At 36.2% G+C, this 144,179-nt stretch overlaps 4 protein-coding genes and 3 long non-coding RNA genes across 13 annotated transcripts in view; 3 read left to right on the top strand and 4 right to left on the bottom strand.

Moving 5' to 3' along the window:
- Positions 1 to 4,746: 4,746 nt before the first annotated feature.
- Positions 4,747 to 9,336, bottom strand: LOC126760169 (uncharacterized). 2 transcript variants are annotated; one of them, XM_050475629.1, is made up of 2 exons: positions 6,329 to 9,336; positions 4,747 to 6,261 (listed from the first exon to the last, which is right to left on the bottom strand). In XM_050475629.1, the coding sequence occupies exon 1, from the start codon at positions 9,334 to 9,336 to the stop codon at positions 8,104 to 8,106; it is 1,233 nt and encodes a 410-aa protein (XP_050331586.1). In that variant the 3' UTR covers positions 4,747 to 6,261; positions 6,329 to 8,103. The 2 variants fall into 2 exon arrangements, with proteins under 2 accessions (XP_050331586.1, XP_050331585.1); XM_050475628.1 differs by having other exon boundaries at positions 4,747 to 6,054; positions 6,118 to 9,336.
- Positions 9,337 to 11,102: 1,766 nt separating this feature from the next.
- On the bottom strand, positions 11,103 to 110,027 carry LOC126760172 (inhibitory POU protein). 6 transcript variants are annotated; one of them, XM_050475634.1, is made up of 9 exons: positions 109,418 to 110,027; positions 101,734 to 101,790; positions 82,671 to 82,847; positions 18,497 to 18,674; positions 18,305 to 18,442; positions 18,018 to 18,249; positions 15,322 to 15,539; positions 15,108 to 15,240; positions 11,103 to 11,569 (listed from the first exon to the last, which is right to left on the bottom strand). In XM_050475634.1, the coding sequence occupies exons 1-7, from the start codon at positions 109,535 to 109,537 to the stop codon at positions 15,350 to 15,352; spliced, it is 1,092 nt and encodes a 363-aa protein (XP_050331591.1). In that variant the 5' UTR covers positions 109,538 to 110,027; the 3' UTR covers positions 11,103 to 11,569; positions 15,108 to 15,240; positions 15,322 to 15,349. The 6 variants fall into 6 exon arrangements, with proteins under 6 accessions (XP_050331591.1, XP_050331592.1, XP_050331588.1 ...); XM_050475635.1 differs by having other exon boundaries at positions 15,108 to 15,321; positions 15,376 to 15,565; positions 109,418 to 110,026; XM_050475631.1 differs by having other exon boundaries at positions 15,108 to 15,321; positions 15,376 to 15,539; positions 109,418 to 110,024.
- LOC126760215 (uncharacterized) lies at positions 35,342 to 35,912 on the top strand. The gene is made up of 3 exons (XR_007667174.1): positions 35,342 to 35,500; positions 35,585 to 35,605; positions 35,681 to 35,912. It is a non-coding gene; the product is annotated as an uncharacterized LOC126760215 (long non-coding RNA).
- Positions 110,028 to 123,278: 13,251 nt separating the features above from the next.
- LOC126760200 (uncharacterized) lies at positions 123,279 to 124,771 on the bottom strand. The gene is made up of 3 exons (XR_007667159.1): positions 124,440 to 124,771; positions 123,656 to 124,381; positions 123,279 to 123,584 (listed from the first exon to the last, which is right to left on the bottom strand). It is a non-coding gene; the product is annotated as an uncharacterized LOC126760200 (long non-coding RNA).
- A 15,806-nt stretch (positions 124,772 to 140,577) lies between these two features.
- LOC126760185 (uncharacterized) lies at positions 140,578 to 141,552 on the top strand. Its single transcript, XM_050475649.1, has one exon. It carries the CDS (start codon positions 140,675 to 140,677, stop codon positions 141,311 to 141,313), a length of 639 nt encoding a protein of 212 aa, XP_050331606.1. The 5' UTR covers positions 140,578 to 140,674; the 3' UTR covers positions 141,314 to 141,552.
- Positions 141,553 to 141,793: 241 nt separating this feature from the next.
- On the bottom strand, positions 141,794 to 142,277 carry LOC126760214 (uncharacterized). Its single transcript, XR_007667173.1, has 3 exons — positions 142,216 to 142,277; positions 141,999 to 142,151; positions 141,794 to 141,940 (listed from the first exon to the last, which is right to left on the bottom strand). It is a non-coding gene; the product is annotated as an uncharacterized LOC126760214 (long non-coding RNA).
- Positions 142,278 to 142,964: 687 nt separating this feature from the next.
- LOC126760178 (putative nuclease HARBI1) overlaps positions 142,965 to 144,179 on the top strand; it is a 1,316-nt gene continuing 101 nt past the window's right edge. Inside the window, exons 1-4 of the mRNA XM_050475641.1 lie at positions 142,965 to 143,067; positions 143,121 to 143,562; positions 143,623 to 143,758; positions 143,812 to 144,179. The exon at positions 143,812 to 144,179 is cut by the window's right edge and continues 101 nt beyond it. Of these exons, the coding sequence (XP_050331598.1) occupies positions 143,176 to 143,562; positions 143,623 to 143,758; positions 143,812 to 144,179 (891 nt within the window). The 5' untranslated portion in view covers positions 142,965 to 143,067; positions 143,121 to 143,175. The remainder of the gene's footprint in view (positions 143,068 to 143,120; positions 143,563 to 143,622; positions 143,759 to 143,811) is intronic.

Below are 144,179 nucleotides of genomic sequence, written 5' to 3' on the forward strand. Positions count from 1 at the left end.
TTATCGAATACGATGTAAAATGTCTTCGGCAATGTCATTTTTGTTCGTATCCCATAATTGACGCGGATTTGAAGGCTGATATGTCGAAATGATCATCGCGAAAAGTATACGAACTTCAATGACATGCGAAGTGGCATCGCAATCGCAATCGTCCGTCGTTTGATCCCAGTGATTGTCATGTTCCAGCAATAGTAATTGCTGGCATGCTTCTCAAAAAGTTACCGTACCATTCATAGTAAGAAATGACTAAAAAAAATTGAACCGCGTAATTTAATGAATAGCAACCAAAGGTAGAAGCAATCGTCATTTTCGGGTGGATTGTGTCAATGCGTCCTAATACATTAGTTGAGAACACACCTGCATATCCACCTAATGCTTGGCCTTGTTTTCTGCGTAACTATTTCGTCGAAGATGCATTCCATGTAAAATATCAAGGCATTTCCAAATAAAGCAGTGTTCTCGCAAACGGATTACTGACGCAAGTTGAGAAAACAACTCGTCAATGTCAATTTTGTTGTTGAAAGTGTTTCCGTTGGATGTACTGTATTCTCTGGGTTGAAATACACTCTTTGGCCTTCTCCAAATTAACTTCGAGCTGCACAAAAGTCGGAAAACATTCATGAATTTCAAAAGTAAATATCTTACAAAAGAGTTCATTGCAATTCACGTATCGACTGATTGGAAACTTGCTGATCTCATCTCGTTCAAGGCCAATAACCACCATGTTGCTTTCTTTGTTGACGTACTTGCAAACGTATTTCATCGATTTCATCAAACTGCAATACTTAACATTGATATGAGTTTTGAATGTGAATAAGACAATAATGGCGAAAGCTAAATGTTCTGCCATTGTCGTCTGGTGAGCGAGGTCGATACAATGGATATCCATCATTTCCGAAAGAAAAGCAGATGGATAGTGTTTCGTTCATTTATTTTCAGACACACAACCAAAGTGGGACTACGGTGTTCGCGAGGTCCATGAACCATATTGGTCTTCACAACTTCATATAATTCTGGATCTATCTCTTAATATGATTATGATTATGAATTTCCGCAATGATTTCATCAATTTTATCGGGTGTAACCACCATCCAAAGAATAATGTGTGCGTACGGCAAACCTCTTTTTTGCTCCTCAACAGAGTACATCCAGCATCTAACTTCATCATGTATACATGTGATGCTTCAAGATAAAGTCCATCAAACATCGTAACTGTTGTTTGAAGATCCGTGCCGTGACATTGTGACGATCTTACTGATTGGTCGCGATCCAATAATTCCATAATCAATGGCTATTTTGCATTGCAAGTGAATGTTACAAAAAAATCCGCCTGTCCATAATTCTGCACGTACAGGTACTTACTCGCATCCTGCGAGTGCTCGTTCATGTGCTTTGAGATTTAGTCAATCTAGCATCTCAAAATTAATTTTTAATGAAGTTGTAGAGATATGAACTTGAAATTTGGCACGATCGTTAAGGAGATTATAAGCTTCAATATGGTGAAAGACAATTAGTTCCAACTAGTGTCAAAGGGGACTAGTTCCGAACTATCCTCAAAAACACTAGTTGGGGACAATTTTTTTTACACATTTATATTCAAAATTTCTTCTTTTTTTCTCTTCTAACTAAAACTTGTCAATATATTGATATAAGCACCCACATACAACCATTTCTATAAAATTCTTCAAGTTTCGAACAAAAATAAAAATTCCAGAGAGCTGCAAGCAAAGTTTTTTATGCTAAATCATTAAATTCATCATTTAGTTGGGTGTCAGACAGAAGTGCAATGACCTCAGAAGGTAAAGTAGAATGCTTGGTTTTTGGGTGCAAATGGTAACTTGCTATCAAAGGGTCTGACGTGATAAGCAACCTTTGCAATAAATCTATGTTGGTGTCAACTCGGGACGTTTTTCTTGTGAACAGTTCGCGATACTGTCTCGACTCTTTATTGCGTGCTTCTTGCGCTTCTTCAGAAAAGTTTCCTATGGGAAGAATGCATGAAGAAATGATAGCTCCTCCATGAAACAATATTTTGTGGAGAGTTACTGGCATATAGTACCAAGGATATAAACTCAAATAAAGCTCTCTTGTTTCTGACGTAAAATTTTGGAACGCATCTATATTGATAAAATAGCCGCTGTTTATGCAAATAAGTATTACTCGAAACCGCTTGATCAGATCGACATTTCTGCCTGTAATATCCGATATCTTTTCTGCTTCTTTGAAAAATCTTCTGGCCGTATTGCCATCATTTGTGTTTCCTGTTTTCTGTTTCGGCATATCCACAAGAAGACCCATTTCGTTCCTAAACCTGTCTTGTATTTTTTTCTTCCTTCTTGCAACGCTCTCCTTATTTTCATCGCCTGATACGTACCATGTTTCTATTTCCAATCGGTAAGAAATGTGCAACAAGCACTCCGTAAACCTTATGTAGGCATGTAGAGGTGAAAGACCAACAGCAAGCATATTTTCATCGATTTCGCGCTGTGATAAGACATTCATGTCGTTCATAGTTTTTGGAGTTGCACCACATAAATTGCACGCCTGCGATGACGTGTAATTTGAAAGAGCGGTGCAGACTTTGCCGTCAATCATACATATAATTAAATTGGCTTTAACCGTGAAACTATAACCGTGAAGCTCAAAGCTAGTTGGTTTCAAAACAGAGATTTGCTGCCGAATATGCTCCACTTCCGCTTTAATGACCTCACGCGTCTCTTTCGTGAAAATAAATTTGATCAGTCTACAATATCTTGTCGAAGACGCAGCTGGATTTTGCCAGAAATTATGTTTCCTTCCTTCAGCTCCAGAGTTAAGTTAAAGAGGCTCCATCGCATCCCCATTTTATTATTTTGCTTAATTCATCCTGAATGGCAGGGAACGACTTAAAAACATCATATTGTGCATCTATTAATCTTTTCACCGTGTGGTCTATTATGGACAGCAAATTGATTTCGGCATATGTTTCAGTAACAGTAACAAGGCTTGGGTATCACAATAATTTTGATTGCCTAACGAGGTCATAGCATGGATACAATTTCGGACTGTATGGTATCGTATGCAATCGTATTCCACGGTATTGCTCAGTTGATAAATTTTCGTCTACGATCATGGCCAGTGCTTGATGTGGTGTAAGACTTTTCTTTTCAGTAATGCTTACCCTTCCTCTTTTTATAGCTGTACCTCTCGAAGGGGATGAAGCCGACAACTCTTTGACAATGTTTGCTGAGTGTCTTTTTCCACAGGATCTCAGATACATTGCGGTAGCCATAGTTAATTGTTCCGAGGCTACATTTGATATTAACTCTTTGCATTTCCGTTTTTGTGTACTCGAAGCACTTTCAGCAAACTCTTTTTCTCGCCTTCCGCGTTGAGGCATTTGTTTTGAAGCTGATGGTGCGTGATCAAGAGCAAAATCAACAGCAGAAATTTTTGAACTTAGCCAAATAGCATTGTCGTGCATAAATCTTGCTTTATCACGGTGAGATTTGCTCCATCGCGATTTAAATTGAAGCAAAGCTTTTTATACGATCTTTAATTTGGTATCGTCAACATCTGGTCCAAAAATTGATATAACGTGCTTTTCGACCGCTTCTGTTTTTTCGCTTTTCACCTTGCTCAACCAAATCCAAAACAGCTCCTCTCGAGATATTTCACTCATACTAAAAAAAGGCAAAAAATGGGCAGGATTTTATTTTTTAAATTTGTTTTGGGCACATTAACAAAGATTCGGCTGGAATTCCCATCACGGAACTCCGTGGGACTTGGAAGTTCTAGTCTATCAAATATTTGAAAACTTTAAAATTTGTCTTACCTTTCAGGTGGTTATAAAACAATATGAGCGAGTTACTAAAACATTTTTTTTTTTTGAATTTCGAGATGCCAGATTGATTAAATCTCACAGTGTGCGCCGATCGGTATTAGCTCGACCTCTTCGAGGCAGCGTAACAAATTTCAATCTGGAATTGATCACTTTGTATGAAACACACATAAAGTTTCACTGCACTGAATAATTTTCAATAATTTACCTTTTGAATAGCCGATATAAAGAAACCAAGCGACCCAAAGTGAACGATTCAAATTGTTTGGAAAAAAGTCACATTTTGGAAATTTCAAATTTTTCGACTTTTCTTCATGAAAAGTATACGGTTTTTGTATTCCTAAACCTTCCCAGATCCACAGCAAACAACCTCTAAAAATTGCATCAAAATTGGTTCAGCCGTTCGCGATCCTTACCGTTACTAACAAACAAATATTTTTTACATATGTATATTAGGGTGTTTTATTTTATTTGACCTATTCATTTTTTTCAATCTCATCATGAAATTTTCTTGGAAATACTTTAAAAAATACTCCCTGAAAATTTGAGCCCTTAATATTAACATGACAAACTTCAAGGAAAATTTATTTGCTACAAAAAAGGTACGAGGTCAAAATCTCTATCATTAATACTTCTCGAGATATTCGGATTTTTAAGTAAGGCTTTATAAAATTTTCATAGATGGTATGTAGGAAAAAATGTGGAGTTATGCGTTTAGCAATACATTTTTATATTATAGATAGAAGAACACAAGTATGTTGTTAATTTACCTACAGTTGTCATTTTGCTTAAATACGTCGACAAACAGTAATAAATAAAAGAATTTTGATTATGAGGTAAGAGTTAGTTGATTTACATAAAAGTATGTAACATATACGAGTAATACATGGACCAGACAATTTTGGACGATAAATAAAAAGTTTCGCTTCAAAACTTACTTGTCAATTTTATTTGTCCGCGCTGAAAATCTAAAGTACTGAACACATTTTAATGATAGTTTCATCCAACTTAATGTATAGGATAGATTATATTTGAATTTAGAGGTGTTTTTTTTTGTTAATTATTTGTTTATTAATGACCGTTAAAACTATTTCCAAAATTCTCACAAATTATTGTGTAAGGTAATTTGTCGGCATTTCAATCGTCGGCATCTAAATCGTATAAGCAGTTGCATTGTCAAGTTTTAAGCTAATTTAGTAAGTAGTGTGCGAATGACACATTCAGCATTCTACATTGTTGTCATTAGATATTCATAAAAAACAACCGCAATTTGTGACATATATGTAAGGGGGATTCTCTTGCTCTTACAAAACCATTGCACGGTGCACGAATAACAGAATTTTCCTTTCGGTGCAACGGCACAACAACAAACACACGCAAAAAGTTATTTTCAATGGCTGTAAAATATGTTAGACCAAAACCCATGTTTATTTTCGTGCAATGACACTTAAAAAAATAATTGCAACCGTGTGCCACCTTTCGTTTTACGTAAAGACTTATTTCGCCGTTGAATTGTTGAGGAAGGTAAGTTTTAAATAGATTTTAAATTTTCTATTTAAATTATAAAGATTTGTTATAGTTTTTTGTTAAGAATGAATGCAGAAGTTGCGCTAATTCGCAATAGTCATGCACAATAGTCATTTTTAATAAATCAGCAGTTTATATATAGTATCACTAGATTCTGCAATGGGTGCTCTCTTGGCCTTGCATATTTCGATATAGGATTTTTGCATTTTGTGTCGTCGTGCAATCTTGCAAGAGCAAGAGAATCCCCCTATAGTAAGATGACGAAATAGCTGCAGTGTTGCGAAAAATTTTAATTATAATTAGATGTGAGGAGTTCGCAAAAAGTTGCAAGTATTGCACGGAACAATACAAGATTTAAGCGCAACGATAAACTCTTCGGACCACAGTCTGATGATTTCGGGGAGACCTTGTCGGTCATTTCTCGCCTTCTTATTATGGCATTCTTCGATTGGTCATAAACTTACGCATACCATTGTGTCCCGCCATTAAACACAACAAAATGTGTGTATTAACAATCAAACTCAATTTTTTTCCAACTACGTAATTCTTATAAGTGAGTAACAATAATGCATGTATATGCATCTACATATATGTATGAATATTTGACAACTGCAAAGTGATTACCAGCACAAATATTTGCCGAACAATTGCTAGATATTTGGGATGGTAGAATAGAACTGTAATCAAATATGCAAAGCATTAAACTCCTAGAATAAGTATAAAAAAATAAATTAATGGAAATTATTTTTCCAGACATAAAAAATAATTACTTGGATCATAATTGAATCACGTATTCGGCATAATGAAGATGTTGGAGAAATAAATTCTCCAATAAAGCAATCGTTTCCAGGCGATTTAAATCAATCGATGCAGTTTTTGACGAAAATAAATGTGTCAATTTTCCAATTGAATTTCTAAAAGAAATACAATATGTTTGGGACATAAGAAGATTAGTTTATACCAAATTTATAAAAGCTTGACCTCTTAGTTTATTTTTTAATTACGCCAACAAAAAGAAGTCATTTGGTGCCAAGTCAGGACTTATCAAATCAACGTTTTGATATATGATGGTTGGTTTCCTTGGTTTCTTGAAAGACAACTGGCAAAAAAAATTGTTATGTACCACTCGGAATTAAGTGTTCTGTGTTATTTTAGTGGACGGTTATTACATGTTGAGTTTTTCTGAAATAAATATAGTTTAAAAAACTAAAAATACGCTTTTAAAACATATCAAGCTGAAAAGTGAAAAATAATTTCTGCATTATTGTGAGAAAAACAACAGCGCGCCAGTCGTTTCTTCTTTTCGCTGCGTGGCGCCAATTGGATATTCCAAGCGAAGCCAGGTCCCTCTCCACTTGGTCCTTCCAACGGAGTGGAGGTCTTCCTCTTCCTCTGCTTCCCCCGGCGGGTACTGCGTCGAATACTTTCAGAGCTGGAGTGTTTTCATCCATCCGGACAACATGACCTAGCCAGCGTAGCCGCTGTCTTTTAATTCGCTGAACTATGTCAATGTCGTCATATATCTCGTACAGCTCATCGTTCCATCGGATGCGATATTCGCCGGGGCCAATGCGCAAAGGACCATAAATCTTTCCCAGAATTTTTCTCTCGAAAACTCGTAACGTCGACTCATCGGTTGCTGTCATCGCCCAAGCCTCTGCACCATATAGCAGGACGGGAATTATGAGGGACTTATAGAGTTTAGCTTTTGTTCGTCGAGAGAGGACTTTACTTTTCAATTGCCTACTCAGTCCGAAGTAGCACCTGTTGGCAAGAGCAATCCTGCGTTGGATTTCCAGGCTGACATTATTAGTGGTGTTAATGCTGGTTCCTAAATAGACGAAATTATCTACAACTTCAAAGTTATGACTGTCAACAGTGACGTGAGAGCCAAGTCGCGAGTGTGACGACTGTTTGTTTGATGACAGGAGATATTTCGTTTTGCCCTCGTTCACTACCAGACCCATTTTCTGTGCTTCCTTGTCCAGCCTAGAGAAAGCAGAACTAACGGCGCGGGTGTTGAGGCCGATGATATCAATATCGTCGGCATACGCCAACAGCTGTACACTCTTATAGAAGATGGTACCTTCTCTGTTTAGTTCTGCAGCTCGAACTATTTTCTCCAGGAGCAGGTTGAAGAAGTCGCACGATAGGGAGTCGCCTTGTCTGAAACCTCGTTTGGTGTCGAACGGCTCGGAGAGGTCCTTCCCGATCCTGACGGAGCTTTTCGTGTTGTTCAACGTCAATTTACACAGCCATATTAGTTTTGCGGGAATACCAAATTCAGACATCGCGGCATAAAGGCAGCTCCTTTTCGTGCTGTCGAAAGCAGCTTTGAAATCGACGAAGAGGTGGTGTGTGTCGATTCTCCTTTCACGGGTCTTTTCCAAGATTTGGCGCATGGTGAATATCTGGTCGGTTGTTGATTTTCCAGGTCTGAAGCCACACTGTTAAGGTCCAATCAGTTTGTTGACGGTGGGCTTTAATCTTTCACACAATACGCTCGATAGAACCTTATATGCGATGTTGAGGAGGCTTATCCCACGGTAGTTGGCGCAGATTGTGGGGTCTCCTTTTTTATGGATTGGGCATAGCACACTTAAATTCCAATCGTTGGGCATGCTTTCGTCCGACCATATTTTACAAAGAAGCTGATGCATGCTCCCTATTAGTTCTTCGCCGCCGTGTTTGAATAGCTCGGCCGGTAGTCCGTCGGCCCCTGCCGCTTCGTTGTTCTTGAGGCGGGCAATTGCTATTCAAACTTCTTCATGGTCGGGTAATGGAACGTCTGCTCCATCGTCATCGATTGGGGAATCGGGTTCTCCTTCTCCTGGTGTTGTGCGTTCACTGCCATTCAGCAGGCTGGAGAAGTGTTCCCTCCATAATTTAACTATGCTCTGGGCATCAGTGACTAGATCACCTTTGGGGGTTCTACAAGAGTATGCTCCGGTCTTGAAACCTTCTGTAAGCCGCCGCTTTTTTTCGTAGAATTTTCGAGCATTACCCCTGTCGGCCAGCTTATCAAGCTTTTCATACTCACGCATTTCGGCCTCTTTCTTCTTCTGTCTGCAAATGCGTCTCGCTTCCCTCTTCAACTCTCGGTATCTATCCCATCCCGCACGTGTAGTGGTCGATCGTAACGTTGCGAGGTAGGCAGCCTGTTTTCTCTCCGCTGCGACACGGCACTCCTCGTCGTACCAGCTGTTCTTTTGCTCTTTCCGAAAACCAATGGTTTCGGTTGCAGCTGTACGTATGGAATTTGAAATGCCGTCCCACAGTTCCCCTATACCGAGTTGTTGACTAGTGCTCTCAGAGAGCAGGAGTGCAAGCCGAGTAGAAAATCGTTCGGCAGTCTGTTGTGATTGCAGCTTTTCGACGTCGAACCTTCCTTGTGTTTGTTGGCGTGCGTTTTTTGCTGCACAGAGGCGAGTGCGAATCTTAGCTGCAACAAGATAATGGTCCGAGTCGATGTTAGGACCTCGTAGCGCACGCACATCTAAAACACTGGGGACGTGTCTTCCATCTATCACAACATGATCGATCTGGTTGGTAGTTTTTCGATCCGGAGACAGCCAGGTAGCTTGATGAATCTTCTTATGCTGGAATCTAGTACTACAGATAACCATATTTCGGGCCCCGGCGAAGTCAATCAGCCTCAACCCATTTGGGGATGTTTCGTCGTGGAGGCTGAATTTACCGACCGTAGTGCCAAAGATACCTTGTTTGCCCATGGCCATTGTATGGCCACTGTAGTAAATGTCACAAGGACCTACTCGTCTCTGTCCTTGTCCCGTCCATCGCATTTCTTGGACGGCGGTGATGTCAGCCTTTATTTTTGCGAGGACATCAACCAGCTGGGCAGCGGCACCTTCCCCATTAAGTGTCCGGACATTCCAGGTGCATGCCCTCAAATCGTAGTTCTTATTCCGTTTGCCATGGTCGTCATCAAAAGGGGGGTCTCTCATCCGAGGCTGTTTCAACGTTTTCATTGGTATTGTTTTTTTACGTGGCGGGTCCCAAGCCCAGCGCACAACCCTTGTAGGGAATGTTTCGCCTTCTCACTTTAGCTCGCCTTCGAACGGATGTTCTTAGGCTACCCAGAGGATACTTGGTCAAAGACCGGAAGTAGTGAGCTGCTTGAGCTATGTGTAAAAGAATCGTTTCTGGCCACTCCCAAGTGAATGGCGATCAGAGAACTTTCCTCACTTGCGTGAACTTCTACACATGACTCCATCCTCCAAACTCCCTCCACTTTTACCTTGCCTTAGAAAAAAAGCGCGCGTAATTTTTTTTATATTTGTTTGTTTGGCGGCAATTTTAATATGGAGCCCACAAAGAAGCATTTTCGTCATATTTACTTTATTATTTCCGTAAAGGAAACAATGCAGCTCAGGTTGCTAAAAAGTTACGTGATGTGTATGGTGACAAAGCCTTAAAAGAAACACAGTTTCAAAGTTGGTTTGTCAAATTCCGTTCAGGTCGGCCAAGTGCAGTTGATGATGACGTCATCAAGGCTTTAATCGAATCGGATCGTCATGTAACTGAGCGTGAGATTGGAGAGAAGTTAAATATACCACAATCAACCATACAAGACCATATACGACGTCTTGGGATGGTAAAAAAACTACAATTCAAAAAAATGTTTGAAAAAATCACCGGTTTCTCTTCGGTCAACCTAATACATACATACAAGTGAAGCTAATAAAAGCGTATTAAAAATCGGGCCCCCATTTGTTTTAAAGTGTTTCGTGCACGAACAACCTTTGTTGGAATCGATTCATTTGGAAACATACAGTCGACTGTTGTTTACTTAGGAGCTCATACGCGTAAATTCAAGATTCATAATCTGTCAAGATGTCATACATATAAGAGATTTGAGCGATTGACAAATTAGGAAAAAATGGGACCCAACAACACATGGTCACATAACAACCTTGTAATATCAGTTTGCGCAAAGCATCAATAGTTTCCGGAACAAGAACTGATTTTGCTTCATCGCCAAAATTGGAATTAAGTTCACCGGTGCACAGAACCCGAGATATAAAACCTTAACTTATACTTTAGCCGCGGTAACTAGAGGTTGGATGATCTAGTCTTCATACATACACCCGCGGCCAAGCGTAACTTACCACTTGATTTTTTTCACTATTTTCAATTTTTTCATTCTTTGGGTAACTTGTTTATGGATTTAATAGAATACGGGGAATATATCGATGGCTCGAATATATTTGGTTAACTCTTGACTTTAATCTGGCCCATTTGTAAAATTAAATTGAGACAACTTTTTTTATTTGCACACAAGTCTTTGATTTCATTATTACTAATTCTTGTAATAACTTAACAAAATTTTTTGTTTCAATTGAAAATGGAATTACAACATATTCAAAAAGAATAACGGGAAATCTAATATGGCGTCGGTCCACCTCTAGCGGATATTACAGCTTCGATACGAGCAGGCATTGACCTAACAAGCTTCTCCAAAACACTGCTTGAAATTTCCTCGTCCCAAACACTTTCCAACATTTTTTTAGTTCTGGTTTACTTTTACTTTTTTGATACAATTTTTTTTTTTAATATTTTATATTTGTGTAAGTCAAAGATCACTTCGTTAAAACTTAACGGAAAAATTCCATTACCGCAACAAGTACCGTTACAATGAGCGATAGAACACGTGTTCGCTAGAAATTTCTTAATGGTGAGTTACGCTTGGCCGCGGGTGTATACATATGTAAGTATAAAAAAATAACATTATGTATACAAGTACTTGTGATTTTTATTTCTTTCAAATCTTGCTATCAAATTAGAACGGTACAATTATTTGATGTTACTAATATTCGAAATTAAAAATTTCAATGTGTATTCAAAATAAATTTTCATATACATATTTATAATTAAAGTATATATGTAGAATTCTTACACCATTTCCTATTTATAGTTAATTATGGCCTTAGATGTATGTATATGCACGTGTGTATCTACATATATATATTTACAATAACGTTCGACACTTTACAATTTGTTTATTCAATTTCATGCTACGTAAATACAAAACTACTTATCTTTGTACACCTAATTGTTTGGCAACAACTAAATTCGTTGCATATTATGTATTTCTATTAATTAATTACTTTAAAGGAAGCATAAGAACCACGTCAATTATCCACAGGATCTTCGGTTTAGTAAAGTACCGTCCTTACGGGATACATCTCGAAAATACAGATTCTAAAACAAGAAAATTCAAATTTTAAAACTACTATTATTTGCTTAAATTTCTTTAATAAATATTTAATGTGCAAATACAAATGTTTGCACATTTGAAAATTCTTCGAAACAATCTGTTTTTACTTATAATTATTTACTTAAAATGCTCCCACAAATATGTTAATGTTCATATACAAATGTTTGTATATGTGAAATCCGGAATTTTGACAGTTATTACGAAACAGATAGAGAGATGACTACGAAATTATGGGGAACGTACCACCGTACTTCGATTCATGTTTAAATATGAATATCCTTCCAATAAATATGTTATGAAATTGTTGACTTATTTGTCCACTCTTTTATTAAAAATTTTGGATATGTAGATAGAAAACGTTCTATCATTAAAAAAAAAGATATATGGATTTAATTTTCAAACCATCTTCATAAAATGTGGGTTTGTGCCTTTTCTGCAATCGATATTAAATTCTTTATTTTTGATTTTAAACAGTGTAATGTGTATAAGTTAGTAAATTTACTTCATTACTATAATACTCTGCTGCAGAATTATAAAGCTGATAAAATAACTGTACAACTTTAAAAAGTAAGAAAGAACATCCATTTCACAATTATAAGATTGTACTAGTTTTTTTCTGTTCTGCGAAATTTTATGAAATCTTTTAAACTTGAGTGCCTTTAAATTAAAAGTCGTAAATAATAATTTATTTTTAATAACAATTTATTATTATTCGAAAAGTACTGCTTTAATTTATAATTAAACTAGAGGACTCGTAGACGCTTTACTGTGGGAGACCCATAGATCGTACCACTACCATTTATCAAGTTCATAATCTAACAAAAACAGTGAATTGCTGACTATGAGGAGTGTTTGAGTGCTCTTTAATCGTAATAAAACCGAATTTTTACGTCGGTGTGTGACAATGGAAATACTCCACTCCAATACTGGCTCCATAATTTCACACTAAAGTCCAATGTACAGACATTATAGTGGACTGCATATGATGAACCAGTCTTCAAGCGCGGAAAGACGAAATGTCGGTTGGAAAGGTTATGACATTAGTCCTTTGGGATGCACGTGGTATAATATTCATCGACTGACTACTGAGCCAGTTATAATCCATTGCACTGTGTATTTCTATTCTACTATACCAAATATTTAGCAATTGTATTATTTTTGAGGAAGAATCGGTTTGAAATTGTACGCATATACTTCATCGTTTCTGTTTGAATATTTCTCGCTAGAGAGTTCCGCGGCTTTCGACGCGCTATTTATAGGCCCCGGCCGGCCGGTACCGCCGCAAACGCTACGTCCCGCAATTTTTAAATATGTAATATCTTAGAAAATATTCATTTAAATCAAATGCTCTACATGGCCATATAGATCTATATTAAATCAACAATGTATTTAAGGTATTTAATTGGATAACGATTAATACTGTATTGGTTAAAATCGCTCCGAAAATTAGCCATTATTTGTCGTAAAAAGTAAATGACAAAAACATGTTATTGTGGAATATCCATATGAGATAGACATATGTGTGTATATCATCGCAGAGTTTTCTGTAGACCTTTTCAATGGGTACAATACTTAGTACATTATTTTGATAAATCTCGTAGGGTTCAGCCTGCGTTTGCAATGTTAGCGGAAAAAGATTAATTATTTACGACATCACATTAGAAAACTCAAAAATAACAGTATTTTCCATCAAAATGTGTAGCGTAGTTTTAAAGATTTAAGCATACAAAGTGACATAGGGACAGAAAAATCGACTTTCTTTTATACTACAAGTATGTATTGATTATATAAGCATTACAGTTTTGTACTAGTCGAATGAACAGCTATGATTATATATTAATTCTCCAAAGCAGTTTTGTTCCTTTCTTGACTTCCAAAAATGATTTTGATATTTGGACAGGACAATGTATATATGTACATAAGTATGCAAACTAAAGATTCGATGGCCACGAATTAAAAAAATTTTTTTGATTGGCCAGATTCAATTGAATTCTGTGGGATCTTTGCGCGCCTTATTTGTTAAAGAACGTATAGCTGTCATAGCCAAGGATGTACCCCTTCCTTTTACTTTATTAAAAAAAACAACTTAATTATTTTACTTGACGGTTTTCCCTTATGTATTTTAAAGACATTATTATTTAAGACCTTCAATCATAAGGCTCTTAAGCTACTAAAATTCATTAAATTCCGCAGAAAGAAAGCAGTAGCGGTTTTATTATTTTGCAGCACTTATTGTATGCATTATCTTTCTTAATCTATAGGTAAAGTTGTGCAGTTATGATATTAAATATATTTTCGAAGTACTAGCATATACTTCTTCTTTAATGGCGTACACACCGCTTACGCGGTTATGGCCGAGTTACCAACAACGCATTTTTTTTAGCAATTTAGTGCCAATTAGAGATACCAAGTGCAGCCAGGTCCCTCTCCAACTGATCTCTCCAACGGAGTCGAGGTCTTCTTCTTCTTCTACCGGCGGTTACTGCGTCGATTCCTTTTCGTGCTGTCAAAATCAATTTTAAAATCGACAAAGAGGTGGTGGGTCGATTCTTTTTTACGGGTCTTTTCCAAGACTTGGCGCTTGGGGAATGTCTGGTCGGTTGTCGATTTTCAACGTCTAAAGCCACATTGATAAGGTCCAAACAATTGGTTGACGGTGGGCTTTAATCTTTCACACAATACGCTCTATAGAACCTTATACGCGATGTTTAGGAGGCTTTTCCCACGGTAGTTGGCGCAGATTGTGGGGTCTACCTTTTTGTGGATTGAGTAGAGCACACTTAAATTCCAATCGTTGGGCATGCTTTCGTCCGACCATATTCATATCAGTGCTTCGCTATTGCTATTCGAACTTCTTCATGGACAGGCAATGGGACGTCTGATCCATCGTCACCGATTGGGGAATCCGCTTCGACATCTTCTGGTGTTATATTTCGATTGCCATTCAGCAGGTTGGAGAAGTGTTCTCTCCATAAATTTAGTATGCTCTGGGCATCGGTCACTAGATTACCTGTGGGTGTTGTGGGGGGAGTATGCTCCGGTCTTGAAACTTTTTGTAAGTCGCCGCATTTTTTCGAACATTACCTATCTCGGTCAGCTGTGCTCTCATTTTTTGCCTGCAAATGCGTCTCGCTTCCCTCTTTAGCTTTCATTATTTGATCAGCCTTATAATTTTGCAACAGAGGGTAATTATTCATTTTCTATATTAACAAGTTTATATTAACTATAAACGTAATATACATATTTTTCTGATTCATGTATCATGTAACTATTAAAATGTAATTATTTTATTTTTACTTTAAAAAATTTAGTATAATAAAAATTTTCATTGTACGGAGTTTTTCAATTCTGTTTGGAGCGCAAAAAGTTTTTTTACCGCGCAAACTAAATCATGTTTTATATCTGAATATTGCTCAACTAATTTTTTTTTTGTTTTGCACAACTTACTAACCGATTAATAATTGTTTTATAATTTTATTTCAAATACCTTAATTTTTTATTGAAAGTAATTTTTATTCTTACCTTCAATAAAAGAATTTTATTAACCCTGTTAAATTTTGCATTATTGGTCAAAACTGCGCTAGTTGATTGCAATGTTTCTTCTCCAGGAATATGTATCATGGCTATGTGTTGTGGCAGATCTACAGGTAAAAGTCTCCAGAAAAAAACGACTATCAGTATCCAAACCCCGCTGATCCATGCCCAGTCATTGATGGAGTAACACTACTAACTATACCTAATTGTGTGGCTGTATTATTTGTTTGTCAGTGTTGTGCTGCAAATTTCATACGTTTTTGTTTTTGCCTTTGATTGCAGAACCAGACACGCACCACGTTTTTCTTCAAGTCCAATTTCTCAGCGATAGCAGCAATTTTCTCACCAGAAGGCCTCGGTTGAACGGCAAAGTACGCTTCCAGGGAACGTTTTTCAGGCGCCGCAATGGAAGTCCTTTTTCTTGAAAAAAGACTCGATATAGATTACTGTTACAAAGTGGTTACTTTCAAGCTTTTCTTGCCAATGTAAGGATGTCATATACAGGGTGCCCACAGTGGGGTTCGTTAAAATGCCGCGTATGCCATACTGAAAAGCCCATTTCTCAAGTGAACACAATATTTTATTTTACAAATTAATTACAGCTTTAAAATAAAAAATAAAAAATTAGATGTTTCATAACAGATGGGCACCCTATATACATATGTATACTTATATATATACTTAAAAGTTTTATGTATTGGGACTAGAACATTTCTTTAATTTCCTTCTAACAGTACAAATATGTATGTATATTTACTATGGAGTAAACCAAGAGAGCTCCAAAACAATTGCATTCAAATGTTTTAATAATGAATAGGACAAGTTCTAAGAAGATAAGATAAGAGATTATGTGATACTAAATTATTGTTTTTTAAACAAAATGGGGATAAAATTTTTTTGCTTACACAAAAAAATATGTTATTATTACTGCCAATGGTGAAAGCCGCTTATAAAAATTGTTAGAAACGTCAGAGAGGGAAAAACTTCCAAAGCTTATATATTAAATTTATTTGAAACATCTATTTTAATTTCACTGACCTTCTGGAGTGGAATAATTGGTTTCATATTGAAAGTCTCTGTTAATACAAAAGCTATGCCTTGAATTTGGGACACAGTTATTATGTTTGATATCAACCGAACACAGGTCTTACTTTTTTGTTGTTTTAGCTAATTTAATTTTCTAGCCTGTGATAGAAAATACAACCTAACATATAATAATATACATATATACGTATAACTACTTATGCACTTAATTAAGCAGTTTATAGCATTGAAATTTGAAGTAATTTCAAGCAGCTCATTTTCATCGTGGAGTTTGTTTTTAAAAAAATAATTGTTAGTGTTGGTTATGTTTCATTCACAATAGAATTCAGCTGTCAGTTTTTAACAATGTTGCGAACGAAAATACCACTAACTCCTTAAATATTTGAGAGTTATGTTTGAATTTAGGAACAGAGATAGTTGTAGTAACTTCCGAATTAATCATGTAGTTAATAGGGTTAAATGCTTCCGTTTGTCAAGGCTATTAGATGTCGATATTTAACGAACTCTTCCTTTTATATCCTTTTAGCACAGAAACTAATTGATCATTTAATCGGTCTTTGCTGAATTAAAGCTTTAGTGTAAATCAATTCACTTAGGAAATAAAAATCTTATTTTACTACATTATTTCTCAATCGAATACACCATGCTGTAATTTGGGCTATGTTTACTAATAATATAGCTGATTAATTTTGAGTAGCTTTTCACTGCAATAATCCAATAAGCTGCTGTCTTCGTAAATGTTTTCTTTCCCTTTTTAAATAAAGCCAGTGCATAATCGTAACTAGATTGCACGGCATGCAGTTGAATATTATTAGTTGTTTATGCAAGCAAAATCGCATTCAAATGCAATTTGTTTTCCTTTTTGCCAAGTTCTTATGAGAGGAAAAATAATATACTATATAACAGTTGATCGCTAATCGAGCCTATCGTTAATCGAGTAGCCGGCTGTGTGAAAGGCAAAAATTGGGTTCTTTTATAATCTTAATTTACTAAATTAATTTGGCTGTGCGAATAGGCTGTTAATGACTTTAAAAATTACTTCAGTAGGGATGTGACGACTGTCAAAAAATCTCTTTTTATGTTCTACAAAGCAGGCTAAGAAGTTCGTATCGCAAAAGTTAGCTATCGTATTATTAGACCACACTCTCAAAAGATTTGTTCTAAATATCATAGTTATCGTATCGCATTTGAGTAACGTAAGTGTTGATATATTGAAGAAACTACATAAAAAGTGAATCTCGAATATTAATATTAATACACTCTTATGCGGCTTTGCTTCCTAATTTCATCCAAGCAATGTAAGCGTCGCTGTAGTGGATAAATAATGTTATGTGATCAGTGAATATCAAAATGAATGTGTGAGATATTATGTTAATGAAACGAAAATGTGCAAAGTGGAATGCGCGAGAGCGTGCAACCAAATCTAAGAAGTGTTCGAAACCGTTAAATCGTAATAAAGTTGTATACTTGTACAAATATTCAACAATAGATAAAACTTGGATCCGCTGCCTATTAAGAGTATTTTTAATTTAATCTCAGACCTCAAATAAAAATGGTATCGGAAATCTTTTTTAAAAAAGGATTATTTTAGATACAAACTTTTTAGCTTTAGTACTGAAACCGTGCGCCAAAATAAAAAAATATATTTGCAAGTAGATTTTTGTACTGCTATGCTATTCACTAATTCAAAATACCCACATACATACATATGTACATTTATGAAAATAACGTACAAGAAACTTAGTGTACACGAGACTTTTTGGCGTTAAGGCACTAACCTAATGTACAGAGTTGTTGATTTATATTTCATGTAAGTTATAATGTAATGTTTCCATTAACCAAAACGTTGTCTACCTTTTCTTTTCACCAGCTGGAAGTACACTGGGGGCGTCTGGATCTCTTCGTTTGTTTTTTGCTTGCGCCTCCGCTTCTTCCAGCCATGCCTGTAGGATTGGTTTCAATGCAATCATATTGTTGTGTGACAATGTAAGACTTTCAAATCGGCAAATTGTACTTTGAGAAAGCGCCCCAACTCCTGGTAATTTTAGATTTGCTAAAGCTTTACCTACATCAGCCTGCGTAACGCCTACAGCAAAATAGGGTTGAGTTGATGTTAGCAGCAGAATTTAAGCAGCCATTACCTAACTTTATTCGTCGTTGTTTAAATCTTTCTGCGAATGCTTCCAATTCTCTAGGATCCGTGTCAGTGTCGGGATGAAGTCCAGCCGCAGCCACCGCTGCAGATATAACAGGATGATGTACTGCAGAATGCCCATGATCTGAAAATATAAAACTTAAAGCTGACACGTTGTGGTTATATATTTACGAATTACTTGTAGAGTGGCCACTTAAACTGCCAGGGTGGTGATGACTCATCATATGGTTCATACTATGATACGACCCATGTAAATGCTGATGAGTCGGCGTTAATGATGTGTCTGACATGGGCGCTAACGTTGTCATTGGCCCCGTAGGGTCCAACATATCCAATTGATCCATCGTATGATGCATCTGAAAAAGTAAAAGTAAAACCATTTATTCACATAAATACCAACATTAATAGTTTACTTTAACAATGAACGTTAAATTCGTTTATAATTTTCAAACGGTTAAGAAAGAATATTTTAGAAGTAAGGAAGGGCTAAGTTCGGGTGTAATCAAACATTTTATACTCTTTCAACTTGCAGGAATCAAAGCCAGGGAAATACCTTAACGTATAAAATCCCAAACAGAGAATCGGAAACCAAGCAATTTTTTATACACATATACTATATATAACTCATACACTGATCAACATATTCGGCATAAGGTTTGTTAGAAAAACGAAAATCATTATATGTAGTATATGGGAGTTGGTAGTATCGACGATTTTATCTATTAACTATTATCATGCCAGGTACTAAAAATGTTTCCAGGGTTTGATTAAGGTACCCAATTTTATATATTTTAGGCACAAAGATGCAATGTTATTAGTAAAATACGCTTTGTAATTTTCACTGAGATAAATTAAATATTGAGCATAAAGTCACCCGGAAGTTCGAAAATCTTTATATTAGGTATGTATATGGGAGTTCAGGTAAGTATTGACGCGATTGAACCCATTTTTGATACACACAGTTACAATGTTATGAGTAAAATACGCTTTGTAATTTTCACTGAGATAAATTAAATATTGTGCAAAAAGTCAACCGGAAGTTCGGTAAGTATTTACCCGATTCAACCCATTTTTAATACACAGTGATACTATTGCCAGGAAAGGATTCTCTCTGAATTGTGTATCCTATGCATTGACCGATATTTTCGGTCAAATGTCAACTATAGGTACTGGAGTCAATATTTCCGGTATTTGGGGCTTGAGCAGTTTTGTTGAATTTTGGGACATTTTTGGTCATCAGGTGACATACTTTAAAGGAATTAATAGCACAAAATTTTATGCCGTTATTTTAATTATTTCTTGATTTGTATACTGGAAAGTGAAAGAATCAAATGGAATCGCAGTTTAATTTCACCAAAAATTACCGAATACAATGAAAAAAATTAAAAATGAGCGAAACGACACTTAGAAATCGGTGATAATTAACTTATTCTTACTATTTACTTACTCTATCTTGCTATGTTTTTCACGAAACCCGAATTTTATTAGTATTATATTATATTCGTGGAAGAAATGAGATATCTTTGAGAGTAAAACTTTTTCAATTATTTTAGAAAGAAGACTGAAGTCTTTCCCAGGCTTATCTATCAAGATAATCTGCGACTTTTTCCATGAAATTGGATATTGTCCGAAACTCAGAATTGCATAGAAGAGCAAAGGCGTCGTACACAGCATTCTTTGGTAACTCAATTAGGTAATATTATCATGTCCTGGCGACTATTTAGGTTAAGTTCATGTAGGATCGTAATAATTTCAGAAGTTGAAGTCTTAAAAGACTCGAGCGGCTCGTTTTCTGTGTTGGGTAAGATTGACAGCTTAAAGTTGTTCTTTGGAAAATTAGGTTGATATACCTTTTCTAGGCATTCTCATTGCGAAACAATAAGCCTATTCCTCGTCACTTTTTGCTCGTCAATGTCCACTCAAGTCTGGTATACAACATACATTCTACAACATTACTACGAGTTAAGTATTTCTTCTTCTCACGCAAAATTTCCTCGTAGCCTCCTCCACTGATTCTGCTTGGGTTTCAGTGGTGAAATCAATGGACACAGTTTCTTTTAGACATTCAAAGTTTTTTGTAAAACCACAAACCTGAAAGATTGTCAAATAACTCTCCCTGCATCTAAAAGATTGAATTGCTTATATTCAGTTTGCATTCCAAAGACAGTGTTTTTCTTTTCTTGTTAGGCTCAAATGACTAATTTTTCGTTCTTTAATAGCCCTGACAGACGACAGCGCTAATATGCATTAGCGAGCTTAATTAACATTTACTTGCACATTTGGCCCATGTTAATGCAAGTATGTAATGCACAAGAATTCCGTGCATTTAGCTGAATTTACTAAATTTGAGTAGGCAACATTGCTCAAAAATTGGTAGTTTCCGCTATTGTTTGACAGATGTCGCTTGAAATCTGCTGCCTTGTTTGCGTTTACAGCTTCAGAGGTAAACAGTTTTTATGTTGCTAATTAAATTATGTGCAATTATATTAACAAAAACAAATTTTAATGTTTTTAGATGGCAGAAAATAAACATCGCACAGTTTGCTATCCATTTTTCCAACATTCTTAACTTTTTCGCTCACTTTTATTTCACTTTTTTTTAATAAATAAACAAATTTCACTATCAGCTGTCTAAATGCACAAGTCTGTCATCTGTCACCATAAAATTGCAATGCGCATTAGCGTTGCTTAAGGCACATTCATTTTTCTCGTCTGTCAGGGCTATTAGATAACATAATAGGACACGTGTTCCACGTTCAAACCTGTCGCAAAGTAAACACTGAGAGGGCGCAGAGAGATAGAGCCGATGTGGACGGCAATCAAAATGAAAAACCCCCTATTTCCGAGTTCACGTAAAACGGAGTTTCGTAAATCGGATATTTCCTCACACAATTAGTTATTAAAAAATGTTTTTCGTATAACTAGGCAAACTTATAGACTTATAATGATATACTGAGAATAAAAAATAACTATAACTCCTATATTTAGCAATTTGTAGTAATTGGAGAAGTACAATATGCATTTGTACGACCATTACTATATGAGTATTGAACTACCGTGCACTCGCTAAACTCGAACACGATAATTCGATCGTTCGGAAACTTGAGCATTTTTTCGTCTCCATTGGCTATTTTAAAACTCGAACAAAATATGATGACTCTAAAACACTAACAAAAATGGTGAAAGTGTTAAAGATCTATCCCAAAAAGTAAATATTGCTATGTTCACAATTTGTGGAATCGTAAAAAAGAAAAACGAATGTGTTATCTGGCCCTAGAAAACGTAAAACGCTCCGTGTTTCAGATCTTCCGAAAATGGAAAAGGCGCTTTACAAATTGTTTTTATTACAACGCAGCAAGCATTAGCCGATCAACAGATTTATTAAAACAAAGCTAAGGAGTTTTATGCTGAGTTAAGCAAGGACAGCGATGGAAGGCTTCAAAATTTAAAAAACGCCATGGAAACGCCTCATTTTAATTCCAGTGGAAAAATTACCTTCGCGACCGGAACTTGTCGAGTAGTTCGAAACTAAGCTACAAGCAAAAATTCAGGAAATAAAAACAGAATACGCCAAATAAATCTGAGAAACAGCGTACTACATTTTTGGCGTTTGCCAATGCTACTGGAAAACACAAGATTAAATTACTTATAATTGGAAAAGCAAAAAATCTTAGAGTATTTAGACATTTTAACTGCCCAGTGGAGTAAAAAAAGTACAAAGCCAGCCTTAATGACATCAACTCTGTTCAAAAATCGGTTTCACTTTTCCTTTGTACCACAGGCAACTACACTACACTACAAACTGAATACCCTCTGACAATTATATTCTTTAACTAGGTGAAATCATATTTGAAAGAGATCGGATTGTATCAAAAGACTTTACCACTTCTTTTTTCTTATAGAAAAAAGAATAAACAAAGCATACATGGCCTACTATACTTGTACGAAAATCGTCAACAAGAATTTGGGCCTTAAACCAAGTATAATGATGTGGATGTATACGGCTGTCATAAGACCTATACTTACATATGGAGCTCTGGTATGGTGGCCAGCGCTAAACAAACAATACAATATTAGAAAATTAAATGGAATACAAAGAGCAGCATGTGCGGGTGTTACGGGTGCAATCAGGTCATGTCCGACTGATGCGCTCAATGTGATCCTGCATCAACTACCAATGGACATTTTTATTCACAAAACAGCAGCTATTGCGGCGATAAGAATAAAAGAATTGGGAGGTTGGAATCAGCAGAACTACGGACATAGTGTAATTCTAAAGAAGTTCACTATTAATAAATCAGACTACATTCTCCCAAAGCTGGATTTCAATAGACACTTCCAGGTGAGGATACCATCTAGACGAGAATGGAGAAGAGGTTCAATGGTAGAGGAAGATACCACCTCAATCTATACCGACGGGTCCAAAATGGACTGTGGAGTAGGCACGGAGGCATTCTCCGCTGATCTAGGCATATCTCTCTCTAAACGTCTACCGAACTCGGCTAGCATCTTCCAAGCAGAAGTACTAGGCATAGAAAAAGCCTGCGAAGTTCTATTAGAAAACCACGGGAATATACATAAAGCAACTATATTTACGGACAGCCAGGCGGCCCTCCTGGCATTGTCTTCACCCATGACAAATTCCAGTACAGTTCACAACTGCAAGAGAGCACTAAGCTCAATAAAAGACAAGCTCCAGCTAAACTTGATCTGGGTTCCCGGCCACAGGAACATTTTCGGTAACGAAAAAGCAGACGAGTTGGCAAAGGCAGGAGCTTTCCTCAATGAATCCAAGGCGGAGCTAATACCAAGCCCGCTAGGATCGATAAAAGGAGAGATCAATAGACAATTTCAGCAAATTGCAAACAACAGGTGGAAAAACATTACAAAATGCGTCATAACTAAACAATTATGGCCGACATATGACAGGAAAAGAACCAATGACTTATTAAATAGGTCAATAAAAGGTAAACAGAATAACAGCTACCACAACAGGGCACTGGCCATTTGGGGAACATGCGTCCAAAATGGGATTGCCCTACAACGACATCTGCCGTGGCTGCGGAGTAGCAGGGAACAAGGAAACAATCTTCCACTTTCTCTGCGAATGCCCAGCTCTAGCACAGATCCGACACAAAACACTCGGAATCCACCAAGCACCAAACCTTGAATGGATTTCCACCAAAAGCATATCGGACATACATAAGTAGTTTCATCGAAACCTCAAAATGGTTTGAGAGAGAAGGTGAAACGTAATAGCAGATACAGGAGGTTCTACGAAAAGTGTATCAAAATGGCACATCAAGTGCTAATTGAGCCCGATAGGGCTGCACTCATACCTACCTACCTTACCACTTCTTGACAACGCATCTTCGCATCCAAATGAAGATGAATTAAAGTCTGAAGATCGTTCAATTGCAAGAAAAATAGAACTGTTGTAAGTATAAAAACTGTTAAACGAATAAATAAATCAAAATGCATAACATTCGAAGACTCGAACAAGTCTTTAACTCGAACACGCATGGTTTTCATCAGTTCGAGTTTTCGCGAGTGCACTATATACTAATTGGGTATTATTTACAGGAAATGTAGAAATTAATTTTGATTAATTAAGATTAGTACACTAAAGAAAAATTAACAATACAACAATAAAATATATCTTCACCTGAAATGCAAAATAACGTAACATCACTTTTCGTAGGTTTACAGGAGAAGCAAAAAACCGTATAAAAAGAAAACCACTTGAGATATTGAAACACAATTTTCAAATCTGAATAAACATGAACCTATAAGCAAAGTGTATTTAACAAAGTGAACTAAGTATTTGACTTACCCTTATTTGACAATAAAATAGTAAACAATTCATGTATTTGTTTATATTAACCCGTGTGTTTTTTTTTTGATCTTGATCAATATGAAGCCACTTGCTTTACATACATATATATGATAAATATAAACGTAATAGAAATAGATACAACCAATTTATTTGTTCTCAACGTTATAATGAATTCATATTTATTTTACAAACAATTACATACGTGTATAAATGCAACATTATTCACAAATTTTATTGTAACTATATATATACGTCGTAACCAGTACCCCGCCAAACTATTAGAAACTGTATACAGATGTTTATGCGACTCTTTAAATTATAATAGTTATTATAATTCTTTCATATAGTTCATTCCAAAGCATATATCAAAAATTAAATGAGTAGTTTTGTTTCTAATATTGTATTTTCAAGTAAGTGTATAAAACATTTTTTTGTCGTTGTGATATTTTTGATGCAACTGTTTATTTTTCAAATTTTTGTTCAAATGCTTGATTCGAAAATGTATCCTGCACCTAAAAAACAATTTCTTGACATTATCCTCAAGAGCAATATCTTTGCATTTACAAAAAGTATGTCTACCAAATTTCTGTCACTGCAAATGTGTCGTTATTCACATTTATAAACACGTCTTCTAAAAGTTTTAACTGGTCTAAATATTTTGGTTTTTTAAGTCCTGTCCCCCCTCGCTGGTCTACCCATGTCCATGTACTATCAGTTGAAATTCTGTCACCTAAATTTAATTTGTGTATTAAAAAACCACCCAAATATTCCAGTCCATCTTCATAAAATGAACCCAAACTTGTACTACTTAAATTTTGATTATTAATTTTGTCAAGCTCTTTACTTAAAAAGTGTTCTTCATGTATATATATCTCATCTTCTAAAAAATATTCCGTCTCCGGATATAGTGTCAGCCACTTTGCATCGTCCTCTTGTACGTTCAATGTTGAGCTTAAACTTTCGGTGTTCCGTGCTACAAAAAAAAAAAACACAAATTAAATAAAAACACTTTAAAGGATCATTTAAATATATCTACCAAACATATATTTTCGAAGTCGATATTTAAAATGTAGCGGTGTCGGATGGTCATATTGCCCCCAACCCTTCTCATAGCGCCAAAAAAATGCTCCAAGATGTCTTGATTCAGGCGCTGCGTTAAAATATATTCCATCCCAAAGTTTCCATGTAGGTACTCAAGTAATAGCTTGAGAGACGTTGTGGAAATAATTACTCCCTTTTGAAAAGGATTTATGCATCGTTTATTTGGAATCAAGGGCTCAGACATTATTTTTGACATTTTTTCGAGCACTTCGTTTTGTCGCAAAACTGCTTTTCCATATGGCATTGTGAACGGAGTATCACAAAACAAAAAAAAAAAGAAGATGAATCCGATCTCAAAACAAAAAGTTGCATTGGAATCAGGAAGTACTAAGGCAACTTTTCCGCACTATTAGAAATCCCGAATCGAAAAAAGTCCGGAATCGACCCACCCTAGTACCTATGAACATAAAAGAAAAAGTAAAAGTGTGCACTTTTAAATTTTTTTTTACTTTTTTGTAAGTTATTTTAATAGTAAAACTCAATAAAAATAATAAAAATGTTTTTTTATTATACTAGTTTAGTTACAGCGTTATTGCAGATATAATATGGCATCAAGTCAGTGCAAAAATGATGTTGATTTATTAAAGTTAAAAGTAGAAAATTTGCTTTATCAACTAATTTGAAACTTTGCGCATCCTATGAAGCCTATTTTAACCTAAAAGTCAGTAATCAAAATGATATTGGGGTTTAATATGAGAGAGCTCATATGAGCATAAAAGAAATACAAAAAATATTCACTTTTAGACAGTAATTTCTTGTTATTTTACATTTATATAATATACCAGCTGTTACCCTGTGCGTTTAGCAACACCTAAATCGATTAAAACTCTTAAGGGTTTTTACTTTGAGTTTTATTTATTGTTGTAAAACTGTTACTTATTTATAAAACATTTATTAAACATATTGGTAAACACATTTTTGGTTTTTCCACCTAGCGCGTAAATGAATAAGCACCTTGGTGTTCCCACTCTCGAGCAATTGGCCATGGGAGAAGCACGGTTCTTCCAAATTGACGCCGCACACTTGAAACGTTTGGCCTTGCGATTTGTTGATGGTCATCGCAAAGGCAAGACGTACTGGGAACTGCAAGCGCTTAAATTCAAACGACATGTCCGTTGGAATCATGGGAATGCGTGGTAAGAGTACAACTTCACCTGCTGCCTTGCCATTTAGTATTGTTGCTTCAATCAAATTTGGCCACAATTTTTGACTGAAAGTCTTGTGCCATTACACAAAGTCGGTGGCTTCAGATTTCGTAGAAGCATAATGGGTAAACCGACTTTCAGGACCAAACGATGCGGTGGCAGACCGGGGGGATCCAAAGAATTCAAGAATTCAGTTGGATAATTGACTACTTCATCTTGATTTAAAACGCTATCAATCGATGTACATATATGTTGTAGCTTCTCCTGGCAGTTTTTCTTGAATGGCAAAATTGATTTCGTTGACGTGTACATTTTTCGGTGCCAATATTGCGCGTTCACTTAAATAATGGTGGCGTTGATAGTGTTAAACAATATTCGGAAATACACTTTCAATCAATTCATCTTTCGATTGTAAAAGTGTACAAAAGTTGTTCGGCAATGTGATCAAACCGGTATCATCGATTCTATTTTGCCTTCGCCAATATCCAACAACTGCTTCGAAAACGCCGCTGCGGATCGATCATTTTGCAATTGGACTCGCATGTTGATGGTAAGAGTCAGCCTTTGAACATGTCTCCACAAAACTGACGATTTTAAACATGCGTTTATTTCGTCGGCAGGAGTTGATCGAGGAATGACTGACAAAGTTGCCGAAAATCGCCGGATAAAAAGACTAATGCTCCGCCAAAAAGTTGTTGCTTTTGGCGTAAATCTTGCATTGTTCTATTGAATGCTTCTAATGACTTTTTGTTAGCCATTGGGCACTCATCCCATAGAACTATTCCAGCTCCTCGCAAAACTTTTGCCATTGTTGAATTCCTCGATATGTTGCACGTTGGTGTTTCAACGACTTGGATGTTCAACGGTAATTTCAATGCAGAATGTGCTGTTCGGCCGCCATCAAGTAGAGTAGCAGCGATGCCTGACGAAGCAATTGCCAGCGCAATTTTCTGCTGTGACCGTATAGTAGCAAGAATCAAAGAGATCAGAAACGTTTTCCCTGTACCACCGGGCGCATCCAGAAAGTAGAATCCACCGGCGTTATTGTCAACCGCTCGTATAATCTTATCATAAGCATTTTTCTGCTGAATATTCAATTAGGTAATGTTAGCTTGTATGAAAGCACGCAATTCATTGCAATCGTATTGTTGTTCACATTGAAGCTCATGGTCAAGCATATCAATCGCTGAACGATTGGGCGCAGTTATGCCAAGTTGCGCTAATGCCTTATTCGCAATTGTAAAGCACAGATCTTCAACCAATATCAAAGCATCATTATACATTTGTAATGTATATAGCAAGTCTGCGTCCGATGCTCGATTACGCGCCAAAATTAATAAGTCCTCGGTCATGAAGTATTTGTACTTATTCCACAGTTCTTGCGGATTTGACGGAATGCATGTAGATATTATTATGGCGAATAGTACGCGTATTTGTTTTGGATGAGATGTGAGTGATGCGTCATGAAGTGCGGTGTCCCAATGCATATCATCTTCTAACAAATGCAATCGCGGACATTGTCACGATACGTCGCACACAACTGACCGTTTCAAATCATCAAATGATCTTGGTCCGCGCACGTTGACTAATAGCAGATGCAAATAGAAACATTCGACGTTGTTCGGATGGATGGTGTAAATGCGTCTTATGGCATCGGGTTTACGGGTATTTGGATAACCGTCAACACGCTCTCCTTGCTTTCGTCGTTGAAATGTTTTCGATGATGGATTCCAAGTGAAATATTGTGGTATTTCGGAATATAGCAATGTTCTTGCAAATTCATCGTTTTCACACAACTCGAAAAAGGTAATTAGTGTTTTCCCCTGTGGTCGTGCTAGAGTATGCATATTTGAAGTACATAAATAAAAATTGAAAAATTAACCTAAAACTACATCTTAAACTATGTATTTTACCCACACACGCATATACAATAAGACCCACCAACAGTGTATTTGCAAACCGCATGGAAGCACTTACGAAACAATAAGAATTTCATGAGAATTTGTATAGGCGGGATGTATTATTATTTTGTTTTTGTTTTTTGCAAAACATGCAATGATACACACCTTAAATTTCTTATGTGCACCCTCCAAACAGACCCCAATCACCCCTGAAAATTTCATTGAAATCGGGCAAGCCGTCTAGGAGGAGTATGCGAACAGGAAGTTTTGCCACTTAATTTTATATATATATATTATTGTTTATCACACATCTTGAATAAAAACGACTCTTGTATCCAAAAAAAAAAAGTTTTCTAATTATAATCTATAGTGATATCGCTCATTTGCTGCAACGTCGTCATAACTCAAAAAACGTGATTTTTGAGTTAAGGATGCAGAATTGTTCGTTATATCATACTTCATGTTGAGTGAAAAATTCATATGAATACCTCTTATATGCTCCGCTTGAGAAGAGAATATGATTCCTGTCTTCCGTGTAAGGTTGGAGTCAGTTGAAAACTTTTAACGCGTTTTCTGGCAAATCGATTTTTTTGACTTATGCCGGTCTTGCAGCAAATGAGCGATATGTAGAAAAAATATAAAAATCAGTAATTTCTGCTTAAAAATCGAAAAATTGCTCTAATTTCTACGAAAGCAAACTTTAACCGGAAAACAATTTTTTCCCTTATTTTTGTCATAGGAGAAACTAAAATTTAACATGTAGATGTCAGACCCAAAAATCGTGTTGACCGGTGTTATCATCGTATGCTTTGCTATTGCTTTTCGCGTTGGATTTTTTAATACATTAGCAGTCACCAAGTCGAAGCCGGGAGCCTTTTTTGGTTTAAATCTACTTTTTATGATATTTTCCACTTCTTTATTTCTGGTTGGATTTTACCTACGTAATGCGAATCTTCCAGCTGCGGTAAAGTATCATGGAACGCAAGACTTGTACACGTTTTAGTTAGTTTCTCTTATCTCTTTCTTCATCGCTTATAGCTCAGGATCCGTTTGCGTCCCGGGCGCAACGTCTTGGGGGCGGCAACGATCTTCCCTGGTTTTTAATATTCAGAAAAATACTTCAACAAATTTTTTTACAAAATTTATTATAAAAGAAAAAGAGTTGTACACTCACAATGTAATAATCTGAATAACAATGAAAAATATTAATTTTTACTCGAATATTCTTCAATCTTTGAATTTGTCTTATATCTTTTGTCTTATATCCTTCTTAATAGTGATACAACTTAAAGATCCATTTTCAAGAAACATTTGTAACAAGCCTCGTGTACAGACAAAAAATTCCATAGTTTCTTTAACCGAACATATTTTGAGAAACCAACGGATATGTCACAGTTGAAGCATAGGGCAAGCTGTAAGAGCGACACATAGCGTCGTGGGAGTGACAAAAAACAGTATCTTTATTTTTACTCTGTAGTCGCGACGTGTCCTCTCACAGTTACCCTATGCATTGAATGTAACAAATACTTTTATTTCTTCAAATTTTCAAAAATGGTCTTTAAAAACTCCAATTCGGGCAAAAATTCCTGTAAATTGTGTCAAAAGTGTACAAGATATAGGGCGGAAATGGGGTTTTTCTACAGCTTTTAATAAGATGTCTTGTAAATTTACTATCAATTTCCTCAAAAACCGTATTGTGAGAATTTTGGAACTTCAGTATTTGCGTGGCTTCTAGTTCCTAAATTTTATATACTTAATATCGAAGATATTTTGTAAAAATTCACTTTCACCTCATAAAACTTGTAGGTAGGTAGATAAAGGGGGGCGGCAGAACATCATTGGCCCCGGGCGCCCGAAGTTGTAGCTATGCCACTGTTTGAAATGCTCCCAATCCGTATGTCCATTAGAAAGATAAGGTGGTATGTCGATTTCTTTTAGATGGCCATTTAGGATTAGATATACTGGCGAATGGTCCGAATTTAAGTCCAATCCATTTTCCAAGGTAATAAAAGTCTTAGATATTTGTCGAGCAATGAAAAAGTCGATCAGGTCAGGTCACTACCCATGATGAGCTTCCCATGGTGTTTCAGTATAAGTTCTGTTCGCAAATCCATTTTGATATTGTGTCTAGGTGGGCTATACATACATATATCGCGGTAATAATTATTTTTCCGAAACTACATTCAACTGATATAGGCGTGCTTTGGAATTTGTTTTGCTATTCTACCTTATTAAGCTTTTTGAGAATTAACGAGAAATTATTGGTGATATCACCAATGATGTTCAACATGAGGCTATAGTAGCCTCGAAATCCAACGCAGAATATCTTTTGCCAACGGGTGCTACTTCGGACTAAGTACGCAATTGAGAAGAAGTCCTCTCTCGACGAACAAAAACTAAACTCTATTAGTCACTCATCATTCCCGTCCTGCTATGTTGTGCAGAGGTATGGACGATGACAACATCTGATGAGTCGACGTTGCGAGTTTTTGAGAGAAAGGTTCTGCGAAAGCTACGGCGAATATCGCATTCGATGGAACGATGAGCTGTATGAGATATACGACGACATTTACATATGTAGTTCAGCGAATTAAAAGACAGCGGCTACAGTAGCTACACACCAGCTCTGAAAGTATTCAACGCAGTACCCACCGGGGGAAGCAGAGGAAGAGGAAGACCTCCACTCCGTTGGAAGGACCAGTTATTAAAAATAAAGGTTGAACCATAAAATATAAACTGAATATGTATTTTAATAAGATAATTAAAAACCAACATTTAAGAGTTATGTTTCTATCCTATTTTATTTTGTTAACAGAAACTGATAAAAAATTATTTTTTTCCTTATATACTTCATACTTTGATTTATGTTAACAACAACATTAGTTCCTTGCGAAATATTAGAAGACAACAACTGCAATCAGCTTGTACGCTTATCACATTATTACAAAGGTATAAATGTAATTATACAGATTAGCGGGCTTAATTACAAACATACATAGCATGTTAGCGTTTAGTATAAATGTAAGCATGGATGGAATAATGATTCCATCAACTTCTTAAGTGTATTGGTGCCGTCGGATTTTATCCATTGCAAGAACGCTACATCGACTTGCTGTCGGCTCTACCTAATGAATATCAAAAACTTTTGAAATTTGAATTTGACGGCCACTTATTTGATCGTATTCACTGAACAAATGCGAGGACAAAAAAAATATTATATTTTATCCAAAAAGTTAAAATGTAATCAAAAGACGAGAAGACCGTAAAGATCTTTATACATAAGATTATTTACATTTTTATACTTTTGCAACATGCTACAATATAGTATTGTTCTCCTAACAGTTGTATGTATAAATAAACAGAAAGATGGGACGAGTTGAAATTCAGTACAGCCACGCTCACAAAACCACATTTTTATTATTATTAAAATTAAGCCATAAAATTATAATTTGGCACAGAGGATCGCAGTAGCAAAAGGCGCAAAAAATGTTGAAAAGTGTGAGTGGGCCCGCCCTTTAATGAGCTTAGCGCAAATATTATATTTCTATTCCTACCGACAGTATGGAAATGGATGAAATCGGATCATAGCCCTGCTTACTCCCCATAAAACAGTATTGCTAAAAATCAATAACTACAATTAAATACGCCAGAGACATTAAATTTTACCCCCAGATTTTGTGAGAGGGCTTTAATGGAGTCAAAGTCAAAAACGGATGATGGCCCTGGCACCGCCCACTTTTAAGTGAAAACACATATCTCGAGACCCGAACGACCGATTTCAGCCAAATTTGGTAAAAAATATTCCTCATACATTCCAATGCAACAATGCGAAAATTGGCGAAAAAAATTGGGTGCTGATTGCACCCATGCCTACTTTCCATATAAAACAGTTTTGATTTGAAACTTTCTCTTTCCGGTATACAAATTAAGAATGAACTAATATATCAGGATATATAAAAATGAAACCCGTTTTCCGTTGTCACGGCATCACGCGTGAATGGCTGGACCGATTTCATTAATTCTTTTTTTGTTGTATTTGTTATTATTAGGAGAAGGTTCTTATGTAAAAAAAATTACGAAAGTTGCCGGAAAACGCCTAAAAACAGTCCTTTTCTTTTTCCCATACAAACGTTTTATTTTGTACATATGTATGTACATATGTAAGTAAAAATGAATGTTTGTTTGTTAGTAACGCTAAGGCTTGAGAACGGCGAAACCAATCTTCATGAAATTTTCAGAAGTTGTTCGCTGTGGATCTGGGAAGGTTCAGAAATAAAAAAAAAACTTTTTAAAAGAAAAGGTCGAAGAATTGGAAATTTCCAAAAATTGACTTTTTTCATACAATTCTTTTTTATTTTGTTTTTCAATATTTTGATTTTTAAATTATTTGAATTTTTTAATTATTCAGTGAAAACTTTATGTGTGTTTCAAACGAAGTGATCAATTCCAGATTGAAATTTGTTACGAAGCCACGAAGAGGTCCCGCTAATATCGGTCGGTGTTCTTTTTGCCATCAACGCCAAGGCACATGAACGAGTACTCCCAGGATGCGATGACATATGTACGTGTGGAATTATGGATCGAGGTCAATCAGCAAGCGATCGTCACGTTATCACAGCACGACTTTTCAAACAACAGTTACGAAGTTCTTCTTTGGATGGTGGATAGTGGTTCCACCAGATCAAATTGATGAAATCATTTCTGCGGAAATTCCTAATGCAGAGATAGATCCAGTATTAAGCGAAGTGATGAAAACCAATATGGTTCATGGACCTTGCAGACACCACAATCCCACTTCGGTTTGTATGTCTAACAATAAATGCACGAAACACTATCCACTTGCTTTTCTTTCGGAAGCGCAAACTGGAAATGATGGATATCCACTCTATCGTCGTAGCTCATCAGACGACCATACAACTTAGAGTAGTGAATATCGAAGTTGACAACATATGGATCGTACTATATTCGCCACTGTTGTCTATTTCACATTCAAATCTCATGTCAATATTTGATATTGTAGTTTGATGAAATCGATAAAATATGTTTGCAAGTAAGTCACCAAAGGATGCAACATGGCGGTTATTGGTCTTGAACGATACGGTCGATACGTGAACTGCAATAAAGCGCTTTGTAGGATATTTACTTTTGCAATTCATGAAAGTTTTCCGACTGTTGTGCGTCTCGCAGTTATTTTGGAGAATGGCCAAAGAGTGTACTTCAACCCAGAGAATATAGTGCAGCCAGTGGAAACACCGCCAGCAACAAAATTACGCAGAAAGGAAGGCCAACCAGTAGATTGACATCCAGGTGTGTTCTTAAATAATACATTTCGATGAATTTACACAATCCACCGGAAAAACGACCTTCGGTTCCTATTGGATAATGTACGCATTTCAACTTCATTTGAGTCATTGCGTACTGTAAATGGTACGGTGTGTATAATTTTTTTAGAAGCAATCCAGCAAAATATGTATGTACGATGCGGTGCAAATGAAGTTCGCACACTTTTCGGGAATATCATTTCGACATATCAACCTTCAAATCCGCTTCAATTATAGTATACAAACAAAAATTACATTGTCGAAGGCATTTTTCATCGTATTCGCTAAGAATTGGAAATGTGTCAATTCTGGTTGATACTTCCGGTGGTTTAATATCAATTCCATCTGCCGTTTATCAATTCATGAAAGATGAACTCATAAAGAATATTCGGACATTGGCCAAATTATCGTAACTACGATTTCTTGAGTGCACGCACAATTTTCGCTGCCAAAATTTAAAGTCAAATTCCGGGAGACTTGCGCTCATACAAATCGATCGATCGTCTTGACAATGAGACGAAGCCGCGAATTATCAAATGGAATTTCTAAGTGCTTTGGAGAGGCTTGGTATGACTCTGCATTATTTGCGTCTCAAAGTTGGATCTGTCGTTATTATGTTTCGCAATCTTCAAGCACCGAAACTGTGTAATGCAACCCGACTGATTGTAACGTAGCTATCTTATAGAATGGGGCAGAATGCTTGACTCTACGAATTCCTCTGAGCCGATTTGCCATTTCAGTTCAAACCTTTTCAGTTTTCAAAGAGTTCTACAATTTTCAAAGTCGCTAGAAGTGTGTGGCATAAATTTGGAAATGCTATTTTTTTCACTCGGCCGGATATACGTGGCGTGCTCACGAGTTGGAAAACCATCTTCTCTGTACATTTACGCACCGAAACAGAAACAAAAAAATATTGTTTATCAAGCTTCGTTACATTGAAAAAATTTGGAAAAATCGAAAATCAATGATTTTCAACTCAATATAAATTCAATTTTCTTTTCATTTCAAAACACATAATTTCAGGCAGGACAACGGCTGCCGGGTCAGCTAGTATCAGGATAAAATTTTCCACGAACTTAAGCGAAACTGTTCAAGCTACTAGGTTCTGAATATGTGGACCCAGTGCTTATAGTTGACTTTTTATATCGCATATATCGACCAATATGTGAGATTTTCTTATAACGATGCGTTTTTGTGCTTAGAATGGATATAATCGGGTGAAAGCCCGCCCTAAACCACATATAACTAAGAAGTCTTATGCACCTGAAGGCACTTCTCGGACTTTAATTCTTGCAAGTTAGAATACTACTAGTATGATATGTTCGGTTATACACGAACTCAGCTCTTACTTATTTTTTATATTTTCAGTTCATACAATAACTCATTGTTAACCACGCGTTGTTATTAATTGCGGTGAATTACGGTAATAAAAACGGATAATGTCCTAGTTTTTCATATATGCATACATATTATAATGCGAATATAAATATTTTTGTGCATTCGTATACTTTTATATTTGCCAAATACTTTATATACTTAGGTATATGTATATTTGTGATAGGATGTACAACCGTTACATTTCAATGCACAAGCACTCAAGTTCGTAAGTGCCAGTTCGAAAAAAATACTCTTTGCCTCAGCTGAGCTATGATTTGCTGTAAATGGAACTGAAATCATTTTATGTCAGTTAATATTTTTGTAGCAGTCATTTTCAAAGGTATGTATTTACGTTAGTACTCAGCGGGATAATGGTTCACCGCTTACATTTTTCTTTGAAGAATGCTTCGAAGAAAGTTCTATGTAGAATTCTTCGATACCAGGTTATTCATAAAAGTAGCTATGCGGCTAAATACTACTGTGTTCATATTTACAAGTCAAGTAAGTACATGAAAAACGACATATACAAATTGATGGAATAAAATTTATAAGTAAATTTTTTCATTATTTCGTCAAATCATCAAGCAAAAAGTTGGTTACTATTTGGTAAGTTTTTCGTGTTTTTAGCTTTGAAGGACATAGCTTCAAATTTATAAACATATTGTTTCAACTTTTTTGTAGAATGTGTGAAAGTTGAAGGCTTCACCGAATCGGAGTATTCACCAAATTCAAAAAAGTATCAAACTCGCCAAAGGCCGAAAAGAGACTCATCCACAAAATTAAAAGAAAACCATAATACTTATTTTCATAACGAATTTAATACATGTATTTTCATAAATAAAGCAAAATTAATATGCAATTTTTTCTATTCTACTATTGACCTTGGCATAGAAGAATTCTCCGTTAACTTTGGCATCGAAGAATTCTTCGTTAATTGAGGCATCGAAGAATTCTTCGTTCCTATGGTAAGCGAAAGGGTTGATCTGTTACTTTTCGTAGTAAGCGAAACAATCATGCTGCATCGTTTACCTTGCTCGCTTACCAATGTCTACCATATGCCGCTGGGTATGCACCTAAAGGATTATTATAAAAGCTCTCTAATATTTACCGAGATAAAATAGTTTCGGAATTGCAATCGTGTAAGCCGACACATTTTACATGTATATAAAGTTAAAAGATAACTAAATAACACTTCTTTAGGGTAAGAAATTTATTTTGTTCTTCATAGGCTTAAATTAGAAATTGTTTTATGAACCAGTTTTACATTCGCTCTTTGTTGCCAAGGATTTCATTTATCGTTATAACAATATAATGGAATAGTTAAATTGGCAATCTTCATTTTTTATTGGCATCATAAATCACTTAAGGATTAGTACATACATAAATATGTATCATGTAAAAACAACTTCACAGTCTCTGCATCTGCATCGTATATCGTTACACATATAATAATACCCAGATACTACACTTAAGTAAACACAGACTTGATCGTTCCTCTTAAATTTAAACTGTACCCTGCAAGTAGCTGTGTGGTTTTATTTTGTTTTTTTTTGAAGTAAAAAATTTTCAAATGATTCTTACATGAATATTGAACACATGCTGATGTTTTGAAATATAATTTTTTTATTTATGAATTGTTATGACTTTTAACATAAAACGTTAGAATATAGCCTATGCCCTTCCCAAGGTTCCAATCTACCTCATCACCAATTTTCAGCCAAATCGGTTCAGCCGTTCTTTAGTTATGGACTAAAAGAATACCCAAATTTTCCGGCTCTATCAATATGACCAAAACTATTCGAGCGCCCAAATACCCAATATGTGACACAAAGTTCTAATAGTAAACTTTTTTATTGAAAGTATCGGTCATCTGAAACATATACTTGTAGTATATTATATAAATACGCAGAGAACTTTTTCCTGATAATAATATGCCTGTGTGTTAAAAATTGTAGAGTATACAATATTCGGTTCCACCCGAACTTAGCCATTTCTTACATGGTATTAAATAACTTAAAATCAAATATCTTCAAACAATACCAGCATAGCTATAAGTATTTCGCTTCACTTCCGAATAGAAATGGATGTAATATAGGATATGTTCAAACAATGTCTTTCTCATATTTACAAATATCTTAACCTGCTTCTTTAGGAACATTTGCTCCAAGTTATCTCCACAGAAAGAATCAGACATATTTACTATTGATACTAGTAAATTTTGCGGCATTCTACTACTCCATTGTATTTTCGTTCCGAATAATAAATTATTTGCATTAAAAATCAAAGCAGTATGTTATACAAAAATTTAAATATTTTGTTTAAATACATTTTTTTCTAAAATTATATTCTTTTCTTTGTAAATATATTCGAATGCAGTATTAAATGGCGCCTTTTCGGCAGCTTTATTAAATTAACCGTTGTTTTGTTATTTACATATCCTGTGCGTCTATTGAGATAATTTAATTTGTTTTTTTTTTTTTTTTTGACAATGAGAATACCTTTTTTTTTTATTAGATAAGACATGAATTCCAGTATATTTCTTTGTGTAGTATTGTGTTATTAAAAAAATTAAATGATATAAATACTTGTTTATAAATTAATAATAGGTTCCTAAATAAATTATGTTGTTTATTAACGCAGTTTTAGGTGTTAAATCTGAATTTAGCAAATTATTTTATTATTAAAAATTATATTAATGCTTACTTTTATATACATACATATGCATATATACATATATGTATGTATGTATCTAAATATATTGGTATTATACTTGTGTTTCAAATATCCATGTCTTTATACTGTACGGTTGTTGAATGTAACAATGTGCAACTACGACCTTATACTTGTTCCTACACAGGACCACAAAATAGCATTCAAATGAAAATATCAATGTAAATCGAATATGTAGGAGGGGTAATGAAAAAACAACAACGTCAAATGCAGCAATCAACCATAACAAAAGGCACGAAGAATGTTTGGGTGATATGATTGTACGAATAGCATTGCAGAAAAGGGGAAGCTCTTCAATTATACACCAATCCCAGATCAAAGTTGTTGTTCTTGGAATCAACGTCGGTTCAGCCGTGACTGTGGTAGCTGAATTTACTACGTCGGCGCAGTGCAGCCACCCCACGAGTAGATACATATTTACGTACCCGTATATTTATATAGATCTCTCTAATATACATATATATGCCTTAAAGTATGTATGCATTTACATGCCGCTTAAAATTCTGCCGAAATCTGTTCTGTGGTTGGCTGGAACCTTTGAATCAATGTGTATATGGACATGCTTTTTATATGCATACATGGATATTTGTCTATAGTGTGTATTGGATAGTTTCTAAATATATTCATAAGCATACAAATATTTAAATTATACGCTACTGATTTGAATTACGAGTCAATAACAAATGTGCTATCATATAGAGGGATTAATTTCGCAAACCTCAATATTTATAATGTAGATATCGGTTATATGACGAACCGCTTATATGCAAATTTTGGTTATATGCAAAATTTTCATATTTCAATGCATCATACACTGATTTATTATATGAACTTGGTTGTTTGAATGCAAATCGTTTATATGCAAATATCGCATTTATGCAAAAAAATTTCAACAAAATTGAATCTTTATGTAAAAATTTTATTCTGTTTTAAGCAAATTTTAACACTGAAACACTAAATTTATTCTATCGATTTATCGATTGTCAAACATATGATTTTGTGTTACATTTGTTACAATGTCGCGTCGTGTTGTGTTAACAGCGAAACAAAAAATTGCTGTTTTAAACGATTTAAAGACTTCCAAAGACCGAAAAATCATTGCTGCGAAACACAAAGTTAGCTTATGCACTATATCGCGCATTCAAATCCAAGAAAACAAAATTCGCGCCATAACAAATCCAAATAGGAAACGGGTTAGGAAAGGCGCACACGTGAATTTGGATAGAACCTTGTTGTCCTGGTTTACCCAAATCCGTTCCCAAAATGGAATTGTTACCGGACCTGTCTTGCTTTCCAAAGCACAGGAATTCGCCTTAAAATTAAACGAAAGTTATGCGCCAGACCATAGTTGGTTGCAGCGTTGGTGCCAGTGAAATGCTCTTAACTTTTCCAAGATTTACGAAGAAGCTTGCGAAAATAACGCAACAAGTGCAGAAGTCTTCACTATTAACCGTTTGCCTCATATTCTTGAAAAATTTTCGCCGGATTGTATATTTAATGCCGATGAAACCGGGCTGTACTACAAGGCGTTGCCAAATGGAAGTTACAAAGTCAAGTATGAGACTCCAAAGGGATTCAAAACTTAAAAGCAACGCCTTACATTTTTGTTTCTATGCAATGCAACCGGCACGTATAAACGTGCATATTGCATTGGAAAGTCGGCTAAACCACGGTGCTTTAAAGTAAAACAGCTACCGCTGTCATATTATAATAACAGAAGTGCTTGGATGACGAGTGTTATTTGGAAAAAGATTCTAATAGATCTCAATCAAAATCTTGAAAAAGATAACAAGCAGATATGTTTGATTGTTGATAATGCTCCTTGCCACAATACAGATGAGAAATTCTCAAACATTACGATTGAGTTTTTCCAATTTTATCTAAAAAAAATCTCAGCTTTCTGATAAAAATATTTTCAATATCCAAAAAATATATATAATCGAGAGGGCTATAACGTTGAGAAGAGATGATGGTGGTGAAGAAGGTTCCTGTGAAGAGTCTGGAATTCGATTTCCTATGTACATGGAGACGTAATCATCCTGTTGTGGATTTGATCAACGACAGCAAATTACTGCTTATGCTATCACGGTTGTGGATGAGTTCTAATGTTAAAATTCAATACATTTTCTAACAAACAAAAACATTTAACTCAGAGTAAGATCGTACGCCAGCATTTCTTCCAATATGAGCACATGCGCTGCGTTTTTTTTCTTTGGTGAGGGAATTCATCAGTGTCATTCTTTACGCTTTCTGTAAATGGCATATAGTATGTATGCATATTTATTTGAATCTCTAATCACTAAAATCAATAAATAAATACATACAATTTATATTTGCCTGCCATTTCAGGATTAAAATTTTGTATAACAAATTTGTATGTCACTTTGACAGTAATTTGTAATATGAGCCATTTATAACCGTAAGTAAAACGTGTAAAACACAACTTGTTAGCTGCATGTAAATTTATGTGTATATGTCTGACTGAATTAAATTTTTGATCGTCTGAAATCAAATACAACAACAATTTTCGTTAATTTATTGAAAAAAATAGTTTTGCGATACACGCGACTCCGTACTTCTGGGAGGGCCGCACTGTTGACAGCTGTAACTTACGCTCTAGTGCTCAAATCTATATGAAATTTGAAAGAATTAATCTCAAACGGATATACTGTCATGTCTGGATATAGTGAACACTCTAAATAGTGAATAGTTCAATAGAATGAGTACTCTAATCTCTAGTGCTGCGAATCCTCCGCGAAAAATCAGTAGAAAAATCAATTTCTGAACGCAAAAAATAAACATCTATTCACGATGAATATGTGGTTTAAAGATTTATATATATGTATGCAACTCTTTTTTTAACCACTGTTTTCTATGAAATTTAATGAATAAACATAGACTCTTTTATTAAAATGTATTGTAACGACCTTTTGAAAATATACGTATAAAAATTTAATTTCTGAGGAAAAATTTTCGTTCGTTTACATCAGCCTTGATATAGCGAACAATTATATTGAACGGGTTATATGTATATTGACCATTGTTTTTCTTAATTCAATCAAATTTCGTGAACTATTTTTATTTGATAAGGGATTTGTTTTTTAAGAACAGGGCCAATGAGAAAACTTGGTTAGCTAGTGATTGTACTTAAGGTAAGGTTTTTACCCCCATATTTCAATTTTGACACACATTTCATAATTTTGTAAGTGCTGGTGGAAAGGTTTGTCCTACGAAAATTTTGGTTTGGGACGGGCCCACGCACCCCCTTTTCATTGGATAATGGCAACGTCGTGCGACGTTTGAAGCTCAAAGCTGAACTTCATCACTGGCAGTGCCATTGAGGGCAGAAGCAAAAGTCAAAGGCAACAAGTTGTCGTCTACTGTATTGAAAACGTTGAAGAACTGCGATGTAGACTTATACCCCGTAATTCATAGTTTTATTCGCATATTCTGCACACTTCCAGTGACGAATGTGAGCTTTTTCGACACTTCGCCGCATAAAAACGTGGCTGAGGACAAACATGCTTCAAGATAGATTAATCAGTCTGTTATTGCTGGACATTTATCATGACATTAAAGTCACTGCGGAAGATGTTCTCGAAAGATTCCCAAAACTCGCCCCACTTCGTTTTGTTTTGTGAAATTTTTCTATTTAATTCAAGAACTGACTACAATATTATACATTGCAATAAAGAATTTCACCCGCACGTCTACGATTAATAATGTATTTTTTTTTCAATTTAGTAGTATTTGATATTAGAAGGTCGATATAAAATTTTTCGACCATGATACAAGTATTAAACTTCATAAAGACTATTATGTTTAAAATAATAATATTAATGTTTCAAGTAAATGTTTATATATAAGCGAACAAGAATAGAAACGCAAAACTAATACTAGACTTGTTTACTCAGATACATATTTAGCTGATGTTTCTGCATATGATAGTAACTATTTTTAAAGTACCGTTATTTCTTCAGTATGAGACGCGATAGACTACTATTACACACATTTTCAGTGAAGTCACACCAGAAAATTTAACAAAATATGCTTCCTAATTGATTTATCAAGTTTTAAAAATGACCCAAAATAATTATTAGAGTTTGATAAAAAAAAAAATTTCGGTAAAATGTGGGTTGAGGTTAATTCCTGTTTTTGTTAATTATTTGTGCCTAATAGCCTTAACAGACGGCAGCGTTAATCCGGATTAACTGCGCACTTAATCAGATCCAAATTTGTAGGTGACAGACGGCAGCTATGCGAGTTTGAAACTCTCATAAACAGCTCATTGTCCTTTTTATAATATTTTCAATGCAAATTGATAGAAGATAAACATTACGGTTGTTAGCCGACCAATTTTTACCAAACCATTTTTTATTACAAAAACATATCAACAAATTATTTTTAAAACTGCAACATAACATAGAAGTTTTATTTATATTATATTGAGAATTTGATAAACAGCTGTCAGGATTGCTTGTATTTCATTCACAATAGATGAAAATTGGCCATTTTTAACAATGTTGCCAACGAAAATCTCACAAACTCCCTAAAATTTTGAGAGTTATTTTTGGATTCAGCAACGGAGTTAGCTGTGGTAACTCCTAAATTAATCCCGAAAAATGCAATTAATCTGGTTTAACGCTGCCGTCTGTCAATGCTATAAGTGTGTCGGCTATATCTTTAGTAAAACATTGTGACATTTAAAGAATGTTGTATATCACGGAGAAATATTTTAAATTGCGGCAGTATTAGCAGTTGTGGGAAGGAAAAAGGAGATATCACATATCTACAAACCTACTTTACCGATTTCAACTAAATTTAGTTGGTAAAATTAGCCTGACTTCCCTGTGATGCATTTCGAAAATTAGCAAAATAGGAGTACAACCACACTCACTTCCCATATAACACAAATTTATGTTCCCTTCGATTTTTTCACTTTCTGGCTTAAAAATCAAGCACTAATTATTAGGATAAAATTGTTAGCTCGTGTCTTTAAAATATGCCACCTCAAGTCGAAAAACTTTCAAAATCAGACCATAACTGCTCTAGACATCCATATACGAAAAATGTAGATCACAGTGTCTATGGCGGACCAAAAATACTTTAACTGCCTATGCGTGAGATATATTTTTGAAATTAGGGGAGAAAACCTTTATCATAGTTGTATGAGTTATTTACTTATAAAATTGCTTGAAAATTTATTCTAGCGTATACCTGGGCAATGTAAAATTTTAATGCAACAAGCTCAGATCGATCATGTTGTGATAGACGGAAGACTCGTCTTCAGTGTTTTAGATGTGCGTACGCTCCGAGGTCCAAAAATCAACTCGGACCACTATCTTGTTGCAGCACGTCAACAAACACAAGGAAGGTTCGACGTCGAGAAGCTGTAATCACAACAGATAGCGATATTCTACTCGACTTGCACTCCTGCTCTTTGAGAGCACTCGTCAACAACTCGGTGTAAGGAAACTGTGTGGCGGCATTTCAAGCTTCTTACGTACAGCTGCAACCGAAGCCATTGGTTTTTGGAAAATGCAAAAGAACAGCTGGTACGACGAGAGTGCCGTGTTGCAGCAGAAAGAAAACAGACTGCCTACCTCGTAACCTTACGATCGACTACAACACGTGCGGAATGGGATAGATACTGAGAGTTGAAGAGGGAAGAGAGACGCATTTGCAGACAAAAAAGAGAGAGGCCGAAATGCGTGAGTATGAAGAGCTTGACAAGCTGGCCGACAGGGATAATGCTCGAAAATTCTATGAAAAAATGCGGCGGCTAACAGAAAGTTTCAAGACCGGAGCATACTTGTTAAAAACCCAAAGGTGATCTAGTGACCGATGCCCAAAAAATACTAAAATTATGAAGGGGGCACTTCTCCAGCCTGTTGAATGGCAGTAAAAGTATAACGTCAGGGGAAGGCGAACCCTATTACCCGTCTGAAGAACAACAAAACAGCAAACGCCGATGGATTGCCGGCCGAGCTATTCAAAGATGGCGGCGAAGAACTGATAAAGAAGATGCATGCTCTTCTTTGTAAAATATGGTCGAACGAAAGCGTGCCCAACGATTGGAATTTAAGTGTGCTCTGCCCAATCCACCAACTATCATATCACTATTGACAGGCATAACTTTGATTGAAGTCGTAGATAATTTCGTCTATCTTGGAACCAGTATAAACACCACCAACAATGTCAGTCTGGAAATCCAGCGAAGGATAACACAGGTGCTACTTCGCATTATTACATATATCTCATTTGAGGAGGATTTTAGTATAATTTTAGTGACGCGAAGTAAAATTTAACATTAAAACTAAGTAAGCCTATAACAGATAATATAACGTATTTAAATATCAAATTCGTCGAATAATGAATGTTTTTTCCCCCTAACGGTTGTCCGTACCACTTAAAACGAAAGGACATAGATATGGAGTTAAACATATGTGTATATGTGTATATGTATATAAATGATCAGAGCGACGAGACGAGTTGAAATCCTGGTAACTGTCTGTCCATCCGTCCGTTTGTCTATTTGTCCGTGCAATCTATAACTTGAGTAAAAATTAAGAAAACTTAATAAGCAAGGGTTGTTGCTATTGCAAATGGCCGTAATCGAACCACTTTTATATCCTCAAAACGCTATTAAAAGAAAATCTATAAAGTGGCATAACTCAGCACTAAATTGATCTACACAACTATACTTTTGAACAGGGGATTGCAGTAATAAGGGACGCCCACTATATGTTTTAATGTACATATATTCGTTATGCAACTTGCTGAGAGACCCTTATAGGCTATAAAATCAGATAATACGTAACTGCACCCACTCTCCATATAGTATAACGGTTATGTTGAAAACTATTAAAAGAGCGACTAAATGCTTACAAGCATTAAATATCACAACTAAGAAACTTCGTGGAAGAGCTTTATAGGAGCAGGTGTGAAAATTGAACAATGGGCATCTCACCGGCCACTTTTAGGTGAAACGGAATATTTTTGTCAGCCAACACTGTACAAAAAAATGGGTAAAATTGGTTTAATACTTCTTTTAGCCCCTACATACCTAATCAAAATATTTCAAGTTTTCAGTTGACTTTAAACCTCAACTATCGCCCAATATATAAGAAATCATGTTTAAATCAGAAAAAATGTTTTTCTAATAACAGTGTATCTTCTTGCTTTTGATTCTAAATAATGAATGCAATACTTCTTACTTTTTATTAAAATATACATAGTTATATGAAAATCCTATATATCACTTTACCATGCGAAAGTATAAAATGTTCGGTTACAAATTTAGCTTAGCTTATATCGCAAATTGACATCTCATTTGAATTAATTAGGCTGATTTTAATATACGGCAGACGCGAAGCAAAAGTTAAATAACTCTCGCAACATTTTGCTACGGATACATGTAATATATAGTTTAATTCACCTCATTTATTTGTACCAGCTCAAACCAATCGCACTGGATCCATGATTCGTCACCTGTGACGATCTTATAAACGTCTTTTGAAGCACCGCGATCGTATTTTTTCAGCATTTCTTTACACCAATCCACACGAGCCTTTTTTTGAGCTATTGTCAAATTGTGCGGGATCCAACGAGAACAAACCTTTTTTACGGCCAGGTGTTCATGCAATATCGCATGTATGCTGGTGGGAGAAATGCATAGGCATGCCTCTATCTGAAGGTATGTTACATGACGGTCTTGCATTATCAGTTCACGTACGGCATCGATGTTTTCTGGCACAACGGCTGTTTTTGGACGACCTTTACGGAATTCGTCTTTGAGCGAGCGTTGGCCACGATTGAATTCGTTGTACCAGTTTTTCTCAGTGCTATAGGATGGTGCTTCATAGCCATACGAAGATTTTAGTTCATCAATGCACTCTTGTCGTGATAATCCACGTCGAAAGTTGTGAAAAATGATCGCACGAAAATGTTCACGAGTTAATTCCATTTTTTGGCCGAGATGAATTTTTTAATTCCCTGTAAATAAAACATATCACGATTAAATGACAAAACGTTCTGAGTGATGTTATGCTAGAAAATGTCAAACTTTCCAATGGAAATGTCAGATTGCACCTTGCAACACTTAGTGTTGCCTAGGCCAGAAATATATATAGCAGCCTCCGTATACATATATGTATACAGCGTTTGAAAAACTACGCTACTCTCGTAGCATTTCATTTTACTCTTGCTACCGCTCTCACTTTGTCGGGAGCCACAGCGTAGCCTTAGTATAACAATGTAAAGTATGTGCTCTACTCTGGTCCGAGGTAAAAAACTGCTTTGTTAGGTAAAAAACTATAGCTGGAGCGGGAGCAAAAAATTAAATTCTGCGCTATGCTCTGGCGTAGCGGTAGCAAAAAATTGGGAGCGGTAGCACAGCAGAGCAAATGAAAATTTTCATGTGCTACAGCTCCCGAATGTGTTTGTTGTTTTTTTTTTCTTTTTTGCTATTTTCTGGCATTTAAAAGTATGGTACAAGTTGGTATATAAAAGAAAGTCGTTTATAACTCAAGAAGGGCTGAACCGATTTGGCTTAAAATTGGTGGGGAGGTAGTTTAGAAGCAGGGTAAGGACATAGGATACATTTTATCTCTTTATACTAAATTTCAGTACAGCTCATAAATACAAAAATTATATTTCAAATCATATGCATTTGTTCAAAATTTATGTAAGAATCATTTGAAAATTTGAGTAATTCAAAAATAGAAAGAAATAAGTAAAAATTTTCATTTCCAAACATGCTAAGTATATGGGTTATACTGATTTTGCTTCTTAACCAGGTAGTTTTTTTTTAAGACGAGCCCGTCCGATATATTTAATATCACAACAAAAAATGGCATTGGAATTTTCATCGTCAAGGCACTGCGGATACTTTGCTAGATTATCGGTCAAGGACGCAAATGCATTCATAACAAACCAAACGCGATATCTAACATAAAGATATAACGGAATAATTGGAGTGTTGAAAAAAGGTTTATTATAATTCTAGATATACAGAAATCTTTTCGATTATTTGCAATATACATTGAAGTATGTATATGCGTACAGTTTCAAACTGATTCTTCCTAAAAAATTATAAAATTACTAAATATTGGGAATGGTAGAATAGAACTGCAAATACGCAGTGCAATGGATTAAAACTGGTACTGGTAATCAGTAGATGAATATTAACCACGTGTATTCCAAAAGATAAAGGCGAGGTATCTAAACCTGATTTTTCCACGAAATTCGCATTTTTTTGAATAACTGACAAGAGCTACAGCGTCTAAAGTCAAAGCGATGCCATAAAATTCATCTGATCTGTAGGAATTCAAAGATAAAAAACCAAGATTGTAGTGTATTTTCTATGGAAAATTTTATGTAATGTAGGGCTAAAATTTTCAGGCAATTTTTTTCGGGGGTATTTCCAAGGAAATTTCGTGACTGGACCGAACAAAATTAATAATTCAAAAAAATAAAAACACCCTAATGTATATAAAAAGGGGGAAAGTATATGTAGTTAAAATTAATTTCGAAAATTCATAGTAATTGAGTATTGTAATACATTTGGAATAGATGATGTTCTTGGTAATATAAAAATGGTAAATATTTTACATAATAAAAAAAATTTTATAATTTATTCAATTATTATCTAATTCACTTTATTAATATATTTCTTAAAATATTTGATTTTAGATTTATAAAGGCACTTGACGCAACAAGTGCCAAAATGATTTGCATAACATTGTTTTGTTTGAATTATTCAATTAATTCAAATATTATGCCAGAAAATAGCAAAAAAAAAAAAAAACAACAAACACATGCGGGAGCTGTAGCACATGAAAATTTTCATTTGCTCTGCTGTGCTACCGCTCCCAATTTTTTGCTACCGCTACGCCAGAGCATAGCGCAGAACTTAATTTTTTGCTCCCGCTCCAGCTATAGTTTTTTACCTAACAAAACTCGGAGCAGAGTAGAGCACAACTTTACATTGTTATGCTAAAGCTACGCTGTGGCTCCCGACAAAGTGAGAGCGGTAGCGATAGCATAGCAATAATTTTAGAAATTTTGCTGCTACGGAGTAGTAAATGAGAACCCTGCATATATATTTTATGCCGAAGTGTGTAAGTATACCCTAATATAGGCGACATAGTGACAACCATTTTGACATTTCATCTGACTTCAAAGCGTTTGTGTCGGTCAATATACTTACGAAGGACCGGTCTGCCCATATAGGCAAGTTAGTCAATTGCCTAGGACGCAAAAATTTTAAAGTGACCAAAAAAAAAGACTTAAATCGCGAACATTTCCGCGCGATAGTATGGTGAATCCAATCGAAGTCGTAGATCACTCCAAGATGAATTTCGGGAAGTACTATAAAAAACTTCATTCAAGTTAGAGTAAACAAAGCTTTTCAATCGCTCAAGAAAGGCTTGTGTCGATTGGTCGAGAGAAATATTATCAAAATACTACAGCGGTGTTTCGAACATGTCTATGACATCATGAAAGGTGATGGATCGTGGTTTTACGCATGTTCCAAGATAAGCAAGATAAGTATAATCCATCAAAACTTGTTCGCGCACGAAGCACTTCCAAGCAAATTGTTTGCTGTTTTTTTTTTTAACTGGACATGTCGCAACCATATCTCTGGAACAACGCGGACCAGTAAATTCTGAGTGGCATGTCAGTTGTCTTTCAAGAAATCAGGAAAACAACATCAGAAGAGGCGATTGATGTGTTCAACAAGCATATTTTGGAGATACTTCAATCCGAATGTCAAAAGTGCTTCCAGAATTGGTTCAAACGCATATAAAAATGTGTATAGATCGTAATGGAGAATATTTTGAAAAAATGTGAAAGTGAATACTTTTGTTGATAAAACTGAAAACAAAATTATCTTTATAAGTATATTCCGGAATGACATCATATAATCATCGGTTGAGAATTGTTCAATAATTATTATTCAGTGTAATTACAATCCACTCAATTATGCAACGGTTCACATTTGGAAAACAAAAAGATTACAAGAATACAAGAATATTATTGTAGCAACCATTTTGACTGGAAATTTTAATGGAGAAATGTTCCTCTTGCCCCTTGCAGATTTAAATTAATTTGAAAATGTTTATAATTAAAAAACTATAAATATTGTTGTTCAATATTAAGAATGATCTACCCGCTTTCATTATCAGAAGTATTATCAACTAACAACTTTGAAAAAAAAAATATTTCTTACAAGCTGAATATAAAACAAAAAAAACAATATGTGGTCATATATGTCTATTTGTGCTTAATAACATATATAAGAAAATTAGTATCAATTGTTTTAAAATTTGGAAGTAATCCAAAGGGTTATTTTTACACCAGGAATAACGTTTTGTTTTTATTCATAAATACAATTTTACTGTATTGAATAATTAATAATTAATGTATGCCTTAACCACAGGAAAGCTTGGAGGAGGTTATCTAGTATATTATAAAAAAAAATTAAAAAGACACAGAAATGTACAAAAATAAATAGTATTTTCACATTCAATTCGTTGAATGCGAGACCATCCCTCACGTGTAGGCAAATATGTACGGAATGTCAATATAAAGGATTTTCTAATTGAAAAAGTAATATTATTATATTAGGACATTGCCATCGAAGAGATTTATTTAAAACAGGCACATTTTTAGACCGCAAAGTTAGCAAAGTGCGCACGAGGGCTAGATAAGTAAAATATCAGTTTACGGAGGGAAGGGAAAATGATCAATTTGCATTCCTCCGTAACTTAATGTTCATCGCAGAATCAGGAATAAAGGGATGTTCAACTTATTCCAGTGTGAGAGAACTTCAAACTTAGCGTTTTTACAAGAATGATAGAATACAAGATCACGACACTAGTTTACAGTTAGTTCTTTTCGGTTTAGCTCTTGACAATTCTTACAAAAACAAATACATTGTTCAACAATTTCGTGACGTAACAGTTTTGCGTTGAGAAGAACAAGCATAGAAATGCATACAAATTGTAAACAGAAAAGTAAACACTTTTTGAAACTCCCAAAATAATATTAATTCATTCGTCTTTGCAGGAAAAATTTCAGTGGAATGTTTAGAATATTGTTGCGGGAAAATATGTATATAATTAGTTTTAGGCACATCCACAATAAATAGAGTAGCATGTGTGGAAATTGTTTAAATGAAGGAAACCAGTGTAAGTGTACTGTTGTATTTATTTAAATTTCTAAGCATAAATATATTAATTTTTTAAAATGAAATGTGCAGTGGCTTGTTGTAATAATTATTATGCAATTAAAGGATCGAAAACGAGTTTTTTCAGTTTTCCGGCCGATTTAAAAGTTGCCAAAAAATGGGTGTTATTTTGCATAAGAAATGATATATTTAATACTAAATTAATAATTTCACAATTCTTTTATCATAATTTAATACATCTGATACATCTGAACTTATTATATATGTATATATTTATATACAACACAAGAAACGTCTTCTCCATTTAAATCACAACTTAATAGACAATTTTATTATCAATAGGCCGATATATTTCTTTAGAAATGATTCAAATCTTTTCACTCAACAATATTCAATCGCTTCACTAAAACGTTTCATTAAAATCGAAAAAATTAATAATATTTTGCGAATTTACAAAAGTGTTTACTTTTCTGTTTACAATTTGCAAGCTATTTGACAGTTTTTCACTCTTGTTCTTCTCAACACGGAACTATGACGTTTCGTAATGGCGGTCGTCGTAATCTTGTATTCTATCATTCTTGGCGTTTTTATAACATTTTCCATTATGGCCAGATTGGACAAAATAATAATTTTTGGGCATTTAAATTAAAACACCCAACATTTGGTACGAATAAAAATTACTATATGGTGGTTATCTATTATATGGAGAAACTATTCAAATCTTTCTAAAGTTGTTCTACTGACTTTTGAACTTGTAATACCCAATGAAAAGATTTAAGCTTGTTAGCTCTCAATCATTAAATGTTTTTCATTGAAAATAATACTATGATGCTTCAAATTACAAAACGTTTCATCAAATACCTTTAAAATTCACAAATTTATTTAATTTTCATTGTTTTACATTTTTTAGAAGTGGTCTTGAACGATGCAACAAATCCCTCCGTTCACATATTTTTTTGGTAAGATTTCAATCTGGCAATCGCTCGTTTCCAATTGCTAAACGTCAAAACCTCCTGAACTCGATCAACTGTCAAAGTTCAGGAGGTTTTGACGTTTATCAATTGTTCTCTCATTTCCAGTGAGAGAGAAGTTGGACATCTCTTTATCTCTGGCAGAATGGTTGCGGCAATACTGACATTCTACACAAATTAAAGAGCGGAAGTTTACTTCATATCGGAACTGTACAGTTGTGTGAACAAAAAGAGGTAAACATAATTTACAGGTTTTAGAGTTCCGCATTAATATTGGTTTTTATTTACCTTTGCATGGTGGAAAATTCTAATCTCTTCTTCTAATCACTGTTAGGAAAAAATTGTATAAGTTATACTTGTATCTAAAAACAATTTTATTTAATAAGAAAACAGCACATTTTAAAACTTAAAAAAACCTTATGGTTGTTCCTATTTTGTTCACACCACTTTACATGTGATAGAACAGTTAATGGTGGTGATGCCAGTTGCAAAAATTCATTTTAGCTGCAATTGGGAAAACTTTTCTCAAGTTTTGGGCTTTTGTACGTACATATGCAAGGCAGTTTTATATATCCGCATATACACTGCTGGTATTAGGTTAGACGCACCAACGTTTTTTTTAATAAATTGTTATATTTATAATCACGCTTGTTCTTATTGTCCAAAGTGCTTTTCTTATCAAATTTCGAATCTTGTCCGAAAAATATTTGCTCATAGTTGGCTGATTTGCGAAAAATAACTGTACATTCGAAGGTTCCAGAAATGTCTATGGCAATCACGTGCGCTTGCGGTTGGTCATTGAAATAGACGCACTTTACATTTCTTTGTCTTGCGTAAACAAGTGCAGGTTTTTTTATTGAGAAAGTTCTAAAAATAAACAAATAAATTAAATTGTTTTCGAGCTACATATAAAGTAATAATGGGAAAAGCTACTATTCTGAGCTTATTGGAACGTGACTTTTTTCACTCCCAAGGACTATCCAATCGAAACATCGCCAAGCAGATAAAACGTGTCTCCAGAACCGTAAAACTTTAAAGGAAAAAAGAAAGCTCTTTCTACAATCAGTATGCAAAAACGTTAGAACTGCTTCAAATTCGACTAAGTCTGCAGCTAAGATTAAGGAATTAGCCGGAGTAAAAGCAAGCCTTTCAACTGTTCAGCATACAATCAGAAATGCAAAACACCTAAAGCGTTTAAAAATTAAGAAAAACCCCCCTCTGAATAAACGCAAAGAAAAACGGCTTCGATTCGCGAAAGAATACATGATGTGGACTGTTCAATCTAGCACGCGACTTAATGATTGGCGTTAAGTCTTTACTGATGAAAAACGTTTTAATTTAGATGGCCCTGATGGCTTTCAATACTATTATCACGATTTGCGGAAAGATGAGTTATATTTAAGTCGCCACCACATCCGAGAAGGTGGAGTCATGGAATGGGGTGCCATCACGTTTTATGGAACGATTTTATCGATCAGAAGATGGACGGCTCTCGCTTCAAAACATTGTGGGAGCCCGTATTTCCACAATTAAGAGATCTATTTGGACCAATTCCTTGGGTTTTTCAACAAGACAATGCTCCTTTTCATAACGCCTGGGTAGCAAAATCGTTTATTTCGAGTCAAAACGTTAATGTCATGACCTGGCCACCATTTTCCCCAGATCTTAACATAATTAAATGTTTGGGGCTGGCTAACAGGGAAGGTATACGAAGGAGGAAAGCAATACGGAGATAAGGAAACATTAACTGCAGGTATTAAAGATGCTTGGAGGGAAATTTCCTTGAGCTACATAGATTCCCTGTATCATTTTATGAATGACCGGATATATGAAGTTATTACTAACAAAGGAGGAAGTACTCATTACTGAAATTATTGTTTTTTTATTTCTAATAAATCAAATAGTTATACGAACTAAAAATTTAAGTTAAAAAATTCTTTTCTTATAAAAAATTTAAAAGCTTATGTGCGTCTATTCTAATGACCAAGAAAAAGGCACCTTTTTTGAGTAGCTTTAAGAAAATGTTTGAAAAACACAATTTTGTTAAGTTTTAATAAATATTTCAATATTATATTTAAATTATCATTAATTTATCCATGTTTATGAAAAGATACTTGTGACCGTAATATATATTTTGTTTAAACATATTGCAATTCTATTTAATGAAAATGCTTATATAAATATATAATTTGTGATATTTTCAGTTTGGTTGTTTTATCAAAATATTCAAAGAATTGAGGTTCTTTTCTATTATTGTTTTGTTAAATTTTAAAAATAAGAGTTGCCTCTGGAAATGTATTAAAATAATAATACGCGCTAAAGCAAGGGAACACATATTTTCAATAATATAAAAAAACATCAATTAAAAATATATTTGCGCGGTATGGCATTATTGATTGAGAGTGGCTAAGCACACAAATAGGATACAAACGCTAATAGCAGAAACATAGAATTCCGCTTCTCCCTTCGCTACGAGCGGCAAGCGTTTTGTTCCCGTTCTCATTCGAACAATGTTGCCATTACTCAATACGCATATGTAGTTTTATACACATCTAACTTTTCAATTAGAATAAATAATATATTAATATAAAATATCAAAACTGAAATCAAACTATTAAAAATAGTTTATATATTTTTAAATAATAGCATTCGACTCTGATTTTGAGTTAGTTTAAGAAAATTTCGAACATATTGAAGACATTTTTTATAATTACTACATTATATCGAGATTGGCAACCCTACGTTGTGAGAGAGCAATCTGCTGACACGTTTCTACGGGGAAAACCCCGGCGGTGTTGGCTTATCATTCACATTGCACTCTCATAAGATTCATTTGGGCATATGTGTTTGAAGAAACAGTGGTTCATAAATTTAAGTTATTATTAAAAATACTTTTAATTAGGAAGTTTAAAGAAATAACCTGGTTAGAAACTTTTTGATTCGAAAATTATATCTATGTTTGGAATAATTTTTTTCAATAATGAAATTAAACAAACATAAAATAAGAAGTAGGTTACCTGATTTAAATTTTGGTACAATAATGCGTGTAGCTACAGCAAATGCGATTAAACCAACATAGAATTTATTATTTGAAATAAACTAAATTAAATGCTGGTATAAAGACATTAAAAAATATGATTACTAAAATAAAATATTTATTATACTTTTTGTTATTTGTCTTACATTTTATAAATTTATAGTAATTACAAATAAACTTAAAATTGTTAGGCAATTTTAAAGTTATTACCCACAGTTCAACTTCCCATATATGCGCGCGCTCTCATTTGTAAACATGTGTGTAAAAACAAGTGTGGTAAAATTCGTTGCTCTCGTTTGTAAATATGGAGTCGTAAAATACGTAGCTCTCACTTCCCTCTTCATGTTTGCCCGCGATGATCCCCTCATCTAGCCCTCAAAATGTTCACTCGTGCCCGAACGGGCAAAATGCCACTGAGGGCTAATATGCCCACCCCTGATTTAAAGTATATTGTACTAAGTATAACGATTTAAGAGCATGCACCAGGAATGCCCGGTCCCTTAATTGGGAAGGTGCCGCTGCCCAACTGGTTGATGTCGTCGTTAGAGTGAAGGCTGACATCACAGCCCTCCAAGAAGTGCGATGAACGGGACAATGACTGAGGCGAGGCCCTTGTGGAATTTACTACAGTGGCCATATAAAGGAGCGCAAATTCGATGTGAGATTCGTGGTGGCAGAGTTCGCCGAGTACTGTCAACATCCCTAAATGGGTTGAGGCTGATCAACTTCCCGGGGGCCCGAAACATGGTTATCTGTAGTACTAGATTCCAGCATAGAAAAATTCATCAAGCTATCGGGCTGTCCACGGATCAAAAGCCACTAACCAGATCCATCATGTTGTGATAATGGTGTCTTCCGTCTCAAGTGTTAGAGGTACGTACGCTCCGAGTTCCTAAAATCGACATCAGCAACTCGGTATAGAAGAGCTTTGGTCAGGAATTTCAAGCTCTTTACGTACAGCTGCAAACGAAACCATTGGTTTTCGGAAAAAGCAAAAGAACAGCGAGGTGTGCGGTGTCGCTGCGGAAAGAAAACAGACTGCTTACATCGTAACATTACAATCGACCACAACACGTGTTGGATGGGATAGATACCGAGAGTTGAAAAGGGAAGCAAGACGCATTTGCAGACAAAAAAAGAGAGAGGCCGAAATGAGTGAGTATGAAAAGCTTGACAAGCTGGCCGACATGGGCAATGCTCTAAAATTATACGAAAAGATGCGGTGACTAACAGAAGATTTCAAGATCACAGCCTGCTGAATTTCAGTGAAAATATAACGCCAGGAAAAGGCGAACCCTGTTTCCCAATCGATGATGATGGAGCAGACATTCCATTGCCCGCCCAGGAAGAAGTTCGAATAGCAATTACCCGTCTGAAGAACAACATAGCGGCGGGGCCAATGGATTGCCGATCGAGCTATTCAAAGACGGCGGCGAAGAACTGACAAGGAACATGTATCAGCATCTTTGTAGAATACACACAACCTCTTTGTCGATTTTAAAACTGATTTTGACAGCACGAAAAGGAGCAGCAATTGAAAAGTAAAGTCCTCTCACACACAGCACCTCTTTGTCGTTTTTAAAACTGATTTTGACAGCACGAAAAAGAGCAGCAATTGAGAAGTAGAGTCCTCTCCCGATGAACAAAAATTAAACTCTATAAGTCACTCGTTATTCCAGTCATACTATATGGTGCAGAGGGATGGACGATGATAACATCTGATGAGCCGACGTTATGAGTTTTCGAGAGAAAGGTTCTGCGGAAGATTTATGGTCCTTTGCGTATTGGCCACGGCGAATACCGCATTCGATGGAAAGATAAGCTGTATGAGATATATGACGACATTGACATATGTAGTTAAGCGAATTAAAAGACGGCTCCGCTGGCTAGGTCATGTCATCCGAATAATTGAAAACGCTCCAGCTCTGAAAGTTTCCGATGCAGTACCCGCCAGTGGATACAGACGAAGACCTCGACTCCGTTGGAAAGACCAGGAGAAGGACCTGGATTCACTTGGAATTTCCAATTGGCGTCACTAAGTAAAAAGGAGAAACGCCTGGCGCGCTGTTGTTAACTCGGTTATAACCGCGTAAGCGTTGTCTTCGCCAGTAAAGAAGAAGATATTGTACATATAATATTTTGGCTGACACCTACTATACTAGATGATTGGGCCCCTCCAAATATTTGTGATCTGTGTTTGATAATTTTACTCAGTGATTAGCGGAACTTCAAGAGACCGCTTCCAATTGGCTGATGCATTTTATAATAATCTGTTTCAAGACAACGAATGTTTGGCAATAATTTCTATTTAAAATTCATCTAATATTGTTTATTTTCTCAACTTCGACAAACCTTATTGCAATGAACGCCTAGTACGGTATGTAATTTATTTTATTACACTTACAATGTATGTAAATAAACCTTTTCGAGATCTTGTAAGGGTGCATATTTCCATATTATAATAATATAATATATTATATTAAATTATGTAGACAAAAGTAAAACTTTTGCATTCCTGATTATCTTACACGTAATTTAAAAAACGAAAACTCTTTTTATTTTAAAATATAAGAAAATGTTTAACCAAGAGCTTGGAAACCATTAGAGCACCAGTTCAAATAAGTGAAATAATTGGTGTTACACAAATGAGCGGTCGCGAACAATAACGGTAAATATTTACACTATTTTAATATGGCACAAAATTTAAAGAGCTGAACAAACACTTAGGTTGTACACAAGTGAACTACATACTTACATATGTAAATAGAATACATAACTACATACTTATATGTATGCATGTTTTGACTAGTACTTGCATAGTCATTGTAAAGCGTTAATAATTTTAACAATGAATAATATGTTTTGCTAGCATCTGTTATTATTCCAAACAAATCAAAACAAGTGCACAGGGCAACATTGCTTCTCACAAATCTTTATAAATTGAAATTGTGGCAAGGGGTTCAAATGGGAAAATGATACACTTTACTACACAATCATAAAACAACAAATTGCCGCATAAATATGGGGTGGTTTGCCACGTAATAGATTTTATTTTATTGTACTTAAAGTTCCGCATCTTTTGCTTTTATCACATTGTCGCTGTGGCATCGCATCTGAACGTTTAAGGGTGCATACGGTCACACTCAAAATACTCACAATTCGATGGTACCAAAAACATTAGCCGCGAGAAAAAGGTGTTTCTTTACACAAGTCGTGGGGTTAACATATTGTTACCTCAGGGAGCACACTGCAGATGCCACCCCGACAAACATTTTCCTATAATTTTTTACACATTGCGGTCCCAATTCATAGTTTCCGCTACCGGCTTAGGTACTCTTTTGGGAAACATATCAATATACTCAGCAGACGGTCGGTCGACTGCCCGAACAGCTACCAGCAACCTGTACGATAATAAAAGAACAACGCCCAAAGGTACAACTATCCATATTTGCATGCATACATATGTATGTATGTTCACACGGATGTGCGTATTATCTATATTGATATGTATGTATATGTATGTAAATACAGTATAATTTCGATAATAGGATTCGGAATATACATTTCAGATACGTTTTGTTCTATAAAATTTTAATTAAAAATTTCTATTTATAAAATGCACTACTTGGTGAAATATTTGAGAAAACAAATTACAATTTTCTTAAGAGATAAAAACAACACTTATTTTTCATAATGATATTTTTCTAATCTTAAGGAAAATTAATTATTCAGATAATTATCAAGATCCCACTGTATCTTATAATCGTACAATTTAACTCGGGCTCACGTTTATTAAACTTTTGGATTTCTTTCAATCCATTATAATTAAAAAAAATTTACATACCAAAGTAGAGCAGCCTGTCAAGCGACTATTGTTGCCGCCTACTAATTGTAAAGTAGAACGTTTAAGCTAGTGATGCTAGCTGGAGATGACATAAAATATAAGTATATTTTGTGCCTTTTGGTTGCATGCCCATTATTAATATCATCCTTTCCAGCACCAACAAGCGAGAATTACACGCACGTCCTTATATGTATTTAGCTCAATCAGCTAGAAGAATAAAACTTCTATAGCAAAGGTTTTCAACGAAAGCAAGAGTAGCAAATGCGTTAAAAAGTTATAAGCAAAACAAAAAAACACAATACTGACAGGTTGATGGCCAGTAATGTGAGGTGAGGTGAGGTGAGGAAGGACGATACAGGTTTCAATGATATTAACAAGTAGATGCATTAAGTATTCGGGGTTACAACTTCACCGTATGCTTGTAACATTGTCGTTAACTGGTACTCGCATAAGGTAGGTGGATTAAGGGTGAGTTAGGAATATTATGATTTATTTTTATTACAGCGGGTATAACGGATAAATTCGTACTTATACATGAACCTTTTGAGGGAAAAGCTGGATGAGAGATGAGCATTACAAGAGATAGATGCACAAATGGAGGAGGCTGAGCAGCCACTTGTTAAATGGACGGATGGCTTTGCACTTGCTGTCTTCATTTTTGCTTTCAGTTATATTGCCTGGGAATTCCTAAGGGAATGCCTCACAATTTGTATGTACATTTACTACACGTAGCTTTGAATCAGCAGCGGAGGAAATGAGAAATAAGTATATCTACATATGTACATATGTACATATATACCTATGTATGTGTTTGTATAAATCGAAAAGTGATGTTTTTTGAATACCTTTGATATTGCGTTAAGCCTCGGACCCCTTCTTTGTTATTCATGTCTTATACGGTAATGGAAATCCGCATATAATCTCTGAATTGATAACGGGGGCGGGATAAACTAGTTATTGTCATTAATACGATCAATTTGCTGTTCACTTTTGTGTAAGTAAACAACAACCTTATTGAATAAATTAAAAGTGGTAACATTTAGTTCGTATTGAATAGATACGTAGCAGATGCTTGTAAAAACTTAACGGATTAAAATCATGTTTATAAGAAACATATGCATATAATGTGCACATAGAAGTGTTTTTTTGTAAACATGTGCATATGTACATACAAATGAAATACAATAATATGTTTATCTTTGGCTTTACAATATTATAAGCACCTTTATATTCATGTTTTCAACTTTTAGTTATTTTCAAGTAAATATGTATATGCGATAAAAATATAGATCACCATAGTTGATGCATTTTTATTAAAAATTTTTATTATTGTATAATTATAATACATTTTTGGTAGCGGATACTTCACTTCCAAATTAAATATACATATGTTACAAGGTAGGCGAAATTTAAAGTGGTGCGTGACGTATAATTTTTAAGTAGTCTTTAAACTTTTCATATCAATATCCCCGTTAACTAATTTGCAGAGTATTATTGTTTTAAATAAAGAAATTATATGGAAAATATACTTAGTCCTCCCATTAGTTCTGTTACCAGTTCAGACCGTTATAAAAGTGAAATTATAATATATTTATTCAATAAATTTATTGAATAAATAATATATATGTTAAAAGAACAATGTACAAAATTTTCTTCACCCTTTACTTTCACATTAGGGGCGGTTTCTGAGGGGTTCACCCTTGGAATAACATTCTTTGGTAATTTGGACGTAGATTTTGTAGCTTTGCTTATTAAAATCTTCTTGAACAGTAAAAAAATGTTCATTCGTAAAAAGGATACTTTCATGGCAGTTGATCGCGTGCCACTGAAGAAGCCGCTTGCATCTGGTTAGCCTAATTTCCTTCAAAGTCGTTGTCAGAAGAAACCAGTTGAGCGACGGTAGACTTTCATGTGAAGATCATCTCGAATAAGTTTTGACATATTGTTCTTCTTTCTAAGGGGATATCTGAGAATGTGTTTGCGAACGGTTTTTATGGCGAAATTGGTTCAAACTAAGCGAAGTTGATCACTTCTCTTTCTGGCTTTAACTGTAAACGTTTGGGAAATACGGTCAATAATGCGGTGAACAAACATTCTCAAGTTATTAAGTTTTTTGAGAAGGGAATATTTATTTGCATTAATTTTTGCAACGCACAGGGATTGCTGTCATTACCTCATTCTTCGGCTTGTGTTGAGCAGATTTAATCAAAACAAAATGTCAAAACAAATTAGCTATCAAGACATGTGCCGCTTCGATGCAATTCGACTTTATTATTTGTCTTAATGAATAGTTGGAAGTTTTTTTATTGAAAATTTATTCGAACTGGATTAATTTCGGCACTCTGAACTATATTTTCGTACATTTTCTTCACTAAATTCTGCTCAATTGAAAATAAGCAAATACTCACCAGGCCCAATTTTACAATATTTTTTACCTACAGTTGCCCCTTGCTACTGCGATCGCCTTTGTCAAAATACAGTAATAATAATCGTAATTTATTTTTGCCAAGGAACGCGTACACTAGGGTGTGTCGATTCCGGACTTTTTTCGATTCGGGATTTCTAATAGTGCGGAAAAGTTGCCTTAGTACTTCCTACTCTTCAACCCCAACTCCGGCCTTGAAATTTCGGAAATTCGCCTAAAATCGTGAAATTGTCTACCTAGCGCCTGAAATACGCATCTCATGGCAAAATGTATAAAACAAAAGTTATTTGTCAAGTCATTTGCTACCGAAATGGGATCATGGCCGTAGAATGAACCGTTCCCGAGATACGAGCGAAAAGGCGGCGCGCCACAGCGCAAGGTGAAAATTGTTGCAGCTCTCAGCTAACCTGTATTGGTCACCCAGAACCCACCACGTGGAGGTGGCTGCTCTTCGGGTTCCTCCCAATAACAGCTTCTGATATTTTATAGAGATAAGCTTGGTCTGTGCTAAGTTGGGTCGGATTAATAACCTCAGAAGGTAATTGGCAGGATGGAAAACTTTCAAATTTGACAACAGGTAACTTCTCACAATCAGGGAGCAGTTTACCTATGTCGCCAGAGAATGTATGGGGACTCTTTGAGACACCATCTAAGTGTTCGAAAAGAGCACGAAATGGAAGTTCGTTGAAATGTAGAAGACAAACAACCCACTGTAATGGCCTACCTATTCTTTCTTCTATTTTCCGAATGATTCCACCTTTCCAACCTGTGTTAGTGTTGGTGCCATCAGCACCAGCTTGCGTCTCATCCTCAGCTGACCCGGAAGGAGAGGTGACGTGGCCAAAGTAATGACAACCAGGTTCCGCTATAAGAGAAATATGTTCCTCTTTGACAGTGTCGCGGTAGTTCACCTTCGCTGACTTGTGGAAGTGTATTGTCTTTGCCGTCAAAATACAGCCCATATACAGAGTCAATACTTTCAGTGTTTTGGAGCTGAACTCCAACACTTTTTTTGGCCGACTAATCTTGCATTTGTCAGTGACAAAGCTAGCCTGATCCTCTGTTATCAAACCTGCTTTTTTGGCATCCAGAAAAGCAGATGAAACAATCAAGGCCGCTGCTCTATCACTTACTCCAAATCTTTGGGCAGCTAAAGCAGTGCGTTCTAATACTAGTGTGTTTTGTTTGGTTTTAGAGGATGGAAGAGAAAATTCATCATCAGCATCGTTTTTGGAAGAATCCATGTGCGACGCACCTACATTGTTGTCATCTGTATGAGAGTCTGGCTGATCTGAACGGTCACATGTTCTAGCTGATACTTTTCAGGTAAGTGTTGATGTTGAATGACGTTTTGAAAGCTTTTCTTTACGTTCATTTTTCTTTGTAATCTTTTTTGTTTCAGGTAGATCAACACTTCCAATGCGACCAATTCTTCTGGTTCTCTGGTCTAAGAGAAATGGTTGTTCATTGATAGGAACTTTCCTTTCCTTTGGACAAGTGCAAGAAGAAAAATAAATGCATTTACAAGCAGCGATGTCAAATAATTTTCCGGCAGAAGAGACAAAGTCGTCTCTTTTAGAGCTCAAACCTATTGGGTTCCTTAAAAACATTTGTTTAAGAGTCAGAAATTTCTTATGATATGTGGTGAGCATTTGTACAACTCTGGTGTGTGAAACTATCGGAATAGATGACTTTTTGAAAGTATTTTCAACCTTTTTTGCAACTATTTCTGTAACCTCTTTACTCCTAGGTTCACAGTTGTCGCCTCAGAGTCGCCCTATATGAAATCTTTCAAACTGATAACACAAAAGAGCATCCTGGTAAGTAGGTAACTGGGACTCAGAGAGATTGTACGGATATATGCCAAACACAGGACATTTCTGTCTAAATGTAAATTTAGATACAGACATTTTGAGTTCTGTGTTCTGTTGAGAGAATATAAGTGATAGCACTCGGCGAAATCAACGACAAGAGTGAAGGAACTCGATGAAAAAATATTTATGTGGAGACCAGTCCGAACGTGTCGTATGGCGCAGGGAAATGAATGTAAGTGATAGAACGCGGCAAAATCACCGACAAGAGTGAAGGAACTCGATGAAAAAATATTTGTGTGGAGACCTATCCGAACGTGTCCTTTGGCGTAGGTGAATGAATGTGAGTGATAGCACTCGGCGAAATCAACGTCAAGAAGTGTGGCCGCAAGCCGATTTTCACCTTGCGCTGTGGCGCGCCGCATTTTCGCTCGTATCTCAGGAACGGTTCGTCCTACGGCCATGATCAACCATTTCGGTAGCAAATGACGTGACAAATAACTTTTGTTTTATACATTTTGCCATGAGATGCGTATTTCAGGCGCTAGGTAGACAATTTCACGATTTTAGGCGAATTTCCGAAATTTCAAGGCCGGAGTTGGGGTTGAAGATGCAATCCGATCTCAAAACAAAAAGTTGCATTGGAATCAGGAAGTACTAAGGCAACTTTTCCGCACTATTAGAAATCCCGAATCGAAAAAAGTCCGGAATCGACCCACCCTAGGGTACACCAAGTATCATCAGAATATCTCAATTTTTATTCAAGTTATAGCTTGCACGGGCGGACAGAGAGACAATCACCAGGATTTACTTGTCTCTTCATATCTATTTGTATACACTTGATACGTACAACCGTTAGGTGAACAAAACTATTATATTCTGCAGCAAAATATTGCAAGAGTATAATAACGGCACTTTTCCTGCAAATTTTTCCTCGCTGTATGCATTTTATCTTTGTAGTAGAATATATAGCAAGACTGAGTATAAGCATTTTTATACACTCCCGTAATAATGCAGAGAGTAATAGTATTGACTACACAGTACAATAGCTAATCTGGGGGGTGAGAAATTCCAAGTCAGGGTGATGGTACTCAAAGGGTTTGGCGTTCGTATGTGTCAGTTTTTTTTTATGGCCTTTTAAATTTTTTCTTATATTATAGTGAACGAAAATTGGGTACCAAATATAGTGTGTAAAAGCTGCTACAACCGTCTAATGAATTGGAAAAATAAATAATAGTGGTTCGCGAGTTATGTTAGACTACGTTTTTGCCAAAATTTTACAACTAAGCGAAAAAACATCAAGATAAGGAAAAAATTTAGAAGGTCATAAAAAAAACTGACACATACGAACGCCAAACCCTTTGAGGGTTTTACTATACTGACCTAGTACCATCACCCTGACTTGGAATTTCTCACCCCCCAGACAATAATCCCAAAAATGTTCCACAGTGTTATCTGACAGCTGTGTGTAATACCTAAAACTAAAGAAGGTATATAACAAATTTATAGAGATGAAGTTGATTTGAAATGGCTGATATTGCAAATATGATCATTTCCAAGTCCAAAAAATGCTGTATATGATATGAACTAGATAGATATGTAGATATGAACTAATCCTACTCCCCATATAACAGTTATGTTGAAAACTATTAAAAGTGCGATAACCTACCAAAGAAAATGGTCAAACATTCATAGGTTTTTATTTAAAGTTATCTGTTGTATCTTGACAAGATTTTCCCAAAACGTCTAACCTGGCATTCAATGAGTACAGTTATCTTTTTCTTCTAAGTTTAGGTTAAATTTTGGTAACAGCTGACTCAAATTGAAACTTTCAAGAACTTCATTGGAAAACTGCGTTTTTAAATCAATGAGTGTATGCATGCAGAAACCCAATAAAAGTCCTCACAACTTTGAGATGAGTGATTGTTTCGATGGTTCTGACGACCACATGTTCTAGGATTTTTCGCTTCAACAGCTAATTTTTCAGCCATCTGTATAACATTTGAAAATATTTCATCAAAGTATACATTCTTCGTGTGTTCAGTCTTGCAACCTTGTTGTTATGACGTTTGATGCTTTCGAAAGGTCGTTTAATTCGTTCTGCAGAATCAGACTAAGTGTCCGTGTCAGTGACAATACATCACTGAGACAGAAAACTCCAACAATAAACTCGAAATTGCACAGTACGGTGACCAGATTGGACTGCAGTCGTTCTATTCTTCCTTTGGCTTATTTTTGTGAGTCCTTGAACGATTTTTGGAAGAGCGACTGTGAATTGAAGAACGGCATCATGTCTTTGTTTGCCCAAGAACTGTGCTAAAACTGGAAGTAAAGTATAATTTTTAAAGTTCGCAGTTCGCCAACTCGGCCACCAGCTCAACCAACAGACCGCCCCCAAAATGTATTACGTGACTTTCTTCTTATATTCTTATGTCACAAATTTATGTGAAAATAGACGAAATCGGAAAACAACCTCGCCTACTTCCCTTGTAAAACAATTTCAAATTCCACTTGATTCGTTTAGTTTCCAGTACACAAATCAAGAAGCAATTAATATAACGTGATAAAACATTGAATGAATAATGTCTTTAGTGTGTGTCACCATATGACCAAAAATTGTTTAAATCCAATAAAAACTCTTCAAATTTAGACTCCGAAACCTATAGTTGACTTCTAATCGAAAATGTCCGTCAGTGTGTGATATATTGGTGTGTAATTTTCTAACATCCGGCTGACTTTATTCTCTGGTGTTAATTCTTGCAAGTTGAAAGAGTATAAATATTATGCCTGTTTTATTGCGTGGAACTAAATAACGTTGTTATTTTATCGCTCTCGGGTTAGTGAGAAACCTCTATAAGCGAGAATGAGATTGTGCTCCTTTGAACTCTTTCTTATCCAGGTTTGAATGTATGTATATGAAAACTTAAGCAATAACCCGCTAAAAAATCAATTTCTTTGGCGCTCAAAATTCTATGCCAATAACATATTCTGCATAAGAACTGTCCTGGATGAAGGGAAGCCTGAATAATTCTTTCAATACCGAAACTTTTAACTATTTTTGAACCTGGGTAAGTGAGAACTGGATAAGTGAGAAAACTCTATAGGTGAGAGTAATAGCCAAGACCCATCATTTTAAGCTCCCAAAATCTTTATTAGCAAAAAACAGAAACCTTTGTAAGTGAGAGCCGTTCTTCCCTCATGGACCTCCGTAAGTGAGACTGTTACTTATCTATACCTCTATAAGCGACAGTCGAGCTTTATTTATTTATGTATAAAAGGTGGGTTCCAAAGTATATAAAATAATACAATTTATTTTTTCCAAAAAAGTAGCTCGTTGGCCGGTATGGCCTCCAGTATGCCAGTGCAAGTCTTTTGAATGGCCTCTACGTCGGCATAACGCTTTGCTTTCATGGGCAAATGCATTTTTCCGAAAAGGAAGAAGTCGCACGGTGCTACATCAGGTGAATACGGGGAAAGGTTAATGGTTAAAATGTGATTTTTGGTCAAATAATCGGTCACAAGCGTCGATCGATGAGACGGCGCATTATCGTGCAACAAACGCCTATTTTCATCTTCTCGATATTTGGGCCGAACACGTCGAATACGGCGCACCAAACGCATCAAAACTCCACGGTAGAATACCGCATTAAGGTTTTGGCCGCGTGGAACAAATTCTTTGTGGACAATACCTTTGGAATCATAAAAACAAATCAGCATTGTCTTCCCTTTTGACTTCTCGATGTGCGATTTTTTGGGTTTCGACTCGTCCGGTGCCTTCCATTCAGCACTCTGGCCTTTCGTTTTGGGATTATATTGGAAACACCACGTTTCGTCACTAGTCACAATATTGTAAAGGAAGGTTTTGTCCTTTTTGACCTCTTTAATGATGTCGTTCGAATGTTGAGCAATTTTTGGTCGTCAGTCAATTTGTGCGGAACAAACCCAAATGTTCGGCCAAAATGCAATAAATCGATGTTTTTGAGATGTTCAATTCCATTTCCATGAATTTCAATAATGATTTCGGCTGATTTTTTATGAATTCACGCACAGTTTGATGGAATTTCCGGTGATCACGAATTTTGATTGCCCACATGTTGATCGTCATTTATGTCCTCACGACCACTTTGAAATCGTTGAAACCACTCGTTCACTCTGCTACGGGATAGGCAATCACCGCCATAAACTTGTTTCATCAATTGAAACGTTTCGGTAAAAGTTTTACCAATTTTAAAAGAAAATTTAATGTTGGCTCATTTCGACACCGATAACACAAATATACTGACACTTGTATGATGATAAAGATATTAGATTCTAACATACCAGTCGACATATAGATGGCGCCACCAGGGGGCGCTAGATTCAAAAAGTCCTTTGTTTACTTTGGAACGCACCTTGTATTATTTAGGAAGAACTACAGCTGCAATAAAAATACATACAATCATAAAAGATACACACTTACAGTAACAAATTACAAATTTAAGATCTATTATCTTATGACTCGGTTTTGGAAAAGTAGAGATGAGCAAGACCTGCCAGAGGAAATATATGTTGAATTTGGACCTAGCAACGAGGAATGGACTAATCTTGTGTCTTGAGAATCCAATATGTTAATGCCGAGCTTCGAAGATTTCGTTCGAATTGACGACAACGTAACTAACGCTGGAGAACAAACTGACGACGATATCGTTAAGAATTGCGTGAACACCTGTATTGCTGGAAATAACAGTGAAGGCGAGGCACAGATTTCGGAAATAGAAATAAAGATCAATCGAATGAAGCTAGCCTTTAATGCATTGGAGACGGTCCATCAGAACTTTGAATACGCGGCGGTCGTTGATCAAGCAATATTCGATAAAATTTATGAGCTAGAGAAAAACAGAAACCCAAACGAAATTGACGGATTTTTTAAATGCAAATAAGTTCTAAATAAAATAAAATTACATGTTGCATGAATTTTTGTTTTTTTTTTCGTAAGAATCTTGATACCTACCCTTATGAGGTACTTACATATATGTCGAAATGTAATGAACGTTTCATACACACTATTAAAAATATATATGTATGCACATATTTTTATCATACTTGTATTACATATTTACTACATTCGTACCTGCTGTGACTTGTTATTGCTGTGTACCTTTATAAGAGAGAAACGCTACCCATGTACCTGCATTACAGAGAAACCTCTACAAGCGAGAATTAGATTAAGCTCCCTTGACTTCTCGCTTATCTAGGTTTAACTTGATTCCTATATAAAGATCGTCATAATCGTTGTATAGCCCTCGATTGCCCCTACGTAGGAAAGCTCGAATTCATATTTTAAGGCTAAACTTATATTTGGAGCTATTTTTCATTTTTAGTAGTGATAAAAAAAAATTGATAGAAAATCAGAAGCAAAACTTATTCCTAGAAAAATCAATATATTACATATTTCATGAGTCTTTCATCAACAATTCATTGTAACACGTGAAAAATATGCCTGAAGTAAAACTTAATTTGATTGTCGACCACTGTTCAGGGTCTATTCAAGGAAAAAACGAAAATCAAACAGGTGCAGTAAATTAGTTACGTGCATGTAAGTAAACTTTTTGTGGTTTCGCTAAGATATCGCTAACTGAAATTCAACCATATGTTGTTAAGTATAATTTACTGTTTCATTTCCCCACCGGAAACCCATGTATGCATCATAATGTACATATCGGTGAGTATAAATTAAATAGAACTAATTTTCCACATAGATAAGGGTGAAAAGGACATCACCTACTTCAATTCGGTATAAAAACTTGAGACACATTAGTATATGTCATTAAGTTGATTCAAAAATGTTCTATATATATTTATTTTGGTATTGCTGTTATTATTAGAATATACTTATGTCATGTCTACCCACTTTAAAGGCACCCATATACCTATATATGTACGTACATACACATCGTCTCATGTTGGTTATACTAATTCCACATTGTTTGCTGTTAATGAGCTTTCGAGCAATTTTGTATTAGCTATATTGTCTTTAAAGTTTAACTAGTTCGCAAAATTGAAACCGCTTGCATGGCACATTTCCAATTTTAATGTCTAAATCACATGATCTAATATAAGTTTAGCCAAATTTTAAATAAAAAATGTTTTTACACATGTTGTTCACAAACCACAAACAACAATTGCAATATTTTTCGAGTTATTGATTGAAATCGAATGCATTACGTATTTCCATGCGGTGCCAAATATTTCTTTAATAAAATTAAAATTATAACGTGTAAGCCTTTTGGGAAATTGCCACGTGACGGTCGTTTGTCAGGTAAGGACACAATTCGTGTCGTTAATTATATTAAACCTCATTTCAAGGGTTGGGCACAAATTTCGATTGCTACTTGATTGTAATCAAATTACACAACCTGTTCTGAACAATGGAGCATGACGGCACAACAAATACCACTGGTAAAACACCCCTGAAATGTAAATGTACTAGTTTTACACAAGCAATCTATTAACTATGAGTTCGTTTCGCAGCTCAAGTGCATATTGAAGATTCCATCTATTTTCAACATTAGCAACCTGTGTGCTTTACGCTCATAATTGAGTACAGTGTTCACCTAACGTTTTAAAACAATCGATATAGTGTTAGGGTACGGGCATTACATTTTAGCAGTTGAAACACCGGTCATTTTTAATGCCAAATACACCTTCACATAGATCTAAAGACTGTAATATACCCAGAAAGCAATTTGAACTTATCACAAAAATTTTGCTTCGGCGAAAATCGATTCCACACATGTTTTACATGCTATAATGTGGAAAAACAAGTGAGATTGATATGGTATACTCACGTATAGATAAATTTCATTGAACTTTCAGCATAACAAAGTTGACTTTTCAATCCTATTTAAATCCTACAATTAACTTGAGAAGTTTATGATTGACTTTCATAATCCTCTATGAAATTGTTTCGAGTTGGAAAAAACTAGACTACAACTGCAATCACTTCAAATAATATGTATGTACCCTATTTTTGAATGAAATCTCTTTATTCGATTTTACAAAAAATTACACAAGCAAATATCAAAATATGCATTTATTCATTACATATATGTATGGTATGTATTAATTTCCTTACTTATATCATATATATGGGGATTTCCATCCACTCCCATGCATACTTATGTATACTTGTATATTATACACTGATTTCTCAGATATTTTTGGTACTAGTAATACTCTCCTTTAGTTTGAGATTGTGCTATAAGCAAAATTTCTCCGTTTTTCCTCTTATTTTAATAGTGTATAACATTGAATATAATGGAGGATGGAGTCATGTGTAGCAGTTCATGCAAGTGAGGAAAGTTCTCTGATCGCCACTCACTTGGGAGTGGCCAGAAACGATTCTTTTACATATGAATCAAGCAGCTCACGCCTTCCGGTCTTTGACCAAGTATCCTCTGGGTAGCCTAAGAACATCCGTTTGAAGGCGAGCTAAAGTGAGAAGGCGAAACATCCCCTCCACAGGGTTTGGGACCCGCCACGTAAAAAAAACACCCCCAATGAAAGGAAGCTGACGATGGAGCAGACGTTCCATTGCCCGACCATGAAGAAGTTCGAATAGCAATTACCCGCCTGAAGAACAACAAAGCGGCGGGGGCCGATAGATTGCCGGCCGAGCTATTTAAACACGGCGGCGAAGAACTGATAAGGAGCATGTATCAGCTTCTTTGTAAAATATGGTCGGACGAAAGCATGCCCAACGATTGGAATTTAAGTGTGCTATGCCCAATCCATAAAAATGGAGACCCCACAATCTGCGCCAACTACCGTGGGATAAGATTCCTCAACATCGCGTATAAGGTTCTGTCGAGCGTATTGTGTGAAAGATTAAAGCCCACCGTCAACAAACTGATTGGACCTTATCAGTGTAGCTTCAGGCCTTGAAAATCAACAACCGACCAGATATTCACCATGCGCCAAATCTTGGAAAAGACCCGTTAAAGGAGAATCGACACACACCACCTCTTCGTCGATTTCAAAGCTGCTTTCGACAGCACGAAAAGGAGCTGCCTTTATGCCGCGATGTCTGAATTTCGTATCCCCGCAAAAATAATACGGCTGTGTAAACTGACGTTGAGCAACACGAAAAGCTCCGTCAGGATCCGGAAGGACCTCTCCGAGCCGTTCGATACCAAACGGGGTTTCAGACAAGGCGACTCCCTATCGTGCGACTTCTTCAACCTGCTGCTGGAGAAAATAATTCGAGCTGCAGAACTTAATCGAGCAGGTACAATCTTTTATAAGAGTGTACAGCTGCTGGCGTATGCCGGTGATATTGATATCATCGGCCTCAACACCCACGCCGAGAGAAAAGTTCTGCGAAAGATTGATGGCCCGATGCATTCGATGGAACGATGAGCTGTACGAGATATACGACGGCATTGACATAGGTCAGCGAATTAAAAGACAGCGGCTAGGCTGGCTAAGTCATGTTGTCCGGATGGAATTTTGTTAAGATATCTCGTAAAATGAAAAGTTTTCCATGCAAGCACTTGATCCCAATCGTTCAGTTTGTATGACAACTATATGCTATAGAATCTGATATCCACGGATATGAAAAATTAACAGCTACTTGGGGAGAAAGGGACGTGTGAAAATTTTCAGATCGGACCAGTTCGAAGACATGGCTGCATCAACTCAGCTTCTCAAGCTGATCATTGAGACTATATTGTGGCAATATCATATTCAGTCACACGAAATGAAAAGCATATTTTGGAGGCGGCCATAAATTAAAATATCAAACTTCTGAGTGTATCTGCTATTAAAATAATTTTCATATAAATCTTTTAATCGTCAAGATGAATATCCCAAATATAAAGAAACACAGCATCTAATAAAGCGGTTAATATACATACTTGTATATAGTGGATAATATATGGTGTACTATCTAGTGGACATATTGTTCTACAAGTACAAATACTCGTATAACATTATAAACATTGTATTGTTAATGCTGTCGTAAATGTTGCAAATATCGCTATCTTTTCAGAAATTATGTACAAATTAAGCTGCACTTGCAATTATTTACAAATTATATGTGCTAATATTTTACGTTACCCAGAAGAAGTCTGCGAAAATAACTTGTTGGAACAAATAACTTTATATACTTTTCATAAAATCCATTTTTTTTTATATTCACATCTACATATGTATTTAGTTCCATGAAAATGAAATTGATTAAATTACTGACGATAACATCTAAACAAAAGAAAACATGTGGACGAATAGAAAATCCGAAAGAAAAGGCGTACAAGGTTCATAAGTTATTCTACCTCAGAATCTTCGTAAAATTTAATAGGAAGTCGGATGTCCTCAACATTTAAAAAGTTTACCTAGCTTTAGTTTTTAGTATGGATTAGACAAGCTTAAGGGTTTCTGTTGAAGGGATGTGAGCACATTCCTCGGGCAGCATATGCTTTGAAGTAATTGTGCGTATGCGGATTTTAGGTTCTAGGGGACCTTATGCTGCTATTTAGGATTGAAATCTGGTGATTGTGGTCGTGTTTAAAGCTGCTTGGGGAAAGTTGTAGAGTAACTAAAGCTTAGCTATGTCTACTATATACTTCAGTTCGTTATCCTGTAGAAAATAGTAGTAATTTCCAAGTCCTAATTCTTCCGCTCTTTGCTTCAAATACATTTTTAAGATATTTAAGTATGCATATTTGTCCATGGTGGACTCTATTAATTTCAATATTGCTTCTTTATCACCATTCTTCACAATATTCATCATGCAGATTTCCTTATCGAGTGCCCTTGATTCCAAAGACGCAAAACATGCTCTCATCGGAAAAAATAACTTTATACCAACCCTCCCGGAGCTTGCTTAGGTGCTCTTTCGCAAATGCATTATGCACTTGCTTATTGACTAGCGATATGAATGAGTTCTTGTGTGCGACTTGTGCCACAAAACCATGTTCTTTTTTAATTTTGCAAATGGTGGTAACCTTTTGAGAGATTTTGGATACTTTGCTTATGCAAAACGTTACGGGTTTCACGCTAGTGCTAGTATTTTATGCCGCCCTGGACGGGTCGAGATATAAAAACACCGATATGTTTGTAATTTTGTATAGCTCTTTGTATAGTTTGTGTAGAAGAATGTGTTTTTCCAACAAATAAATTTTAGGGTATTGCTAATTTTACGAAAAAAAGTATAACTATAAATTTCCAACGCTTTTACACTCCTATTTTACAAATTGTATGCAGTCTTTTTCTGCTTTGGCAAATGACAATTTTTTGTAAATTTATCTATAAAACTATGGCGTGAGATTTTCATTGTTTTTAATGGGATTATGCAATTGACTAGTAATAAAGCACTTATTTAATTACGCTCTAAAATTTAGTATATAAATGTTATCATTTAACAAAAGAAAATAAAATATATGTAATATCTCTCTCTTGCTGTATTTGACTAATTGAAGTGAGTTCCATGGTCTGCTTTGAAAGGAAGAGATGGAAACAGCTGAATAGTTAATTCAGAATATTAACAAAAACTAATGCTATCTCGTCGTGGATAGTTGAGGTTTGGACAGATTTTTGAATATTATAAATGCTTAAGAAATATGTACTAGATATACAAGGTGCATTACAAAGTAAGCAGGACTTAAAAAAAAAATCAGAACAAGTGATTAATACAGCTTTTTGCACGGTCTAAAAGCATGTCGAACGAGTGTTTTAGCTCGTTGGCCGGTATGGCCGCCAGTATGCCGGTGCAAGCCTTTTGAATGGCCTCTACGTCTGCATAACGCTTTGCTTTCATGGGCAAATGCATTTTTCCGAATAGGAAGAAGTCGCACGGTGCCATATCAGGTGAATACGGGGAGTGGTTAATGGTTAATATGTGATTTTTGGTCAAATAATCGGTCACAAGCGTCGATCGATGAGACGGATTTTTGGTCGTCAGTCAATTTGTGCGGAACAAACTTGTTTCATCAATTGAAACGTTTCGGCAAAAGTTTTACCAATATTAAAACAAAATTTAATGTTGGCTCATTTTCGCACCGATAACACAAACAAACTGACACTTAAAACGTAAAAACTTCACTTCCAATAAATGAAATGTCATAAAATTCTCACTGCTCAATCGTTAAAGGTAGTAGATTCTAACGCACCAGTCGCACTGTTTACTTTGGAAACTGCCTTGTAGTAAAGTCAAAAGGCTAACAGAAATCAACATTACATTACATGGTAAGTAAGCCAGCAAGCGAATTTGTAATAAGATCGTCCAAATTCCTGAAGTTACTGAGAAGTGGACCGAGCCGTGTCGTGCCGTGAACTTCTGTATATAAAATTATGCCAATGTATTTAATTCCACATCGTTAATATTGAAATATACGCTTTCCGCATTTTATTTATATAGTATATACACTAGATACGCCCGCAGGCGTTGTCCTGCGTGAAAGTATGTGTTTTGAAATGAAAAGAAAGTTGAATTTTCAGATTTATGCCACACTCTTCTAGCGCCTATCCTTGTGAACTGAAATGGCAAATCGTTGGAATTCGTAGAATCAAGTATTCGGCCCCCTTGTATTCGATAGCTGCGTCACAATCAGTCGGGTTCCATTACACAGTTTCGGCGCATGAAAGTTGCGAAACATAATAATGACAGATCTAACTTTGAGACGCAAATTATGCAGCGGTATACCAAGCCTCTCTAAAGATTTTAGAAATTCCACTAGATAATTCACGGCTTCGTCTTCATTGTCAAGAGCATCAACCGTTTTTTATGAGATCAAACCTCTCTGCATTTGGCTTGAATCTTCCAGTTCAAGTGCTAAATTGGAAGTATCAATAAAAATTTTCCCATTTCCAATTCTTAGCGAATACGACGTAAAATGTCTTCGGCAATGTCATTTTTGTTCGTATCCCATAATAGACGCGGAATTGAAGGCTGATATGTCGAAATGATTATCGCGAAAAGTATGCGAACTTCATTTGCATTCGAAGTAGCTATCGCAAGGTCCATCGTTTGATTCCAGTGATAATCCTGTTGCAGCAATTGCAATTGCCTTCTCAAAAAGTTGCACACACCGTACTATTCACACTACGCAATGACTCAAATGAAGTTGAACCGCGTACATTAATCAATAGCAACCGAAGGCAGAAGCGTTTTTTCGGGTGGATTGTGAAAATTCTTCCTAATGCATTAGTTGAGAACACACCTGGATGCCCATCTTCTGCTCCCCCTTGCTTTCTGAGTAACCATTTCTTTGACGATGCATTCCATGTCTAATATCAAGGCATTTCCGAATAGAGCAATGATCTCGCAAACGGATCACTGATGAAAGTTGAGCAAAAACTCGTAAATGTTAATTTTGTTGCTGGCGGTGTTTCACTGGCTGTACTGTATTCTCTGAGTTGAAATAAACTCTTTGGCCATTCTCCAAATGAATTGCGAGACGCACAACGGTCGGAAAACGTTCATGAATTAAAAAAGTAAATATCCGACAAAGCGCTTTATTGCAGTTCACGATGGACCTATTTAATACTTCCTGATCTCATTTCGTTCAAGGCTAATAACCGTCATGTTGCTTCCTTTGGTGACGTAATTACAAACGTATTTTATTGATTACAGCAAACTGCAATACTCAACATTGAATACCTTTACTGTGAATTAATGGTGAATATAGTACCATCCATGTGATGTCAACTTCGATATTCACTCTTCTAAATTGAATGCTGAATGTTCTGCCATTGTCGTCTGGCGAGCGACGCCGATAGAGTGGATATCCATCATTTCCGAAAGAAAAGCACGTATATAGCGTTTCGTGCATTTGTTGTCAGATATACAAAACGAAGTGGGATTGTGGTGTCCGCAAGGTCCATGAACCATATTGCTTTTCACCACTTCGTATAATTCTGGATTTTTCTCTGCATCAGGAATTTCCGCAGAAATGAGTTCATCAATTTGATCTGGTGTAACCACCATCCACCATCCAAAGGACAATGTGTGCGAGTGGCAAACCTCTCTTTTGCCACTCAACAGAGTACGTCTAGCATCTAACAGCACCACATATACATACGTTGCTTCAAGATAAAGTCCATCAAACATCGACCACCGTTGTTTGAAAAGTCGTGCTGTGACATCGTGACGATCGCTTGCTGATTGACCGCGATCCATAATTCCGCACGCATGTCATCACATCCTGGGAGTACTTCTTGCTTTGTATTGCCTTGTCTTGCCTTGGGCTGCCACACGTTGATGACAAAAAGAACGCCGACCGATATTAGGGCGGCCTCTTCGTGACTTCGTAACAAATTTCAATCTGCAATTGATCACTTTGTGCGAAACACACATAAAGTTTTCACTGAATAATTTTCAATAATTTTTCTTTTGAATAGCCGGAATAAAAAAGCAATCGACCAAAATTGAACGATTCAAATAATTTACAAATCAAAACAAGCAAAAATTGGAAAAAAGTTACTTTTTGGAATTGTCCAATTTTCCGACTTTTCCTCATGAAAAGTAAAAGGTATTTTTATTTCTAAATCTTCTCCGATTCTCAACGAACAGCCTCTGAAAATTTCACCAAGATTGGTGCAGCCGTTTTCTTAGCGTTACTAAGAAACAAACATTCATTCGTTTGCATGGGAAAAAGAAAAGGGCTGATTTTAGGGGGTTTTCGGCAACTATTCGAAATTTTCTTGCCGTAAAAACCATCCTTGAACCTCAACGAACATTTAGAAAAAAGAATTGGCCAAATTGGTTCAAGCGTTGTTGAGTTACGCGCTTAGCAACACATTTTGCGATTCATTTTTATATATGTATGTATGTACATATATAGTACATAAGAAGATAAATTTACAGATTCTAGTGTTCTTTAAAATTTATTGGAGCATACGACGGTGGAACAAATATTATTTAGCCTGCAGAATTTTTTTCGACAGAGCACTTATGGAAAATTACAGGCCAGCACAGGTTCGAAAATTAGATTATAAGGCGCAAGTTTCGATGGTTAGATCGCTCGTGAAAGGAAGAAAAATATCGGATATATGTACATACATACATATGTATGTATGTATAAAGAATTTAGCAATCATACAAACTGATCGATCAAAATCAAGTTCTTGTATAGAATATCTTGAATTTGGGAAGGATATTAAAGTTTTGGTACGACGTTAACGTTATTTCTTGTTTTCTTTTGGGATAGTGGCGGTGTAGGATGGTGAGGCGAAGTTATTCTTGGACAGCCGTCGTAACTGTCACAGTCACTTTAATTTCAAAACACAAATAGAAATTAATCAGCTTCTATATCCATCCATATAGAATAAATGATCAATTATATTTATTAAGTTTAACTTGCATGGTAAGGGTTGTTGTAGACGCTATTTGGTGGAAAAGTACATTTCTTCTTACATATAGAGTTCCATTATTTATTTTCCATGCAGGTGATAGCATTTATAAATATAATTTGACCATATATGTAAGTCTTGAAAATAAAGTAAGCAAATACAACTTGTATTGCGACAGCATCTTAATTATTAATTAATTTTACAAAAATCTAATCCGTTAAATCAGCAAATCATCCTAATACAAATTACTTAGAACGAAGTGGCAGAATAAATAAGGCATATTTTTAGAAAGTAGTTTTAGACTATACAAAAATGACTATACTCTCGCAACATGGTCCAACCAGAGTATAATACTTTGTTCACTTAACGTTTATTTGTAACCTAAAACTAATCGATATAGATATAGAGTTACATATATAGTATATGTATACATATTTAAATGATCAGGATGACGAGACGTGACGACTGTCCGGGAAAAACTGAGAAATCTTGTGGTACACGTGTTTGCTTGACACCCTGAGGATGTTGATATCGCAAATAGGTTGGTTCATTCCCTCACCCTTTATGACTTAAACGAAAAACTATGAAATGCTATAACTCAGTCAAAAATTATGAAACAAACTTAATTTGATACAGTAAATCGAAATATAAAGAGGAATCCTGGTTTTATCGGTCAATTCATCTTAATGAATCTTATACCATGTTCAGACCGACACTTAATCACACGATTTCGGCTGTTGAGTGGTTTATCCTACTAATCCTATAAATTTATCAAGATTTCGTCATACAAACATGACAGTTCAAAATCACTTCATCGAAGTGATTTGAAACTGATCCACGCTAAATCTTTTTGTGCGACTCTGATTTTGCGCTATCTACTTGTCAGCTTTGGAAATCTATAACATTCAGCCCTATCACGCAATCCATCGTAGACTGTTTTTTCGGGAAAGTTACGAAATTCGTAGAGTGGCATTCACTGAATTCACTCGGAACGGAAAATTTTGAATTTTATCGAAATTTTTGTACGACAAATTTTTGCTAACGGAGCAATAAATTAAAAAAAGAGAAACGTAAGTTTTTATTCAATTCAAACTATAACATATTTGTTACCAGTAAAATAATCTTTAATGCGATTTCCGCAGGTCCAAAGTAATTACCACCAAGCAGCAATATGCACTAATGGGTGAGCTGTTACAGCAAAAACCTGAAATGGCGCAGGGTTTTACCAAGTGCCCTAGAGAAGAAGTGGCAGCTTTTTGGAACAATATGACCCAAGAACTCAACAGTGTTGGTCCGCCTATCAAAGATATTTCCACCTGGAAGAATGTAATATAATAAAGTTGTAGATTTTATTGTTGTAACAGGATAATTTAAAGCTTGTTTAACTTATTATACTCTCGCAACAATGTTGCTAAGGAGAGTATTACAGTTTTGTTCACATAACGGTTGTTTGTAAGTCCTAAAACTAAAAAAGTTAGATATAGGGTTATATACACCAAAGTGATCAGGGTGACGAGTAGAGTCGAAATCCGGATGTCCGTCCGTCTGTCCGTCCGTCCGTCCGTGAAAGCTGTAACTTGAATAAAAATTGAGATATCATGATGAAACTTGGCACACGTAATCCTTGGCTCCATAAGAAGGTTAAGTTCGAAGATGGGCAAAATCGGTCTACTGCCACGCCCACAAAATGGCGGAAACCGAAAACCTATAAAGTGTCATAACTAAGCCATAAATAAAGATATTAAAGTGAAATTTGGCACAAAGGATCGCATTAGGGAGGGGCATATTTGGACGCAATTTTTTTGGAAAAGTGGGCGTGGCCCCGCCCCCTACTAAGTTTTTTGTACATATCTCGGAAACTACTACAGCTATGTCAACCAAACTCTACAGAGTCGTTTTCTTCAGGCATTTCCATATACAGTTCAAAAATGCAAGAAATCGGATAATAACCACGCCCACCTCTCATACATAGGTTATGTTGAAAATCAATAAAAGTGCGTTAACCGACTAACAAAAAACGTCAGAAACACTAAATTTTACGGAAGAAATTGCAGAAGGAAGCTGCACCCAGGCTTTTTTTAAAAATTGAAAATGGGCGTGGCTTCGGCCACTTATGGACCAAAAACCATATCTCAGGAACTACTAGACCGATTTCAATGAAATTCGGTATATACTATTTTTTAACACCCTGATGACATGTACGAAATATGGGTAAAATCGGTTCACAACCACGCCTTCTTCCAATATAACGCTATTGTGAATTCCATCTGATGCTTTTTCTGTATAATACGAGTCTATACATTAGGAACCAATGATGATAGCGGAATAAAACTTTACAAAAATACGGTATTTGAAAAATATGTAAATGACGTATAATGAAATCTCGATTATCACTATATCATGCGAGAGTATAAAATGTTCGGTGACACCCGAACTTAGCCCTTCCTTACTTGTTTTTTATTAGGTATGGCTAGACTGGAAGGCCTACATAAAAAGAAAATCGGTGGAAAACAAAAAGGAGCAGTCAGCTACTGATGGCGGCAGAAATAGGCAGCACCATTTCAACGAACTGGAGGAATCGGTGATAACACTAACGGCATTGGAAACGAGTACAAGTGGTATTGAAAATACAGTGAGCATCGGCTTACCTATGGTAGCCGACGTATCAATGCCATCAGTGACCTGCAGTCTAGCACTGCCTAGACGTACTACTAGGCCACCGGATACATGTAATACATGTACAGCCGATTTAATAAAAGAACAACCTACAATTAAAAATAATTTCAGGACAAGGTTCTCGATAAGTTGGACGATCTTTCATTACGTATGCGACGAGTAGGCAGAGCATTGGAAATGCAAAATGATTTAAAAACGCGGAAGTGGAAGAAATTAGAAGGCACAACATAGCTATGGAGAATTTGATAGCTGCTAAGAATTCCATAAAACAGCAAATGTTAGAGGTTGAGGAACAAAAATTGCAAGCCATGGCAAAAAATAATTAAAGTAATTAAATAAATACTTAATTAAAACTATAAATATTTTATGTTAATAATTGGTTTCAAAAAAGTCTTGCGGTATTTTCGCTAGTTGGCGCTGAAAGCGCTTAGTTCTGGTTTTATTCGTCGCATCGAGTCATGCTAACCTTTTTGGAAAGCTCATTTCACGCGCTAACACGTGTTTGATTGATTGTCGTTTCTTTTAAGTCGTTCGTGAGTTACAGCGTGGCAAACATGGAGCAAAATAAAGAGAAAATACGGCATATTTTACAGTACTACTACGATAAAGGCAAAAATGCATCTCAAGCCGCCAATAAAATTTGTGCAGTTTATGGACCCGATACAGTTTCCATTTCCACCGCACAACGATGGTTTCAACGTTTTCGTTCTGGTGTAGAGGTGGTCGAAGATGCGCCACGCTCCGGAAGGCCTGTCGTCGAAAATTGCGATAAAATCGCTGAATTGGTGGAAAGAGACCGACATAGTAGCAGCCGTAATATCGGTCAAGAGCTGGGCATGAGTCATCAAAAATTCATTTCAATTTCAATAAAAAAAAAAAGTTGTAAGGCGTTTTCGGAATTTTTGTAATATATATGTATGTATGTATAATACCCAAAAGCCAAGTGTTTCGTTTACCATCAAGGTACTTTTTCTCATGAAAATAACGAGCATTGCTGACATTCCATATGTGGGAGTCGCAATTGCTGCCGGGAAACTGAGCATTCACATAACGTATTTTCATATTATTGTCACATACATATCTGCAAAACATTGATTAAGATGTTTGAAATGTGAATTACAAACTTACAATCATGGCATTGATACTAAAGTATCCTTTGCAGTTATAATAGAGAAACTTATCTTTAGTTGGAGCAACGATTTTAATATGTGTCCCGTCTACACACAAAATCACGCCTGGAAATCCGTATTTCTGAAAAAAATCCTTTTTTCGCTTTACTTTTTTCAACTTTACTAATGATGAATTTAATAATTTTAATAAAATTTAATAATGAATTTTTGTGGATTCTTGAACTGAACATTGTTTCGTCCACATCGAAAGGGTTGCTCTTGTCCCTCAGTGATTTTCGGTGAATTTTTAGATCACGCCGACTTCTCTCAGGTTCTTCCTCAAGCAACATAAATAAAAACGTTAGCGAATCCATATTTTGTTCGTAAAATCAATTTCAATATAAACGATTTCAGTTTTATTAATCAAAATTTTAATTTTTTCTTCTACACAGCTGATTTCTAAATGTCAAAATTCAAAATTAAGTCTGGCAATAAAAGTTTCGAATTCACATGGATTCAATGATAGCAAATTATGCATATTCGTAGCGGACATTCGTATTCGTAGCTTCGCTACGATGGATTGCGTGATAGGGCTGATTATCACAGCTGATTTAGACACTACAAAGGGGAAAAAATGTAAACAAACAAATTTTTTTAAAGCAATGAATCCAATTTCACCCGAAAATCGACTTAAAAAATTAAAAAATGCTACCATTATTTCCATTATATGGAAAATATTTAGAAGAATACGGCTTTTTTACAAAATACTATATGACAATGTTTTCTTTTGATAAATATTGAGCGGAGTAAATTTTTGAATGGCAAAAACAGTTGTTTTTTCATCTTTTCAACGGCAGTGAGAACGGGCTGATTAGCGAATGTAATTAAATGTAATATAATCCCTTTAAATTTTCGGTCTGAACATGGTATTAGCTAAATTAAGTGAACATACTTATAGTACAAGGGCGCCATCTATATTTCATCGATTGTTCAGAGAGAATTTATTGCGTTTTAAGTGTCAGTATGCTTGTGTTATCAGTGCGAAAATGAGCTTCGAATAAAGAGCCAACTTGTTTTAAAATTGGTAAAACTTTTACCGAAACGTTTCAATTGATGAAACAAGTTTATTGCAATGATTGCCTATCCCGTAGCTGAGTGCACGAGTGGTTTCAACGTTTGCAAAGTGGTCGTGAGGACATAAATGACAATCAACTTGTGGGCCAATCAAAATCCATGATCACCGGAAATTTCATCGAAACTGTGCGTGAATTCATCAAAAATAAGTCGAAATCATCATTGAAATTCATGAAAATGGAATTTAAAATCTCTCAAACAACGATTTATGGCATTTTGACGAACATTTGCGTTTACGAAAGGAGTATGCACGGTTTGTTCCGCACAAATTGACTGACGACCCAAAATTGCTCAGAATCCAACATTCGAGTCGACGCTTGTGACCGATTATTTGACCAAAAATCACATTTTAACCATTAACCACTCCCCGTATTCACCTGATATGTTACCGTGCGACTTCTTCCTTTTCGGAAAAATGCATTTGCCCATGAAAGGAAAGCGTTATGCAGACTTAGAGACCATTCAAAAGACTTGCAAAGGCATACTGGCGGCCATACCGGCCAACGGACATGTTTTTGGACCGTGCAAAAAGCTTTATTGAAGCAGAAGGAGACTATTTTGAATAAAATAAATTGATTTTGCTGAAAAAACCATTTTTTCGATTTTTTTTAAGTCCTGTTTACTTTGGAACGCACCTTGTAATATTTATGTAGTGATAAATAATATAGTTTAATAAAAAATGGTTATCCTTGTGAGTACTAACTTTAACTAGAATATTTTCAAAGTTTCATGACATTTAATTCAATAGTTCTAAAATTATTGGTAGTAAAGTGACAAAGAGTCACATATTGGACTTTCAAAAGACAAGCAGCCTCTGAATAAATAAAGTAAACATTACACTCGTGACTCTTAAGGAAATTAACTGGAAATAAAGTGATTTAGGATTTGAAAAATGAGTGAAATCGTGTAATAACCTTATCCACTTACCCTATACAAAGTGTAGTATAATAAAATTGCGTTGGCGTGACATCGCCCATTTTTGCGTGAAATCCCATACCTTAGAAACTACTTCAACCAAATTTGGTGTATAGTATATCATTACCCGTTTACGTTGACTTTTTAAACTGGGAGAAACCGGATTTGGCCTACTTTTCATATTACACATTTTTTAAATTAAATCTGATTCTTTCACTTTAAAGTATATGGTATAAATCAATTATAAAGATATCAGAATAATCGATCAATCTGTGAGATATGAAGATCGTCTTTGCCTGGGTGTGTTATGTTGCGATTTATATTAATAAAATTATAATAATTTAGTGTAATGCGGAAGTAAATGTATATCTATCGGCTCAAATATATACAATATAGTGATCTACTTTATAATGTTTATAATGACAAATACGTGAAATATTTCATTTTAGCTATAATTTGGCTTAGTGCCTAATATGAATGAAATCGGTCTAGGCGTACCTGTAATGGTCGTTGCGGAGGTCCAGCCATACTATGATGATGGTACATAACGTCATGTTTTATTTGACCCGGCATTTGACTGTGATGATGTGTGGTTTGATGTTTACCCATATCCACCGCCGCTAGTGCTTCCGCCCTACTAAGGATACCATCATTGATTCCCGCAAATATATCACCCTATTTAAAAATAAGAACAAAGAATGAAGAATTAATATATGAAATATATATGTATTTTATAATGTCTACATAACTTATTACAATACTCTGTACTGTACTCCATCTATATTTTAAAATAATAGAGTCGACGCTCACAAATTAGAACCTTCAGTAGTTAAAATATCCAGAATCTGAGTTGTTATCAATAATTGAGCTGGTGAATTGTTTTTTTTACTAATCTCATAAGCAATTTTCTAGATCGCCGTATGATGTTGTTACGATAATTGCCTATCCCGTAGCAGAGTGCACGAGTGGTTTCAACGTTTTCAAAGTGGTCGTGAGGACATAAATGACAATCAACTTGTGGGCCAATCAAAATCCATGATCACCGGAAATTTCATCGAAACTGTGCGTGAATTCATCAAAAATCAGCCGAAATCATCATTTAAATTCATGGAAATGGAATTGAAAATCTCCAAAACAGCGGTTTATCGCATTTTGACGAACATTTGGGCTTACGAAAGGTGTGTGCACGGTTTGTTTTGCTCAAATTGACTGACGTCCCAAAATTGCTCAGAATCCAACATTCGAGTCGACGCTTGTGACCGATTATTTGACCAAAAATCACATTTTAACCGTTAACCACTCCCCGTATTCACCTGATATAGTACCGTGTGACTTCTTTCTTTTCGCAAAAATGCATTTGCCCCTGAACGGAAAGCGTTATGCAGACTTAGATACAAAAGACTTGCACCGGTCATACCAGCCAACGAGCTAAAAAACTCGTTCGACATGCTTTTGGACCATGCAAAAAGCTGTATTAATCACTTGTTCGGTTTTTTTTTAAGTCCTGTTTACTTTGGAACGCACCTTGATAGTCATATACTAGCACTCCCACTATCAACAACGTACACTTCTTTATTAATTCTTTCTTTACCTGCCTTACTTATTCTCTCATATCTCTTTTTCTCATTTCATAATTTTCATACATGCTAATTAATCTTTCTGTTAATATTTCCTTAAACTAAAGTCGCTCTTTATCTTACATAATAATAACAACAGCAATAAACATTTGCACTCATTAGTTTAAAGCTCGTATACATTATGTTAACTTCCTAGCTGTAAGGATTGGGAATTGAGTTTAATTAATAAAGTTGCATTCGAAAAGAACGGACTTGTTATTATATCTATCATAGTAATTTTCAATTATTTGGTTCACTTTTCCTTCACATACCCAATTTATTAAACCTACGGTTGAGTTTACATCACATATACTAAATAGGGTAATAGTATGTAATATAATGTATGTATTTCCCAGTAACATTATACTTTTAGAATATTCTACAGTATCATTCATTGCAGTTCAGATTACACTGCCAAACAAAAATCCACTTGTTTTTTGTGACATGAACAGAACAAAGTGTTTATTATATAAAAATTGCCACTAATGCAGAATATAGCTACAGATTTCTTCTATCACCCATAGTTTTTTTGCTATGAGCATTTTTGTTTTAAAATTTTACTGACGATGTTTTTCGGTGATATTTTGTTTTTGGAGTATTCCTTAACAACGACCAGCAGTAATCGGCAAGCAAACTGGAACAACATTTGCTTTAGTACCATTTTTCCAATTTTCGGGGAAAAAATCTTGAACAGAATCCAGAAAGTGAATTTTAAGGGACATGTTGCAACCCATTTTTTATAGGAAGTAAGTTTAATTGAACATTTCGTCAAATGTTTCATCTTTCATTAGTTATCTTATTAGCAGACCCACAATGCTTCACTGACTCTTGGAAATTTTTGTTTCAGATATAAGAAACCTCTCCCATTTCTGTCCATTGCCTTAACAAAATACTTCATTAAACCCAATTTAATATGTAAAGGTGGTAGTAATACCTTTTTGGGATCAACTAGAGGTTCACTGATAACGTTTTTTTGTCCCGGAGTGAGTGCCTGACGTACTGGCCACTGCTCGGAGTGGTTATGTGAATTCACTGAATAGCCAGAAGTTACACGAAGGTAAATCAGGCGAATACGGTGATAACGGCACGATATTAGTTGAAAATGTGGCGAAATGGTCACCAATAATCAATGCAGTATGAGATGTTGCATTGTGGCACTTCTTTGTTCAAACTACATATCTGTTTGGTCTATTGCCAGGTCTAAGCCACATTGGTCCAATCAGTTTTTTTTACAATTGGCTTAAGTATTTCACAAAAATCCATCTTCTTCCTCCGTCACAGCAGTACTTTCGCCGTTTAGTAGTTTCGAGAGCTTGAAGCCGAGCTCCTGCCAGCCAACATCTCAAGCTCTTCTTTCTCTGGATCTGATTTTGGAAACAAGTTTCTATATCATTTGACATTAGTAAAATTCAAGCTTTGATCGTGTTATTAGATATGGAAGTGTATCTTGTACTTTACTTTTGGCCTCTAATCCCAAAACTTCTTCGACGGCTTTGATCCTACACGGTTTCACGAGAGTTTCTCCGATTGTATGAGATTTGAAACATTGTGCTACTATTTTAGAAATCTCAAAAAACGCTAGTAATATTTTTTCCGATGGAGCAAATCTTGTGCCACTAGACCCGAGTTTCATTTTTTTAGGTTCTCTAATTTTCCTTCAAAGAATTCTTGCGAATGGTCAGACAAATTTGGATGTACTTTTTCTAAGTGACGTTTCAATTTCGCTGTTAAATAACTGTTCTCGTATTTTATCTTATATTATATATAATATTATATTAAAAATATATATTTTAGAAAAATTATCCAAAATAGTTTTAGTTCACAAACAATATACAAATACTACTTTGCTCTAATTACGATCCCGCAAAGAGACATAATTTAAATTTATTTCTCCACACTGAAAATGTTCAACTAATGACGGCGCGAAAACAAAGGTAAGTATGTAATATTAAACACTAATACTGACAAATATAACAAGTGACAGCGCAAAGAGCATGTGATTCCTGAACCCGTCAAGACGTCGCGCGTTGTATCGTTCTATTGAAAATAGGCTCACTCTTCGTTCTATAATTATTGGGTCGTTCAGTAAGTAATTTCCTTTAATGACAACAGCTGATCTTATTGAATTTTTTTCGCAGCTAACTTCCCACTTATCCGCTTTACAATTCTATATTTGAACAGCTCATATCGTAAGATTTATCTGCAAACAAATTTTTCAAATTAGTTTTTGGTAGGACCTATCGAAGGTGGAAAAGAGCATTTTCGGTATATTTTACTGTTTTACTATCAAAAGGGTAAAAACACAATTCAAGCAAGGCGAAACTTATGTGATGTCTACGGAGAAAATGTGGTGATCGAACACCATCGCCAAAATTTCGTTCTGGTAAATGCAAATATTTACATAACACAATAAAAAAATCGTGTTTAAATTGCACTCAAGAAACGAAATTACTATTTATACTCTCTGTATAGATGCAATTATTACCCTAGTGTAGGGAGTACGGCTCCAGATTCAGCTATTTTTTGGATCAAAGGATTTTATTGTTATATTATTTGTTTTCTATCAACCAATTTCCATTAAGTTTAGTTTCACTTATGTGATTTCGTAGCGCAAATTATTGATAAGTTATGTATCTTCCTACAGCAACAATATGAAGAACATAGAGTTTTGTATTAGTTAGGTTGACTTTAATATAAGTATGTATATATTTCTGATGCAAAATAAAATGTAGTTAAAGAGATAAGTGAGCCCATAACCTATGGCATTTGTTAAATAGTTAGCAAATATGATTGTAATCTATCAACTATTTCAGATAATAACGATACAGTTTCGCTGGCACCTTTGCTACTTACAAATTGAGTACGGAATTTCTAATTGTTTTAATATGAGAAGTACCAGCTTTAACCCTAATATTCAAAACGCATGAACGGAAACTAACTCTTTCTCTATTAACACACATACTAGGACGGTCCGATTAATTCTATTGCGTACAACAATACATCGCTGCCACGGCCGTTTTGGTCAAAATACGTTACGATCTACCATATTCTCCGAATTTTACCACATACGATTCTTTTTTCTCAAACATTATAAAGGACGTAAGAGAGGTCCTACTTGAAGACCTCCAGAAAACGTATTTCTCAGACGAGCAAAAAAGTTAGAGCATTATTGAGTAAAGTCTATCGAGCTAGGTTGAGAGGTATATAGTAATTTTTTCACATTTCGATTTGGTTTATGAAAATAAACTAATATTGGACCACCCATAAGCAAACGTACCTATTAGGACTAGCATACAAATTTTACTAAATTTGAATATGTACATACATATAGGTATAAAGAAATATGTATGTAAGATAAATGTTATTGATATAAATAAACAATTATATATCTTCAAATTTACATGTAAGCAATATTTTCAAACCCTTATTATTATATGTAGACAAAAAGTTAGCACTTACGTTTGGAATACTTAAATGCGTGAAATGACAAATCTCTAAGCAAAAAGACTGCGTACATACATACTTGGATTAGGTGAAGATAACCAATGCATGTATTTATAGGTATTTATGTATTTATTATTAATTATGTTTCATATTTATCAATATGTATTCAACAAAATGAAATAGGTATTTACTTACGCTTATTTGACTATAAAATGTAAACAAATCATGTATTTTTTAAATTAACCCGTCTGTATTTTTTGCTTTATATAGTATATATGTATACTAGTGGATCCGGCCACGCGTTGCAGTGGTATACATTTTATGTTGTCTTATATAAAAAATAATTTGGGTTTTTGTCTGTTCGCTATAGCTTACTAAACCGTTGCGGGAAATGAAAAATGTCCTGAAACATTTTGAAGAGAATCCATTGATGATGGTTTGTAAAAATAAAATGTTAATTTTTAACTAACTTACGAGCGTAAATGCAAAAAAAAATCCTTACTTTCTTATAAAGTGAAAATTTGAGTAGAGAAATAATTTGCATAAGTCAACATATAGTATATTGGTAAAGTTTAGAACTGTGTTAGAAATAGGCAAAATAATACAAAAATGGTGTATACCTGCAAGGCAGCCTCGCTATCAAGCAAAAATCCCTCGTACTACATTTGGCTAATAATAAATTTAAAAGAATAAAGCGTACAGCTGCAACCGAAACCACTGGTTTTCGGAAAGTGCAAAAGAACAGCTGGTACGACGAGGAGTGCCGTCTCGCAGTGGAGAGAAAACAGGCTGCCTACCTCGCAACGTTACGATCGACCACTACACGTGCGGGATGGGATAGATACCGAGAGTTGAAGAGGGAAGCGAGACGCATTTGTAGACAGAAGAAGAAAGAAGCCGAAATGAGTGAGTACACAGAGCTTGATAAGCTGGTCGACAGGGGTAATGCTCGAAAATTTTACGACAAAATGCAGCGGCTTACAGAAGGTTTCAAGCCCGGAGCATACTCTTGTAGAACGCCCAAAGGTGATCTAGCCACTAATGCCCAGAGCATACTTAAATTATGGAGGGAACACTTCTCCAGCCTGCTGAATGGCAGTGAACGCACAACACCAGCAGAAGGAGAACCCGATTCCCCAATCGATGACGATGGAGCAGACGTTCCATTACCCGACCATGAAGAAGTTCGAATAGCAATTGCCCGTTTGAAGAACAACAAAGCGGCAGGGGCCGACGGATTGCCGGCCGAGCTATTCAAACACGGCGGCGAAGAACTGATAAGGAGCATGGATCAGCTTCTTTGTAAATTTATGGTCGAACGAAAGCATGCCCAATGATTGGAATTTAAGTGTGCTATGCCCAATCCATAAAAAAGGAGACCCCACAATCTGCGCCAACTACCGTGGGATTAGCCTCCTCGACATCGCATATAAGATTCTATCGAGCATATTGCTTCTGGAGAAAATAGTTCGAGCCGCAGAACTAAATAGAGAAGGTACCGTCTTCTATAAGAGTGTACAGCTGCTGGCATATGCCGATGATATTGGTATCATCGGCCTCAACACCCGCGCCGTTAGTTCTGCTTTCTCCAGGCTGGACAAGGAAGCAAAAAAAATGGGTCTGGCAGTGAACGAGGGCAAGACGAAATATCTCCTGTCATCAAACAAACAGTCGTCGCGCTCGCGACTTGGCGCTCACTTCACAGTTGAGAGTAATAACTTTGAAGTTGTAGATAATTTCGTCTATCTTGGAACCAGCGTAAACACCACCAACAATGTCAGCCTAGAAATCCAACGCAGAATAACTCTTGCCAACAGGTGCTACTTTGGACTGAGTAGGCAATTGAGGAGCAAAGTCCTCTCTCGACAAACAAAAACCAAACTCTATAAATAGGTCACTCATAATTCCCGTCCTGCTATATGGTGCAGAGTCTTGGACGATGTCAACAACGGCTGAGTCGACGTTGCGAGTTTTCAAGAGAAAAGTTCTGTGAAAAATTTATGGTCCTTTGCGCGTTAGCCACGGCGAATACCGCATTCGATGGAACGAAGAGCTGTACGAGATATACGACGCCGTTGACATAGTTCAGCGAATTAAAAGACAGCGGCTACGCTGGCTAGGTCATGTTGTCCGGATGAAGAGGAAGACCTCCACTCCGTTGGAAGAACCAAGTGGAGAAGGACCTGGCTTCGCTTGGAATATCCAATTGGCGCCACATAGCGAAAAGAAGAAACGACTGGCGCGCTGTTGTTAACTCGGCTATAATCGCGTAAGCGGTGTCTACGCCAATTAAGAAGAAGAAGAAAGCGTGTTGAGGGCATTAAAAAGATCCGTCTTTAGGTCTACGGTGTACATCCTTCAGAGTATTTAGCTTAGGATGTTACTACATCACGCATGCGGTCCAACCTCATTCGAATACTTAAAAACCGTTGAGGGAGCTCTCAAAGAAACCTATCGGGCAGATTGGCGTGACAGAGGTTTTCTAGAAACCGATGATCATTGGGAAAATACTCTGAGAGAAACATCAATTTCGGCGTGTCCAGTACAACTAAGAGAGTTTTTTGTCGTCATACTTTTATTTTGTCTACCTTACAGTCGATAGCGTGAACAATAAGAAATACATTTTTGTTATCCGCCTGATGGCATTGGCAAGACGTTTCTTGCAAATTTAATACTTGCTAAAATAAGACAATCAGGGAAGATAGCGATAGCAGTTCCTTCGTCAGGAATTGCTGTAACTCTTCTAAAAGATGAAAGAACTGCTCATTCAACTTTTAAGCTTCCGCTATTCGTAAATCTTGAACAAAAATCAATATGTTCTATCCGCAAAAATGTGCCTCTTGGTAAACTATTACAAGACGTTTCATTGATTATGTGGGATGAATGCACCAGGAGCCTTAAAGCACATATAGAGGCAGTGGACAAAACATTAAAAGACCTTAGAAACTCCTCTGCTCTGATGGGCGGGATAACTTTTCTATTTGCTGGAGATTTCCGACAGACTCTTCCTGTCATTAACAGAGGTACGCGAGCAGATATCATAAAAGCATACCATCGCCTTTATGGACTTCGATTGAAAATATAAAATTAAGGACGAATATGAGAGCTCATCTACATGGAATCACTGATGGTGATTTTCCACAGCAACTGCTTAAACTTGATAAAGGAATTTTCCACTCCAACCAAATAGTCCACTCTAGGCCAAATAGTCCATAGTTTAGAAATTTTAATAGATGCAGTATACCCTGATATCGAGAATTAGCACGAAAAGGTGTGTTATTGTTATAAACGGTTTAATTATTCAAAAAGTTCCCACAAAATAAACAAATACAAATCGATAGACACAGTGACTAATATCGAAGACGCAGCCCATTATCCAAAGGAGTTTTTAAATTCATTAAGCCCTTCTAGACTGCCACCACATGAATTGGATTTAAAAATTGGAATTCCAATTATGCTGGTTGAAAAATTTAAGCCCTCCAAGCATGTGCAATGGAACGAGGCTGATTATTAAAGAATTTGAGGACAATTTAATTGTAGCAACCATTATCACCGGCCCAGCAGCTGGTCAATCAGCTCATATACCAAGGATTCCAATGATCCCAAGTGATCTGCCAATCCCATTTAAATGGCTTCAATTTCCGGTGAAAACATCTTTCGTTCTAACTATAAAGAAACTTCAAGGCCAAACTTTCGAATTAGTAGTGGTTGACGAAAAAATGTTTTGCTCATGGCCAACTGTATGTTGGTCTATCGCGGATTGGATATCCTGAAAATCAATTTATATTGCTGCCACAAAATAAATTAACATCAAATATCGTTTAAAGGAAAGCTCTGACTCAATAAATTATTTTTGAGGAGCAGAGAAAGTAAAATATATAGCAAAGGTCTTTTTACAAAAAAATAAAAAAAAAAAAACAAGTGTGTACAAAATTAAAACTTTTGAAATGTTTGTTAAATCCCCGTGCGAAGCCGGGGCGGGCTGCTAGTTATTCATCCTTATATAAAAAACTATTCAATACAGTGAAAATTTTATTTACGAATAAAGGCGACAACGTTTTTGTTGGTATAAGAATCCAAGGGATTGTACTTTTGTACTTGAGATTTAATTTTAATTATGGTCAAACAAATGAATTTCATTGGATAAAATATAGAATTTAAGGCCGCTTTCTCAATGTCTGGTTAACAGCCTTTCTGTCCAGTTAATGGAGTTCTTGGCTTAAAAGATTGCACTTAATAAACATCAATTAACTTTCGGACCGAACGATGCATGTTAATGATGCATGGTTAATGAAGATATCAGCTTAGAGCGTTATGTTCACCTAACAGTTGTACGTATTACCTAAAACTAATCGATATAGATATAGAGTTATATATACATACATATATATTATAAATGATCAGAATGACGCGAAAAGTTGAAATCCGGTTAACTGTGGGTCTGTTCGTCCGAGCAAGCTGTAACTTGAGTAAAAATTTAGATATCTAGACATGGTATACAGGTTCCTTAGTACAAAAAAAATTCGAGTTCGTAGATGGGCGTAATCGGACCACTGTCATGCCCACAAATCGCCATTAACCGAAAACACATAAAGTGCCATAACTAAGGACTAAATTAAGATATAGCAAGGGACACCTGTGGATAAAAATTTTTTAAAAAGTGGGCGTGCCCCCGCCGCCTAATATGTTGCGCATATCTCCTAAACCACTAAAGCTACAACGACCAAATTCGCCCGGCATAAATATTACAAGAACTCCTATAGTGTGAAAATCCCCATATAATGGTACTGTTCAAAACTACTTAAAGCGCGATAAATTAATAACTAAAAATGTCAGAGACATTAAATTTTACCACCCAAATGGTAAAAGGAAGCTTTATAAGAGCGGTGTGAAAATTGGACGATGGGCGTGGCACCGCCCATTTTTTGGTGAAATCCCATATCTCAGGACCCGACCAACCGATTTCGACAAAATTTGGTACGTGGCGTTATTTTCATATTCTTATATCACGTTATGAAAATGAGTGAAATCGGACAATAACCATGTCTACTTCCCATATAGCACAATTTTAAATTCCACTTGATTCGTTGAGTTTCCAGCACACAAATCAAGAAACAATTAATATAACGGGATTAAACTTTGCACGAATAATGCCTTTAGTGTGTGCCACCTTATGACAAAAAATTGTTCAAACCCAACCAAAACTGTTCAAGACCCTAGGTACCGAGGGTCATGTGGACCCCAGTACCACAGTTGACTTTTTTTGGAAAATATCGGCCAATGTGTGAGATACATATGTAATAGAAAAATGCAGTAGTAATTCTGTGTATCCAAAATGGCGGGAATTGGATCATTACTGCCCTGAATCCCCATATTCCTAATATAAACATTTTTGAACTTCCTGGTGACCATATGCTGGATATATCGGCCGATATTTGAGTTATCTCAATGAGAATTTCAGAACGTATTTTACGCATATCAGTGTATTATTGTGCCTAAAATAGATATAATTGAGCTAAAACTTGACCTAGCACCATATTACCATTACCAGGATTTTGGAACATCCGGCTGATTTTGTGTAATAACTATGTATAATAATTTTGGTTTTTTCTAACAAATCTTATGCAGAATATATATATTTGTATATAGGTCATAATAATATGTATAAGTTATATATGGTGTATGCATATACAAAATTGCTTAGATTGCGATCTTTTGGTTGACGTTTTACACGGTAAGGCTTGGCTTGGCTTTGATTAATGCAAGTTGCACGAGTATAAAATGTTCGGTTGCATACGAACTTAGCCCTCTCTTACTTGTTTATTTATGAATGTTTTTTTGTCTTCTAAGCTGGTTCGAACTGGACACAATGTGCTAAATTTTCTTAAAATCGGTTCAGTAGTTTAGGAGTCCATCGCGGGCAAAAACGCAACACGTAATTTTTATACTCTCGCAACAAAGTTGCTAAGGAGAGTATTATAGTTTTGTTCAATAACGGTTGTTTGTAAGTCCTAAAACTAAAAGAGTCAGATATAGGGTTATATATACCAAAGTGATCAGGGGACGAGTAGAGTTGAAATTTAACTTGAGTAAAAATTGAAAATGGGCGTGGCGTCGCCCACTTATGGACCAAAAACCATGAAATTCGGTATATAATATTTTCTTAACACCCTGATGACATGTACGAAATATGGGTGAAATCGGTTCACAACCACGCCTTCTTCCAATATAACGCTTTTTTGAATTCAATCTGATGCCTTCTCTGTATAATATATACATTAGGAACCAATGATGATAGCGGAATAAAACTTTACCCAAATACGGTATTTGAAAAATATGTAAATGACGGAAAATGAAATCTCGATTATCACTTTATCATGCGAGAGTATAAAATGTTCGGTGACACCCGAACTTAACCCTTCCTTACTTGTTATATATAAAGTTATGCATATATGTACATATATGATAAATAGAAACATCATTCAGAATATTATGTATATCTTCCGGCTTCTTGTTATAATTTTCCCGTAAACAAGTTTTTTTTGGCTTATTCAACGGTAAAAACGTAAAATTTCTATTCATCAGAAGATGAGGGCTTCTGACTTGTTTTCTTCAAGGGTGGGAAGTAATTTTATTGAACGTACCGCATCGGGGCTTTGTCGCCTTTAAAGGTTAAGATATTATTTTACTACCTCCGCCTTAAAATGTAGATTATATAAAATTATAAACTGAGTTGCATGCCACATATTTTTTCCCATTCCTCTCTTTGCGATTTGTCAGTTGGAGACAAAATATTGGTATTATTTCCATCAGTTGTTTTGCACACGCAGCAAGTATTTATCATTTATGGCCATAACATCCGACAGTAGTGCCATACAGATTATGCGTTTGTAGTGTCCTTTTTATTAAAGTGTAATTTTTTATTTTGTAAGGTTTATAAATAAATCTTTCTGTGAACACCGAAAGTATATACTACATGTGTACGTACATCAGACCCGTAGCCAGGATTTAGTTTCTAGAGGTGCCCAAATCCTATGGGAAGGGAAAATAGGTAAAAAACAGAAAGTAAACACTCAAAAGACCTTTCATGTCTACTAGGCTAAATATTTAGCCTGCATAAAGACACTGAATATTCAGCCATTGAATAAAAACGCCAGTGTAGTATGAAAAATTTATTTACCTTTTAAAAACATGAAGAACTCAATTGCAATGATTAACCTTTAAGGAAGGAGGGGCCAGGTTCCCTTGGGGACATTTTTTGTTTTGTTATTTTTGAAAAATTAAAATCTTAGACTATATATGAGATTAAGTCATTTGAAAAGGTCCTTCGATTTTTATATAATTTGCAAAAAGTGCTTCTATTAAGAACCGTGCAAAGAAAATATTTAACTATGATCGTAGATCGAGTTGAAATCCAGTTGGGTATGGTCGACTGTCTACATTTTAAACATGATTCAATTATATAATTCGAAGTGTGATTACTCCTACGAAAAAAATTTAATCCACATTGTCAAAAAATTTACTTTGATTTTGATAATTTTGGGTGTTTTATAATTTATTGGTATTTGGTTATCACTCAGAAGACGGGTTTTCATTGATTGCAATTTTTGAATCATAAAAGGGAAACAAAACAACGAATTTTGATATCATGAATTAAAATCTTTTTACAAATTGTCTTTTTGCATTCAACACAAACTTATATAACTGGATTATGATAATGAATTTGTAAATTGGAATTCGTTTGGTGTCATAATTTTCTCAATATTATTTTTTTATCAAACTTAACGAATTGTTATCATTATTATGAAAGACTAAAGGCCGTCCGGCAACTGTCCGAATACACACAAATTGTATGTTGCAAATATAATGTACTTTACATCAAGTTCCGTTAAGTTTTTTCAAACGTCATTTGCTTAGGGAAAATGCGAAACTGGTCGCATTTTCCGTAAGGAATCAGCTGTTTTCGCTTTTTGTCAGCAAATACATACATCATTTTGAATTTGAAAATGAAGGACGACAAATATTTTGTCAACAGATATATTAATATTGAAAAAAAGAAATTTTTGTACGACAAACGCGTGTATATAAAAAAATCTATGTGGTTAATCCTCTCCATTTTTAGGACTCGTAAAAAAAAAACATTCTTTTTCCATTTTCTATTTATTTCCCTCACTGAACATGACCGAACTCTCTTTTTTGTTTTAATTTCACTAATTTTTGTAAATATGGATATTCCTTCTAAAACAGAAGTAAACATTTTCATTGTTTTTAAATATTTTAAGTACATTATAGTCATTCAAAAGTCTACTCTCGGTTCCTTATGCAATTGACAGGCTTTTCGTTGATTTTTTGACAGTAACATACGGCAGCGTATGTAGTATATTATAGTTAGGCCTTTAAAATGGAACTACATTTAAATATCATATTTATTCATTTCTATAAATTACAAGGGTATATTTGTAGGTCCTCATACATACATGACAGTTGATAAAGTATACGAGCCTTGAATAAAAACTGAATAATCAGAAAAACTCGGCTGGAAATACTTTGTGAACATTGTACACAATTTTCTAGGAAACCATAAATCAGAATATATATATATAATCATGTAAAGCTTTAGGGTATAATATGTCCTTAAAAATACATATGCTGGAGTCTTATCTGACGAATAAGGTGAAATTCTCCATCAGGATGTTTCCTTATTGGAGAAGTACTATCAATGGAAATGGAATACAGGAATAGTAGCAGATAATTATAGAAGACTTTAAAAAATATATTTTTTCTGTATTTAGTAATAATTTCTCTAAATATAGCTGACGTTTGTACGTTTTAAGAGAATATTATAAATAAATGTTTTGATGTCACAAGAAATCCTGTCATGCCAATTTTACTTTCATTCAAATTATTGTTTATAGGCAAAAAAAAAAAGTTTGGAACTTTAACATTTTCTTAGTGCGGTGAATTTTCTCGATCCGGCCCTAGTTAGCCCACACACGTGCACGGTGCAACAATATTACAACAACAGTACTTCATTTGAAATATGTTCAGCGTTCTTTATCTACAAAACTGTACAAACTACGCTAATTTATTAAATCTAATAACTGCTTCGGTATTTAAGTAGCTAACTAAATTGTTGTTGTTTTTTAGCTGTACCCACCTAAATAAAAATGCTACTTCTTTTCCGACTTTGTACTTATTAGTTATCAAAAACTTTATCTAATAAAAAATATCAAACACATTATTTAATAAAAAATACATACATATATATTAGTTGGTTTATTATTATTAAGATTAAGGGGAAAAATACGAACTCCTGTCCTGCTTTATTTGCGAACTTACCATTCTTGTGATTAAGAAATAGTTATCTTGGTCTAAACAATTTAACTGGGAAAAAATTTTGAAAATTATTACTTCTTTTAGTTAGGAAGATTTTATTCCTCCAATAAATCAGGGCTAAAACATTTATCAAACAATTTAAAAACATACAAAGAAATAATTATGGGCGGAATATTCTTTTTCAGTAAGAAGATATCAATTTCACCAGTTTAGTTGGTCGAGTAGTCCCTGAGTTTTATTGGTTATCAATAGGCTTCCTAACGTGTATATGCATATGTAACATATTATGTATATTTTTTCGTTTCTCAATTCAGACTAATGACATAGCTCTACAAAAAAATGGATTCCTTGTACTGGATATTTTAGCAAATAGGGATGCTTTAAAATGCCCACATTGAATTTATTCATGGATGTATTGAATATGTTCTTATTATTATGATTATTACATATATGATATTTTGACAACTTATCGGCTTTTTAGTAATAATTTGTGGATTTTTCTCCTTTTTTACTCAATGAAAACCTGCATTTGCCTTGAAAATCTTTATAAAAATTAATGAAACATGTGTGAAATCGTTGACTCTAATTTAAAAAAATATGATCTTAGGGTTCCGAATACAGAAATGCAATTAATGGTAGTATTTGTTCATTGCTTAGAGTAATTTTAAAAATACTTAATTATAGCCAAGAAGTTCAGTATTCCTCCATTTACCACGTAAAAAAAAATTAACCGAGGAATCAATGTACCAGTTTGTTCAATCGTATGGATAATATAGTAGCACTCAAATATATTTGAATGGAAATACGTAATTAACTTAAAGAAAGAAATATCTCTTTAAGGTCGAGTGCAACCGAACATTTTATACTTTCGCATTTTCAAGCTTTCCCAGAAAGCCTTTGAAATACCTTCAAGTATTGGCAAAACTGTTTACTAAGCAGGTAAGGAATGGCTAAGGATATAACCGAACATTTCATACCCTTGCAACTTGCACGGATGCAAGCCGGAGAAATATATTCAATTTTGGCAAAACTTCATATTAAAAAATGTATTCGACGACATCGGTATTTTAAAGAGGTGATAAACTCAATTAGTTTTATAACTACATATATCAACGAATCATCAACATTCATTAACGAATTGTGTGGTGTGGCGTAGTTCTGGTGGAACACTACACTATTCCTGTTGGCCAATTCTGGATGCTTCTGGTCGATCACCTGCTTCAAGCGGTCCAGTTGTTTGCAGTAGATGGTAGAACTAAGCGTCTGGCCATATGGGAGCAGCTCATAGAGAATTATTCCCTTCGAAACCTACCAAACACACAGCAAAACCTTCCTGGCCGTCAATCCCGACTTGGCCACTGTTTGGGACGATTCACCGGCCTTTGACCACGACCGTTTTCACTTTATATTGTCGTATGTGATCCATTTTTCGTCGCCAGGCACCATCCGCTTCAAAAATGGGTCGAATTCGTTCCGTTTCCAGAAAGTTTTTTTGCGTCAAATCATGCGGCACCGAAACATCTCACGGAACGTTTCTCTAGCGGATTTGCCTTTAACGAAGGAAAATTTTAGAATAGCGCGAATTTCGGCGTTATTGAGCTCCATGTTTACACGCCTATAACTGTTGAATGCAATATCCAAACTAATCGTGCATAGCGTCGTTTTGTAGGTTATGTCAAGACCTATTGCCAGATACGAGCTCTGTAGTGCTTTATACATAGCCGAAATTCAAAAGACAAAATGGCCGGAGATATTTAATTAATATTTTACTTCGCTTTACCGACATAAACTTAACCTAAGAGGGTAAATTTTGATTTAAGTTGATGTGAAAAACATCAATGAGAACAGCATAACTGCTAATATTAGGGATATCAAATTAGAACCAAGGTCTAGACCAACTAAATTAAGTATATAACATTTTTGTTTTAAATTCCTATGTCACAGTGCAAAGGGTGAAGTCGGACTTCCATCACGCCTTTCCCAACAACACAATTTAAAAGTCCATTTGAATTGAATTAATATAACGAGATAAACCTTTTGCATGAATAGTGCTCTTAAAGCATCACCTTATGACCAAAAACCTATGGACCCCAGTACATGTAGTTGACTTTTTACCGAAAATATCGAAAGTTCAAAAATCTTTCTGTTAGATTAATGAGATGTTAAAATGATTTGGCCAGTGCAAATTTAGGTGATTTGAGGCCTCTTTTTAATTCTCAAATTACAGGTGCTTCTCACTATGGCGATTCGTTTTTCAGTTTTGTATCTTAATTTGCGTCTCAGATATGGAATTTAAATTTTAAAGCAGACCTGGATTACATTTCATGCTGCACTGAACTATGTAAAAAGTTGAACATTGTCTTTTCGAGATTGTTCGTCTATTTGTTTCGGTTCTGCCAAATATCAATCCTACACCTCAAGAAATAAGACGCGGCATATACTGTAAATTTTTATTTCATGGATTTGGTAAGTATATTATGTATATTATTATGAAAAAATTTATAATTTTAATATTTAATGAGTGATTAGTGAGTGCTTAAAATTCAGTGTTCCAAAAGCCACTTGAAACGAAACAGCGAACGTAAAACTTATTATTTCCAAAAAAAATACTATCTGACACTTTTAAGGTATCCCAGAGATTGACCGACCTAAGTGTTTGTTAAAAAGTCATCCAAATGCATTGAAGTTCACAAAAAAAAACGTGTTATTATCACAATTTGGAATCACGTAAAACTTATTATTTCCAGAAAAAATACTATCTGACTCTTTTAAGGTATCCCAGAGATTGACCGACCTAAGTATTCGTTAAAAAGTCATCCAAATGCATTGAAGTTCACAAAAAAAAACGTGTTATTATCACAATTTGGAATTGGTCAAGTAGTTTCGGATATAACAGCCGCTTTCATCCTCAAGTTTTTATTCAGATTCGTATATAGCTCATTTGTACTGTACATTTGTACGGAATTTTTTTGTTTTGTGTGAGTCTTCTTAGTTTTGTATTGTCGGAGCAATGACACACATTGTACATATATTAAGTTGTGAGAGTTTCAATTTTTATACTTTTGCAACCAGTTGCTACAGAGTATTGTAGTTCTGTTCACCTAACGGTTGTAGGAATCACCTAAAATCAACCGAGATAGATATAGGGTTATATAGACTAGTCGGACCACTACCACGCCCATAAATTTCCATTAACCGAAAACGTATAAAGTGCCATAACTAAGTATTAACTTAAGGTATAAAACTGTAATTTGGTACAGATGATCGCAGCAGCAAGGGACACCTGTGTGCAAGATTTTTTGAAAAAATGGAAGGCGGGGCAACCGCTTAAGCTACTAGAACCAAATTTGCTGACTACAAATCTTATAAGAACTTCTACCTGCAGTGTAAAAATGGATGAAATCGGAGGATAACCCCGCTGACTCCCTATATAACGGTACTGTTAAAAACTACTAAAAGCGCGATAAATCTGTAACTAAATACATCACAGTCATTAAATTTTACCACCGAGATGGCATTTGAGAGCTTTATGGGAGCTGGTGTGAAAATAGGTCGATGGGCGTGGCACCGCCCACTTTTTGGTGAAACCCATATCTCGGGACTCGGCTGACCGATTTAGACAAAATTTAGTACGTGGCATTCTTTTTATATTCTTATGTCACATTGTGAAAATGTACAATCGGACAACTACCACGCCTACTTCCCATAGAGCTCAATTTTAAATTTCACTTTCACTGTTCAGGCCCCTAGGTACCGAATATTTAGACCCCGGTACCTATAGTTGACTTTTGATCGAAAATGTCGGTCAATGTGATATATATAACTGAAATTAAGGGATAATACATCTCTTATATTGATATGTCTGTATGTCACAAATGCGTTGAATCGGACCAATACTTCCCTTATCCCTATACACTTAATATATAGATTTTCGAACTTAGGGAGCTTTGTACCGCATATATCGTTCAATATGTGAGTTATCCCAATGAAAATAAGAGAGCGTGTTTTATTCATAACAGTGTACCTTTGGGCCAAAAATAGATAAATTTCAGCGAGAACTTGGTTTTGCCTCTATATACATAACTAATATGTATTAGGATTTTCGAACATCCGGCTGACTTTACTCTATATGATTGGTTTTGCACCTGAAAGTATTTCTCTGATTTTGATTCTTGCAAGTTGCAAGAGTATAAAATGCACCTGAACTTAACCTCTCCTTACTTGTGTAATTGAATATTGTTTATGAGTAAAAAAAAACTTTCAACTAAGCAGAAAAAATCATCGTAAACACATATACTATATTAGATTGATTTCAAAAAGCTGAGATTTTAAGAAAAATAGATCGAGGCGTTAGTAAAAGTCGATTGGCGTTGATTATAATATCAAAATATATCAAGTTAAGAAAACGTCATTGAAAGCAGAGAACATATCAAGAAACAAAACAAGAAAACACTTAAACCGGCGTAACTGTGTAATGACTAGTCCAATTATGAAATTAAGATTTCGTTACTCAATCAAATCAGTTGTTGAGCAAGATATTCAGACAACAGCGTTTTCCCGACGCAGTTGAAAGCAACAACACCTTGATAAATTGGCTTGAAAATAATAAAGGTGCTAATTGGGTGGCAGATGACTCTATATGTATAAAGTTTCCTGAAAAAATAATAATTAAGAGTAACTGTGAATTTTAAACCAGTACAAAAAATTACACTATTTCGTAATGTAACCAAATCATTAAAATAAGTTTGGGGTTTTATTTCCAAAAACTTCGGTTTAATACTGTATTTGTTTCAATTTTAAAAAAAGTTTGCAAAATTTAATAATTCCATGAGGTTAATTACCCTTGGGATTTTTTGCCTAACTTTCTGGAAACTCTACTGAATTATCCTAAGCATTACTTGAAAACTTTAAATTATTATTTAGTTAAATAATTTCTTTGACTTTGGCGAAATGAAGTGAACCCATATATTACTAATTTTAAAAATTATGAGTGCCCAATGCTAAATTCAACTTTTCATATCATTATATTTAAACACATACTACTACTACATAATTTTCTATTTTTAACAAACAGATTTTTAAAAATTTTAGATGATATAGAAATGTTTTATGAAATTTATATACAATATACGATAATTGTACAGTGAACATACATAATTACTTACATTCTGACGAGCTGACCAAGAATTGCATAAAAGGGAAGCGTCTTCTAAAATACGGGTCTGAAAATATGTACAAGCAGTATTGATAATATTATATAGGTGTAAATGTATGAGAAATATATGAGGGTATGTGATTTCTTTTTTTGTATTAATTAATAATAATTCAACAAAATATTTTTTTTATTTCGTAATTAAATTCAGTTAAGTTCCAATTGTAATTAGAGAAAATTGATTTGTATTATTTCTTTATTTAATAGATAACAAAAAGTTAAATATCGACATTTTTTGATTTTTGAAATGGTTTTAATACAATAAATTTTATATGCTGTACATTATCGCGTCATTTACTTGCTAACTATGTTGAACTTTCTATTTCTCTATTATATAGGTATGTACATGAAACCATAAACAAAATACATGTACATGGCTTCAAGAAGAGTGCTAAAAGCCGTGTAATAAATTTAGTTGGGGGAAGTTAAGGTACCCAATAAAACACAACCGTGTAACCCAGAAAATAGTTCAATTATCGCATAATTGATAAATGCGTTACTAAATATTATATTTTAGAATTTCCTTTTCCTGCGAAAGGCAATTAAAAATATACACCGATATTACAGAAGGCTAGTCGATTACATTTGCCGTTATGCTTGCGTATGACACTAAACAGCAATGTTATTTGCGATAAGCTACTTGACTATACATATGACATGAAAAATCCATAAAGTGTTTGAAAAGCAAAAATTTTTTTTAAGATTAATGCACATAAATTATTCTGTTTCTTTAAAGATATTAAATGTAATCAAACTTTAAAAGTGATTTTGATATTTCTTCCCGCTATGTTAGCGGTTTTACTAAAATATACAAAAAATGGAGACAGATAACTTAGTTGTCTGCGGTAATAGAACTACTACTATTATTTAAGCACTGTTTTAACATGAAACGTTTTTATCTTTAAAAGTTCTTTAAAACACTAATTTAAAGCAATAACTAAATAATATATGTCGGGACATTCTAATTTACATCTAATCTAAATGATACAAGTGAGTTGCATGGAATTGGTATAAAAAATCCACACAATGGGGGTGCCGCCTCCCACCATTAGGGGATATCTCTTATCTATTCTAGAAGAATGACGTCAGATAACTTTGGAAGGCGTAATCTTGTTTTCAACAACCTCTCTCTTTACATCGTATATTACGGCTTAGAATTAAAAAAATCGAAATATAACCACAACCCCTTTCATAGAACACAATTCCAAATTCTGCCAGTTTTATTCACTTTACAATAGATAATCTAAGCACTAATGAAGAAATTGAAATATATGTAACTATAAATTATGCCTTTAGTACCTCTATCTCTCAAACTGGTTGAAATTAGACTATTATATATAGTATCAATCAACTTATAAATTATCTTTAGAATATGTAGAAAAATCTTAATATTAAGCAAAAGTAAATTCTTGGATATAATAAAATGTGGTGCAAAAATTTAATCAGTCTATGAATTACCCCAGTCGTAATATGTAGTTTATAGTTATAATAGTTTTCGCTATTCTAGTTGACTTTATCGCGAACAATCATAACGCGGCTTGCTTCTTAATATAGCGGAAGCACGATATGATTTCTATACCTCATACAAGAACAACAATGATTAGCAGCCCTTTGGGCGACTTGTCATCATATTTATATTAAATTTCATCTCTTTTTCTAGTTTATATAAAGATAACTGTAAAAAATTTGTTTCAAAAAGTGGAAATAAATAACTAAAATGCAAAAATCTAAACACCAGATCAATTATAGCGAGCACGATATGATACATACATATATGTATAAATGCAAGAAAGAAAAGATTTTTGGTTATGGCAATACGACGAAATATTAACTGTCTTCGATTCGTTAAGCGTTGAGGAGAAGGGAATCCAAAAACTCTATCCGATGCTGCAACAAACGGGAAGAAATTGTGGTACAACCCTGCAATATGTCATTTGACGCATGAGCGCTGATGTATGAGAAGAAATTTTTTTTCGGGTTTGGAAACGTTGCAGTAACTCTTTATTTTTCTTTTCTCTAAATTACCATACTATAATTTATTTTAAGTCTTAAGTTTCAAAAATACAAGAAAAAATAGAAATTTGGATTTTCATATGCCATTTAAGCCACTCACAATAATAAAACAGATCTACAAGGTGCTTTCCAAAGTAAACGGGACTTAAAAAAAACAGAACAAATATTTTTTTTCGGCAAAATCAATTTATTTTATTCAAAATAGTCTCCTTCAGCTTCAATGCAGCGTTTTGCACGGTCCAAAAACATATCGAACGAGTGTTTTAGCTCTTTGGCCGGTATGGCCGCCAGTACGCCGGTGCAAACCTTTTGAATAGCCTCTACGTCTGCATAACGCTTTCCTTTCATGGGCAAATGCATTTTTGCGAAAAGGAAGAAGTCGCACGGTACCATATCAGGTGAATACGGGGAGTGGTTAAAATGTGATTTTTGGTCAAATAATTGGTCACAAGCGTCGTATCGAATGTTGGGTTCTGAGCAATTTTGGGTCGTCAGTCAATTTGTGCGGAGCAAACTGTGCACGCACCTTTTGTAAGCCCAAATGCTCGTCAAAACGCGATAAATCGATATTTTGGAGATGTTCAATTTCATTTCCATGAGTTTCAATGATGATTTCGGCTGATTTTTGATGAATTCACGCACAGTTTCGATGAAATTTCCGGTGATCATGGATTTTGATTGGCCCACCTGATGATCATCATTTATGTTCTCACGATCACTTTGAAAACGTTGAAACTACCTTTTTCATCAATTGAAACGTTTCGGTAAAAGTTTTACCAATTTTAAAACAAGTTGGCTCTTTGTTCGAAGCTCATTTTCGCACCGATAACACAAACATACTAACACTTAAAACGCAACAATCGATTAAATGAAATTCTCACTGGACAATCGATAAACAATCGAATAGCAGATTCTAACTCACCAGTCGACATATAGATGGCGCCACCAGTGGGTGCTAGATTCAAAAATGTCTTGTTTACTTTGGAAAGCACCTTGTAAATATACAAAGCAAAACTGAGTAGCTCTGAAGATTTCGGCTATACCACTTTAATGAGGTATCCGCGTACTCTTGCACAAACTCAAATTCAAATTTTCTGCTATATTAGAGTTTGCTGCTGGATATACATGTATTTGTAGTATAGTCTTACTCAACATAACGGTATGTACAATTAGTCCAAAAATTACATGTAAATACTGTTCTTTTCAACTTTGGCTTAGTTAAACCGAAATAAGTATATCTTCACTTAAAATGCAAAATAACGCAAGAACACTTTCGGAAATTTACAGGAGAAAGAATGAAGAACGATCCTAGTTGGTTTTGTGCCACACAAAATGAACTCAGAACAACTGTTATGAGTAAAGAATGTTCTGTAATTTTCATTGAGATAACTTAAATATTGGTCGTTATTACAACCATAAAGTCACTTGCAAATTCGAAAATTTTTATAAAGTTTAGACCCGATTCAACCAATTTTTAATACATATAACTACTTTTGTCAGGGAAGGTTTCTGTCAAAACATCAATTGTATATCTCACACATTGACCGAAAATCAACTATAGATACTGGGGCTCACATATTCGGTACCTAGGGGCTTAAGCAATTTTTGTTGGATTTGGACAAATTTTAGTCATAAGGTGACATTCCATTAAAGTAGGAATTATAAGTGCAAAGTTTTGACCCGTTATATCAATTGCTTCCTGATTTGAGTGAATCAAATGGAATTCAAAGTTAAGTTATATGAGAAGTAGGCGTGGTTGTGAACCGATTTCGCCAATTTTCACGCCATGACATACATATATGATTAGAATGCAAAGTACTAAGTTTAGTCGAAATCAGTCTGACGGGTCCAGAGATATGTGATTTTACCAAAAAGTGGGCGGTGCAACTCCCATCGTTCACACCGGCTCCCGTAAACCCTTCTCATACTATCAAGAAAATAAAATTTAATGTCTCTGGCGTATATAATTATTGATTTATTTGCGCTCAGAAAATTTGGTTGCTGTAGCTTTAGTGGTTTAGGAGATATGTACGATGCACGATATAAGATATATTTTTTTCTCCTAAGGCACGCCCATACAAATATTTATCCAGATATATATATAAATTTTTGTTGAATTTACAGCTTGCACTTCAACTCGTCTTGTCATCCTGATCATTTTTATATATGTATATACATACATATACATATATAACCTTAAATCTATCTCAATTACTTTTAGGTGATACGTACAACTGTTATCTTTATTGCAAAATTTAATTAGTTCGATGCCATTTCGTATATGTATATTCATATTATTGATTACTAAAATCATATTTAAATTAAAAAAAGCATATAATGGATTGTCAAAAAAGTCTTGCGGTATTTTTATTGAATTTTTTTTTATTGAAATTGAAATGAATTTTTGATGACTCATGCCCAGCTCTTGACCGATGCTACGACTGCTACTATGCCGGTCTCTTTCGACCAATTCAGCGATTTTATCGCAATTTTCGACGACAGGCCTTCCGGAGCGTGGCGCATCTTCGACCACCTCTACACCAGAACGAAAACGTTGAAACCATCGTTGTGCGGTGGAAATGGAAACTGTATCGGGTCCATAAACTGCACAAATTTTATTGTCGGCTTGAGATGCATTTTTGCCTTTATAGTAGTAGTACTGTAAAATATGCCGTATTTTCGCTTTATTTTGCTCCATGTTTGCGACGCTATAACTCACGAACGACTTAAAAAAAAACGACAATCAATCAAACACGTGTTAGCGCGTCAAATGAGCTTTCCAAAAAGATATAGCATGACCCGATGCGACGAATAAAACTAGAACTATGCGCTCTCAGCGCCAACTAGCGAAAATACCGCAAGACTTTTTTGACAACCAATATACTATTAAACTAGAACAGAATTATTGTCCCATATGATTATTTCGCAAAGAATTAATTTTTTTTTGCAATGATGTATTTATGTTAACAGTTAGAAATAAAGAGAACATAAGTATAAACTTTCTTAGAACTATAGCGTGAATTCTAAAATAACAAGCATATCTTGAAAAATCGTTTATATTTCTTAAAGTTAGCATTAAACGGTTGTGATGAGCCTGGCACTGCTCATAGATTGATTGATTGAATAATATTAATATTATTTAAATATATAAATCGTAAATGGACTTTAAAATATTGAGTTTTCACTAACCTCTGCGTTACAAAAGATAACACAAACCATTTTGAAATCCTCAATCAATGACAATGTACTTGTAAAAATTAACTAATTACATTTATATACATTTTAACCTTTACAATTTCCGTTTCGAACATGAGACTAATAATATTTGAATTTATGATATATACTTAACTTTTTATCGGTTTCAATTCTGATTCCGAGAACTACCAGGTTAACTTTTCTATTGTACTACTATTTATAATCTTTTTAAATAACTTTCTTAAACCTTAGCCATTTTCAAAAATTCTTGATTTTAAAAGTTGAAGATGAACTAGTAAATAATATAATTTTATGGAAACGATAGGCATGAATTCTTTTGGAAACCATGGGGTAACAAAACTATTTTAATGCGATAGGAAACATTTCTCCACCAAATGGGGAAACACAATTGCGAATACGTCAGAAGACATGTTAAACGCCAGGGTGCAACGCAAGTGTTGGCAGTTTTTTGAGTAACCGGAATAGTTAGTTGTGATAGTTTTATTATTACTTTTACTTAAAAAAATGAAAAAAAAACTGAAATGCTTTATTATTCCTAACACATTTGACCATCAAAGAAGTGTACCGCTTTTATTATTTATTAAATACCTCAAACATTGAGAAACAAAATGACCTATGCAACATGTTGCAAGAACAGAATTTAGTTAATTTAATAAAATAATTTTAATAAAATTATCGTGGACCTTAACTACACAATGGTTATTAAGATACGGTTATAAATTTATATCAGTGTGTAGTTAACGATCTACTAGCCGTGCCTAAAATAACAGTATTTTCAGCTATGTTTATTAAGTAATATCAGTATGCTAACGTAAAACATTCCTAAAATATTAAAAAATGTTTGAAAGATATTTAAAATATTCCGAATCTAAAATACTAAATAGGTATATATATCTTCATTTAGACGAATTGTCTGAATGTGACATTTCCGAGATACATAGTTTCCCAAAAAATATTAAATATCTAATTATTTCCACAAAGTTTTATTAGTTGACCTCGAGGAACTTCGATCAAGCTGAGAAAGCGGAAAGTTACATAAAATATTTTGAAATTAACGGATTTAATTAGTATTAGTAAACCTTAGTTTGTTTACTGATTTAGCAATTAAGTAAGTGTACTTCATCTTTTGTTGTCAAATCACTTATAAGACTAATTTTCAAATCACTTGTGTACGTGCGTGCGCACACAGCGTTTTTCCATGGAATTAGTTGCAGTCGATTTTCGTATTCCTCTTTATTGGACATAATTCAAAATTGGAGAATCGAATTCCACATATGCATTGAAGTACCATTTATATAAAATGTAAAGTTTAATTTAACTATTTCAGATATTATTGAAGACGATTTGGGCCGTCATAAAACTTTAACAAACAATGAACAAATTAATATAAGGATTGTTATCAGATATTCAATCTTCCTCTTTTCGAAATCTTGAAGTTAGTTTAGTTTTTAATGAAAAGTAACCAAACTAAGCTAAGATATAAAAAATAAGAAAAATACAGCAAAGCGAAGAAAGAGTTTAAGAGGTCAGTGGAAGCCAAGGCTAACACCAATACTTAAATCCATATTTACTATATTATCTTAAAAAACTGTAAAAAACATATCTCAAATTTTATCTTCATAGCCATGCATACTACTTCGTAAAAATTCTAAAAAAAAATGTTTTACAAACGATAAAAAATGTGGCTATATACTATAAGTCCATTCCTACAAAGAAATTTATAGATTTAAATATTTATAGATCAAGGAGGTGAAACCATTTTTGTTTTAGGCCGCTTAATTCACAATTTTAAGTCTGCACATAAATTCGAAGCTCTTACACTGTAACTTTCAGCGTCTATGGCGAATCTTTTTCTAGCACATATTTACTAATTTATGAGTCTACATATCAGAGAATTTTATGTATTTTTCATGTGGAACTAAAGGATGAACTCTATGTGAAAATTTCAATATTTTAACCCACTAGGCGTCGTTCTCTCAAAAATTCTTCAAAATTATTAAAAAAAAATGTTATTATCGAATTAGATACACTTTACATGTATATTAATGTTTTTTACTTAACTCCACATAACATCAGAATATTATTTCTACAGGGGAATATTGTCTAAACTATTTTCTAAGAATTCCTTCTTGAAGTAATTATAAATTATTGCACTAGAATCTACTCAAATAGAGAACTAATTTTAAAAACTTATTCATTCACACACACATTTTTGCATAGCTACTTGTGAAAATACCTACAAATGTATATAAAACTTTATCAATATAATTTATCAATTGTAAATTTGAATATTCTATGTAAGCCGAATCGCTTATACATGTATATACAATATGGAGTATTATTACATTAAAATTAAGTTCAATGTTTCCTTCCACAAATTTAGAGTTGCACTCTTTTCTTATACTTACAGAAGGATTCGGCATACATCTCCTCATCTGATCCGGACCCCTATAAGTAGGGCTGTATCGACCAGGAAAGCAGGTAGGAGCAGACATTTTCATTTTATCCGTCGTTGAATACATCGACATTGTCACACAACTCCCTACGAAATCCTCCTCGAGCTTAAACGCCCGAGAGGCGTCAAAAGTCGTCGGCGAATAAATTTTGAAGCACTGTTTTTGAATCTATTTATATCCCGCATATAAATATGCAGGACAAAATATATTATTACCAAATAGCAATTTGAGGAACTTGTTATAATCTTCTTCCTTTAACTTTTTAAATACAATTTTCCTCATAAATATGGAACATATTATTCATTCTTCGATTTACTTTGTCACACTGTTGAATCGTAAACAATGACACTTTTCACATGCATGTTTTTATGTACAAGTACATACACATATTAGCACCGATCCAAAACTAACTACGAATTACAAATCAATGAATTATGAAAGGACTAATATAAAAACACGCACATAATTATATCTAAAGTACTTTATTCACAATAATTCACGATTGTTTAAACTAAACGGACCCGAACAGATTTTACAACTAGACAACCGTATGATAAAGAATTCTATGATGAGTTTCACTAACTCCAGTTTATTTGGGAAGGACAAATTTTCATTATTCATGTGGGGCGTGTCGTTTTTCCGACCCACCCTTCAGTGTGGCTGAATTTAGATTTGAAATCCAACCTTATGAATGCTTGTCATTGGCCAATTGAGGCGACAGTAATTTTATATAATAAGTATCTACCATGCTTTTTATGCACAACAACATATACATATACATATGTATATACATAAACCTTTGATTATATGTAAATAGATATGTACTGTATAGATATATGTATTTATTGAAGTTGTATATTTCGTTTGGATGCTCTCATGGATATTAAATGAGAAAATTCAACGCGTGCGCCTGATGAAGACGAGATTTGGGACAAAGCTGTTTCAGGACAGAGAGACCCAAATGATGGGCTTTTAGGAAGCATACCCAGAAGGCCGACCTATCGAACATCAAAAAGAATGAATTTCGAAACCAACGCATACGCGCATATATTATTTCGTGTGCATGTATGCCCTAAATCTGTCCCCATGTTAAGTATTGAATGTAAAATGATTCAACCATATCTGTGCGCTTAAAAACGTTTTAGTGCTCAGCACAATCACGTCCCCTTATATTTTATGAATTTATAGTTAGAGTTTTAGGTTAACTTTATGTATTTATTGTATTAGAAAGATTTTTGTTAAACAAGGACAGAATTTTTAGAAATATACCCTCTCTTATTGTTATTAAGATAAATCACATCTTATCAAATTCTTTTTATGAGATATGTGGGCGCTAGATAAATATTGATTCGATTTTATTCATTTTGACACATGGGTACATTATTATCGGCAAAAGATTCTCTCTTTATCTAATATACAAGTATATAGCGTACAAATTGTCATTTTTTTCTGCACATATATTGGGGTCCATACTTTCGGAGATTGAAATCGATATAACCCCATTTCGAAAAATTTTAGACATGAAATGACTATCCTAAAGCCAGTATTCGTTAAAAGTTTTATTCCGATATATAGTGTAGTATAGTATAGTGTAGTGTGAAAGAATCACATGAAATTTAAAATTGTGATAATTGAGAAGTGGAAGTGGTTGTAGTCCTATTTTCACAATGTAACTTTAAATTATTAGAGTAATATTATGCACCAAATAATGATATTTACTTCTCTAGTTAAATATTTTCCTATATGTATGTTCTTTTCATTTCTTATTATTATTTTTTTTTGTGGGAAGTATAATATTGCTGGTATTATGCAAATAATGACAAATTTGTAGCATACCATGGTAAGTGATTTAATGTTCGCTTTCGTACATGAGACCTTAGCAAGTCGTCAAAAGTTTTTTTCAACTCTATCATATTATGAAGGATTATCTTTTTAAACTTTATTGGTGGCACCGATCTTCTCTTCACTTCTACGTATTTCTTTATATCCGAATTATTAATATTAAAATCAACCTAACTAATAACTACATCATATCGCATCGTGTAGTACTAATCGAAATATTAATGTTTAATTGTATTGAGAAACCAGGCATGCAGATGAAATGCATACGCAGCGGTAAAACTACGCCACGCAAGCAATACAGCGGGATACCACGAAGACGGAGAAATCAGACAAGCAGATAAAACAACAACAAGCATGCATACGCAGCGGTAAAACCACGCCACTGCCAGCAACATACGCCGTCCCAGCAACACACGCCATCCCAACGCAACATGTTGCGAATGTTTTAGCACGCAGCACAGGCTTGCTGGGGAGTTAGGTGACCGATGATCAGTGAGTCAGCACGGGACTGTGACAGCGTACGCACGTTTGGCATCAGACTACGCAGTGAGTTTATCCTCTGGCTAGTCTTGGTACCCTGACTTGTGAACGCCGTCTGTTAAGGGTGAGCTTGGTAGTGAGTTTATCCTCTGACCAACTCAACCTTTAACATCGCGGTCGCTAACGCAGTCTTCCGTGATCCGGGATCTTTACGCGGCAAAAGTGGTTGAAAGGACCTCTCCAGCGCAGCAGAGGAGCGTAAGTGTGTATACCAGTACAGCGTTATTGAAGCCTACACGAGCGTCGGCAGAAGTAGCCGAACGTAGTCGTAGTAGCACGGGAGCGTCAACGCACGCCGCAGGACACCGTCATTGAAGCCTACACGAGCGCCGGCAGAAATAGCTGAGCGTGGTCGTCGTAGCACGAGAGCGTCAACGCACGTCGCAGGACATCGTCATTGCAGCCTACGCGAGCGCCGGCAAAAGTAGTCGAGCGTGATCATCGCGGCCGAGAGCAGCCAGTCGTCTAGCACCCAGGAACGCAGCAGAGTGGGAAACGGTATTGCCCTAACGGACCACACTGAACCGTTACCCTGGAAGCAGTTTCCTCGGGCGACGACATCACAACGCGGGAGACAAATTTTGTAACTTTAATTTAAATTATAATATAAAAGTAAAATAAAGTACGATTCGCAGAAGAGCCCCAATATTTACAAATTTATTGTAACGAACCCTGGACACGGCGAGTATACCTCAGCAATTTATACTTGTAAGAAGCAGGGGCAAAAAAAGCTTCGTTACAAGATATCCGATGTATACTGTAATACAGGGTTTTTCCGGAAAGTAATAGGGCTGAGTCGATTTAAAAAAAATTATTGAACCAATCGTTTCAATTCTTCAAAAACTATCAAAATAGGCTCTTTCTGCGTCGACGCAGCGCTGCCAGCGCGGTTTCCAAGCATTGAAGGCATCATGGAAGACATTCTTCGGAATAGCTTGTCGTCTCAAAATGCTTGCCTTTTCAGGCAAGGAAACAAAAAAATTCGGGGGGGCCACATCTGGGCTGTAGAATGGCTGCGGAAGCGTTGGGATGCCGGCTTTGGTTAAGTAACTGTTCACAAGTAAGGCGCCGTGAGCCGGACGCTGACGTGGTGCAACTTCCAATCGGCTGCGATGTCTTGTCGGACCCGATTGATCCTTCGTTTGAGTATCTTAAGGACTTCCACGTAAAACTTGGCGTTGACGGTTTGTCCAGGAGGAACAAATTTATGGTGGACGATGCCTTTGATATCAAAAAAAAACAATTAGCATCGTTTTCACTTGGGATTTGCTCATTCTTTCGGTTTTCATCAGCGACCTCTCCCCGTCTTCCAAAACGGCCTGGTGCCACCGAAACACACCACTTCCTGCTAAATCTGGGTAAGCCTGCTTGATCATATCAAACGTCTATGTCGCAGATTTACAGAGTTTCACACAGAATTTAATCGAAGAGGTACGCACCTCTGCTCTAACGAACGTTGCATTTGCATATCAATATCATCGGCCTACGCTAGCACCTGTGCATTCTTATAAACGATTGTACCTGCTCGATTAAGTTCTTCAGCTCGAATTATTTTCTCCAGCAGCAGATTGAAGAAGTCGCCTTGTCAAAAACATCGTTTGGTATCGAACGGCTCGGAGAGGTCCTTACCGATCCTGACGGAGCTTTTGATGTTGCTTAGCGTTAGTTTACACAGCCGTATTACTTGTAGTTTTGCGGGGATACCAAATTCAGACATAGCTGTGAAATCGACGAAGAGGTGCTGTGTGTCGATTCTCCTTTCACGGGTCTTTTCCAAAATTTGGCGTATGGTGATCTGGTCGGTTGTTGATTTGCCAGGTCTAAAGCCCCACTGATAAGGTCCAATCAGTTTGTTGACGGTGGGCCGATAGAACCTTATACGCGATGTTAAAGAGGCTTGTCCCACGGTAGTTGGTGCAAATTGTGGGGTCTACCTTTTTGTTGATTGGGAAGAGCACACTTAAATTCCAATCGTTGGGTATGCTTTCGCTATGCTGGTGCTTGCTCTTTATTAGTTCTTCGCCGCCGTATTTGAATAGCTCGGCCGGCAATGGAACGTCTGCTCCATCGTCATCGATTGGGAAATCGGGTTCTCCTTCTCCTGGTGTTGTACGTTCACAGCCATGTCGGCCTTCATACTCACGCATTTCGGCCTCTCTCTTTTTTGTCTGCAAAGGTGTCTCGCTTCCCTCTTCAACTCTCGGTATCTACTCCATCCCGCACGTGTTGTGGTCGACCGAAACGTTGAGATGTAGGCAGTCTGTTTTCTCTCCGCTGCGACACGGCACTTCTCGTCGTACCAGGTGTTCGTTTAAATTTTCCGAAAACCAAGTGTTTCGGTTGCAGCTGTACGTAAGGAGTTTGAATTGGCGTCCCACAGTTCCCTTAAACCGAGTTGTTGACTACTGCTCTCAGAGAGTAGAAAATCGTTGTGCTGTCTGTTGTGATTGCAGCGACGTCGAACCTTCCTTGTGTTTGTTAACGTTCGTTTTTTGCTACACAAAGGCGGGTGCGAATCTTGGCTGCACCAAGATAGTGGTCCGAGCGCAGTTAGGACCTCGGAGTGGTCGCACGTCTAGAATACTGGAGACGTGTCTTTCGTCTATCACAACATAATCGATCTGGTTGGTGACAGCCAGGTACCTTGATGTACTTTCTTGTGCTGGAATCTACTACCATATCTGTATAACCATATTTCGGGCCCCGGCGAACTCGATCAGAAGCTGATAAATTCAGGTAAATTGTTGGCCTTGAACGATACGGTCGATACGTGAACTGCAATGAAGCGTTTTGGAAAATAATTACTTTTGTAATTCATGAATGTTTTCCGACTGTTGTGCATCTCACAGTTCATTTGGAGAAGGTCAAAGAGTGTATTTTAACCCAACAGTACAGCCAACGAAACACCGCCAACAACAAAATCGACATTGAGGAGTTTTTTCTCAACTTGTGTCAGTGATCCGCTTACGAGAACACTGCTCTATTTGGAAATGCCTTGATATTTTACATGAAATGCATCGTCGAAGAAATAGTTACGCAGAAAACAAGGCCAAGCAGTAAATGGACATCCAGGCGTGTTCTCAACTAATGCATTAGGACGAATTTTTACAATCCACCCTATAAACGATTATTGCTTCTCCCTTCGTTTGCTATTGATTAATGTACGCGGTTTAAGGGGTTATATCCACTTGCGAGGCAGAAAAAACGCGTTTTTTTGTGAATTTTTTCCAAAGAGGCATTTTATTTTATACATTAATGGAAAAATGTACTTAAACAGAATTTAATGTACTTTAACAATCAGCGGTTTATTTAAAAAAATATTGGATCCCCTAGCTCCTGTAGATGATCTGCGAAGAGACGTCCAAAAAAATATTTAGTTTTGTGATAAATAAATACAGGTAATGATCGAAGCTCTAGTCAAAATTTTGATTTGTGACAAAATGGCGGCTGTTCAAAAAAAAAATTCAGCTTTCATGAAAATTTTTCACTTCAAAGTGGCTTAAAACATCGAAATTATTGTCCAAAACCTTATTCCTTCGATCATTACCTGAAAAATATATCTGAGTAAGTCGTGTGAAAATTTCAAACCGATCGGTTTAGCGGTTTCGAGAAATTTTCCTCACCGACTCTGAAAACACGGTTTTGAGATAAACGCGTTTAAAGATTCGGGAACGATTTACACTAAAACAAATTTTTTTTTTCAACTTACATCGTGTCATCTATTCCAGCACCATAAGAGGAACCCTCTGCTTCGTCGTTTGCCTCCAAAACGTTTAATTGTTGTTGTCTACGAGCCATCCTCCCCTCGCCCGTCGACCCTCACGTAGGAATGAGCATTGGGTCCAAGTGATAATCCCATAGCACTCATATAATAAAGAAGAGATGTTTTACCTTACCGGCTGCAATGTTTGCAGCTATTTCCACAATTTTTGAACCAGCTGGAATAATTTTTGGAGTTATTTTCCATATCAGCTGATTATAACATTCATTATTGTTCTGAGTAAAACCACCAACGCATCGTTGCAATAATTTTTTGTTACTCAGATCTTCGTAAATTGGAAAAATAGCTGTTGCAACATCAGGTTTATAGCTGGGCAAAGTTCCCAAGGCACGCGCTTTTTGCCACGAACACCACGCGTTTTCTCCTATAGGACAATTATTATGCTGAGGGTTTTTATCTGTAGAGCAGTTATGGAAATAAGATGCCCAAATGGCTTTATACTTCTTTCAACAGAATCACAGTGTCTCCTAATCGCTAAACCATAGTAAACTGTTAATTTATCAAAAGTTTCCCAGTCAATTTACCTTTGCCACCAAGTAACTTTTTTTTGCCCATTTTTATCTTCTATTTGTTCGGCAGTATTATTTACTATGTCTCTTAGCCGTTTGCCCATTCTTTTTTGAACATGCCCAATACATTCTTTCTTCGTTACTTCTGTTTCACCATAAGGAGCAGCCTTCAAAATCCCCGAATAAGTTTTAGAGTCACCATCACCGACGTAATTTCTAAAACGAACTTGATACTTTTCCAATGAACGTTTGAACATGGTAATAACAGCATCAACTTCCATTTTTCCTGATGACCCATCGTGGTTAGCTGAGCATACGTCTTTGTGCTCTTTCCACCATTCCTGATATTCAGCAGTATCCTTGTGAGATTTCCAAGGCTCGCATTGCTTACAGTAAGAGCTTTTAACTAAAAGATCAATTATTTTCCCACTGTAGTATCCAATGAGAGATGTAACTCCAAATAGAGAAGTAAATCCCCTTTTTTTCCAAGTTCCATCTCCCGAGACTGTTAAATCACTCTTATGTTCATCACCCTGCTGTTCAGACGCGGCATTCATTTCCTCAACACAAGCTTTTTTTAAAAGTTTATTTGTGACTACTGACACACATTCGTGGATATTTTTAACGATGATATCATATGAAGTTTAGAGCAAAAAAGCTGGCATGTCCATTAGCCCACAAAATTGAGTAGCACCTTTCAAACCTAACCCAAGGGTTCACATCACAAATATGTCGATTTATTTCATACGAGTGTTTGACAAAGTTACACGAGTTTACACTACGAGGACTACATTTATCACATAAGATAACAATTTTAAAACAAAGTCCACGTTCTGATGCTGTTTCAAATTTTACTGGCTCACGGCAAGTTTAACACAATATAAATACGTACATACTCACTAATAGCCGTAAACACAGTTATAAAATTTAAAATTCTATTTTCAACTGACGTATCGCGAGTTACAAATATTTCCTCTTGCGCTTTAAATTTTTTTGCTGAGGCGCTGAAACTGCTCTCATCATATCCCACGGTTTTGGATTAAAAACGTTCTTCCGTTTATTTCTTCGAGACAACTGTTTATTGGAAGTCCCCGAGTTTCTCTGTTAATTTTACGAGGCATTTTTTACTGAGAAATACACAAACTGAGAACAAACACCACTTGTCCACGTAGAAGATCACTTCTAACTGATGAGTTCACATATTTTTAACTTAAAATTCCTCAATATAGGTTTCAGGTAAAAACAGAAACAGCTGCTACTCCGGCTCGTGCTCCGCCTACTTTCGAACGCTCGGAAACGTTCTTCGTAATACGCTCATATCTCCGAAACTAATTGTCGGATCGATTTGAATATTCCTGAATATGTGTACATTTTTCCGGACGGTATGCACGATTCGTAAACCCTTAACTCCATTGTCTTTGCTTGTTTATTTGCCCCACGGAACTGCCGTTAAGCATTACATCGTGGGGCCAAGCTTAGCCATTCGCTAGTCAGTCACGTAATTCAGACCTACTCCTCATTCATCCTTCTGAATTCACTGCGTTACCTCTCTATCACTCTTAGCTCTTTCAGAACTATAGCACACCACACTCTCACACTATCCCACACTTGTTTTGACTCAGTCATAAACCGCACTATGTTATCCGGTGTCACTTGTTACGTTGTCAGTTTCTGTAGATCGGCTCTATCCTTTTTATACCGTCGGCAGAAAAAGAAGATGAGCAGCTCGTTTTCTCCGCTGCTGTCGCAGAAGGAACAATTCGTCCCGTCGTCATGTCCATATTTATAGAGATATTCTTTAAAACACAGGTAGAAATCTGTTTCTCCGTGTTTCCTCTCTGTCCATGCTTGCACGCTTCTAACTAGTCTGTGGTTCCATCTTCCCTTCGTAGCTGCATCCCATCGTTTCTGCCCCTCATCGAGTCTTGTTTGCCTCTCATCCTTCCGTTCTTCAGCCGTTAGTCGTCTGCCCAGACTTGTAGACCTGTCATATGCTCTTTTGAGTTCCATGGCCATTATCTCTGGTGGCATGATGCCTGCTAAAACCCCAACCGCTTCGTGGGATACCGTACGAAATGCACACGTGACCCTTATGGCACTGAGCCGCATTGAAAATTTCGCTTTCTTAGCATACGTCTTTTGCTGTAGTGCTGGCCCCATATGGGCGCGTACATCAGAATTGATTGGCTCACCTTGGCCAATAACGCTCGCCTATTTTGGCTTGGTCCACCAATGTTGGTCATTATTCTTGATAGGGCGGCAGTTACACATGCTACTTTCTCAAATACCTTTTCGATGTGCGTCTTGTAGCTAAGTCTATTGTCAATAAGCACTACTAGGTACTTTAGTGCCTTCTGGGTCATTATACTGTGGCCGTCAATATTTAATTTTATGCCTTCGGGCTTTTTCCTGCTTGTGATCAGGATAGCTTCAGTTTTTTGCCCAGCGAGTTGAAGTTTTGTTGCCGTGAGCCACTCTTTAATCGTTAACGCCGCTTGATTGCAGAGGTACTCAAGTTGCCCCAGTTCTTTTGCTACTCTGTTATGGCAATATTATCCGCGTACCCGATTATCTGTACCTGCTTCGGGAGAGGGAGACGCAGCACCCCGTCGTACAATAGGTTCCACAACAATGGGTCAAGCACGGAACCTTGTGGAATTCCGCCCGATACCCTACATGTTTTTGTCCGTCATCCGTATCATACAGTAACAACTGGTCAGACAAGTAGCTGGATATGATCCTAACCAAGTAAGCCGGGGTTTTGTTATATTTTAGTGCACTTATAATATGTGGCCAGTATGCCGAATTGAACACGTTTTTAACGTCAAACGTGACCATACAGCCATCTTTTACCCTCTATTGCCTTGTTAGCTATGTCAGTAAGATTTTTTTCGCATCAGTGGTGGTTCTCTGTTTGCGGAATCCATATTGGTTGTCAGACAGACCTTTCTCTCCTTTTCTAGATGCAGCTCTAATCGTGCACATATTATCCGCTCTATGTAGTATCTTGCCGGTCGTATCCAGCATACAGAGCGGTCGATATGAGTTAGGCTCTCCTGCTGATTTTTTTGGCTTCTGCAACAAGACCAGTCTCTGCTTTTTCCAGCTTTTCGGGAAGAAACCTTTTTGTAAGCACCGTGTAAACAATTCAGCAAAGGGTTTCGCATCGTACTTAATAGCAAATTTTAAAAGCCTTATTTGGGATACCATCCACCTGGTGCCTTGGCATTGCCAAATCTCTCTGCCGTTTCTATTAATTCCACATCAGTGACTATTGTCCATTCCGTTTCAACAGGTTCTGGCACTCGCGCCATTCATTTCTCTAGAGGCTGTGCGGGGAATAGAGTTTCCACAACGGTTTTCAGTAGCGCTGGGCACGTCGGTGCTTGTCCTTTGCCACCTCTGATCTTCGTCATTACCAGCTTGTAAGCATCACCCCATGGGTTTTCGTCGATATTTCCGCAGAGTTCTTTAAAGCAGTAGGATTTACTTTTTTTGATTGCTTTTTTGAGATCGCTACGTTTTTTTTAAAGCATTCGTGTAATTGCTTATGCTCTGCGATTCCCCTACTCCTTTGACACTTCCTCCTTGCTTTGTGGCATTCCTTCCTTAATGTGTCGATCTGCTCATTCCACCAGTAAACAGGCTTTCTATGGGCGCCATTTTTCTTCCTACTCATAGAAGTGTCGCATGCCTTAATGACGTGCCGCACTAGGGTCTCCGCCTGTCGATTTATGTCTTCCTCAAATGTTAGATGACCATCTAACACGAGTTTGAAGAGTTCAACGTCCCTGATTTACATCTTGCTTCCTTTTCTCTGTACTTTCTTAGTGGACATATTCCTTCGATTGTGCACCGAGTGTTCGATTTCGAACATAATAGCATGATGGTTACTGTGTGCATATATGTCGCACACCTGCCACCCTGTTGTCCGTGCTAGAGAACTGCTAGCGAAGGTTATGTCAATGACCGAATCCCGACCGTTCTTCTCGTACGTATTTTGATTTTCGATATTTAGTAACACCATGTCTAACGACGAGAAGGCCTTTAGCAGAGCATCTCCACGCCTATTTCTGCAGATGCTACCCCACTCCATCGCCCATGCATTAAAAACGCCTGCTATCACGTTTCTTGTAGTAGACAGAATTTCTCTGACTAGTTCGTCCAGGATTTTCTCAAAATCAATCTGCGATATGCTTGGCGGTATGTAGCAGCTATAAAAATTGATCCCACAGATTTTCGCTCGTGTGTAAAAAGATTTCCCTGATAGCGGTTTGTCCTGAAACATTTCCCCTCCACATGCCCATATGGCAGCTTTGTTTGTGTTGTCAAAGGTCCATGTCGCGCCGCTTATATTTTTGTACTGTTCGCAAAGTATAGCTACATCGACCTTTTCCTCGTAAACCGTCTGCTTAAGAAGCTCTTGTGGAGCCTCACAGTGGTTTAGATTGGGTTGCATCACTCTCATTTTTTGATGTTTTTACATGCCCCTTTGATCGAGAGGACACTGTTTGCTTCCTATTTGGTGCTCGATGTTTTCCCTGCCCTTTTTCTTACATGCACTGAGAAGCTTCACAACAATTTCAATTGCTGGAACATGATAATCACTAGTATCAAACGATGGACGATGCGATAGCTACTTCTCAGGCCACTGAAGTTCGCACATTTTTCGCGAAGATCATTCCGTCATGTCAGTCTTAAAATCCGCGTCAATTTTGGGATAGAAACAAAAATGACACGCTAAAGAACAACGTCATGAAATTCGTATATCACCCGACATTCACGTTCTTCCGAGTTTTTCAGTAAGTCATTTACCACCAGAATGAGAGCTGGGCGCTTAACAACTTACCCCTCAGTATTTTACCCCTGATATACAAAACCAAAATTCTTGGCATAGATGTGAAAGTTCTTACCAGTTTTCGGTATAAACGTCAAGTGACGTCATCGCTAATTCCAATGTCCTCCAAAGGTTCCTTTTGCCTTTCAGTTTTCAGAAGCCGGAGCTTTCCTACAAACTCCCTTTAAGCTAGCGTTTATGTCAAGGATTTCCTATCTGCATTTGTAAATTCTAACTATTAAAACTTAAAATTAAAAATAAAATGCCTTATATCCTTTTAGAAAAGGGACTGGTGGTTGATAGCAAGAATAAGCAATCCCGCTTCACAGTCACTATTAAACTCTATCACTTATATTGTTGTTATTCTGTCAAACCCATTTGCTGTTGGAAAATAAATAATATCTGGGAATTTTGAAATTTTTTAAAGAAATATACTTATATAGCTTCATCTAGGACCAACCGCTTTTTATCAGAAAACAACTTTGGAAAACCAAAAAAAAATCATGTATCATCTAGAAAACTAAACCTCGCCCGTGGGGTGCAACGTATTTGATCTGGTGCGATATTTATACGAGCTCAAGCTTTCGTGTCAACTCTCTAGTGAAGACCGTTATTGTGATTTTTCAATATCTGTGATTTCAATGATTGCTATTTTTATACCAATTTCATATTACAATTGCGATCGCAACTAAACCAACTTACTCGTAGATATGAAAGTATTTGTATTCTATATTTAATTTTTAAACTCATAACATAAGCTTTCAAATTTGGTTTTAACAATAAATAAAATTAAATTAAAATTATATAACCTTAAGCAGTTGCAACTTCTACAAAAATGTAACAGTAGATAATTGGTGAACCGAACCATCTATAAGTTTAACTGAACAGATACTTTTGTTACCATATAAATTAATACAATAAAATTAACGTTACAACTCCATAGGTCCCGCAATCACCAGGCATTAATCCTATTCAAAATATCTGAAACTTTTTGGAAAACCGTATTCGAAGACATCGAATTTCATTCAAATAAGGCCAAAAAACTGGATAATCGACTTGTGGGTCAAAATATCCGGAAATAATACTAGAAATTAAGTGGAGAGCATACGTCGCAGTGATGGTACATAATTTTTTGGAAAATCCCCACCAAAGAAGAAAAAAATCCCCACTTTTCCCTACGCTGTTTAAAATTTTTCCCCACAAAATTCCCTACAAGTTTTACCAATCATTTCTTACAATATTAAAAGAAAACAAAAAAAGTTTGACCTTAAAGTACAAAAGGTTAGACATTTGGAACATTTATTATAATATTAAATATGTATAATACATAAAAATATAATATGTGCACCATTGCCTTGTATGTGTACACATGCATATATATATATATACAAATAAATAAAGAAAAAAATTCATTTCATTTAAATACATTTCATGTTTTAAATTAGACTAGCATAGGTACAACAGGAATGATCCAATCAAACGGATGGTTAACTAAGGCGACATTAATTTATTTGGTTAAAAAAAAACTAAACAAACAAAAAACAAGTAAACATATACTTTAAGCATGATGTAACCACAATGCAAAAAAAAAAAATATTAATGATGGTCGTAGAGTTCAGACGCTGTCATTTTTTTTAGATGCGATTCCTTGCACTGAAAAATGCAACAATTTAGATTTTCGTCTTGCAAAAAAGAGCGGATTATGCAAATCGAAGTTAAATTTGCATGGCTTAACTTATTTCTTTTTTTCGTACGAACATCTGTAACTATAGAAAAAATTCTTTCGGAATCTGCATTGGCATGTGGTAGTGTTAAAACGAACTTGGCTAATTTTGATATAGTAGGAAAAAGAAAATTGTCATTAAAGTTTTTCATTTTAGTGATATTGCTCCAAAACTCTTCAGTGCCCATCTTTAAAAGATTATCTTTTTCATCGCTCTTAAAATTAAACTCAAAAGTTCTCCACTCTTGTAGAAGAGCGTAAGCATCTACATTAAATCTGCTGCAAATATTTTTAAATGTGAAATCATTTTTGTTTCCTTTTACCCCCATTGCAATTTCGGGACTTAAAAACTCCATTTCTGTAAATATACCTGTTCCAAGGGGCAATCTTCGCTGTATTTCTTCTAAAGCAATAATGTAAAACTGCAGGCAATCCATTCTTATTTTGTTTGCAGCAGCCTTCGGAATAGTTGTTAAGAGATCGATGCACTCATGCCCAAAAAAAACTTCTTCGATTGGTAGAGAAATATGCGGTGATCTAACAGCACAAGTAGTATTAAGTTCCGACTTTTTAATGAAATTTTGACCTATGATGTGACATCCATCTAGTTGCACACATCCTTAGGATTTTTTTTTTCCTCCCACCTAACATTTCCTGCACAGCTTCCAATTGCGCACATCTCTTGGAACTTCCAGAGACATACGAACCGATTTGCCGCAAAAGATCTTCGGGTGCTCTTGGCAGTGCTAAGCAAGCTTTACTTGCAATAATTGCTGCCGAATGGCAAATACATTTTACAACGACCACGTTTGGAATGTCATTAATCAACCTGGAAGCGAATGAATTGCATTTCCCGACCATAACATTTGCGCCGTCGCTGCACATGCCTTAAAAATATAAGGAATAAAAAACGACTTTAAAATTTAGAATATACATATGACCATTTTATTTTATTTACCAATTATGTTATTAAATGGAATTCCTAGGGATAAAATTAATTCCTTAAAAGTCTTATATAGAGCATCTGCAGTGCAATCAGCTCCTATTGGTAGTAGATCCAACAACTTTACCACAACTCGTCCCTTTTCTTCGTCGTAAAACCTGGCCAGGATGCACATATGCTTATTGAGGCCGATATCTGTGCTCTCGTCGATCATTACGGAAAACGGGTTTACTTTTAACTTATTTACCAAGTTGTCCTTTTCTTCTTTTGCTACTACATTTTTTATTATGCTGGTGCACTTTTTCCTCCCAAGATCAACATTTTTTATAATTTCAGAATCCGGCACTATTTCTTTCAAAAGTGGGATTAGGTGATCTACCACTGTCAAAGCGACATTGTGTTCAGCGAAAAACATGCTGAGTCTTATTTCAAATTTTTTTTTATCTATATCCCCTTCTGCATTTACGTTTCTCTTAAAAAACGTATTCAATTTGCTCGTTTTGCTTATGGCTTTTACATTTTTCTGGTGTGCTTTTGTTTCTGCGTGTTTCAATAAATCAGACTTGCCGCAATTTAAAATTTTGTTGCAGGCAGCGCATTTGCATTTAAACGACTCACCGGCCAAAGCTTGTAACCAAACCTTGAATCTTTCGTCTCCTAGCTATTTATTTGTAAACTTTTGTTTACGATATTTGCGGCTCTTTGCAATACTCTCGTCCGATTCTGTTGAAGAACTCATTTCTGTAAAAATGGTTTTTGTCAATAAAAGCAAAAGCTTTTAAATTTACTTCAGACTTACCTCACAAAAAGTCAGCAATCAAATTAAAAAGCGGCAAACGAATTATATGCGACGCCAGCATGTTGCCATACAAACACTTTTTCAGAGTGTTGCCTTTGACAACGTGAAGTTGAAACCGATTTAATGCTGCCATTCGAACATATTCTTGATAAAAAGTTGCCAAATAGACTTATTTGTATTTTGACCGAAAAAAAATTACATAGAAATTTCGATTTTGCTTTGTCGGAAAATCCCTACATTTTACTTATATATAAAAATCTGTCCTTTTTTCCCCACGTCCATTTTTTTCGACTTAAATCCCTACGTGTAGGGAATTTTCCCTACATGTAGCAACACTGATACGTCGACGTCTAGGGACAATAATTGTAACAAAATGTAGGCCAAAAACCGCTAAAACTTTTGTTATTACTTTTGATTTCTATAGATAATCATGGGTGTACGTAAACTTTTATGATATGAATTAGGCGCATTTTAAGCGTTAGCATTAATTTTTTTTTATTTGCGTAAAAAAAAATATTTTGATATGCTATATTTATGTTAAATATATGAATATATTTTGAAATGGATAGAAAAAAACCACAAAATTTATTAATTTTAAAACAAGTAAACGTGTAGTTATTTAATGGAACTGGGTATATGTAATCTTTAATGGTTCACTGTATGTATAGTATAACGAGAATATCATCAATCACCTTCATCTGTTTCATTTAAACAGTTTTTCACTTATTTCATATAATTTCCGCGTTTTCGAGTGTGAATATTCACCAGTAACTTCTCATTCAGTAAACCACAATAGTTTAATTGATTCATAAGGACGGGGGAACCATTTTATTGGTGTAGTTCACTGAGCAAGAATCCGGATTTTTCAATTTTTACCTGTTATTATCGATTAATAAATATAGCTATAAATTTGGATCTGTTTAAGTGCGCAGTTAATCGGGATTAACTGTTTGTCAAGGCTATAATTTATTTAATATCATTTTGTTAAGGGTTTACATGAGTTTATGGGTTTCGAATCGAATTTTTTTTATATTTAATTCGAGCAATAGTTTCGGAGGTACAGTCCTGACAACTTTTGCGCTCGAGGCCAGCTACGCTAAGTGCGCCGTCTTCAGGCGCGTTTTTCTCGAAACTGTGTTTTTAAAGTCGGTTTACAAGATTTCTCGAGAACTACTCAACGGATCTACATAAAATTTGACATAGGTTTTTGAGATAGAATTCTTAAACACTTGGACGAAGGATTTATTTTCGATTACAACTGTTTGAAAAAAAAGAACAAATGTAGCGAAGTTTTCACAAAAATTTTAATTTTTTGTGAAAATGTCTGCCAGAAATCCAATTTTTACTTTTTTTCTTCGTTCAAGTACTAAATTAAGTTTTTATTGATTGATTGATTGATTGATAAACGGGGAATGCATCTAGACATGCGACCAATAGTCTGAGTTTATCCCTAGGAAGGTTGATTGCATATTTAAACCTGCTGAGGCTGTAACCAAGGGTCCCTTGGGAGAAGGGCCAATGGTATAGTACCTCACTAACAACATATCGGACAAGTGCGCATTGCACTAGGCATGCAGGTACATGCAAGTCGTTGGAGCTTCGATAGTTGAAGCTCTACCGAAGTCTGCGAAGCTTTTGGGCCCCAGGCCACCGCCCCAAACGGGATTATCGGTCGCACGACCGTGGTATACAACCATCAAACGATCTTTGGTCTGCAGTCCCAATTGGTCCAGATATTTGACCATGTTGGCTATCTCTATCTCTCTGCCTCCAAGTGTAAGGTTCCTAAGGCCAGGCAGAGACCTACGTTTCGTTAAGGGGACGATGGTCATGCTAGAGGGGTTGATGGTCAACTCCAAGTTTGCCAGGTTTAAACCTCTTTGAATTAAGTCACAGGAGTTTCCTCAATTTTACCTCTGGCTATTATAACAATCTCATCGCGTAACCTAGACAGCGTATTTCTTTGTCAGTTAGCTACTACTAGGTCGTCCACTACACGACTCCATGGAGACCTGCTGTCAAAAGCATTTTTGATGTTTAGGTAGGCGCAAAGCATCACTTCCCCTCCCTTCACCGGTTTCCTACGTTGGGTATAATGATCACCTTCCCGGTTCTCCCTATTTCAGGGATGTATGCCAGTGCGAGGCTATCCCTTATCAGCCAAACAAGGTTCGACGACCAGGATCGTTTCGACGAAGTTTTCATCGTTAATGGTAGTGTTCGTGTTCGACGATTTGTTCGCGAAAGATTGAAACGTTTTTATCTTGGCTATGTTTGTGCGAACACGTTCGACAGTGGATGGCAATGTTCGCACGAACATCATTTGTGAAAAATGTTTCTAGCGTGAGTTATATCTTAGGTTACATCAACTGACGACATGCAGTTGTGCACCACATGATCCGCCAGTACGTGACCAAAACAGCAGACTCGGCATATTTTGAGTTTGTTGGAATGTGCGGTGCACCCACACATTGGAGCAGACTTGAGGTTCTGCTCTGATGGCAAAGTCAGATTCTTGACTCCAAAGCAATTACTTGTATCTATTTACTAATCCGAATAAGAGAAGAACCCGTAACTGGCGCAGTCGCATATACGAACAAGCAGAAATACAGCAACTAATCACACTATACCAATATCAGCAGTAGTAGCAATACTAAGAACAAAACAACTGTACAAGGAGCAGAAAGAGGTACTGCTCACATATGTTCACATGTCGGTTAAGTCCCCATTTGGAGTTTTTATTAATTTACAACTTTTACATAAAAGAAACTTCCTTTAATTCAATTTATAATGTTGAAACATTTATAGAAAAGACGTATTTTAATTTAAGTCAATTTGTTTAACTTGTCAAGTTTCTACAACTCTACTCTCTTGTTCGAATATTGTTGGAGTATTGTTAGAATTAGATGTATATAGTTTTTGTTTAAAAATCCAATTACCATAAGTGAAATTAAATTAAAGTGCACCAAATTTTTGTTTACGAAAAAAATTGGGAAATAGTATTGAAACACGGTGTTGTGACAAATATTTATTAATATTGTAAGATGTACAGCCGTTGACAGCTAATTAGAAACGCTCCCGTTTTTGTAGGTGGCTGATGAGTATAGTGATAAAAAATTTTAATATACCGTTATTTATATTCCTAAAAGTCTTGCATTGTTCGAGTTATTCTATTTACTACTAAACTCACTCTGTTTTGTAGTTCTGAAGTTAAAATTCTTTTATTTTTTCCCAAATAGTAAATGCGTTACGATATATAAGGTGAATTAAGTGCGACAGCTAATTAGAAACAGTTGTTTAAAGAATTAAAATTCCTCAATGTGATAATTTTTATTAATAATGTTATAGATTTCTGGTAAGGGTGTGTTTCAAAGTTGTGTTTTAAAATATACTAAAATGTATTATTCAAGTTTTTTAATGAGCAAACGCTCCCCGCCCTACGTTGTTACATTTTTGACCTTCGTCAGTCTGGAAAGCTCAAAAGAAATTGTCTTCAATGCGCTTAAACATATAAAGAATTTCAAAAGTATTTCCAACGATGCACGCGAAGAAAAAACCTGAAAAACTTCAACGGAAATATACCGCAGAATTACTACCATCTCTCGAGGAGGCCCAAAAACAGAGTTCCAGTGACATTCTACATAAAATTCAAGCCGAATATGCGTTTAGTCCAATTGGATTTCACGGCAGAACAGCACGCATGAAACCACTTCTAACTAAAATTCAAAGGAAAGAATGTGTAAACTTTTCGAACGCTTATTGATCTTGGACAACAAATAAATGGAAGTATGTAGTTTGGAGCGATGTAACAAAATAAATCGCATATATCCTGATAGTCAAAGGTATGTTTGCTGGCCAATCTAACAAGAATTTGATCCTCGCTATGTTTCACGCGTTGTGAGGCATGGTGGATGATCAATCATTGTGTGGGAATTTTTTTCCTGGGGTGGTGTAGGTTCGCTCCAATGATTGATGGAATTTTAAATAACGAGAAATACGTCGACATCCTAAAAAATGTCATTCTGCCATGGACTAACGACAATTTGCCTGTTATATGGAAATTCCAACAAAATAACAATCCAAATCACATGACAAAGTCAACACAAAAGTTTTTGGAACGAAGTTCCTTGCGGCAGGCTTGGAGAAGATAGGGATTTTGCAGCGGGACCTAACTGAAAAAAATTATAGCAAAACCGTAAGAAAAAACCCGTAAGAAATAACCCGTAAGAAAAAGACTGTAAGATCGCTAGTTATAGCCTACCTTTGGGTTTTGCAAAATAATTAGGCATGAAAATCTGTAACATTATTGTGAATGCAAATTAGTTTTGAGTGAAGTGCGGAACACATAGAGCACGACAGACTGCAAACTACATCTGGATGGACACTGGATCTGGATCTTATGGACACTGTTATTTTGACAGCTGCACGACTACACGACTGCAGGCCAACAGTTGTCGTTCCCGCTAACTTGAATATTTCCTATATTTGCCAACGGCAATAGGACGACAGTAGAGTTGACAATAGAATGGAAGATAGAAAGAGAAGGTAGAGTGGTGATGCCACTAATATGTAAAATGTAAAATTATTCACAGCTCTAACAAACTTGACGTTATTTTACAGATAAAAGCATAAAATAGCTCTATTATATCATTTGTAATAACAATTGATAATTTAAAACAAAAATATTTACCTATTTACTTATTTTTTACATAAAATTAAGCACAATTTTTTTGGCAAATTGTATCAATTCTACATTATCCGAAGTAGGGATGGAAAGAGCGCGAGCGGAGCGATTCCTCAACTGATTTGCGATAAGTCCTGCATGTGAAAATAATCGCTCACAGGGTACAGGCGTTGCAACTATTGGCAAGTACTTTTTAGCTACATTCCATAGATACGGATATTCAAATTTCCTACTTTCCCACACAGTGGACGGATTAGGATTTTGTTTCCGATTATAGTTACTTGGTGCAGGTCTTATCTTAATTCCGTCAATTGTCGAAGTCATCGAGTAAAAGTCGATTTTAATCGATTCAAGACAGGCTTGAATCGATCCTAAAAAGTCGATTCTTTCTATTAAAAGATCGATTTTTAACTAAAGTCAGAGTCGACTTTCCTATCCCTAATCCGAAGGAGCTTCGTTCCTACCTGGTGTCCCACGTCACCACATTTCTTTTTTTTGTTAAAAATTCCATGAATGTTTTGGAGTGGCCTGTTGATGTCAACAAAGCTGCAGGTTCCAAAAAGAGCACAAATATGGATGTCCTTTTTGATGAAATTAGGACGGCATGGCAAGCAATACTAGCGCTGCGCTGTCAGAGTCTTATAACGTCAATTCGCAGTGGATGTGAAGCAGTATTAAAGTAGAAGGGTTAATCAACAAATTACTAACTGAAAGTAAGCAATATTTGATAAAAAATTTTCGTTTCTAATTAGTTGTCGCACTCAAATCGTTGTTTCCACACATAAAAAAAACTGACATATACGAACGCCAAACCCTTTGAGGGTTTTACTATACTGACCTAGTACCATCACCCTGACTTGAAATTTCTCACCCCCCAGATTAGCTGTTGTACTATGTAATCCACAGCGACAAACTAATTATCGGACAGAAAATGTTGGTCAATCAAAATCAAATCAATATCGTAATAATAACCACGGTAACTCTGCAAGACAAAATATACAGAAGGGCACTCAGCAAACAAAACGTTCAAATGGCCCTACACCCATGGATGTTGATGCTCTGAGCAGGACAGAGGCAACGAATAACAACGAGGAATTTTTTTTAATTAGCCTCGAAAAATCAAAATAGAAATGTGGTGTCGTGGGACACCAGGTAGGAACGAAGTTCCTTCGGATAATGTAGAATCGATACAATTTGCAAAAAAAATTGTGCTTAATTTTATGTAGGTTGTCCTGCTTTGTCTCTCAAATTTCGCTGATTAGTTTTTATTTAAGTAAAGATGAGTATTAAGAATACTCTACTGTCGTCCTACTGCCGTCGGCAAATATAGGAAATATTCAATTTAGCGGGAACGACAACTGTCGGCCTGCAGTCGTGTAGTCGTGCCGCTGTCAAAATAACAGTGTCCATAAGAACGTCTGTATTTTAATATTTGACAGATGTAGTTTGCAGTCTGTCGCGCTCTGTGTGTTCCGCACTTCACTCAAAACTAATTTGCATACACAATAATGTTACAGATTTTCATGCCTAATTATTTTGCAAAACCTAAAGGTAGGCTATAACTATCGATCTTACAGTCTTTTTCTTACGGGTTATTTTTTACGGTTTTACTATCACTTTTTTTTCAGTTAGGTCCCGCAGCAAAATCCCTATCTTCTCCAAGCCTGCCGTAAGGAACTTCGTTCCAATAAATAAAGAATATCAAATAAATAGAAGAGCTAAATATCACAAAAACCTTTCTTATGGCATAAGTGCCTCTGTAATTATAATAATATTAATAATTATAGTTATTATTATTCTCTTTTTGTAAAAGAAAAAATTGTAAAATAAGTTTTAAAATTATAAATAAAAGAAGTCGGGACACTTCCCAGAGTGGCTCTGGGGGAGTTACATCTCAGGTTACATCAACTGACGGCATGCAGTTCTGCACCACATCGCATGATCCGCCAGTACGTGACCAAAACAACAGACTTGGCATATTTTGTTGGAATGTGCGGGAGCAGACTTGAGTTGCTGATCTGATGACAGAGGCAGTCTGATTCTTGATTCCAAAGCAATTACTTGTATCTATTTGCTAATCCGGATAAGAGAAGAAATCGTAACTCGTGCGCATGCGTCACGATGTCTAAGCAATTTTTGATTGAATTTATATACTGCCTATGGATGGTCTGCTTTACAATCCTTTCGCGGGCACAAAGAAGCTTGTTTGTCGCTTGCGTTATAATTGTTGGTCCAATATCTCAGTAATTATGTATATTTAAATGAATTTTGGACCTTCGGTGTAGATGAGTTAAGTGATTCTCAAAATAAGATACTTATATAAAAAAGAAAAGGTAAATGACGTCTGTTGTGATTTCAGCTTCTCGACGTCGAACCTTCCCTACGTTTGCTATTATTATCGAATTATTTTGAAGGCTAACCGCAAAAAATAGAGAAATTACTGTTTACTTTCAATCTCCGTAAAAAACTGGTAAGGTGATATGTAAAGCAGATTCGCTTCCACGCGATCCGTCCTGCATTACGCTAAGACTCTTGTGGCAGCCCTTAGACTCTTATGGAATTTATATACTTTGCTCGACGCGGATATTGCTTAAGGCCATTGGATGATTTATTTGAACTGTGAGCTGATGGTTAAAATAACCTGTCACCTGAGTATGCAGGGATGTCATCCTGTAGAAATAACTAATGGATTGATGTAAAATCCAGAAATAATTAATTTGATGAGGGAGATATACTGGTAAGTTGAGACGACTTCCACTTCACCTTGGTTTCACAACAGAGATAACCAGGGGTTTTATAAGGCGACTAATCTTCCGGGAGCTGTCTTTGAGTGGAAACCATTACAAATCTAAATACAAAAAAAAACATAAAAAAGGACGAGGTAGAGGGAAGATCCCAGTAAAAATCGATAGTCTCTGAGGTGGGACGCCATTAACCAGGGCAACTCCCGAAAAGGGAGATGACAAAGCCGGAGCAATATGGCTTACCGCCACTAGTCGCGGTAAGTTGGTGGGAGTCGGCAGGAGTCTGTCGACTGAAACTAAAAGTAGGATGAAATCGCCAGTACTAATAGAGGAATCTCTGCTACATTGATGGAGAGCAGTTTCCTCAGCGAGAGCTGAATTCAGACCGTCAGTTTACAGTAAAGAAGATGGAGGACTACGGGGGCAAGCAGCCCATTGCCTTCAGTGCGGATGGAAGCGAAGGGAGAAGAGCCCAGACAACCATAGACGAGAGCTCCAACATTTTAGATGCGGTGAGCACGGGAGTGGATCTTCAGTCGATGGATCCGTCTTGTTTGTGAAGGATCGCGACGTTAACGACAGTGGTGCAAAACGACGTTGGATGATTAAAAACCTTCAAAATAATCTCAAGCAGCCAAATATGGTCTCCGTCGATAACTTGATTCGTTGAAGAAGTGACAAAGCTGACATTGTCCTATCTTAGCACCCGTGGTTAAGCGGGAGAGACATTTCTGAATTAAAGACTATGCATCACAATCTCTTGGCAGCCAGTAATACAGATAAAATATGAGCTTTTTTGATGACCAAAAATTAAATTATTGTTACCTAATTACACCTAGAAAAATGTCGTAACAGTTAAGCTAGAGAGAACTTTGGCTGGTTTTCGTCTATATACCGCATAACGACCTCTAGATCTAATGAAAAGAGCTCTGACAGAGGCCAATCCGATAGTTACTAACGCATTCATTGCCAGATATATTTGAAAAACTACCAAACTAAAACTTTTGGCAGTCAATTCCACCATTCGCACCGTAATTCGTAAACGTTTTCTAATTGACTCTTTTAGAGCTGGAACTGGAACTCCAAGAAAATCTTCACAAATATTTGATTTCGAACCTATTCATACATATGTATATCGAATGCTGATAGAAAAATGCTCTATGCTTGAGGAATGGGTAGTTTTATTTGCTAAGACTAAAAATCTGTTTGCTTTGTTCACATTTCTACTATTTTTATTTTATTATCTTGTGGTATATTTCAATAATTTCATTCGGAACCATTTTGCTCAAATACGTTGCCTTTTGGGTGCACGATACCGTAAAATTTTAATATTCCTTATTACATTTCCAGAAATACTCGTATGTTCCAAAATCGTAATAATTACTTGAATTCAACTACTTTATTCAAACTGTTTTCCTGTGTCATGTATCCCTTAACAAGAAATTGTTCCTATTTACCAGAAAAGTAATAGTGATAGTCCATTTTTTCATCAGCATCTCCTGTTACAAAATGATCTTGAAAATACCATAACCAAATCTAAGATATGCCCTGATATGCAAGTCGGATTTAAAGAAAGAAGAAATCATCGTAGAGATTCGTCTGCGGACTTCAGAAGGCTGTCAAATTCTCGGCAGGTTAAAGTGGTGTTCATACCAAATTCAGGACCATTACCTATCCTGATTTCTGTTGAAAATGTTGAAAAGACTCATGGACTTATACATTAGAAGCAGCGCGCTGCATTGTTATGGTTGGAGAGAACACTTATGCACAAATAATTTTCATAAGGATATTGATAAAGTCCTCGAAAAAATTGCAACAGAATAGTCGTAGCGGAATGAGGTACTGCAAGGCATCTCGAAAAGTTAAACGGGCCCCACCCCGAAGAGTGGGATACTTTCCCCACTGCTTTCGATCTTGGTGGTCAATATTTTGTTGAAAGAACTCGAATAACAGGACTGATGGCTATGCTGACGACGTTAATCTGTTGAAAGAACTCGAATAAGAAGACTGATGGCTACGCTGACGACGTTGTTCTTATGACAAAAGGAAAAACTCTAATACCGTTTACGACCTAACCGAAGGGTACCTCAAAGTTGGATCCAACTGGGAGACTCGAAACGGCATAGGCGTTATCCCAATAGTTAGCTTTCATAGATACCAAATATTAGAAGTATAAGAAAGGTATCGGTTCAGGTTTCCCCATCTGTCTTTCACTTCATAGAGCGAACGTATCGGTGATGCCGGTTAACGACTTGAGGACTTTGTTGTGGCTTTTACTTCGGCAATAATCGTGGTCGTATGTGAAGTAAAGGATCACAGGCTAAAAACTTAGAGTGATTGACAGTCGGAATTTTATTGCCATCAACTATGATATTCGTCTTATCCCTCTGCCCTGGGCCAATAGATTTCAACGCGATCGCCTTGCTGATGACACTTTGAACTTCTACAACGGTGAATGTAAGTGGTGAGCAGTCTTTTGGCATTTTGCGGCCACCGGATGAAGAGTGCAGTGTAAACTTCCGGCTGAAATAGTTCGCGCACTTATCATTGCCGTGTCTCCAAATTGAGATCCAGTATGCGGGGATGACAGGGATCGGCATGGCGTAATGTGTCTCGCTCAATTGCAAATATAGCTTTTTATTGCGTTCACCAACTATTACGTCCGTAGGAATGAGTTGTCCAGTAAAGGTGTTCCCGGAAAACCGGTGCGGTTATCCACAGAGATAAAGCCGGGTGATTTCTGGACCGAGATAATTATGGACAGATGGTCAAATGTGAGAACCAACAGGTCGCTAATTATGCTAATTATCAGACCACTGCCAATGGTGGCTGTGGGAGTGTCGAGATATAGAAGTGAAACAGAACGCAGGACAGCAGGACACTACCCAGCGGAACCTCTTGCTTAATTCTTCTCAGTTTTGAGTTTTTCCCTCGAAATAGTACAGATGATTGCCGACCGCTCAAGTAGTTCATAGTCCCCTTCTTCAGTCCTGGAGGAAGAGTAGTTTTCTCGATGTCCTGAAATAGCGTTGTGTGACTTACTATGTTCAAAACTACAAGGATCGTTCTCTCACAGGGTAGTTTCGGGTTAAGCCACGAACTATCTGGTGAGTAATGGTCGGGAGTAGCAAGGCCTCCAGGGTCTTCTTTACTGGGGAGAATAGAGTTAACGAACGAACGATTTCTCTTTGATGGCGAGTTTTCCAGATTTCAGTAGTGGGACCACTCTGGGTATTTGAAGAGTAGCCAACGACAGGTTGAGGATCTTGGTGAGGTAACTTACTCCCGTCGAGCCCAGATACTTTAGCATAAGCATGTTGATTCCATCTGGGCCAATGGATTTGGAGGATTTCACCTTTTTGATGACATTCTGCCTCCTCCTCATCATTGAAAGAAAGCGGCGCACAGTTTTTTTGCATTTTGCGCAGCCGTCGGGCAACACATCGCTTGGTGTTTTCTACCAAAGGGTGCATTAGGAAGTAGCTCGCGCACTTCTTCGAGTCCGAAGAGGCATGATGCTTGAATTGAACTTCAATTCGGGCATCATGTCTGTTCGGGTTAGACAAAGCCTTGACAAAAGACCAAAGCTTACTCATACCGGTGGAGACGGTAAAGTTCTTCAGGTGTTCTATCCATTTGGTCCGCTTGTGCTGATTTACCAATCGCCGAATCTCCAAATTGGAATCCCTCTGCGAATGGTAAGCACCTTGCCGTAGTGCAGGGGCTTAGCCCAGGCAGGATGTCGGGTGCCGCATGCGTGCGGCAATCAAGAGCTACCACCTCCTAATCCTGGGTGTTATGCGACTCCCGTGCTCATTCGATGATTTGCAGCCAGGAGGTAAATTCGGCTATATTCTAACGGAGCCTTCCCAACACCGGGTCGAATTGGGAAGTAACCAAGGCCTTACAACGTCATGGGTCTCTGGCGCGGCGGACCTTTCAGTTCCCCTTAAAACACCTAGACCCGACAGCTCACCTCGTTGAGCCAAGGGTCGTACGGCAAAGATGAACAACGACATAACAATAACCAAAAATACAACTACGACTAGGCAAAGACCAATGCAGGCGACAATGGACAACGGAAACAACGGCGGTACTGTTGCAGGCAAGGAAGTCTCAGGGGCTAAACGTCAGTTCAGTTTCGTGGACGCCCTATCGCCTGAGGAGCGAACGCTGTTTGAGGAGCATGCCAGGGAGGATAAGATAACATGCCCTCATGCAGCGGTACTTAGCAGGCATCATCCACTGCACCCGCAAACAACACAGCTAGCCACTCCGCAACTCACCAAAGCAGGACCAGTTCAGGGGAGTCATAAGAAGGGTATGAGTGGTGCCAGCCTAAAATGGTACCTTAGGCACCTCCAGGAGGGAAGAACTCCTGAGTAAGCCGAAAGGCCGGCGAGGACCAGGGTCAGAGGCGACAGTGCCTCACCAGCCTCGAAGGTGCGTAAAGGCGTAAATACCGCATCCAGCAGTAAGAGGAGCAGCAGGGTTCGGGGTAACGGACCTGTCAACGCAAATCCAACCGATAGGACTGGAAGCGTAAAGACGGCGACCCCGGCAGCCTAATGTAAAGCAGCCAGATCACGCCACAGGAGCCACCAAACTCCAAGATGCAACGGAGCAACTACGCCCAGGTAGTTGGAGGCCAAGTCTCCGCACCGAGTCCTTCTCGGGTACCTGAGGGACAATGCAGATATGCGGATGCCTTGAAAGGCATACGGATAACTTTGCTGCCTCTGAACTACCCGGCGGAGACTCTGGGAGCAGGTGAGCTTACCGCTCTACAAGATCTCCTCACGGAAGAAGTGTACAGGGGTTGTAAGGACCCGGTAGCCTTCCATGGGGTATACTTCAAGGGCGGGTTCAAGCAGATCGACTGCAAGGACGAAGCAAGCGTCAACTGGCTATGGGAGGATAGGGGAGGACATCCCTATCATGCACTGTATGACGGTACTCCTCCCAAGATATGAAGGGAAACCTTACTAGTTTGTTTTGAGGCTCGTCAGGAACCAAAACAGAGGGATCATTACCTCGGCCTGGCGAGTGGTCGACAGAAAAATGGAGGGTTCCGGATGGAGGTTGAACGACGAGTGGACGACGAGTCCTACAAATTCATCCGAAAGGAGGGGTTACGTCTGAGCTATCGGTTTAGCAATGTCGTCATGAGGCCCTACAAGCCGAAGGCTACCGGAAAGGAAGACGAATGGATGCAGGTAGACGAGGAGGCTACTCGTCCTAGTACCAGTTCCGCCGAGCAGGTTGCAACTGCAGAGGCCCTAGTGGAAGTCCCAGCGGTGGAGCCGACCATAGAAGAGGCTTCAGGACTTAGATGGTATTGCGAGGGACGGGGCAGATGAAGACCAGCTCCTCATTGAACCGATCCTATAATGTTCGCAAGTATGGAAGTACCCAGGCGAATCTGCATCACGCGGCGTCAGCATCCGCTGTAATCGTGAGCAGGTTCTCGGCGGATAACCTGGGAATCCTACTACTGCAGGAGGAACAAACTGCCCCTGCTCATGAACGCGCACCACACTGAATGGGGGTGTACAGACTGCAATGCACGAGGTGAGTATCTCCTTGAATTTCTTATTAGTAATAATTTAAGTATTGAGAATGTAGGATGTGAACCAGAGACCTGCATTGAGTATGATCGATTCGGTTTGATCAGCCTCGCTCAAAATGGTCACAACTCTACACAGCGGTTCGCTACAAAATTGTTCGATCGATTTTCGTGCTCAAAACGAACGAGTTCGATCAATTGGTTTGATTGCTCTGCTTACTGATTCAAACTCAAAGACGATCGAGTCCAACGATGCACGAAAACTTAAACATCGATCAAGTTGCGTTTGAATTGATTGTGATGGAACCAATCAGATCGAGAATAGCCCTGCGAATATGTACTATATGTGCATAGTTTGTGTGTACATATTTGTGTGTTTTAACGGAAACAAGTTGGGATGCATAAAATTAACCAAAACATTACTGCATATATTTCTTCATTTTTAACGGTTAAAACCAAAATTTAATGAATGCTTAAATTAAACAAAGATCAACTAAAACTTAAAATTAAAAAAAGGTTTATTTTATGGTTTCAATCTTAATCGCTAAAACTTTTATAAATTTAATTTAAAAACAATAAGCTATCAACTGAACATGGTCCGAGCCTATTTCTTTTTTCAGTTATAACATTTCTAGCTAAAAAAAAGGAACGCTCAGCGGCTGCGCTGCTAGCAGGAATCGATTGAATTTGCAATGCTATTTTTGTTAAAAATGGGTATTTTTTTCATTATTTTGCCACCTGTCTACTAAATTAAAATGTTCATCCATTGAAACTTTTTCATTGCAGTACCTTTCAAATTCTTCCTCAGGCGTCTCTGCGGTTTGTGCGGAATTCCGTTTTATTAAATGCGGGAAAAAGAAAGTGTCGTTGGTTCTATTCCCTGCTGAAAATTGGCTTGTGGTATCTAAGGTACTGTCTCAGTCAATTGAAAAATGCGTTGTCAATGAATCCGATAAAGGTGTATTTGGACATGATGATTTATTTTCTGTCAATTGCGATTATTGAAAAATAATGTTATGTCTTCTAAATCATTTGGCTAAATATTTAAAGCCGGGGGATATAAAAATGTGCAGCTTTGTGCCATATACCGATGTTAGGGACCCATATTTCATTAATATTTATTACATTTTCCTTTAATGTTAAAATTTCCGGTATTTCATTAGTTGCCGGCTGACATAAATTTTTAATTGTTAAAATTGCTGGCAACACATAGCACAGGGAAGGTGCACTGCAAAGCTGCAGTTTTTTAAAAACAATTTCAAAATTCTCACACATTTCCTCTACCGCTTTAACAACAGCTATGTTGATATGTAACAATCGTAGGCTTTGTTCATTCTGCCTTAAAATGGTATTCATGTCTCCCCAATTGTCAATAATCGACTTGAGCTGAAAATAATTTCCAACGTGTTGGGCATTGGCTTTTTAGAGAAGTGGTCAGGATATGCTGCAAATTTGATTTTTATAATATTTAACTATTTTTTTGCACGATTCCAACACTTCTGCGAGTTCTGTGGTAGCAGAGAACGAGTTGTCCAACACATTGTTAAACAAATGGTTGCTATAATTTAGTCTAGAATTATTTTGTAAGGCTTTTAAGATATTTGTTCCTCTATCCGTTACAAACGTAATTTTTTCAATATTCGAAATATCAAAGTTCAAGTTTTTTAAGATGTTGTCCTTTCAAAATCCATTGATTTCATTCCCAAAATTAGGTGAAAGAATTTGAAATCCTTTTGGTAGTGGAATGTTACTCCTAAAAAGTTGCGCTTTGCAAAGTTGTCCGACCACAAATCAATTGTTGCTGACGCGCCACCACTGCTCACAATCTTATTTAATTCATTGGCGCATTTCGAGACTTTACGTGAAATGGTTGTTGGATCCGGTAGCATGTCTTCCATATTAATTATTATAATTATTTACGCCACCGATTATTGAGATCAAACTGCAACTCAACTTTTTAGCAAGTGCACACGAGTTGCGACTTATGACGAAATAAGTAAATCGGGTTGAATCGAATCATCCGGTATGACCAAACGATATGATTGTAATCAAGCTGAATGCAAGCAACATTCTCAAACATTCTTTGCTGCTCACACAAGGCGTTCGATCGAACAAAATCATTACGAAACAAGCAAGAGTGATTGGAATTGAATGTTCGCTTTAAGCACGCCCCCTTACGATCATTCATTTTTGTTGAAGTAAAGTTTTGCGTCACAAAAAATCTGAGTCAATGATCAGGTATGATTGAAAAAATTGTGATCGTCACGAGTAACAGGAGGGAAGTGCTGGACATCACCCTGAGTAACGAACTCATATCGGGGGTGGTCTCACAGTGGAGGGTGTCGTCAGAACTGTCAGACCACAGGATCTTGAGACTCGGGCTAGGGGAGGAGGTCATGGAAATCCCCCCCAAACGTATTCCCAAAAACACAAATTAGACCACTTATCGGGATGCGTTAGAGCGAAATCTGAAAGTGGATGGGAAGTTAGTCAAAGGTACAACGGCCTTGGGACTGGAGAGCAGGCTATCTGCTCTCAATCATGCCATCACAAACGCGTATCACTGCAGCTGCCCCCTAAAGACGATCACTAAAGGACGCAACTGCCACTGGTGGTCAAGAAAACTCTCGGAACTCAGATCAAAAGTACGTAAGCTCTTCAATAAAGCAAACTAGGAGGATTACAAAAGCAACCTTCTTTGCGAATGGTAGGCACCTTGTCGTGGTGCAGGGGCTTAGACGCAAGGCATACTCGGCACCCCCCCACCGGTGTGGGGTGACATCATGACTTCAGCCGCCGATGGAAGGAAGACTACATAAAGGACCTTCACAAGGGATACCGGTGGAAAACTCAAGAAAAGGCACCAAAGCTTGGAGACTGCGTCCTTATACATGATGATTGTCTCCCTCCTACGGAATGGCGACTCGGCCGCATAAAACAACTTCATTACGGTTCCGACGGTCATGTTCGAGTAGTTGATCTCCGCACTCAAACCGGAACGCTAACAGACCGCTCGTCAAACTATGCTTTCTACCAACCGCCGAAGATAAAGAAACGTAAAACCGAAACCACAATATTAATAAATCAATAAATCGATAAAACATATAAACCGCTTACCAAAACGAAACCTCGAATAACAAAAATGACATCCTATTCATGCCACATATCGTGGCACAAAAGTCCATATTATTGTAAATTTACCAATATCTTTCTAATATCATCATTTCTCTCACAGAGTAATATGGACGTGGATATGGCATCATCGTCAACGCCAACCATGCGCTCGGCAGTTTCCGCCCCTCGCTCCGAAGCTGCCCCAATAGCAGCACCCCGGACCAACATGGCACCGGCAGCGCCTCGAACAACAACAGGCGCCACCGCGACAACGGCTCCGCGTCAAAGCACGCCAGCATTACCAGCGGATCTGCAACGAATTCGTTGTCCACTATGCCGCCGCCCGCATCGGCTATCGCACTGCGGTATCTTCAAAGGCATGCCGCCGATGCAACGCCAGCAGGTGGCACAGGCGCACGGGTATTGCCTGAATTGTCTGGCAACTTCCCATGCAACTCAGGAGTGCCCATCAAATAATCGTTGCCAAATCTGTGTGCGGGCTCACCATACGCTGCTGCACCGCTCTACCAGACGCGACTCCGGGCGCCCACCGGCTCCTCGCACCAGTGGTAACGTCAGGCGTTCTCAAAGGACTTCTGTGACGGCATACCGCCGGCGCGGACCCTCTCCAGCAGAATCCCGTCCCTGGCGCCAAAACCGGGCAACATCAACACGACGCCATCAGCTTAGGCCGCAATCCCGCCGGTCAACAGGTCTCAGCAGCGTTGTAGCAACGCTACAGCAGCTACAGCGGCTTTTAGGCTAAATACTCGCCTAGGGCGGCCGGGATGGCTAAATGAGTAGCGACGTCGCATCACATCTGCATCAATTCATCACACCGGATCGACTATTCACCTCATCACGCGAGCGAACACCACACATTAACACACATACACGCACATGCACCCAAACGCAGTCTAATTAGAACAAAAGGAATAGAGAAAGCAGCTCGCGCACTTTTCGTTGATACGACGTCGAACAGCCAACATCTACGCTTTCCGCAGCATCCCGGTTCCGATCCGCTTATCCGAATATATATATCTAATATATATTTAACTTAATACCTACGGGTTTCAATATATAATTGAACAGTTTATATTTATATAACATAATTTAACCATCCAATACTTCAGTTCAATTAAACCAATTTTATTATAATAATTGTGATAATTAAATTAGAAACTTCAACTTACAACATAGAACTTAAAACTAATATGTACAGCTTAAAACTAATTTATACAACTTAAAACTAATATATGTAAGTAATAATAAGAAAACTTATATTAATTTTGCCTTAAGTTTATGCTTTTTTTGCTTAAAACGATTGTGGCTTAAGGCCACAAATTTCCCGAGCTCCCTCAGATAGTGTTTTTATCCTTGTCAGGAAATATATCTAAAATGAAACGTTATAAGTTAAGGCATTCAAATATATATCAGTTAAAAAAACCTACCAAAAACTAACCCTACGCACTTTAGCTTTAATAGGGATTCCTTCTCCTTGCGCCCTCTAAATTGTAGTGGTACATTAGATCGTCAGAAAACATACCACGCAGTACGCCGTCCACACTGCCTTTTGCGCCCTTTGACTTCATTATTAGCCGCATCTGTAAAAAAAAAATACAGTAAATTATATTACAATCGCATAATATTTAAAAACGAAATATTTACCATAGCATCCGTGCTTTTCTTTTGTGAAAGTTTGTCTTCCACGAAGCGCACGTGCTCTTCCGATGACATGGGCACTTTCGAAGCGAGCTCCACGTAATGCTCGTCCTCACCGGTGATGCGGCTAATTGAATGGTGCGTCTTTGCCGCTATGACGCGGCATTCGCGCAATAGTTTACTTTGCGCATACACCTCGGCCTTTTCTGGCATCTAGAAAATTAAAATATAAAAATTAGCTTCTGTTTTAATTTGGTAATGTAATACTGTGTTACTTACTTTGTCTTTTAGGGCCTTTTCAATGGCAGTAAGACGGGTGTCAATGGCATCCAGCTTCTGGATTATATCTGAAACACATAAATGTACTTTTATAAAGCAAATACTAATATATTTACATATTAATACATTATACCTGCATGTCCGCCAGACGAGCGCAAACGAGATTATAAGATATTTTTTAAACACTTTATCTGAAAAAAAAATACTATTGCGGTTTTCAACCCGACTTGGTCGAATTGAAGTTAAGGCAACTCAACTTCAGATCAACCAAACTCTTTTTCGGTATTGCGAACTTCAACTAAGTTCAGTCGAAGTATGATTGGCGTTGCCAACCTAAGAAAGGGAAATTTGACAGATAGTGAAACAGCTAAAATTTTATAAACGACATATTTAAACAATTGAATTCAGTTGTCGCTCGCGAGAAAGTGAATAAACATATATAATAAACAATAATTAAAAAATGGACATAAGTTTTGATTTATATTACAATGACGAAAATACTGGGGGCAAAATTGATGTGCTACGTATACGAAAAAGCCTTCGTGATCACTCAAATCCATTGGAGCTTCCAAATGCAAAGTAAGCCATAGTTTTTTCACAATTGAATTGCTTTTTAATAATGTTTGTTGCAGATTCATAAGTTATTTTCGATTAAATAAAGAAGCATTTTGTTTTTTACTGAATGAGATGAAGGAACATTTCCACAAACGTGTGCGAGGAACGGCCATACCTCCTATATTAAAATTATGCGCAACTCTGCGTTTCCTTGCTGACGGTGGTTATCAAAAATGCAGTGGAAATGATTTTAACATTGGGTTGGCGCAACCTACGATATCTTTAGTAATTAAAGAGGTTCTAAATATAATTGAACAACGTATTTGTGCCCAATGGATTAAAATTCAAATGACTGAGGAGGAGCAAAGCGATTCAAAAGTTTCATTTTATTCAAAAAGTGCTTTCCCGGGAGTAGTTGGTTGCATCGACGGGACTCATGTTCGCATAATTTCACCAAGAAAAGAAGTGCAACATCTTTATCTTAACAGAAAGGGCTACTACAGTTTAAACGTGATGATTGTATGTATAAAATCTGAATTATATTAGAAACAAAATGGTATAATTTCTTAAAATTTTTAGCTTTGTGATTATAAAATGTCTATTCGGTATGTGGATGCTAGGCATGCAGGCGCAAATCATGACTCTTTTGTTTTCAATGTTAGCGATTTGAAAGTGCATTTACAGAACAACATACAGAATAACACTTGGATCTTGGGTAAGACTTTATCGTATTTATTGCTAAATAATTAGAGTAATGTAATTTCTTAGGCGACGCTGGCTATCCTCTGCACAAATTTTTAATGACGCCTTATCGCTTGGCGGAAGCTTCTTCACCCCAAGCACGCTACAATACAGTACACTCAAAGGCCCGGAATATTGTAGAGCGGACAATTGGTGTACTCAAGAGTAGATTTCGATGTCTTTTATCTGTACGAGGTTTACATTACACTCCCGAAAAGGCTACGCAAATTGTGAATGCTTGTTGCGCATTGCACAATATTTGCCAACACTTTCAAGTGGAATCTCCGGAAGAAATACCATCTACTTCACATACTACAATGACCAATGATATTTTGGACATAGAAAGAGAAGAAGAGGATACGGCTCGAATAATTCGCAATAATATTATGACTTCC

Source organism: Bactrocera neohumeralis, chromosome 5 (assembly GCF_024586455.1).
Source record: "Bactrocera neohumeralis isolate Rockhampton chromosome 5, APGP_CSIRO_Bneo_wtdbg2-racon-allhic-juicebox.fasta_v2, whole genome shotgun sequence".
NCBI classification, from domain to species: Eukaryota; Metazoa; Arthropoda; class Insecta; order Diptera; family Tephritidae; genus Bactrocera; species Bactrocera neohumeralis.

Excerpts from the sequence above, each read along its gene's own strand:
- LOC126760169 (XM_050475629.1), bottom strand. The coding sequence starts at position 9,336 with ATGAAAACGTTGAAACAGCCTCGGATGAGAGACCCCCCTTTTGATGAC.
- LOC126760172 (XM_050475631.1), bottom strand. The coding sequence starts at position 109,537 with ATGTCGATGTATTCAACGACGGATAAAATGAAAATGTCTGCTCCTACC. Across the intron at positions 82,848-101,733 it reads CTTGGTCAGCTCGTCAGAAT|GGTGATATATTTGCGGGAAT; the intron begins GTAAGTAATTAT and ends ATTTTTAAATAG. Across the intron at positions 18,675-82,670 it reads CTCCGCAACGACCATTACAG|ATGCATCATACGATGGATCA; the intron begins GTACGCCTAGAC and ends TTACTTTTTCAG.
- LOC126760185 (XM_050475649.1), top strand. The coding sequence starts at position 140,675 with ATGGACGTGGATATGGCATCATCGTCAACGCCAACCATGCGCTCGGCA.